Source organism: Leptidea sinapis, chromosome 18 (genome assembly GCF_905404315.1).
Source record: "Leptidea sinapis chromosome 18, ilLepSina1.1, whole genome shotgun sequence".
Taxonomy (NCBI): domain Eukaryota; kingdom Metazoa; phylum Arthropoda; class Insecta; order Lepidoptera; family Pieridae; genus Leptidea; species Leptidea sinapis.
In genome coordinates, this window is record NC_066282.1 from 8,384,569 (window position 1) to 8,503,265 (window position 118,697).

At 37.3% G+C, this 118,697-nt stretch overlaps 5 protein-coding genes and 1 long non-coding RNA gene across 11 annotated transcripts; 3 read left to right on the forward strand and 3 right to left on the reverse strand.

Annotated features, from left to right (window-relative positions):
* Positions 1–398: 398 nt before the first annotated feature.
* On the reverse strand, positions 399–24,285 carry LOC126969416 (H(+)/Cl(-) exchange transporter 7). 2 transcript variants are annotated; one of them, XM_050814821.1, is made up of 15 exons: positions 23,870–24,278; positions 23,547–23,648; positions 18,906–19,104; positions 16,923–17,032; positions 14,417–14,560; positions 13,519–13,696; positions 12,371–12,520; positions 11,596–11,737; positions 10,978–11,116; positions 9,537–9,800; positions 7,854–8,030; positions 6,786–6,995; positions 4,851–5,021; positions 3,038–3,199; positions 399–1,383 (listed from the first exon to the last, which is right to left on the reverse strand). In XM_050814821.1, exons 1-15 carry the CDS (start codon positions 23,987–23,989, stop codon positions 1,282–1,284), a joined length of 2,370 nt encoding a protein of 789 aa, XP_050670778.1. In that variant the 5' UTR covers positions 23,990–24,278; the 3' UTR covers positions 399–1,281. The 2 variants fall into 2 exon arrangements, with proteins under 2 accessions (XP_050670778.1, XP_050670779.1); XM_050814822.1 differs by lacking the exons at positions 399–1,383; positions 3,038–3,199; positions 4,851–5,021; positions 6,786–6,995; positions 7,854–8,030 and having other exon boundaries at positions 9,643–9,787; positions 23,870–24,285.
* Positions 24,286–25,171: 886 nt separating this feature from the next.
* Positions 25,172–57,888, forward strand: LOC126969398 (uncharacterized). Of its 2 annotated transcripts, XM_050814792.1 has the most exons (7): positions 25,172–25,456; positions 26,124–26,276; positions 44,506–45,270; positions 46,108–46,219; positions 47,651–47,784; positions 53,691–53,822; positions 57,597–57,888. In XM_050814792.1, the coding sequence occupies exons 1-7, from the start codon at positions 25,304–25,306 to the stop codon at positions 57,885–57,887; spliced, it is 1,740 nt and encodes a 579-aa protein (XP_050670749.1). In that variant the 5' UTR covers positions 25,172–25,303; the 3' UTR covers position 57,888. The 2 variants fall into 2 exon arrangements, with proteins under 2 accessions (XP_050670749.1, XP_050670750.1); XM_050814793.1 differs by lacking the exons at positions 25,172–25,456; positions 26,124–26,276 and having other exon boundaries at positions 44,492–45,270.
* LOC126969399 (chondroadherin-like) lies at positions 26,291–44,444 on the reverse strand. The gene is made up of 8 exons (XM_050814794.1): positions 44,301–44,444; positions 44,034–44,217; positions 42,195–42,377; positions 39,842–40,065; positions 38,233–38,431; positions 33,085–33,263; positions 28,904–29,073; positions 26,291–26,662 (listed from the first exon to the last, which is right to left on the reverse strand). Exons 1-8 carry the CDS (start codon positions 44,325–44,327, stop codon positions 26,389–26,391), a joined length of 1,440 nt encoding a protein of 479 aa, XP_050670751.1. The 5' UTR covers positions 44,328–44,444; the 3' UTR covers positions 26,291–26,388.
* Positions 57,889–67,512: 9,624 nt separating the features above from the next.
* LOC126969400 (uncharacterized) lies at positions 67,513–75,109 on the forward strand. The gene is made up of 2 exons (XR_007730379.1): positions 67,513–67,783; positions 69,237–75,109. It is a non-coding gene; the product is annotated as an uncharacterized LOC126969400 (long non-coding RNA).
* A 406-nt stretch (positions 75,110–75,515) lies between these two features.
* LOC126969532 (WD repeat-containing protein 3) lies at positions 75,516–96,047 on the reverse strand. Its single transcript, XM_050815012.1, has 16 exons — positions 95,757–96,047; positions 94,133–94,342; positions 92,917–93,114; positions 91,089–91,262; positions 89,652–89,848; positions 87,471–87,688; positions 86,679–86,799; positions 85,924–86,125; positions 85,222–85,311; positions 83,646–83,783; positions 82,862–83,131; positions 81,415–81,579; positions 80,082–80,147; positions 77,672–77,832; positions 77,205–77,427; positions 75,516–75,719 (listed from the first exon to the last, which is right to left on the reverse strand). The coding sequence occupies exons 1-16, from the start codon at positions 95,925–95,927 to the stop codon at positions 75,555–75,557; spliced, it is 2,769 nt and encodes a 922-aa protein (XP_050670969.1). The 5' UTR covers positions 95,928–96,047; the 3' UTR covers positions 75,516–75,554.
* Positions 96,048–97,789: 1,742 nt separating this feature from the next.
* On the forward strand, positions 97,790–110,138 carry LOC126969608 (uncharacterized). Of its 4 annotated transcripts, none has more exons than XR_007730423.1 (6): positions 97,790–97,924; positions 98,007–98,115; positions 98,284–98,417; positions 98,498–98,615; positions 109,749–109,845; positions 109,915–110,138. XR_007730423.1 is itself a non-coding variant. In XM_050815154.1 (4 exons), exons 1-4 carry the CDS (start codon positions 98,253–98,255, stop codon positions 110,051–110,053), a joined length of 519 nt encoding a protein of 172 aa, XP_050671111.1. In that variant the 5' UTR covers positions 98,133–98,252; the 3' UTR covers positions 110,054–110,138. The 4 variants fall into 4 exon arrangements, 1 of the variants encoding a protein (XP_050671111.1); XR_007730424.1 differs by having other exon boundaries at positions 98,291–98,417; XR_007730425.1 differs by lacking the exon at positions 109,749–109,845.
* Positions 110,139–118,697: the final 8,559 nt, after the last annotated feature.

Consider the following 118,697-nt stretch of genomic DNA (forward strand, 5'->3'; position numbering starts at 1 on the left):
GCGTAGAGAAGTCGCTTCATTGTGTGTCTTCTACCACATTTATCATGTGCGGTGTTTCCGGGACGATATGACATAGGTACCTTCAAAAAAAGCGCGTACACCTTCCTTAAAGGCTGGCAACGCTCCTGTGATTCCTCTGGTATTGCAAGATATTGTGGGTGGCGGTGATCACTTAACAACAGGTGACCCGTACACTTGTTTGTCCTCCTATTCCATAAAAAAAAATACATATGTGTTTTAACATCAATATAAATGTTCTACATGTCATGCATGAGTGTCTAAAAATCCTATAGGTTATTGCGATACCACATAACTTGATCAGACCTTTGTAGGGCTAACAGTGAGTGTTGAAAAATGTTGGTAGAGAGTAGTGTTGTATATAAAATAAAATTAAAAACTATATTATACATTTTATTTACCTTGAGCACATATTTATATAATATTACAGATAATTAATGTACATATTTTCTAAATAATATCTAACATTATTTATATAATAAACATCTTTAATATCATTCTCTTTCTCTTAATATAGTTCAAATAATTTTACTAAAGATCTTTGGCAACAGGAAATGGTACAGTTATATTTATAATTGTATAACATTATACTGAAATAATAAATGAAGCATTACTTAGTGGCCATTTCTATACAAATATTCTCAACTGTTTTCTCCTTAGATTTTAATCCTAGATAAAAATCATTTTCAAATACAATCAATATTATAACTATCCGAATCTTTCTGTTTTGTTTTTATTTATATTCTTGTTTTTGTAAGTGAAAGAGTGCTTCATAATTGTCATGTTTAGATTATTACTTTATTATTATTCTAGTGTGCATGACAAACACTTGCAGCATTTTAAATGTATATATATGTGTAATATGTAAATGTACTATAATTTATTTTTTATATCCCAACTAGACTATATTTTGGACAAACTTAGATTAACATATACAATGTAATATGTTGCGTGCAGAGAACATTTTATATCTACTCACCTGAAGTGTGTAACACAGCCAACTGGTTGCTAACCGACACAATTAACCTAATTTATTATTATATCACACAATATTAATATTCAATAATTGGTATATTATGTAACTAAACAGACATACATAATATAAGGAAATTGTATTTGCTGATGACGATTTAGTTATGATTTAAGGAAGTTCAAAGATAGATTTAAATAAAGATTCATAACATGATGATGATGATTTGAATTCTACATGATTCTTAAATTAAAATAATATCATATAATTTTTATTTCTAGAGTTTAAATATGCTAAATTTCGCTAGATAGGAGTAGTTCCTCCATGCCCATATGACAATGATGTCTCCATACTCTGTACCGTGCAATGTCTTTTCGGGTCACCATCCCAACAACCTATAATATCAAGGAAAGCACACACTTTGAAAAGCTCTGATTACACGAGTTATAAATTATTAATATACATTTTTCATTCATATCCTCTGATAATTTACACGTCTAGAATCTAGATAGTCTCTTGCTACTAGACAACCGATGAAAACAAGCCAGGTTTATTTGTAAGTCACTTTGTGTTAGTGTGCGTGCATTGCTCAAAATAAAGGTTAAATGTCAACCTCAAATTTTTTCGACGTTTTCATCTTCTATCTAAACATATAAATGATCTAAGTTCATATCAATACCTCAGTTCCAAAGTGCAACAAGTCTAACGATAATCCATCATTACCACAGAGAAACAAGTCCATAAGTGAAAGCAGTTTAGATGTTACTTCCAATATTTCTTCATATTATGTCTAGATTATTTTCGTTTCAAACAGTAACAACTCGTTTTTTTTTCTTTTGGAACCATTTTCTGAATGGTTCCTCTTTGGAACTGAGGTATTTTTTTTATGAAATAAGGGACGAGACAAGCAGGATATTCAGCTGATGGTAATTGATACGCCATTATATATTGGGTAGGCCATTACAATGCAGTGCCGCTCAGGATTCTCGAAAAACGCAAAAATTCTGAGCGGCACTAGAATTGCGCTCGTCACCTTGATACGTAAGATACTAGCTCCGGCGTCCTTCAGACAGAAACTCAGTAATGTTTACGCATTACTGCTTCACGGCAGAAATAGGGGCCGTTGCGGTACCCATAACCAAGCCGGCTTCCTGTGCAAAGGAGCCTCCCACTGATATCGATATGAATGAGTCATATTTCGTTTGAATGTTTAACGAGTTTAAACTTATGAGAGTAGAAATAATCATGAATATAAACTGTCTATAATTATTGTGCATAACTTGTGCAACCGCCGCGCTGCGAGATAGCGACTTACAACATTAGTTTTTATCAAGAAACGTACAATGGATATAAATTCAATGTGAATAAAAGAAAATGCGAGGGGAACGATGGCTGGTCCATGCGTCAACTCGTGAGCTGGTGCTGCTTATGCCTAGACCGCGTGTTGGAACAGGGAAGGGACCGTGTCATTTTTAAGTCTGTGACGTCAGCAACCAGTATACAAACCTTTTTTGAAGTATCTAAATGGACATGAGGACCAAGATGGCAGCTTTTCCAGTGACATTAAGAATGCTTATTTTATGTATTAATTTAATTTCGTTAAAAAGGAGGCACACTGAGTTTCATCTGGTGATCGTTTTTAACATTCAGTGAGTGATATTTAAATTCTATTTTGAATGAAAATATTTGCATTTAAAGCATTATAATAAACAGCATAAATCTTCAATGACATTATCCTAATAGTTTTAGAAAATATAATGAATATAATTTACGACGACCCCTATAGAACAGTGGTTAGTGACCCTGCCTACTGAGCAAGAGGTCCAGGGTTCGAATCCGGTAGGTGCAAACATTTATATGATGAATATTAATGTTTGTTTCCAAGTCATGGATGTTTATAACTATTTATGTATGTTGTCTTGTACTCATAGTACAGGCTATGCTAAGTTTGGGGCAAGATAATTTGTGTAAAAGTGTGGTCAATATATTTAAATTAGGACCCCCATTTGTATACCAAGTTAAAGTTGACGTGGTTCAGTTATATTATACCTCATTGACGTCATTCACGATGGGCAGATGCCGCAACCCCAATGCCCTGAAGAGCCGGAACAGTCGAGGCAGCGACGCTCGGTGTGGCAACGTATACGGAGATGGATTCATGAACGGTCTGAGATCTATCGTACATGTCTTTTCCCAATCTAAAATGTCTAACTGTAAGTGTAGAAAAATGTTAAATCAAATCATCTTCAAACATTTTTTTTATGGAATAGGAGGACAAACGAGCGTACGGGTCACCTGGTGTTAAGTGATCACCGCCGCCCACATTCTCTTGCAACACCAGAGGAATCACAAGAGCGTTGCCGGCCTTTAAGAAAGGTGTACGCGCTTTTTTTGAAGGTACCCATGTCATATCGTCCCGGAAACACCGCACAAGGAAGCTCATTCCACAGCTTTGTAGTACGTGGAAGAAAGCTCCTTGAAAACCGCACTGTGGAGGACCGCCACACATCCAGATGGTGGGGATGATATCCTAACATGTGGCGTGTCGTGCGAAGGTGGAATAGACTCACTCAACTCATAATTATATCTAATGAACCACAACCATTGGACGAAAATTAAATAAATTTCAATAACAATAAGTTGTAAACTAAAAAACAATCATTTTATTTGTAACTATAAAAAATAATATTTAAATAAACGTTATTTAACTCAATTACGCGGTATAATAATATTTTTAATGGTTTTATTTAAAACCTTCTATTGTTATTTTTAAAAACGTGAAATAGCACGAAGAAGTTTTTTTTAAGGATTTTTGTTTTGTTACGTCAAAGATAACAGCTTTCGTGCGTACATCAGTAAACAAACTTTTTTAAAACATTTACGTACATTTTGGTAACGACATGTTATTGCGGTGACTGAATAAAGTAATCACGAATATGTTGTAAAGATAAAAATAACGTGTATAGCTTGGAAACGAAGAATAGCCGCCTGAATTAGTGATGTGCCGCTGCTATAAAGATCGATTGTTTTGTAACAATTACATAAATACATTTGTAACAATTCGATAATTATAGTCGCCAAATAGAACCTCCTGGACAAACACAAAATACCAGAGGCGGAATTTTGTTTGCATACTTATATAAAGTAAACCATAAAATATTCTTTTACTACATCTTTCAACCCAATCTACAAGTCTCCTTTAAGAATTCGGCAAGTCAACATCTGCTGAAGATGCCTCGTGTAGAGTCGAAACACGTATCGAATTAGTGAAAGATAAAGCTTAGCGGATTTAATACTCAAGAATAACTCTTAACATTAATTCGATAATTTTGGATTTCCGCAAAATAACCCCTAATTATTTCATTCATTCATTCACCCCTATTACCTCTCCATGTAAGATTGTATAGGGTTGCATACCCATACCTGTTTCATGTTATATTTGTCTGTGTTCTACTGTCAATATTATTGAAACACTGCTGTGTTCTGTGAATTAATTAAATGCTTGCTTTATGTAGTAAAAACGCGTTTTAATAAATATTAACGTCTTAATTCTCCTGTCATCACCATCATCATCAGCCGGAAGACGTCCACTGCTGGACAAAGACCTCCCCCATAGATTTACACCTCATACTATTCGATCTCGCATGGAAACTCCGAGCATAGCCCTCTGAGCTACCATGAGCTTTCTCATAAAGCCAATAGTTAGCAACCACGTCTGCGTCGGTACGCAGTCATCACAATCACACATCAATTGTTCTGTAAAACCGTGAAATATCTATCACCTCCCTATAAAACTATTCGTCGTTGTTGTTCATGTGAGCTACAGAGTACAGGAGGTTTCCAAACCATAGCCAATACAGACCTCGTCTATGGATGGGTATCTGGGATATTCCTTGCGGAACATATTCATGTCCACATTGAGGTTGGACCAGGTGGTGTTGGCATTTTCGTTGTATATCTTGTTCTGTATCAGCACTATCAGCTGCGACCGCAGAATCATTCCTCGTAACCGCTTGTACGTCGGTACTTCAGCCTATAACAAATATTATTTATTATTTTCCTTAAATAGTTTATACGTCTTGATAGTCTCTTGCTGTTAGACAACCGATGAAAACAGGCCATGTTTAATGCTTTAGTGTGCGTGCATTGCTCAAAATAGAAGTTAATTCTACACTCAATTATTTTTCGACGTATTCACAGCTGTCATAGTTAATTTAGACGTATAAATGATTGAAGTTACTTTCATTTGTTTTATTTGTGGCAATATTTATAGTAGATTCTTGCCTTTGGCATTCTCAAACCAACTGTGCTAAGGTAGTCTCTAATGCATGTTTCTCCATCTATAGATGTACATTTTTATGACAATAAGGGACGAGACGGGCAGGACTATTAACCTTCTAGAAAATGCAAGAATAAATTTCCCTTGACATTTATGCAAATAAAGTTAACTCATTATTTTTCTCAGGTATTAGACTTAACTTCAACATTTCTTGACATGACCGATATGCGTTCATTATGATTACATGGAGTTCAACTCGAGCTAAAACATTTTAAATAATAAATTAGAATAAGATTATATTTTATAGCAGCTTTATATTAAGGTTTATCTTATTATAATTTTCAATTTCTTGATGTCCAAGTTGGTCAAAATTATCTTTTATTGTTAGATTATTTTACTTAAACTCTTTAGTCGCACATGGTGGCACTACACAAATATACACAATTCTTTAATTCTAATTGACTGGTAGTATATAATAGTCTTGGGATAAGAATTTTTGGATGTAAGTGGGAGGCTCGTTTGCACCGGATGCCGGCTAGATTATGGGTACCACAACGGCGCCTATTTCTGCCGTGAAGCATAATGTTTAAGGTTGAGACAAAAGGTGTTAAGTCTTATTTGCCCATTAGTTTCACTAGCTACGGCGCCCTTCAGACCGAAACACAATTATGCTTACACATTCTACTTCACGGCAGAATTAGGCGCCGTTGCGGTACCCATAATCTAGTCGGCATCCTGTGCAAAGAAGCCTGGTATATGCCCTTAGTCTTACGACACCCTTGGTCCTGGGACTACCCTTTTTCTTTTTATACTCCGGGGAAGCACAGGGCACACACACGTTATATTTAATAGCCTGATCAACCCCAATAATTACATATTTGGAAGTCCAATTTCAAAACTACGTTTGACCGTTGATTGTCACCACGGAGCCCGTTCGATTCTCGCTCGGCATGTACCAATGTGTTTTCGGTTTACGAATTCACATCGTACGTGTATTCCATACCAAATTTTAATTTACACACCTTTAAAAAAAATTACATACCAAATTTTATTTATAATACGAAAAAATAGCTATATTGTTTTTAGAAAACAAAACAGCGTATTTTGTCTATTTTTGCGATAATGTTTCGCTTCGAGATCTCGTGACAGACTGACAACGCCATATAGCCTATAGGCTAATAATAATAGGCTCAGTAAGTGGCTAGAGGAATAAAGGTGAAGAATAAAGGTCGGCCTTTGTTTCGCTACCAGTGATTAATTTGACCAAGGGGCAAACTCTTATATTAACCCTGATTATGGTAACTGTAGGCAGGGGCGTGCATCGGTTTTTTGACAACGTAGTGACACACAACTTAATGAGTGGGTGTTGAAAAGACCTTTGGTTACAGAATAACAGAACCACATTAAACTAAATCAATTTTAACACTAGTGCTACATTTATTAAATGTTGTTATGATGTAATTCGATGAGGTCCACAGTTATTTGCGTCATACAGTCAGCACACATAAATTTGTTTACCTCATCAATGAGAGGCGGGTCTACAACGGGAAAGCCGTTGTATGAAACCAGCTTCAGTATCTCAACAATGTGGCCAACATTCTCGACAGTCCTCAGCGTGAAGACCGGGTGGGACATCACCTCGGACGCGTAGATGTTGTGCGTGAGCGGCGGGGGCTCCCATGGGAGTATCGGGACTCCTGCGAGCTGGATGTGGATGTCATATATACCCTGGAACACGAGTGCTAATGTGATTTCCATGAAACGACAAGACGACATGTGTATTGTAAAAAAAAACAGGTCTTTAACACAAAAAATGACATGTATACATGTTAAACATATTTAACCTTAACCACTTCTTCCGACACCACATGGAACGGCTAAATTTAGTATTTGCAAGGCCATGAAGTTTAATTATTTGCATTAAAAATATTTTATACACACACAGAAACAAACGCACATACACACACTGTAAATATCACTCCTATACTCATCTCACAAAGTTCTAAAGTTGTCCCGTCCGTCTGACGGCTTTCTGAGACACGTCTGCAGATGCATTTGTTCAATATACTTGTTTAAAGTTATAGTTCTTTGCGTGTTAGAAAAAAAAATTGCGAATATTTACCCTGACGTTTGTTGATAGACCATTTGTATCATACTTCACTATAAGGCTCTTGTAACCCATATGTCACCTGTCGCTCTTGTAACCACAGCCAATGTACGAAAATTAAATAAATTTCAATATGTATAAGTTGAAAATAAAAAATAAACATTTCTCCTTTAAAAAATAATTTAATAATATTTAACTAAATTATGCGGTATAATAATAGTTTCATTGGTTGTATTTAATACCTCCTTTATTACAATATTGTTCTTTTTACAAACCTAAAATAGCACGAAAAATAATAATTTTCAAGGATTTTTTTTTCTTACGCCAAAAAACTATAACTTTTTGCGTGCGTACATAAGTACATACACTTTTTTTCACATTCTTCTTTCAAAACGGACATTAAAAGTAATGGACGACAACTGAACCTGATTGTTATGTACTTTTTGGTAAAGCAGTAAACAATTTTTAATTTTAAATACCTCGTTGAAGAAATCTCCGGTCCACTTTGCTACGACCAGTGTGATGATGACCGGCAGCGCGTTGGAGATCTGGCCCGTGGTCTCAATGATGATGACGGTGAGAGATATGGTCATTCGGACTACACCACCTAACTGGGCCGCTGCACCCACCAGAGCGTACTTCGCTGGGTTTATGTTCTGGAATGCACATACATATATATACTAGCTGACCCGACAGACGTTGTTCTGTGCATAATAAATAAAATACTGTTTTTTTATGAATTTGTCAGTAATATTTCATAATTGGTGTTATGTCAATGTCTATGTAATTGTCGAAAAAAACGAACGTCATTGCTACCTGTTGTTATAATGAAATTGTTTCACAGCGGAACTGTCAAACCGTGCGTCACTAAATTCTCCCATAGAAAATATGTCCATACAAAACAAATATTGAAAATAAAAATATTTATGGGTCCCAAATCGAAATAAAAACTATCCTATCTCTCAAGTTGGACTAAACTGCACTCCATGAAATAATCATCATTAAAATCCGTTCATTAGTTTAGGAGTCCATCGCGGACAAACAACGTGTCACGTAATTTATTTATATTAAGATATAAATAAACTAGTGGACCCGACAGACGTTGTTCTGTACACACGTCTTAAATTTGAAAAATCGATCCAGCCGTTAGGGAGAGTTCACTAACATGAGCAAGAGAATTATATTATATGGACGGAATTGAGAATCTAAACCAATCTCAATTTCACTGGAACACACAAAATTCATCACAATCGGTCCAGCCGTTTAGGAGGTAGTTCAATTGAGGTGTGTGGTGCTACAATGGCGAGCTTAAATGAATGAAAAATGAAATTTATTTCTTCCACGTCGCACCGTAGCCGTCACAACTTGTAGGTGAATAGCACCCATACGTAACGTTCACCAGTGGGAGGTTCCTTTGCACAGGTCACCGGCTAGATTATGGGTACCACAACGGCGCCCAATTTCTGCCGTGAAGCAGTAATGTGTAAGCATTACTGTGTTTCGGTCTGAAGGGTGCCGTAGCTAGTGAAATTACTGGGCAAATGAAACTTAACGTCTTATGTCTCAAGGTGACGAGCGCAATTATGCGATTCAGAATTTTTGGGGTTTTTCATAAAAAAAAACGTAAGAATGATTTTTTTTTTTTTTCTAAATGTAAAATTAATTCGTTTGAAAATTTGAAAATTTCAATTATTAGATTTTTTTTAAGATTACGGTTAAGTAGTTCTAACAGTGTGTTCATTTATATAATGGAATTATTAATAATTTGGTATTGGTAAAGGGCTCCTGTTTTCGCAATTAGACCGCTTAATTGGGTCCATTTTGCGTGCAGTGTTAGCCACTCATTATTCCAACCAGCCCAGCTCCTTCCAGAAGTTCAGAACACTCCTGGGGTGTTCGCAGACTTCCTGGAGCGACCTTATATTTACTAAGGTTTTTGCCCGTTGGTTGGCTACCCCAGCACATTCCATGATTACATGAGTGACCGATTATTAATAATTATTGTAGCACCACTCTGTATAATAAAACATCTTAAATAATGTTAAACAGTCGTTGCTTTTTAATTAATTAAATTGCTAATTAGTAGTTGTGTTTAATTTTTACAGTATTATTTTAACAGATTAACGAAACATACAAAAAAAAGTACCAAAGAGTATACTAACAGAGGAGGGTAACATATATTGTATCACTATCGCCAACAGTCGCCCCCAGGCGGCGCCGGTGAGCAGGTTCGGTATGAACAATCCGCTGGAAACCGCCACACCGAATGTCCAAGTGGATAGCAGGAAGTAGCTCAACACGAACACCAGCAAGGAGACTGGCTTGTAAGAGCCCAAAGGGTCGTGCAGGAATGACCGTACCGACGCTTCCGGGGTTTGGAACCAGATGGCAGCGAGCGCGTTGTATTCACCGTCTGCGCAGAAAAGCTACAAGCAATCATTGATTTTGTAGTAATAAAAATTCGCGATAGTAGAACAGTATTAGTGTACCCGTACACGTGTACAAGGCACGAACTTTATTAAACGCGTAACTGATAGCCATTTTAGACTTAGTGCCAAGAACTAATAGTTAACTAAAAAAATGATCCGTAAGTGAAATTGTGCGGCAACCTGTACTTTGTGGTCCTTCGAGCCGCAACCAGCCAAATATACATTTTAGCTTACAGTTCCCAGTTATGTTCAAACTGCCAGGCTATGACGTTATATTAATAATAATAAAATAATAAATTTATTACCAGAATTAAGATACATACAAAGTAATTAAAGTTAACACAATACACTTTAACATAATTGTGAATATTTGAGTACCATGTACGTTATATGTACTGAGTGTTGGCTCTGCACTAAGCACGGTGCTTGTGACACAGAAGCCGGGAAACACAGTTACTAAAGAAAGTTACTTCTATTTGACTCGCGGAACATAGCATGGAGATGGTAGAAAAAAAATAGTAAATTAGTAAAATTAATGAAAATAAAAAACAAAACTTCTTTACAAACAATATAGGGTGCGTGTGTGTGTGCTTGTGTGTGTATGTGTGTGTGTGTGTGTGTGTGTCAGTTTCAATCCTTTTTATAAAATTGTCTGAATGATATTTTCGGTTTCTTGATAATCTAGACTCTCTATTACTTGTACTAAAATAACAAATATCGATTATTAAGCTGTGCGATATTTTTACATTTATTTTCTACTAGCTGACCCGGCAAACGTTGTTTTGCCATATAAAGTATAATTCACGCGATAGTTTTATAAGTAATAAAATATTGCCTATATTATAGCCTGTACATCATTTTGTTCTATTGTCAATAGTTTTTGCAGCGCACGCAAAAATAAGTTTTCGATTTTACACCTTGTGTTACAAAATAGCAATTTTATTACGGATCCCTAATTTAGAAAAAAAAACATAGCCTTCCTCGATAAATGGACTACCCAACACTGAAAGAATCATTCAAATCGGACCAGTAGTATCAGAGATTAGCGCGTTCAAAAAAACAAACAAACACTGCAGCTTTATAATATTAAGTATAGATAAGAGGTAGGTGCCGTTTTGTGAATAAAATAATTGAAAAATACTAATCAACCCTTTTACATCCACTGTAAACCTACCTGGAGCGGCACCTTGGTGGGGTCCTCACCAAGCGGCCGGCAGTCGTTCAGCAGGAACATCATGAGAAACCCACAGGTGGCCGTCACCGCTGCCACCAGACACGCTTCGACAACACGAAGCCAAGGACTGCTAATGTACCTGTTATTGGGGATAAGAGATACAATATCTGTGCTACACTGTCAGAAGTATACCTATGGTTACAGCTATGTGATCTGCACCAAAGGGTATATATAATCTAAACTTTATCAACGAGATTTGGACAAAATGCGGCGCGGTCATAACTAAATCAAACCAAGGTGGTAAGCAAAGTAAAGCATTCCTACCAGTCGCAGGTATTTCTTAACCAGACAGTGGTCAGATGGCGTCGGAAACCTTCTAGAAACTAAATAATATGATAAGAATTCAAGTATCTAACGATCAGCGCCCGGGTAACACAAACTTCTAGAATAGAGCATTTTTCATTGCATAACCAGATAAAGATCTCCCAGCGTTTTCGGTGTTGCCAGAATAATTAAAGTGTCAAAATTATGCCCAGTTTATAAAAAAAAACAATAATATACTATATATACATAACATTAATACGATAAATATAAAGAGCCACAAATCAAAGTACATACCTTATTCTGAAAATAGCTAATTTATAATTGATATGATTCCATAAAGCTCCGAGCAGACCACCGATGACACCAAAAAGTATAAACACTGGCAACTCGTAGAATTGAAATGAAAACGGCTCCATTTTGCCCAGATTTAAAAGACCTGTAACAGTTACTAATATCATACAACTGCGTGAAAGAACACAGACTGCGAGGGCAATTTTTTTAATAGGCAGGTACTCTGTAGCATCACACAATAACTGTTTACAAGTAATATCCAAATCTTACAATATTTATACAAATAAAATTTGAAAAAAAAAAAATATGGACGATGCGGGACTCGAACACACAACCTCCGGCGTTCCGTGCCGGTGCTCTAACCAAATGAGCTTTACAAGAGCGACATCTCAAGTCAATTTCCTAATATGCAAATATTGGGGTTGAGCAGGTCATCAACTGTAAAGTAGATCCTGTAGATGAAGCCACAACCTGAGAGTTGAACAAAGAAAACAAGATTTTGTAACGAGGCGTTACTCGAACGGTTGGCTCAGTTGGTTAGAGCACCGGCACGGAACGCCGGAGGTCGTGGGATCAAGCCCCGCATCGTTGATAAAATTTTGTTTTTCAAATTTTATTTGTGTAATATTTAAACAGTTGTCTGTGATATCATGACATTTACATATTACGGCCAATTCAATCAAGTTTACTTGTAACGAAAATAAATACATACGCCACCTACCTTTACAACCCCTTTGAATATTTACGAAATTCACATACATATAATGAAGACACGAACCTGAATAATTCAGATCGCCGGGATGTCCGTGGTACGCGGACAGGGCGAAGTTTAACGTGAACGTTGCGACGACCGTGCCGAAGAACGTCCGCCATGTTAGCGCTTGGTTCCAGAAACTGGTGCCTTCTTCCAGTGAAAATAGCACGCCACCTGTACACGCGCATTTAATAAGCGTTGTTAAAGGTCGATCTGATAAGAGCCAGAAGTTAATTACAGCAGAAGCTTGGGAAATATGAAAATAAATATTTATTAACACGGCTTTACTCACGGTGTGACCCCCTCAGTTTGACTCCCACCGTTTTATCGGTGGGGGTTAGTAAAAAAAGTGTGTGTGTGCACTTAAGTATGCACGCAATAAGTTATACTTCTTTGGCCTAACGAAGCAAAATCATTAAAATGATTTATTCCTCGTGCTATTCTACGTTTTAAGAAAGAACAAATTTTGTAAAAAACTTGCAAAGATGGCTTTGACAGTTAATTTTTAAATAATGAATACGGCTGTATGGGCGAAAAAAAATGAGGAATGACGCAAAATCAGTAAATTTTAGGAACCAACTTGAACCTGTTATTTTTGTGTTACAGTGATGCGTGCGCATCTTACAATTTCACTCTCATAATTTTTTCATGACGCCCCTAAAGAATTAAAATGAAATGTTTCTTGAAACATTAAAGTTTAAATAATTTAATATGAAAAATGAGTTAATCTACAAATATATTATAATGATAGACTTTGATCTGCATAAGATGGGTCTTTTGATAAACTTAGTCATTTGATAAACTAAAAAAAAAAGAATTCACTTTATAAATTTGGGTTGCAACAAACCCTTAAATTCTCAATGCATCATGTTGACGTCAAATAAAAAATTTAACACTTTAAAACTATTACAATTATAAGACACTGAATATCTCTCAGAAAAATCAACTTTCATCCATAATTTTTGTCTTACGAATTTTCGATGACGTCACGTATTCTGACGCGAGTTTAACATTTTATACCCATCCCAAGATAAGTGCTCAACACCGCTAAAGAAATTTTCACTTCAAAAAATATTAACAAGTTCATAGGTCATTTCGTTTTTTTGTGTTTGACGTTCATAGGCAAAGCCAGATAAGAATAGAAATGGTTCTTGTCAAGCCAATAAAATCACCTATAGGAGCGCCGAAAGCTGCGGCGACACCGGCTGCGGCACCTCCAGACACAAAGTCCCGTTTCTCATGATCCTCACGAAAGTATTCGAAAACCTTGAAGTCCTTGTTGAAGGTGGTGCTCTTGCCTTGAGATATCCCGGCGGCGACAACGGCCCCGCTGTGTATCATGGGACCTTCCTGAAAGTAAGACAGTAAAGTTTTCGGCGAGAGCGGCTTAGAGGAAATCGGCGAGCATTTAGATAAGGACGGGTTCACATTTATCGATTTAGTTATTCATCTAACTCGCATACGATTTGAGCGGTCTGAGAACACTTTCAAGGAAATAGAAATTGACGCATTTTTTTATAATAATTACCTTTTATTATGAAAAATAAGGGACGAAACGAGCAGGGCATACAGCTGCTGGTAATTGATAAGCCCATTGATACAATGTAGTGCCGCTAAGAATTCTTGTAAAACCCAAAAATTCTGAGCGGCACTACAATTGCGCTCGTCACCTAGAGACATAAGATGTTAAGTCTCATTTGCCCAGTAACTTCACCTTCACCCTTCAGACCGAAACACAGTAATGTTTACAATGCTTGACGGCAGATATAGGCGCTCTTGTGGTACCCATAATCTAGCCGGCTTCCTGTGCAAAAGAGCCTCCCACTGGTAAAATAAATAAAAAATAATTACCTGTACAATATTCATAGTAGAATTGAAGTTCTCAAGTATTTACAATAATTTATTTTACTATTAGGTAAATACTTACATTTTCAAACACATTTCAGTTGGGACCCTTTCAAACGACTCGCTCGTCTTTCACATCTTATACGCTTTTTCTTTCATCCCATAGCGTCTGTTGCCGTCCGCGTCGTCCGCAACATGTGAACTCAGCCTAAAACGAATTCTTACCTTCCCACCGGCGAGTCCACCGACCACAGCTGTTATGACACCCACAGACTTGACGAACAACGTCTTTATCCTCACCACTCGGGGCACTTTCACACCATTTAAGTAACATTTCACTTGTGGTATACCACTTCCTGCTGCCACTGGCTGCAAAAATTATAATTCAAATTTAACACACCAGACATATTGGTATTCCGGTTTGAATAGTGCTGATGTAATTACTGGCATATGGACTAATACTACGTCTTCGATTATCATGGCACCATGAGCACGCTACGCCTTAGTTGGTTTTGTGATGCGCTAAGACACATAGCATAATATGGTTTATCACTGTTATCTACGGATGCTACTTACTATCATGGCGCTACAGCTCATTGTACCTTGACATAGCAGCTTGGTCAAACTTGGTTTGGGTTTGCCTTCTAACGGCCGTTCCCAATATACTATCTACAGATAGAGATAAATTGCTACCTTCGACTGTCAGTAAGTAGCTGTCAATAATCCTAAGCTGTCCCAATATACCCGATACTTAAGTCATTCTTATCACCTTATATTGGGACGGGTGAATTATAATTTCCATACAAACTACTATCGCTGGTAAGCTCTACGTCGTCCCATTTACAGACAGCGTGTACGGATAAGGTGAGTTACCGTCGATAAGTTTATTGGGACAGAAAAGTCAACGATAGTTACGAGTTTTATCTCAAGTAAGAGACAGACTGAATATTGGGAACGGCCTTAAGAAACCCCTACCTAACTTGAGTTAGAAGAAGAAAAAGAAAGAGAAGTTAGATTTTGAGTTACTTTGGATTTTTTATGAAGAGTAAAATCAAGAGTTGCCTCAAAGAGTAGATATAACTTGCCACTTTTAGATAATAAAGTACTAGTTTTTACTCGCGATTTCATCCGCGTCAATTGCGTAACGCACTCCCTCGGGAACTCTAAAAAAATATGCCACGTTGTCTGTGAAACGAACCTCAAGGAATAATCAAATTTATATTAATTAATATAAGCCTTTCTGAGATAACCAGCAAAATGCAAGATGGTTAGTCATTGTTCGTAGTTATTGTTTTATTCTTTAGTTTTTCTTGGTTATTAAGTAAGAATATAGTAATTTTTTTTAATCAGCCTTTTGCTTGTGGCTTTAATTTGTTAATTTTTTTCAAAAGTTTTAGTTTAACAAAGGATGTATATCTATTCTATTAAGCATGTCGAGTTAGCCTGTAAGTGGAGTATACAACATTATAAAAGAATTTGTAAATGTATCTATAGATTAAGATAGTTGTATGCATGTTGGCTTCCTAATAAATAAATAAATAAAATTAAGTAAAGTATAAAAATATATTAAAAGCTATATCAACAATTTGTTATGATTTTAAAGTGATAACCTTCACTTTTGGGATTAATACACAAATAAAATTCGAAAACCAAAATTTTGTGAACGATTCGGGACTCGAACCCACGACCTCTCGCGATCCGTGCGAGTGCTCTCTCAACTGAGCTAACCGTTCGAGTGACGTATAGTCATAAAATCTTGTATGCTTTGTACAACTCCCAGGTTGTGGCTTCATCTACAGGATCTACTTTACAGTTGATAACCTGCTCAACCCCAATATTTGCATATTAAGAAATGGACTTGAGACGTCGCTCTTGCTAAAGAATTTGTTATGTTTTTAAAGTGATAACCATCACTTCACACTTCTGGGATTAATACACAAATAAAATAACAAAACAAAATTCTATGAACAATGCGAGACTCGAACCCGCGACCTCTCGTGTTCCGCTATATAGAATTAAGATGTATATTGAAAGGACAGGTAGCTGGTATTTAGACACGTGATCCTATAATCTAAATTAGTACACAAGTAAGCATGTAAACATGATGCTTATTATTTTATTTAAATTATTTTTATGAAAATAAGGGACGAGAAGAACAATTAAATTAAACTAAAAAATTCACCCCTGGAAACGATATCCATTATATGCCAGTATATATAAGATATTCGGCGGCCATCTTGGATTTCAAAGATGACCCTAAATTTGTTTTCTGTACACCCCAGGACCTTATACGATATTGATACCTATCATAATTTTGCGCAGCGGCTTTGGATTTCAAGATGGCCAAAAACTCGTTCCGTGCAACCCTGCAAACCTCGGAAACGATAATATCCATAATAAAAATTAAATTTGAAATTGATCTAACTGTCCGAGTGACGCATCGAACGTAAATCCTGGTATATCTTGTTCAACTCACAGGTTGTGGGTCCATCTACAGGATCTACTTTACAGTTGATACAGGTTATCGACCTCTCGCGTTCCGTGCGAGTGCTCTATCTACTGAGCTAACCGTTCGACTGACGTATCGTCATAAAATCTTGTATGCTTTGTTCAACTCTCAGGTTGTGGCTCCATCTACAGGATCTACTTTACAGTTGATAAGATCAACCCCAATAATTATGGCATATTAGGAAATATATCGAATAATCTTATTAATATTATAATAACTTACTTCAACATAAGCAACCAGCATAGATCCTATGAACACAATACTTATGTTTGTTAACACCCACAGTAGGTAAGGTATGTACAGCTTATCCAATAGTATATACTTGTCCACAGCTGATATCTGACATTGAGAAAATTACTGTTAACTATGTTACATTTTAACTTATTCCAATATATAAAAACCATCCACTCAGTAAGCCCATGGGTCGGTTAGGGTGTTCCGTGTCATAATCGTAATGTTTGTAATCTCGTAACACATTAGACATAGACATATTTTTATTTCACATCTCACAAATTAATTAACAAGTTTTATTAAACACTTAAAATTAAAAAAACAATAATAGTAAAGTATTAAGTAAGTAAGTAACCTTCCTTAAAGGCCGGCAACGCTCTTGTGATTCCTCTGGTGTTGCAAGAGAATGTGGGCGGCGGTGATCACTTAACACCAGGTGACCCGTACGCTCGTTTGTCCTCCTATTCAATAAAAAAAAGTTATATATATGTAAAAATATATAATTAAGAATACAATCAAGAATGATGCGAAAATGGACACCGCTCAGCGTATGCTGTAAAAAAATGCTACAGCGCTGGTTTTCAGCGTAGCCCATTACGAGATGAGACGAGTTTAGAAACGTTTGCAAAATTTTTAAACAAAACTGAAAACCTAGCCCAATAACTTATACATACGTGGGGTTTGTCGCTGTATGTATTCGAGGCACGTGAGATATTCCACCTTTAACTTTCGTGGTCACAGATGCAGCGTAATATGGCACTGTTGCATTAAGTAACATTGTCATTAAAATAATTTATATATTTATTTATTAGGTTTATTTAGTTTACAATAATACACACAAATATAAAAAGTAGAACTTAAAACTAGGAACTAAATGTAGTGATTACTTACAAATAAACACAGCATGCACAGAAATAATTAATTTTAGGTATTATATAGAATAAGTTACGAATTAAATTTTTTTTTTAAATTAATAAATGAGTTATTCACAGTTACATCAGTTTTCCAATTATAACATGATTAAAGATTACCAATGATGCTGCAAATGGTCTTGTGGAATTTGGCTAAGAAATCAGCAAATATGTCAATATCAGCTACGCTATAAGAATTTAAAATTTTACATAATCGAGGGACTGGGGAATTGGTACCTAGGATCGTTCGACGAAGTGGAGGACAAAGTGGAGTAATAGGCTTACGTGGAATTCTTACTGGTAATCTTAGACTAAATTTATTTAGCAATTCGGGGCAGTCGATAAATCTGAGCATCTTCCTTTATGAAAAGGATCATGCTGTAAAAGTTTATTGAGATAGTTCTTCTTTTTGGAATAGGGGTATAGTTGTAATAATTTTAATATCTAAAGAGCAGCTTAGGGAATTTTAAAAGAACAGCAATGCGGCGATGAGTATCCTGCCACTTTTTCTCAAAAATGGTAAAATACATAACTTTTGTTATTATTAAATATCATTTCTTCGATCAAAGTGCAAAAAGGTTATATTGTTTTGGCTTTGAATACTTCAAATGTAATCAAATATATAAAATTATCATGTCGCGGTGTTTGTAGTTAAACTCCTTCGAAATGGCTTGACCGATTCTCTTGAAATTTTGAGTGCATATTGGGTAGGTCTGAGAATCGGACAACATCTATTTTTCATCCCCCTAATTGTTAAGGGTGGTCCACGCCAAATAATTTTTTTGTATTTTTTTTTTGACATTTTTTTTTGAATTTGATTGATTATGAGTCAGCATTAAAAAATACATACAACTTCAAATTTTCACCCATCTACGATCGAAAGTTACTTTTGCATCACGATTTTAATATCGGCAATACAAAGTTTGCTGGGTCAGCTAGTAAAATACTAAAATTACAAATAGTTGCGTTGTAACAAATTACTTTATCTTCTTCTTATATTATAGTTTCAGGATTAAATAAATCATTTTGAACCGTACGGTGATAAGTTTTAGTAAAAGGATACACTTCTTCAGCTGTTTATATTTAATATTCGAGAACTCTTCGATACAGATGTCAATTGTAAATGCTATTAGTGCAGTTATAACACCAATGAGCAGCACAATGAACCACCTCGCTATGTCCTTCCAAACAACAAATGTATAGCCTCTTTTCCTTTCCTCATCTAGAAGTAAGTGGTTTTCACAAGTATCATAGTCTAAACTCTGGAAAAAAAAAAGAAAATATTGTATAAATATACCTACAGGTCATTAGGTGGTTAGTTATGTGGGCTTGGTTGGCCAAATCCCATACACTTTTGATAAAAAATAAAAATGGATCTTTAATTACTCCTAGCGAGGAGTTACACCCATTGAATTTGAAGAAAAAGAGCCACTTTTATTACAACATTATTGTCGCTTCAATTAGGATAGAATTCTGGGAAGTAATGACATACGGCAAACTTAAGAAGAATTATCTGGATTCTAATAAGCTTCTACAGACAAGTCAACCGAAAGACGACGCACTAGGTACTGGGGATATAATTTAGCACAGGTTTGGCAGTGACACTGCATAACAGCCGGCCCCGCCCCTTTAAAGTACGGACAGACGTGCTCATTACTAGCACGAAAGCATGCTTTTTATTGAGCATGTGCTCATTAGTAGCACGTGTGTACTGTAATAAGCATACTTATTTAGAGCATGCTTAAAAATCAACCGACGTTTTATTTTCGAGCATAGTAACTGAGGCGCGGGTAGAAGGGGGCGTGCTCCGAGCGCGTGTAAACTGGTTTGCTTATTAGCATGCTATTATCGATTTGATCTCGATCAGCGGCGGGCGACTATGATTATTTTATTGAGTTCTGTATGGATATCACTGTACATCCATTTTGTCCAAGAGCCTGGTGCCAAATAGCAGCACGTCTGTCCGGTACGTTTGCTTTGAGCATGCTTATTTATGAGTATGCTTAAGCAAGCATGCTTATTGCTGGCAAATGTGAACAGTTGCATGAGCATGCTCACTTTAAGCATACTTAAAAGCACGCTTTTTTTGAGCACGTCTGTCCGTACCTTTACCCTCGTTTTTCAGATATTACAATAATGATAATACATTCCCTAATTTGTTGCTTATTCACTATCAATATTTTTACTAAGATACACCCGCAGTGCAGTAAACTTCAGAACTTTAGGTAAGTATGTACTAAATAGATTTTTTATTATGTTATCAATTGAAATTAGTAAAAGTGACTTTTGACGCCAATAATTAAAACTTTGTTTTGTTTAAATAAAGTTAAAATCCTAAAATAAGGAGGTAGCTTCATCAAAAGTAAGGAAATAATGGCACGTATTTGTAAGTCAGATTAAGAAATAGCTATTTTGACATTTTTTCAGCCATCCTCCGCTAGTTCAACAGGCGATACAGCTGAAAACATTTAAGGGTGTCAAGATACGCTCGTAAAGAACTAAAAAAATACAAAAACAACCAACAACGATAGATATATTTAATGCTCTGATGAAATGAACTCTCTCAATAATGGTACGTATAACCAAAAAAAAAATAAACATTGGTTACGCACTTATCCTTTACAGAAAATCAATGCCAAATGCCTTTAATTTAAGTGTCGGTGCGGTATTTTGGAGGACAGAATAATTTACTTCAAAATTTATGACGGAACGTTAACCACTTTACAATATGTCGATTTGAATTTGTTTGTAGAGTTGGAGCTCCAGCCCATAATAGCCGTTTTATTAGGAGAGAGGTAGATCCAGAAGTTTGGCATAAACATAAACTTTTATTGCAATGTATGGGGGCCTGCCCGCAAGGTCACCGGTTCTTACCCTCTAACGGCCGTTCCAAATATTCAGGCTATCTCTTACTTGAGATAAAAATCGTTACTATCGTTAACTTATCTGTCCCAATAAACTTATCGACGGTAACTCACCTTATCCGTACACGCTGTCTGTCAATGGGACGACGTATAGCTTACCAGTGATAGAAGTTTGTATGGAAATTACAATTCACGCGTCCCAATATAAGGCGATAAGAATGACTAATCGGGTATATTGGGACAGCTTCAGTTTATTGACAGCTAATGACTGACAGTACAAGGTGGTAATTTATCTCTATCTGTAGACAGTTTATTGGGAACGGCCGTAAGATAATTTTCTTTGGACTATATTCTCAAATGGTATCAATAATATTGTAGTGCTGAATGAAGAACAATCACAATACAGTAATAGAATAGTACTTTAACTTCATACTAAAGCGTTTCAATTGAAGCACGCTGCACGCACACATACACAATATTTACACGGCCGCTAGCCAATCTTGGGAAGACAAAAATATTGAGTTTTATTTTAATTTTCATTGCGCCGTACTCCACAGAGAATAGTCGCTGTACCAGTTAAATAAGCTGGGCTTCGCCGTCCGCGTGTATCAATTCAAGCGCTCCGCCCAGACGTAGTTATAAAATTTCAAGGAGACTGCTGAGTTACGCTACTGTTCTATTACTGTTTTGTGGTACAATCCTTAAGACATCGAATTCAACTTTGTATAGAAAAGGAGGACAAACGAGCGTACCGGTCACCTGGTGTTAAGTGATCACCGCCGTTCACATTCTCTTGCAACAGCAGAGGAATCACGAGGAGGTGCACGCGCTTTCTTTGAAGGTACCCATGTTGTATCGCCCCAGAAACACTTATTCCACAGTTTTGAAGTACATGGGTTAAAGCTCCTTAAAAACCGCACTGTGGAAGACCGCTATATACATCCAAATGGTGGGGATGATATCCTAGTTTGTGGCGTATCGTGCGAAGAATGAATTCGGCGGCAGGAATCAAGTGAAACAGCTCTTCGAAAAATGGATCGAGCTGATACTGGGGTGCGCCAGTCTAGAGATGGTAGAAATACTCCATATGTGGCCGGACCTGCGCTATGTAGAGCGCTAAAATGTGGGCCGCCTTGAATTATTGCCGTGCTCTATTTGCTCTGCATATGAATGTATGTTGGAGGTGTCAAACATCTCATTGATATGCACAAGAATATCAGAAGTATGCAGAAGAAACAGTGTAGGAGATAGCACACAGCCTTGGGGCACTCCAGCGTTCACGGGCTTCCGGTTCGAACGGTATGCTGCGCCCAGTATACAGTTATTGCTCGAACACGACCTGTATGCTGCGCCCAGTGAGGAAGCTCGCAGTCCACTTGCATAAACTTTCGGGAAGCCCAAATGATGGAAGTTTTGAGAGAAGCGCCATGTGCCATACACGAACAAAGGCCTTCGCTATATCCAGACTAACTGCTAGGCCTTCCACCTTGCTCTCGATAGCCGCCGCCCATCTATGTGTTAGGTATACCAGAAGATCGCCTGCCGTCGGTCCATGGCGAAAGCCTTACTGTCAGTTGTTGATCAACTGGAAACCTTCTAGGTATACCAAGAGCTGGCGGTTAATTAAACTCAATGATTTTGGAGAGCAGGGAGAAAATAGCTATAGGCCTGCAGTTTGCCGGATCGGAACTGTCTCTTTTTTTTTGTATGGGATAGACAAGGACCGAGTGCATGTTTCAGAGACTACGCCTTTTGAAAATTAGTGCTGGAATAAACGCGTTAGCACCGGCGCTAACTCAGGCGCACACGTTCTAAGAACGGTTGAAGAGATGCCATCCGGCCCGCTCGACTTCCTTACGTCCAACGAAACCAGAGCTTGCCAAACAGTTTTTTGACTGAAATACAGTTCCTGAAGTACACTTCAGGAATAGAGCTCTGACGTCAAGAGTCGGGTTAGAGGCAAAAAGAGCACACAGAAGATCGGCTTTCTCTTTTGCTGTTTGGGCCAGATTGCCATTCCTCAAGTGCAGTGGTGGCAGGATATGTGTGTGGTGTATTGGAAACTATGGTCATTATTTTTAACAATTAATCAGTTAATTTTGAATAGGTCGAGTAATGAATAAGGATATAAAAAACCAATTATAATAACAAAATTTCGCCCTCCCCATTTTGACGACTAGCATTCTACAACAGTTCCCTAAGCTGGTGCAACTTAAAGACTTTCGAACAGATAAAAAACACATCTCTTGATCCTTTGTGTTGCAGAAGACCACGAATATTGTGTCACCACTTCCCATCATGTTAGCAACTTAACCATATGTACCTTCTTAAATAAAAAAAATCCAATGATGCTGATTTATTAAAAAGTTTTGGAATTTGCCGTCGATTATGTAATTTATTCACTATTTAATCCTAGTTTCTTAAAAAAAATGGATCATAATATAGTGTTATATCATATAAAGTTTAATAATTATAATATGTGAAATTAAAGTAGCATGGTATTTTATCTGTGAAATTAAAATCTACAGCCTTCATAAGATATACTATGGATTAATTTAAATAAAATCTAATTATAATCGGAAACCAGATTAATATATTTTTGTTTGTGCAAGCAGATGAGCATTAGGCTTATTTGATAGTAAGTGGTAGCTTATAAACCCAATCCACTATATATTTAATGATGTGCTGCAGATTTAGTTATTTTTTTCAAACTAAGTGTTCCATAAAATCATTACAAGACTTTATTATTAATACACCTGGAAAATACAATGATAATATTAAAAACACTAAAGCAGCGATAGGGCCTGCCGTCTGTTGTACTATTCGGTAAATAAACTTACTTCATACTTTGCTGATAATATATTCAGAGATCCAGGTTCTATTTTTTGTACTGGCTGCCTTCTTCTCACTCCATGACTCCCTTGAATTTCGTCATCTTCATTCTGCAATAAGAAGGGTGCAGTTCCTTGAGAATACAAAATTTATATGTGCAAAACAACACAGCCGCTAAAACTTAACTTAATGTATAAATAACGAAACAGGTGTTGTAAGTAGTTAATGGTTATTAAGATGTGAAATATATATGTAATGACAAATTTTGAAATAAACAATTAATATAACTTAATAATCCAAATGTTTCAAATAATAATACTTTAAATTATACCTGATCCGTAGAAAGATTATTCAATTGCGCGCAGTTTGATGTACTCGCATCGTCAGTACTGATGAGTTGTGCAGTATCCGAAGAAGTTTCCACTATACTGCTTAATTCCGATTTGCTCATTGTTTAAAAATTTATAGTAAATAGTCAAGGGATAAATTCACTTGTGACTATATCATTTCAACAGATTGCTTACTTGTAATTGTGACCTTTTGTCACAATAACAAGAACATAACATTTATTATATTTTCTAAAAAGCTTGGAATTTCCTACTCATTTCTAAACTTCTGACTCACTGACCACTGACCAGTGACTACTGTGTTTTTGTTTAGACTTTAGTGTTTATCTGCTTGACTTCAGAGTTTAGTAATATAATAGTTTAGACTATAATGATTAGTCAAAGAGTAATATCTAATAGACAAGTTGAGTGTTTACGTTATTTATTATTTGGCATTTACAGCTGCACTTGACAACGTCACAAGTGACAAAATATGACACATTTTATGTCACAAGTGACTTAAATTGGTATTTTTTGGGAGATTTAGTGTAGTAGTGGCACGCATTACTTATTTATACCATACGGTTTCTCCGCAAGACTGTGATATAAAATTCTATATATTTGCGGTCGTTGCGGGTCCCCTTCCTAAGTTATATACGAAGGAAGCGATAACTGATCCAGGCTTCATGTTCTTGAACGGAACACATGAAACGTATAACGTGTTGAAACTTTTTTCTCTGACTTACTTTTAAAATATATAATTTTCTATATTTTCGGGCATATAACCCATAACACATTTAATGTGCATTCTATTGGTAATATAATTTACATAATCCATTCTAGGTACAGAAATTACTCCCTACAAGCTCACGAACTACCTATTCATATAATCAAGATCATGCAGAATGTATGATTGTCTCAGTTTTTTTGGTCAAAGACACGACAAGTCAGCAGTCCCATTCTGATAGGTTCGTTAGTTTTTTGCGCCTCAAATAAATATATACAACTTTATAAAATAATAAAATATATATTAAATATGTACCTTCAGATAGTTTTATTCGTAATACCGAGGGCTACATAATTAATATAAAGTAGACCATAAAATAGTATAAATATATAATGAGTATTACGCCTTAAACATTTGATGTATTGTAGCGAAACATCTACAATCTTGAATATCTACCAAATAGTACGTACCTATAGACATATCACGTTTGACGTACCTACATAAACACTAAACACGATTTTGATAGTGTGTGTATAGGTAATATTAGAATGTGTGTGTGGCTTCGCTCGTTTGGTTGACAATCGCGATGTGATACATCATCGCGTGCTGTGTTATATTTTCAAGAAATATTTTTAATTTCAACAAGTTATACGCTTCTTTTCTAAATGTATTATTTGCTCGCGATAAGTATTCTCTATTTTGATTTCTAAATATGTGTAACTTGCCACCAAAGTTCCATTCAGTGTGTCGCCTTTGTTTATCATTCTGTGGCGATAATTGCAGTGATGTTAAACTCCAAATATTCGATCGTGATAAGGATAAATCACGGCTTTCGGAGATGATAACTGCGTATTTATCAATAGTGGTGAATAATTTTATTGTTTTGTTATATTTTGAAGTGGAATGCTTTAGTTTTTCTCATGTGAAAGTTCGCATTAGCGTACGAGATTGTGGATACTGATAAGCGCCATTAACTTTCTCGCGGGTGTTGGGTATTTTCGCATTGTGATATCATGTTACGGCCCACGCGTCGAGAGCTCGGATGTATGAGTAATATAGTTCATGGAACTGATAGGCAAGGCGGTTAGCAGATCGCTGTATCAGCGACCGCGAGCGCGCACTGATAACAAAGGATTGAGCGGAGATTACCTTTCTACTCGTATCTCTTTAGAACTTCCTCGTTCCGCCAGCTTACTTTAACATCGTAATTCTAAAATTGCTTAGTAATTATGCTCTTACACATCTCTACATTATAAAGATTACCTACTCATAAAACTTTTATTTTATGAACTGCTACCATTAAATCTATTTTGAGAACATATATTAACTAAATATAGACATACATTTAGAAGGGGACTGCATTCGCCCTTTAGTGTTGCACAGATAAGTCTCTGGATGTGATGAACTTTCCTGATTAAAATACTTACCTACTTGTTTGTGATTCTTTTATGATTGTATCTCCAATCTCATTAGCCATAATCTCTATAATGTTGAAGGTATTGTGAAATGTATATTTCATATTATATTTATAGGTTTCTCCAAGTGATATACTTCCACAAGTAGTGTGTGGAAGTTGTGCAAATAAACTGGATGAGTTTCACACATTTAGAGAATTATCACACAAGTCTGAAAGGTTGTTGGAACAATTTCTACAGTATGCAAACTCTCTGTCAGGGCCAAAAGAGGTGAGTTAAACAAATTTGTTCTAACAAAACATTTATTATCTCTATAATTTATTATAATATTGCTTTGATGACCTAAACTGCTTACTATTATTACAAATAAATGATTTTATAACTATGCAAATGTCTCTGAAATATTTACATAACGGATTGGCTGGCTTCTAAAGGTTTTCTTATAAAATGCCTTGGCAGTGTTGACTAATAAGCCACATATCATTCCGATTCCAACTATAGTAGCTACACCTAAAATACTCCAAATAATATGTTTAGGTTTTAAGTCAGAAATGGAAAATCCTCGTTTTGGTGCAAAGGTGGTGTCGAATTGTGGACAGAAGGAGACACTTATATTTGTTATATAGGATCCACTTAATCTCATAGGTGCTGCACAACTGAAACAGATATACTAACATTAGTGCTATGATTTCTCTTTATTTCTTTTACCTACACAATTAATTCTTCCTATTATCTAAATACTTTAATAAACTGCAGAGAAAACATGTCAAGTAGTCAAACAGTGGATATTTTCTAATCTCTGGAATTACTGGACAAACTTACATTCAACTTTCACTAATGCCTACATTGTACATACATGTATTAGATCACCCTAATTTACATGAACAAAGTTGTATTGAACAACTAGTGTAAATTTATATTTAATACATTTTACAAAAGCGGGAGCATCATGACTAAAACTTGTGGTAAATATTGTATTGATAACAGTATGGTTATTAGTTAGAACAATAATTGTCAAGAATATTCAGTGCCGTAATAAGCAGTTGTACTTGTCTTGAATGCTGGTCACTTCAGTAGTCACTTAAAAGAGAAAACTTCTGCCAAAGCTTGTTGTACTCAATAAGGTGAGATAGTACTTCACTTCAAGCCTCCACATGCAACCGTGCAAGGCGCAATTTCGGCTTCATATGTCACACGGAATACTGTTCTCACCTCTGCGTGGCCTCTCCCCATTACCAGCTTTTTGCATTTGACTGCATAGAATGAAGAGCAGCTCGAATTATTGACGTCATCCTTGATCGTCTCAATTCTATGGTGTTGCATAGATATATGGGGCTATTGCATAGATTAAGCAAGTGTGGGGCCTGTTCAAAGCAAAGCAAATTCTTTCAAAGATATCCCTTGATCTTTATATTGGAAATAGTTTCTGACGTGATTGGTCTTAGTAGGAAAAGTTGTAACATTTCTCGTTTTTGTGACATCCAGTAAATTGAATATTTCACATCTTAATAAGATTCACTCAAAACATTATGCTGAGGGCTTGAGTATGAGGGGCCCCCTTTCATACATTGCCCATAGCATTTGCTACTCTTGATATGTGGTTGATCCACCATTGATATGGGGGTCTCTCTGCATCTTCTACCGAATAATTTGTCACAGGGGGTGTTCAGATGAGTTGTTTAGATTAACCGGCAACTGAATTTAACAACCGGATATTTACACCCATATCATATTATTATGTTACAAATTCACGATTTGCACGAAACTTTTCCTCTAATGACGCCAGGTTGTATACTAAGCTATGCTGAGACACAGACGATGCAGTTCTACGCAGCGTAGGGCAGAGCAGATTTTGTAACATATGTACGTACGAATAGCTACGTACGCTGCGGCGCAAACATGTACGACCCAGACATGTGTCTGACCTGCCCTGCGTCTCGTTGTAGCGCCGGCACAGATTTCTGAGCGATGCGTGCATGGTTTTTATCGCTAAATCAACTTTTACACCTATTTTTTCCAGGTAATTCTTAATTTTGTTGCAACATTTGACAGATCATTTAATTGTGTGAGTGCGATGTGAGTCTTGTTTGTATAATACTAATCATTCAGACTATTCAAAAAAGACATTCAAAGAGTTATAATGGGCAGTTATTGCCTAGAAATTAAACCTTGTTGAAAAACATCCTAGAAGCGACCACTTGCAACCGCGTCAGCTTGCCATGAAACTGCCCCTTGCGTATTAAAATAATTTTTAAAAGTTTCAATTTACTCGTCAACTCGAACACGTCTATTCTACACATATACTTCTTCTTCTTCAACCTTGATCTACCCAATACTGAGTAAAGGTCTCTTCCATTATTGACCATTTTGTGCGGTCCTAAGTTTTCCGTATCCAATGCTTCCCAGGCGCTCGCACCAAATCGTCCGTCCATCTTGCTGGCTGTCTCCCAACATTCCTGAACCCCTTTCGTGGTCTCCACTCCAACAACTTTTTGCCCCATCTTCCATCGGACTATAATGGCCCTACTACGACAAATATGGCCCGCCCAATTCCACTTCCTAGAGGCTATGTGAGTTGATCCCGTTCTCAGAATGAACACATATACTAAACAACGCTAAAGTGGTCTATATCTGCCTCTTCTGCCCTGCCCTGCAAAAACTTAACTTCGCTGTGCTGCGTCACATGCGTCTTAGTATACGCTTTGCCTTAACCTCTGGTATTACTGATGTCCATGGGCGTTTGACTTCAGTTTCCATCACGTGAGTGCCAAGCTTATTTGTCCCATCGTCAAAAATAGGCCTATCTGTTTTGCAAGAGTCAGAAACTTGAGAAACTAAGGTAAATAAGGTAAATAAAAAAAAATAACTGCAGGCACCAAATGATTAACAGTACTTACTAAGGTATTTCTCCAGTCCTAAACTTAGTGCCGGCATTTTGTTTAGTGATAATATTAGCTAGGTCGCAGTTGCAAAGCCAACTGTTGCCGGTCATGCCCAATGTTTCCAACTTGTTCCACGGCATCAAATCTGTTGATAGCTCACTCAAATTGTTGTCGTCTAAATATACCTGGAGAGTAATAAAATAAAAGAGTATTATTATTGTACGAATCAATTGACCATTGACCAATTACGCTCGTTAACGGTTCTGGACATAGCCTGCATATATAATAATATAACAGAAAAATAGAAGTAATTTAACATAATGTTCCAGTTGCTTGATAGGCAGAAAAAATGCCCAAAAGCAAGGGCGTACCTAGGACAAACCAAGAATATAATATCTAAGGCAAATGAGATTCTAGATTCAACGATTCATGGTACAATCTTATAAAATTCGCCTGCCAATAGAATCAACTTTGTTTTTGTTTATGAATACCTACGTAACTAACATTTTCTAGGGGGGTGAGGGCTGCCCATACCTCGCTACATCCTTTCCAAAAGGGGTTGTATAGACCACACGATGTACATAGATACTTTATGTCTGGCTTAGTCTGGCCACGGATTCAAAAACAAAGTACTAGCTGAAAAATTCTGCATAGCAAGGGACAGTTCAGCGTAGCAGTTAAATAAGACAGTTTAAATTTTGGGATATCTTTTAAAAAAAGTTGAAAACTACTCGAGTACGGAATACTTCCACTGGGATGACCCCTGGCGCTGATAAAGCCAAGCTGTAAAAAGAAACGAAACAATGTATCGCTATTTAGCGTAAGATCAATTTTGCAATCGATCGAGCGTTATCAAAACAAACTCGAAGTGATTGATCAGCTAACCTAGATTATTTGGCTGTTAAGTAATAAAATAAAAACGGGGCCAGGCGTAATGCAATTTATTCGATCAGTTTTGTTGGAATACTGTGACGTTCATGAAAATAGATTTCGGGATAAGGAAAAGGACCGTTCTCGGAGCAACTAATAATTACTTACGGCCGTTTTCAATAACCTATCTATCTTTGTTTAACTTACTAAAGGTAGACAAATCTATCCTTTTACGATCACTTACATTTCAATAACCTATTGACAGATAGCATTGGACTAAAACTATATTGCACGTAACTATGGATAGATATTCTTGTCATTAAACGATGTCAGTAATGTATCCGTAAGTTAAACTAAGGGTAGATAGGTTATTGAAAACGGCCGTTAGTCACTTTCTTATGAATCATACGTTTACTGTACACCTATTTTGCGTGATAACAACCCTTGTAAGCCTAGTGTGAGTATTTCAACACACACAACAGTAAAAATTCAATCACCTATATTTAATAGATTCGCTTTCCTTTTCTATCAGGAAATAGAGGATTATTTTCTATGTACATCATTCATTTTATCTTAGTTTCTAATTAATAATAAAAAAAAATAGTCAAAACGTCATCATCAATTACGTATGTACATTATATTAATGATACTTATTATTATTAAAAGAGCGTAAAAACTGGGGAGTTTCTTACACCGTCTCAACTACTCAACAAATCTCTATATTCCACATCTCTTCACAGATATTGGATAAGTATCGTATTTAGCGTATGCGTAGCCGATATCCAGTACAAATCCTCAAACCGGTAAAATGCAATGAGAAGAAGTAGCAAGCAAGAAACTCATCGCTAATTACAAATAAATTTTTACACGCTTTTTATTAGCTTCACCTGTATGTATGTTTGTTTGTAACTGACTCATTGAGGCGCGATTTTTACCCACTTTAAACGGCCAGATTTCGTTGAAACTTCGTAGATTTATCGAGGACCCGATGACAATACATTAATTTGATATAATTATTCCATTTTTAAATTTGTGAAATAAGATTTTTGTTAATCTATATAATTTTCATCTACCGCCAATATGGCAGGAATTGATGTTATTTTTAAATTTCAACCTTTATCTTTAACCGATTTATCTAATTGTTAGGAAATTTTCGAATACCAAAGATAATTTTAAATTCAACAATACGAATTAGGTGCAAGTTTAAAAAAACAAAAATAACCCGTTTTTTTAAATAAACCAAACTAAAAATTCGATAAAAAGCGTGTTTTTAGTTTTTGTATTTGAAATTTTGTATTTCAATACGCTCTCAGTGATATTGATATCAAATCATCTTAGTCCGTAGTAATCCGGTCCAATGTAAAGATTTTTAATAATATTATGTAAATTAGTTTAATTGGTAATACTCAAGACGCATCTAATCCGATTAATTATGCAGTATTTATGCAAATTAATTCTGAGAAATTGGTTACATTCAAATTGAGTATAAATATTAATTTGAAGTGTTTGTTGAACGGTTTGCTGTCATTTTTTTTTTTTGAGAAATTGGACGGTTTATGTATTGCATGATTCAATTCAACAGTTATGATTGCGTTTCTATAAGTTTTATAAGAAAGTCGTGAAATCGTAGAATGTAAGTTTTAAAGGTTTTTAACTTGACGTGGATTTATTATTTCAAGCCAGCTCTATTTTGAACAGATAACTTCTTATGGGAGGATGGGAGGGTAAACCGCTTCGTTATGTAACGCTAAACGTTACGTTAAACGCGTTAATGGATTTAAAATGGTTTTTTTAAATGTTTCAAAATCCTCACTAATTTTTTTTTTGAAAATCTCCCAGTTTATTAATAAAAGTTTTCAGAAATTTTCTGACGTTTGCGACACACGTTAAGATGTTTCTTCGTGCATCATTAGGACAGGCAAAGGGTTCAAGCTCATGCCATATCAAGCCATATTCATTAATATTCAATAATTAATTTCAACTCAATAATTCAACAATTTCAATATTAAATAGTTCAACGAAGATTATTTTAAGTAATCACTTATGTCGGGCGTGCCGAGACTCATAAATTAACATTATTATATTAGCAGTTTAAGTATAGTGGCTGAGTGACTTTAAAGGCCGGCAACGCTCCTGTGATTCCTCTGGTGTTGCAAGAGAGTGTGGGCGGCGGTGTTCACTTAACACCAGGTGACCCGTACGCTCGTTTGTCCTCCTATTCCAAAGTATAGTGGCTGAGTTTGTGTTTGAGGAAGATGTCAGCGCAACCCATAGAATAAGAATATATTAGCGTAGCGACGAGCTGAGTGCCTGATAATACGTGAACCGTTTTGATTTGTCAATATGTGCGTTAGCTAGTCGCTTAATATTCAAGCTACTGTCAAGCGTAGCTGTCTTCTTACGACTATTGGTATTGGTAAAGGGCTCCTGTTTCCACAATTGACCGCTTAGTTGGGCCCATTTTGCGTGCAGTGTTAGCCAGTCATTCCAACCAGCCCAGCTCCTTCCAGAAGTTCAGAACACTCCTGGGGTGTTCGCAGACTTCCTGGATCGATCTTGTATTTACTAAGGTTTTTGCCCGTTGGTTGGTCACCCCAGCACATTCCAGGATTACATGAGTGACCGTTTCATCTTCGGTTAGACAGCCCCTGCACCTAGGACTGTCCGTAACGCCGATTGTAAATAGGTGCTTGTTCAGTGATGTGTGACCCGTTATCGTGCCGACCATAATTGGGATGTCGTGTCTGTTTAGGCTAATAAGTCGACTGCTTACGACTAATTGTCAATCAAAATCGGTTGCAGTACCTTCGCTTACCTTCTCTATCTTGCCGTATTTCCGTTAGAGATGTTTTTCTGTCTCGCACGCCTTGTCTATACGATTGTATATTGCAAGTCTATGGCGCGAGCAGTGTGTACTTAACATTAGTTTCTTATATTTTCGCAATTTATATATATATATATATATATATATATATATATATATATAATAATCTGAATCTCGAAAACGGCTCCAACGATTTAAATGAAATTTAGTATAAAGGTAGTTTCGGGAGCAAGAAATCGATCTAACTAGTTTTCAATTTAAAAAATGTAGTTTTATCTGTGTTTTAATGAGAAACTGCTACAGTAACATTAGAATACAAAGGTAAATTTTGACACTATATACAAGACTATAATAGCTCAGATGGGAAATTGGGTGATCCATGAAAGCAGAAGACCCCGGTTCGAATCCAGATATCCTATTACATTTTTTTTGTTAAAGATTAGTACCTTCTTAAAAATCGTCGTCCAGGTACCTACTTGTATATAATATGTCCTTGCCTTACCTCCTTCAGTGTCCACTTATCCTTAAGCCCTCTGAAGGCGTTGTGGCTGATGTACCGCAGGTTCTTGTTGTGGCACATGTGTAGAACCCTGAGGCTTTTCAATGGGGAGAACGTGCTCCGCTTCACCTCTTCCAAGTTTTCATTTTCGCCAACTTCCAATTCAACTAAGTTTGACAATCCTGAAATGCGAGTAGGCTAAAAATGTCGATTTTTTTTCATAAAATCATTTTTGTGTTCTATCGCGGGGTGTGTTGCAAGATTAAGAGCAGATTCAGTAGGTAAATAAAATCTACCAAGCCTATTTAAATAACATTATTTGAGTTTGATAAGTTGCACCCGAGCCTGTCGCCTGATATTTTTTTGTTATGTTTTTGTATTGCATATATTGATAGGCAAATAAAATTTGAAAAACAAAATTTAATGAACGATGCGGGACTCATACCAACCACCTGAGCACCGTTAGAGCACCAGCACGGAACGCCGGAGGTCGTGGGTTCGAGTCCCGCATCGTTCATAAAATTTTGTTTTTCAAATTTTATTTGTATATTAATCCTAGAAGTGAGGGTTATCACTTTAAAGACAACAAATTGTTTATATTGATAGGAATTTGAGGGTTGAATTAAAATTATTCGATTCTGATTTTGAACGTGATAATAATGTGAAAAATTTTGCACCTAATTATAACGAATAAAAACAAAAGGAAATTAATGGTTTAAAATCAAATTGATATTTATGCTTAAAACATTTGTTTTATACATAGAGAATATTCGTTTTCTTTTCGTGTCCAACGGTAAACTATCTTTCTCTGAACAAGTTCCTCATAGGGGATAGTCTGAATTTGGGTGTGAGTGAGATGAAAAAACCCATCTCCATGTTTAGTAAAGGCAGGCTTTGGATCCATCACGATATTGGCCACTGGGACTGGTACGTCCACGCTAAAATTTGGATAGTCTGCAGACATGGGGCTCATAGGTATCTGGAGAAGTTGGCTCTTTCAGGGAAGTAATACAAAATTAGTGCAGAGACATTTTCCATAGAGAGGAACTTGACAGGTTCTAAACAACGCTGCAACTGAATGATTTATCAGCCTAGCGAAACTCACTAAGTAAAAAACGGTTCGCTCGATTGTATGAAACGTGCAGTCATTGACAGATGAGGGCTATAATCTTGTAAAAACGGAGATAGCCAAAATCCACTACGTTTTAAGCAAATGTTCGCTTTTAAACTCAGCCGGATTATACTTCGTAGCCAATCGCCATACTCTAATCACTAATATTTCAAACTTATGTCAAATGAATATGCACGTTACATGCTAAACTAAATTTAAATTTTTACTTAGACTGTCTTTTCTTACGTAGTATTTACATCCTCTTTGTGATTTATATTCGATTTGCAAAATTGAATATTGAACGGTTCTTAATTTAAAATTTGCGGCGGTATACCAATATGCAATCGGCACAGCTGAAAAGGGTCGCTTCGTATTGTTATTTAATTAATTAATTTATTTTATTCGGTTTGTTATTGAAGTAATTTTCAGTTACGTCTGGCATTCTATAACACCGCGTTGTGCGAGAAACTTCTTGCCTCGCACAGCCATTTTGTCGAATCAATTACCCGGCTACAGTTTTCCCGAACCGATACGACTTAGGGACCTTCAAGTTTAGAGCATACTCCCAACTTAAAGGACGGTAATGCATCTCTTGACCCCAAATTCTGACAATTTCCATGGGCCTTACTACTCACGTGAGCCTTATGACCGTTTGCCCCCCTCTTAATAAAAAAGTGCTCAATTCTAGACCTAAATGTAAACCAAAAAAAAATTATAAATTATATTGTTCTTTATTTATGACCAGTAGTGACGCAGATTTACAAATCGCGTGAGATAAGAGCGGCCACATCGACGTTGTTATGTGATTTTATCTAATTCTCGAAACGCGCGCGATGACTAACTCCATAGCCATTACCGGATCTTGACATCAACATTTTTTAATATTTAGGACGGATTCATCAATACGTGATGCTTGTCGGGCAGTATAAGGTTTGATATAATGAGAGAGGAGAAGCGTTGAAAGAATAGGTACATAACAATGACGCAATTAAATCAAGTAAAGAAACACTTTTACCAGTGGGTCGCTTTTTTGCACTAGGTTCTAGGTGGGTACCACAACGGCGCATTTTCTGCCGTGAAGCAGTAATATGCAAGAATAACCTTTTTTATTTCGGTTTGAGCGGCGCCGTAGCTAGTGAAATTACTGGGCAAGTGAGAGATTAACATCTTATGTCTTAAAGTGACGAACAATATCGATGCCGCTCAGAATTTCGTGTTCAATTAAGAGTCCTGAGCGGCACTGCATTGTAATCGGCAGGTCGTCACAATTAGCTGAACGTCTTGCTCGTTTTGCCACTTTTTTCTCATTAAAATTGCCTAATAAAATTCGGTATTCAGCTATTAAAAAGGTCATTTTTCTCTGATATTGATGAACATTAAAGCATAATTAATGTTTCTTTAAAAAATATAAATATTTGATGAATTATGACATATGGGTGACTGGCTTGTCTTTTTATTTGACGAACTCGTTAGTGGAATGGTTGCACTTTTTTTTTATATAAGAGGGGGGGCAAATGGGCAAGAGGTTCACGGGATGGGGAGAGGTGAGGCAAACGCCCATGGACATCCGCAACAACAGATGTCAAGAGATGCGTTGCCGGCCTTTAAGGTGGGGAGTATGCTCTTTCCTTGAAGGTAAGTCCTATGAGTTCGGGAAAAAAGCAGCCGGTAATTGATTGAAAAGTCGTGTAAATCCATTTCTACGTGTCCTATTTTTGTTTTGCCATTTGGACGGAGTTAGTACTATTGTTCTTTTGTGTTGTAAGTATGTCCTTTTGTATGAAAACTTATGTAGTACATAATGCAAGAACGAACGACCATTCGCAAAGGTCTCAGACGTTGCACCTTCTTTCTCGGATTGCGAATCTTTCAAGAGTTTAAAATATTGTATTGGCCTGAGCGGTATGCGAAAATAATGCAGGCATAGGGCACAGATCCTTTGTGATTGATTGTACCGGTCAAGGACATTTATAATTATGAAAAAATTACTGTACACTGCGCCATCTTGCCCCCCGTTGCATCCGCCAATAAGACCCAATTTTTTACTTCTGCCCTTTCAGTGACACGTACTACTTGATATATTTTTTAATTCATATAATGAGAGTGGTTTGAACCAATTACCTTATACGATGTTAAATGAGTATAAACATTACGTACAAACTTTCATCGCAAATTTCGAGTGTGCTCGACGTAATATTACGATGACAAGCTCGATGCGGCGCAAACTAGAAAGTTGTGGTACCGTCTTCTTGTGATTATGATTTCTTTAAATGTTCGTTTTATTAGAGCGGCATAATAATATATTCACGGTATTATCATCTATACATCAATCTTATCTTATATATATATATATATAAATGAATTGCTGTTCGTTAGTCTCGCTAAAACTCGAGAGCGGCTGGACCGATTTGGCTCATTTTGGTCTTGAATTATTTGTGGAAGTCCAGAGAAGGTTTAAAAGGTGAATAAATAGGAAAATGCTGCTAAATTAAATAAAAACAACAAATTTGTTTTTCCTTTGATGTGTCCATACATAATTTCTATGAGAGAATTTATTGACGCACGGTTTGACAGTTCTGCTGTGAAACAATTTCATTACGACGGCAGGGTGCATATCTTACGAAATATTATAGCATATCTTAATTTTTGATGTTATGATATATTATTGACAAAATTATATAAAAACATTATTTTATTTATTATATACAGAACAACATCTGTCGGGTCAGCTAGTATATAATGAAAATGGTCTTTATTTGAGACTCAAACCTTTCTTTTGCGCCTAAACACTGATCGTATCGACATGAAACTAACCACCATTCGAGGCGAAATTTATCCTAGATGGTTTATGGCTGCATATTTTTCGAATTCCAACGTTCCTTCTTTTTAAAATTCGAACAGCGAAGCGGGCGGGAATGTGTAGTTAAAGATATAAATACAGATTGAACAAATTGATCAGAAACGTTATGTTTTTACACGCGTTTTATTAGCTTCACCTGTATGTATGTTTGTTTGTTTGTAACCGACTTATTTGGTCGCGATTTTGACCCACTTAGGTTTCGTTCAAACTTCGTAGATTTATCGAGGACCGATGACAATACATTAATTTGATAAAATTATTCCATTTTGCAATTTGAAAAATAAGATTTTTGTTAATTTATAAATTTAGTTAATTTTAAATTTCTATTTTTTAGTTCGGTTTTCAATAAATAGCGTGTTTTTTAGTTTTTTTTTTAACTACTATTTATTATAAGTATTATTAATTGTTTTTAAAGTCAGTCAATAATTTCAAAGATAGTGTGAAGCATAGGTATGTTAAGCAAAATACATATAATATTTGAAGATATGATATGACGGAAAGTGCCTTATTGCGAAAAATTTGAGCTCTCGAGCCTAACCTATATGAAATAATTATGTAACTTGAGAACTACGTGTGTTATCAGATATGAAGGTTTACAGCTATAAGTTATTTATTTTAGACGATAGGATGAATCATCTATCACTATACTTACAAAACAGAGAGCAATGGCGTAATTTCGAGATAATATTGGCACACTTCTACATAAGTGATCTTTCTAAATTTCTGAATGATATAGATCAAAAGTAAAGTAAAAGTACATTTAGTACACTAAAATGTCTTCAGCATCATTGAAATCAACACACCATCTCATATACTAGTGGGAGGCTCCTTTGTACAGGAAGCCGGCTAGATTATGGGTACCACAACGGTGCCTATATCTGCCCAGAAGCAGTAATATGTAAACATTAGTATTTCGGTCTGTCATTTATATATTTATTGTTAACAAGATATATATATAACCAATTACACTTTTAACACAGAATATAATATTGTTTATTATCTTATGTCTCAAGGCGACGGGCGCAATTGTAGTGCCGCTCAGAGTTTTTGGGTTTTTCAAGAAACCTGAGCGGCACTGCATTGTAATGGGTAGGATCAATTACCATCAGCTGAACGTCCTGCTCGTCTCGTCCCTTATTTTCATTAAAAAATAATTTATCAAGTTATTATAATCACTCACCCACAAAACTGTCGTCATTCAGTTCCACAAGGGGGTTGTTGTTGAATGTGAGGTACTGCAGCGAATCTCCCACCAGGCTTAAGCTCTCCGGGACGTTCAGGAAGAAGTTTCCGGAGAGGTCGATCTGGCGCAGGTACGACAGACCTCTGAACGCATCCAGCGGAATGTTGTCAATGTCAGTCTTGGACAGATCCAGGACCTAAACCAGTCGTGTTTTTGGATTTTAAAACTTTACTTCAAATGCCTTAAAAGTAAAACATTCCGAGGAAAAGATAAAGCAACTTCGAAAATAATATTGTAAGTACAATTTAAAAGCTAGTATCTTCTATATTTTGAAAACTCGTCGTCGAGTCGATTAATAGTATATTACACACCTAGGGAGATTATCAATCGCGGGTGGCAATGTCCTACTTATCTCACGTGGTGCGTATACGATTTTTTTCCCACTTGGATGACAAGCTCGCCGCTTTTGTCCCTCGTACCAGGGACTTTTAGTCAAAAGTCGTCTTGCCGGGAGAGAATCGGCCAGTTTTCTCCCTCGTACCAGGGACTAAGTGAGCTTTTCATAGAGGTGGGAAGAAAAATTTTAGACATTTTGACGTGATGACGTCTTATAAATCGATGAACGCCGGCTGCACGCACGAAAAAGAGTCACGTTTCGCCTGAGCCGAGCGTGGAAGCGAGAGCGCAGAACAAGTGATTGATGAAGCTATCGGCTTGTGACGCATCTTGTTCTTTGATTATTAAAAAAAAAGTAGCATCGCTCGGCGAGTGCAGTAATAATCTTAATATATATAAGTTACGTGTCACGTTGTTTGTCTGCCATGGACTCCTAATCTAATGAACGGATTTTAATGAGGATTACTACATGGAGTGCAGTTTAGTCCAACTTGAAGGATAGGATAGTTTTTATTTCGAATTGGGGCCCATAATTATTTTTATTTTCAATCTTTGTTTTGTATGGACATACTTACTGACAACAGAAGCCAAAAAAAACACCAGAAGATTCTTCTTAAACATCGAACCAAACTATATCTATGTCAAAATGTTGGCGGGAAAAAATATAAACCTAGACAACAGCCAACAACCATCTAGGTGAAAACGTGGGTATGTGAATTGATATATTTTATCAATCAAGCAAAACCCAAATCGGTAGAGTCTTTCAATAGATAAAGGTTCTAGCAAATTATACTTGAATTATCATTTTTCTAAGCTTAATACACCTAACACCTAATAATATCCTTTACGGCAGCGACATTTGCTTCATCATGTTTAAATCTCTGTCCTTTCAAATAATCAACCTTGGACACGGGGGCTGGTTCGGGTCGATATGAAGGATGCTCAAGTATTTTGATACCAGCTTCTTGTATTGGACCCATAGGAACGGCGGGCTTGTGAGCCGGGGTGTTATCTTGATGGAAGAAAATAATTTTTGGTAACTTGCCTCGGCGTTTTTCACAAATTTTGTTACCCAGTTTTTTTTATTTATTCTGCATATAAAGCTCGATGGTTCAGATATCTAATTATGACCACCCCTTTACTATCCCGTAAAAGAAAAACCGTTATTTTTCGCGCCAAACGACTCGCCATTGATATCTTATATACATACCTCTAGCTTCTTAGCACTAGATAGAGCCAATATAGTGACGTGATCCAGTATCTCTATCGGGTTATTGTTGATGTAGAGTCTGGTCAGGTTCGGCGTGTGCTGGAACAAGTATTTGTCCAGCGAGTGGATCTCGTTGTACCCCAAGTTCAGCGTCTCCAAATCTATATCACTGTAGACACCGTCTTTGTACGATCCCTGGAAAATTTCGCTTCTCAACACTTCACCTGAAATTTAGTCAGTGCATATGTTTATACATGTTTTTTTATTTGTAATATAAAGTTTTAAGTTATCATGTTTCTACCTACATTCACTAATAGTTTTTTTCGGTCGCGAAATAGGTAGATGAAGTTTCGTAAAATCCGTTCTTTACTGACCTCAACTCGGCGAAAGGAATATTCCTACCAAATTTCAAGTCTCTGCGTCTTATAGTACCAGAGATAACGTGATGAGAGTCAGTACGTAGATGGAAAGATGAATAGAAGATTATTATAAAATATATAAACTACTAGCTGGATCCAAGTTTGTGTTGAGTTGAAAACAAGTTCAAACTTTCAATCAATAAAGTCTATAACAAAAATATATTCAAATTCAGTGAATCAGTCTATCCTAATGCCAAAATATACATTAATGGCTTATCAAAGGAAGCGACCAACGGCACAAATAATATTTACAATATCTCGTTCGCTGCAGTGTTATTTTCTTCATTTGGCATTATAAATATCTTTTGCTCGCGAGATCGATCGTGGGGACTTCGTTTATGTCGCACTTTCCAGTCAACGGTATACCTAGTATATAGCCACAGAATTTTATATTATAATAAACAATAGAAACTTTATAGAATACACTAGCTGACCCAGCAAACGTCGTATTGCCATATAACATATTAAAAAAAATCTATAATTAAAATTTTGATGCAACCGATTCTCAGACCTACCAAATATATCGTACTACAATTATTATTGTATTCGGTTGCCATCTTGCAACCCTATATCGGTTTGGTGGATGAAACAGATGAATACAAAAATAGTTGTAGATCGTAGAAGGGCGAAAATTTAAATTTGTATGTATTTTTCAATGCTGAATCATAATAAAATAAAAATTAAAAAAATTAAAAATTAATTTTGGGGTGAGCTACTCTTAACATTTAGGGGGATAATTCGATCCGATTCTCAGACCTACTGAATATGCATATAAAATTTAATAAAAATCAGTAATGCCGTTTCGGAGGAGTAAGGTAGCTAACATTGTGACACGAGAATTTTATATATAAGACTAGCTGACCCAGCAAACGTTGTATTGCCGATATTAAAATCGCGATACAAAAGTAACTGTTGATCGTAGATGGGTGAATATTTGAAGTTGTATGTATTTTTAATGCTGACTCATAATCAAATAAATTTAAAAGAAATGTCAGAAAAAATTAAAAAAAAAAATTTCGTGTGGACCACCCTTAACATTTAGGGGTGTGAAAAATAGATGTTGGCCGATTCTCAGACAAAATTTCATGAGAATCGGTCAAGCCGTTTCGGAGGAGTACGGGAACGAACATTGTGACACGAGAATTTTATATATAAGATTAGTGCATAGAACACCTGATAGCCTGGTAATACTATTCGTGGCTGACTGTTTACTGAATAAAAATTGATTACAGTAACAAAAGATTCACTTCCCTTTTCTATCTTGCTGCATCTAGGCTTGCAACTATAGGTATGTTTTTTTAGAATTCTTAAATCTAAAACAGGCATCAGTAATTCACCGGTCTACTTAAAATTTATAACTACGTCTGGGCGGAGCGCTAGGGTTGATACATACAAGAAGATTGACTCAAAAAAGAATGTCTCGGCGGCGTACGGCGTGGCACTGTGGTGTTATTCAATAGTTATGTCTTCCCAAGATTGCTTAGCGGCCGTGTCAAACGTTGTATGTATGTGTGCGTCGATTCGGGTGCTCTAGTATGAAGTTAAAGTAATGGTCTATTACTGTTGTGGCTGAGGTAAACGCGTCCAAACAATCAAAAAATGTTTTTACCAGTGGGAGGCTCTTTCGCACAGGATGCCGGCTAGTTTATGGGTACCACAACGGCGCCAATTTCTGCTGTGAAGCAGTAATGTGTAAGCATTACTGTGTTTCGATCTGAAGGATGCCGCAGCTAGTGAAATTTCTTGGCAAATGAGAGAGCGCAGTTGTAGTACCGGTCAGAATTTTATGGGTTTTTCAAGAATCCTGATCAATCAATCAAGAATCCGTTTCAATTACCATCAGCTGAACGTCCTGCTCGTCTCGTACCTTATTTTCATACAAAAAACTCTTCAGCTTCATAATTTGTACCTACATAATATTCAATAATACACACCTGAAATGTAATTGTTACTCAGATCTAGATAAACCATGTGATCCAGGTTCCTGAAGGCATCGTCCTCAATCTCAACGATCTTGTTCGATTTGAAGCTTATTGCTATCCGATTTCCGGGCACCGGAGCCAGTTGGGTCACGTTGGATATGCTGTTATTGAAGAAGGTTATTCGAACGTGCCCATCTGGAATCAGTTTAATTGATAAGTACTATTTGGGACAAGTTTAAATATTAAATCCCATAAGATTAAGGCACTAAGATTAACTTTTGCGTGTCGCAATCCTGCGAGATAATTTCAATAAAGGGTTTTTACACAAAGGGTACTTATACAATTTTAGTAGCATAGCTGTGCAAAATTAATGAGTAGATACTAAAATATAGCAGTAGTAACAGTAAATATATTATCGTTTACAAACTACAAAATAAAATCCATGGAAAAAAGAATAATAAAAAAAACACAAAACAAACTCTGTGCTCGGACGTCGTTGGTGCCGGCGAAAACTACGAAATCATTCGCAATGGTCAAAATTTTAATCCACGACACGATATGGCACATTATTAATTCTCGTAAACATCTCAAGACATTTTTTGGAAATAAGTTCGCTTCTGCTAAATGTCTTCTAGTTTCGTTCACAAGATAACCAACGATTGGAAAAGCGCATTCAGCTTCCACACTAGTTGATACAATGGTCATTAGTGGGTTAAGGGTGAAATGAATGAATGTGTCCACTATTGTGTATACTCCACTAGACTCGAAATAACTCATTTCTTTCTTTGTCAAAACATCAAGGTTGCTCATATTGCTAGAGTTAGGTCGTTGGGCTGATTCATAATTTTACATACCGCCAGAGTAACAAGTATAAACCACGCTTCTCTGCAATCCTGCCAGTTCAGCGAGATCCCGTAAAAATTTTGACAGAACTCTCGCATAAATGTTCCACAATGCCCATATTTCGGGACCCGGTATTGCAATCCCTACTCTCAGCAGACCAAATATAAATTGTGACGTTACAATAAAATTTGCACAAAGAGGTTATCTATATTTATAGACAGTGCTTTAATGATGTACTACCAAATAGCGGTGCTAGATGATAGATGCATAGATTTTAGATGATAGAGAGACTTAGATGACGAGCTGTTTTATAAGAATTATGAAGCGAAATCTGTTCTGGTGTCATTCATAATCATAATTTTAATCAATGCCTTTAAATTGGCTAAAATGACACTTTATCATGTGCAAACTGTTTGTTTAGTACTATATATAGTTTATTTAAGTTTTGGGATATAAATTAAAATTGTTTATCTATAAAGAGCGACATCTCAACTCAGTTTCCTAATAGAGTTGAGCAGGCTAAAAAAGATTATTTTTAGATGTAGAAACAACTCGAGAACAGGCAAAGATTTATTAACGCTGCTGCATCGAACGGTTGCAACCGCTGACCGTTGCGTTAAGAGCGCTAAAGGTACCAATCCTGCATAGTCCATAAATATTGATACAAATATAAATATGTATATCATTCAAACAGAAATCATAACAATTATAAATTTCAGCACACAGCCACAAAGAGAGGTTGCATCAGTTGCTTATTGTTTGTTTACAATTTCTTAAAAGCTTAATGTACAGTCATTTATTTGTGTAGTTACAAAGAACACAAGTCCTAAACTCTTAGGAGAATAGAAACATAAGAAGCAAAGCAAATATATTTTGTGAATTCTTTGTAGTAGATGTAATTCTGTTTGTTTTATCGCAATCGCAGATTTGTACTCAAACAAAGTGAATGGAAGGTTAGAGCTACAGATTTGCTAAAAGAGGTCCCACATAACTCGAATTCTAAAATACCTTCTTTTCCTTGTGTTTCTAAAGTAGCCGGCCACGTTGGTATTTTATCAATGTGTCGCCGAGAGCAGTTCAGCGTGAGATTGTTGACATCCTGCACAAATATCTCACACGGACCCCCTTTGTCATCGTCTCCTTCGCTCGCTGCGTGAGCCGAGAAAAATAACGCGCATAATATCACTAAGACCTACAACAAGGAGTAATTGTTAATTTGAATCACACACAAATCTTTGCACACACAAACTTGGCAGGTGTAATTATTGTACTCACTCCTGGTACATCACGTAGAAAGTACATTTTCCTCAATATTACAAAGGACACTGTTCGTACACCATCCGATAAAGATGATATCTTATCACAAAGCCAAGTGATAGCATAAAAGATACGATGGAGCAGGCTCCTGATTGGTTGATGTTTAATTTACGATATCATACTAATACAAAGCGAATAAACAAACATGCTTTGTTATTTTTAGGATGTGCTGAGTATAGCGGCATACAAACTGGAAGAAATAATTAAACCGTTGAACGATAACGACTATGATCATGCGGACAAAAACAAATACTCAGAAATCGGTTCGCCGGATTCAACTGAAGAGATGAAGAACTTGGAAAGCAGACAGGCCGCGGTCACGCTTCTTCAAATAAAAAATTACGATCCGAACAAATATTTATTGAAGCAAGAGGAACCTCATATTATGTTTAAAACTGTACCGAGCTTACCGCCGGCGGATAGAGCGCGGGAAGTTATGCATTGTAACACTGTGATTGATATTATTAGTAAAGCAGTAGCTGTTGCGCAAAGGGAAAACGAAGAATCTCATCATATACCGCCTAATTATTCTAGCATTGATAAATCACATTTACCAAACTCAAACGAGCATCACCCACACGAATATACAGAGGAACAATACAACGCGTACGTAACTCAGTGCGTTACTAGTCCGTGCAGCAACGACGAACATGACAAAGAAATGGATCTCTCACTGTACAGTATTGGAAAGCATGAACCTATTGATCAGAGCGATCAGCCTGAACACGAAGCCAGTACGTATATACACAAATACCCCAGTAATAAAATGCCACGTTATGTGGATGAATATAAGCAGCAAGGTTATACGAGGACGAATGTGAAGACGAAACCGTCAAAGGATAATTCTTCAGTTTATGAAGATTGCAGCCAAAGCAGTAGCGGGTCTGATCCAGATAGACTGCAAATGGACATCTCTGAAGTTTCGCAGGTAAATTTACAAAACATATTGATCTCAATGACTCACTTATTTTTCCCTACACTTAGCGGCTGGAATTACTTTAGTATTGTAAGAGAGCGGTTGTGGTTATCACTTAATCTCAGGTGACCAGTCCTTTATGCACTTTTAACATGGTGGTATTACACAACTGAATTTCACAAAAATATAGTTTTTAAACGAATGTGTGTTGTTTTGCCTCTGTATGATCTATTACTGAATAGTATCTTGGACAGAATTAACATAAAAATTACTTCACGAGGTCGAAAACTAGTGTTACACTAAACTAGTGTAATATTATGCTAAACGTGATTTACGCCTGCATGATAATTTATCAGGTAAATACATCTTCGCATATTTGCATAAAATAAACAAATACGAAATAGCAATGATCTCTGAGATTTTTTTTATTTATAACGTTTTTGTCCTTTTAATTTTTTTTGCGACATACCGTCATTTAGGCTTTCAGTCACATATCATTCTAGATTACCTACCTCAGACTGTTGATCAGCCTCAAGTGTCTGAGGACTTGTTAATCTTTGTTTGCTTAGCGCGTATCCCTGAAGTGAAACAGCATTTGTGCTACTAGGCATAATTTTTAGGAAGCGTAATTTTTTAAAATTTCTTTTACGTTTAAATTTTAATGAACCATCTTAAAGGACCTCCTTAATCATCCTTATATCATTTCTTCGAGGTGATATATCAGTTAATCGTATAGCGTTATCAAGCAAGGAAGAAATTATGCAAAACAAAATAGCGCAGCAAGATTCATATAAAATTGACGGCGATAACTCGTTATACTGTGTCTTACTATGAGTATTGATATTTCAGGACGACCCAGAGGAAACACAGTCCGTGCCATCGGCGCAGTCATCCCCGAAGCCTCCGCACGACAGTGATACCGACAAGGAGTCATTATGGAATGCTTTACACAAACAAAATGGTTCGTCTCTTTTTGTCAGTCTATTTGATTCAACGAATACCTTATAAAAAAACATACTTTTGGTGCCCTAGATTAGCCTCTGATTAAAATCATAGTATTTGATGCGTGTTTGGCTTGATTGACCTAGGTTGTAAAATGTATGAGCGTTGACCTAAATAAATTAATAAGATAAATTTTCCTCGAAAAACGGGTATTGAATATGAAGATATAATAAAAAATATGGAAGTGAAGAAAGGTGACCTGGTCACGCGATACACTCGGTCAATTACTTCAATAAGTGCTATAAAATAATGGACATGCGTTTAATTTTACTAATGAAGGGCGTGTTTTTTGTGTAAGTACTGCCTATACGGCAAGTCACGGGCGCTAAGCACCTCTTCCTTCGATCCCCTTAAAGAAATTTATCTACCCACTGCTCTATGACTATTTTATTAGCGATGACAACCCGGAAAGAAATGCCAGTAAAGAAACAGAACATGGATTCTTTTACCGAACGAACCATCAGCGTTTTAGATGACGATTGTCGATTTTTTATGCATTTCATACCACGCCCGATAGTCGGTGCAAAAATAATGCGCATAATGTCGCTAACTATGGGCCTTATGAGGTAGCTCATTTTTGCTCAGTGGGCAATGGAGAGGGAGTCGGAGTTTCCCTACGAGATCGAATCAGAAATGAGGAGATCCGTAGGAGAACCGAAGTCACTGACATAGCCCAAATGATAACGAAACTGAAGTGGCAGTGGGCAGGGCACATAGCTCGACGGACAGATGGCCGTTGGGACAGTAAGGTCCTCGAATGGCGACCATGTACCGGAAGGCGTAGTGTTGGTAGGCCCCCTACAAGATGGACCGACGATCTGGTCAAGATCAACGGAGTTGAAAGGATGAGGGCAGCGCAGGACTGATTGTGGTCTTTGGGGGAGGCCTTTGACCAACAGTGGACATCTTCCGTCTGAAATCATGATGATGATGGTAATGTTTCATACAGGACCCTGTGTTTCCCCGGGGCATAAAAAGAATAGGGAAGTTCCAGGCCCAAGAGTGTCGCAAGAGGCGACTAAGGGCATTTACCAGGGCTTCTTTGCACAGGATACCGGCTAGATAAGGGATACCACAATGGCTTTTTCTGCCGTGCCTGCCGCAATGTGCAAGCATTGTTGTGTTTCGGTCTGAATGGTGCCTTAGCCAGTGAAATTACTGGGCAAATGAGACTTAACATCTTATGTCTCAAGGTAACGAGTGCATTTACAGCGCCGCTCAGAATTTTAAGGCTTCAGAATCCTGAACGCTGCATTGTAATGGGCAAGGCGTATAAATGAACGTCCTGCTCGTCTTGTCCCGTATTGTCATATAAAAGAGATTATTTTTTTATTCGATGCATTGATAGCCCGGCTAAAGGTGTAGAGTTATGATTAATTGTTATGTACAGGTCGGGGGGATACAACGCAACTATTGCGGCGGCTTATCAACAGCAAACACACCGGCATGACCGTGTCGCCGCTGCGGACCAACACGTCGCCCGTGCACGCAACGCTGCCTCCGCCCAACGGAGCCGTGTCACCGGTCAGTTCAATGTTTCCATCATTAACATTAGGGTGCTCATTAGACCGACTCTTATTTAATAGCATTATTTTTCTCTAAAAATTTAAATAAGTCAAAGTCAAATGAACTTTATTCAATTAGGCTTAAACTAAGCGATTTTAGATCGTCACTACAAAATTTCTTTAAGGCTGTAGTATCTCCGTGGTAAGTGCGATTCCGCTACTTGAGCGTATGAAGGCTGTGGATACGACGGGCGACCCGAGTGGGCAAATTCGGGGATTCTGCTACTTTACCGATAGTTACCTGTAATGCAGATAAGTTTGCTTCAGGGTTCAATTCTAGGACCTTTCTTATTCCGAAAGAGAGATTGCAATGCGCATTGTGGTGTTGTATGGCCACAGTTAACCGCGTTGGTAGGTAATGCAATTTGATACAACTATTTCACCCGCACATTTATAGATTTCTACGTCATTTATGAACTAAAATATTATTATTATCAGCACTTGTAAATAGTGGGGCGCGGAAGTAGGAAGCGGAAAGACAGACTCACAGACCTGTCGGTGCTTGCGCGTAACTAACGAAAGAGAGATTGCAATGCGCATCGTTGTGTTATATGGCTACAGTTCATTTGTTTTCTCACAAAATTTGTTAAAAAAAATATACTTAATTTTATTACATAATTATAATGATTATCAAGTACTCTCCTTAAATATCATTAGTGTCTCACCATCCATATTCTCTAGAAATATATAACTTGTGTTTTGACGTGTGTAAACATGATAACAATGACATTAAATACTGTTTAGTCGTAATTTCCAATGATAACATAGCGTAGAACGTATTTACAGGTGCTTAGTATTTTATTGTCTTTAAGAAATAAACCTGAACAGATTGTTAATACCTATAGATATGTATTGACATAAATTGAATTCATTCTTGTTGCTGTATATTATATTAAAATGTATATTCGCTAAGTGAACACAAAGTATATGCCAATAGCAACCTTATTACGATGATGTAGGTAGCTATATACTATGTAGGTATATACTTAGTAATATTATATTTACTCACATCAGTCCAATCTTTTCTTATTTGATAGGTACTATTAAATTTTCCTTTCTTACATAAAAATCACATTACCATTTGCACAGGAAGCCGGCTAGATTATGGGTACCACAACGGCGCCTATTTCTGCCGTGAAGCAGTAATGTGCAAACATTACTGTGTTTCGGTCTGAAGAGCGCCGTAGCTAGTGAAATTACTGGGCAAATGAGACTTAAAATCTTATGTCTCAAGGTGACGAGCTCAATTGTAGTGCCGCTCAGAATTTTTGGGTTTTTCAAGAATCCTGAGCGGCACTTGTAATGGTAGTATCAATTACCATCAGCTGAACGTCCTGCTCGTCTCGTCCCTTATTTTCATAAAAAAAAATCATTCTTTAACTGTAATGTCTGCCATTTAGGGTTGGCAACTTTTATTAGAAGAAATAGAGTATATATGATTTCAAAGAAGGTTAATAAAGAGTACGGACTTACAAAAAAAAAGTAGGTATAATTTTATTCCACCTTCGCACGACACGCCACGCCACAAGTTAGGATATCATCCCCACCATCTGGATGTGTGGCGGTCCTCCACAGTGCGGTTTTCGAGGAGCTTTCTTCCTTGTACTATGAAGCTGTGGAATAAGCTTCCTTGTGCGGTGTTACCGGGACGATACGACATGGGTACCGCGTAAGCGCGTACACCTTCCTTAAAGGCCGGTAACGCTCTTGTGATTCCTCTGTTGTTGCAAGAGAATGTGGGCGGCGGTGATCACTTAACACCAGGTGACCCGTACGCTCGTTTGCCCTCCTATTCCATAAAAAAAAATCTTTGTACTTTTTGTTAACATATTAACAGTAAATTGTTGACTTTTTTGGTTATGATAATGGGTTTGCAAATTACATGACTGGCACTAGTATAGTAAACATTGTGTAAATAAAAGCGGCCAAGTGCGAGTGGGACTCGCCCATGAAGGGTTCCGTAGCAGTAAGTAACATAATATAAAAGTTACATAGAAAGGAAAATGATATAAAATTATTTAAATGGAAAAGGCAAAAAATCTTTGCTCAAAATAATACAGTGCAAATGAGCTCTCGTCATTTATGCGTATTAAAAAAAACTACTGACTAAATCGCGTTCAAACCATTTTTTGGTGGATGCTTGCATGGTAATGTTCGTCAATTTTTTTTTTAGTTTTATCATTCTCTTATTTTAGAAGTTATAGGGTGGGGACACACGTCTTACCACATTGGATGTGTCTTTCGCGCAAACTATTCAGTTTTAAAAAAATTTATTAGAAACCTCAATATCATTTATATACACCAATCCATAGATACACCATACGTATAGGTTTGATGGAAAAAAAATGAGTTGCACTTCTAAGTATACCCCCAAAATTTATTGTTTTTTTTTTTTCTATTTTTGTGTGAAAATGTTAATGCGGTTCACAGAATACATCTACTTACCAAGTTTCAACAGTATAGTTCTTATAGTTTTCGAAAAAAGGGGCTGTGACATAGACGGACAGACGTGAGAAATAAGTGTGTCTAAATTTTAATATTATATATATCAAAATCATGCGTGTTGGGTATTTATGGATACGTCTTCAAAAATGATATTGTGGTTTCCAATATAATTTTTTTCTAAACTGAATACTTTGCGCGAGGGACACTTCCAAAGTGGTAAAAATGTGTCCCCTCCCCCGCTGTAACTTCTGAAATAAGAGAATGATAAAACTAAAAAAAATATATAATGTACCATGCAAACTTCCACCGAAAATTGGTTTGAACGAAATCTAGTTTTTTTTTTAAAAAACGTCATAAATCGTATTATCAATAACTTAATTGAAAATAAAATACACTATTCATAAAACATCGATCAAAGTTACAACGAACTACAAGAACTTTTATTTTATGTTTCTTGCAGCTACGGAACCCTTCACGGGTGACTCCGATTCGCACGTGGCCACTTTTACAATTACTGTTATGTCCATTTTATTTGTACTTATTTTATAAAATGTTTACATAAACATCACTAGGTGTTTGTATTTATATAAATATTTATTGTAACAATCCCAACGCACTAAGAGATATTAATCGATACATTTTCATTAAGAGATTGTTATGTACATAACTTTCACACGAATGTTTATACTTCTCCATATTCAGAACAAATAAATAAAATTGGGAGTAATTCAAGAAAACGTTCCAAACCACAATCATGTCGAAATTGAGTTAAGAACCAAAAACTGATTCACGTGATTCATATTAACGCACTGACAAAAAATGGCAGCCCTACTGTCACTCTTTAAATGACATCATGACTTAGTAGCCCAACCCAAATGTATGGAAGAGACTAATATTTTGTAGTAACAATGTTTGTAGCTTGGAACTTTTTTCAGGAACTACATCCAATTGCAAAAACGAGTACAATCTCTTAATCGCAATCACCAACAAAAATGCAATCTTCAAAGAAATACTTACATTAGTTGAATTCATTATTTATATCTTTAAAAAATTTCGCACAAGAATAGCACTGAACTGGATTTAAAATGCCTTGTTCGTGACACAGCCAATATTTACATAAAACTTAGCCTGGTCGGTCAGGAAACGCTAAATTTAATAGCAAACGTGTAGGTAAATGGCAACATGCAAGCAACAACGAGTACACACCGAATTACAGTAAAAATGTAGATGTGTTTAGCGGAGAATAAGGATGTACTGTATCTGTTCCTTGTTGGCGCGTGACATTCGGTCGAGGTGAAAACCGTTTTCCTCGATGCTAATGTAAAATAATAAATGTGCATTGGTTAGATTTATTATGCCATTAACGATTGTGATTGTGAGATGCTCGCACAAGGACACCACGCGCTTTGTACTTTTATTAGAGAGTTTTGTTTTATATGAACACAATCGCAAGGAACAGAATAAAGTTGTAATAGTTATTTATGCAACTGTTGTGTAATAAGGGGTATTAAAACACGAATGTGGGTTTGTAATAGTATCACATGAGTGTTTTAATACCTAATTATCAACAGTTGCACACAAGACTTCTATACTATAATCTACACCCATAATATGAATCCTCTATAAAAGATTTGAAACAGTTAGCTTACTGCTAACATTAAAAAAATTTGTCCTAGTAGCCATAACATCATCGAAAGGAGTGTTATTATGAAAACGGATGATGTAATGTTGTACTGAATTTCATTACAACACTCGTTTGGTTGATGTAATGGTTATTAGGACATTGGGTGCTTTAATGTTGGCAATCAGCTAACTGTTTCAGAATCTTTAATAGAGGATTTAAAGCATAGGTGTAATTACAGATACATACTTAACAATAATGCGGTAAACAAATCAATTTTATAATTCAAGTAAACATTTGACCAACTAATTTATACATATTATAGAATTAGCGTGCATTGTCTGTCTACATCAAATATATACGAAATAATTTAAAAAAACATTTTATTTTTACTTATTGAGGCCGGTTTGTCTGTGTGTTTGTGCACGTTAATAATTTCAGAAACCGTTCAATCGATTTGAATGTGGCTTTCATTGAGGTATTGTGGCAAGCTCTCCGTGTTAATATTTAGTGTTTTTTTCCAGCCGATCGTAATAATAATGATCAATAAACCAATTGTTTAAAAATGATTTTAAATAGTTTGGCCCAGTCGTTCATTTTATGAAAATTTTTGTCTACGTGGATGATATAGCTGACACTAAAAGCTATCAATATATAGCACAAAAAAATAATAGTATTTTATTAATATTAAAATTAAAGGTTTGCATAAGAGGTGTAATTAATAAAATTTTAGTAATTTTATACTTTTCAGTTTTTGAAGACGGTTTTTTTAAACGTCCTTTGTCAGATGTTCTCTTCTGTCAGTGTACTACACTCTGTTTGTATATACGCTAGTATTTTGTAAGTCTATTGTTGACTCACTGGTTGTATTTATTACACAAGTAACAAACACTCGTTCGTCTAATAATTTCTTAAAAAATAATAATCTTTACTTGAGAACTGATGACTCATAGTTCAAACACATTTCTTTGCTGGAAAATACAGAAATTCGTAACAATGCATACTCGCATAGTTAAGCCATCATCATTGTTTAAATATGTGTTATCATCACAAATGCGGTTGTCAATTGCAATAGAGCAATTTTTTGTAAACAATTTTTTTCCCGGTTTATTTTGGGGTAAAAACGATGTAGCACCTACCCACAAGAAAGCGTCTCCCTTTGAAGGTAGGCTATGCGTTTTTATCATACTTATTTATTTTATTTATTTATTTATTTATTCATTCATTTATTAGGAAGCCAACGTGCATACAACTATCTTAATCTATAGATACATTTAAAAATTATTTTATAATGTTGGATACTCCACTTACAGGCTAACTCGTAATAATATAATACTAAATAATAAATACTTAAGTATTTTTAAGTAAGTATTTTAAGTAAGTAGACAAGCGTTATTATGCTTAGATTTTATTATTTTTTTTATAAATTTGACAAACTTCTGCTGTTCAGATATCGTCTTCCGAAATTTTTGAACTCGTATGAGCATGGAGGACTTCTTAAATATCCGAAGTGGAACAATTTCGATTAAATTAAAGCTACATTAATTCTTCGGGAAGATCAACCTTTTGTGGCTATTTTTTTTTTTCAATAATTTATTCAGCACCAGGCAGGCGTTTTTTGAAACCAGTTTTGTTGATATGTTTGTTACAAAAAGTACGCATAATTATAAACCTCTTAGTCGCCCCCTGGACCGCGAGAGTCCACCCGAGGTTATGTTTTTAAAAAAGATTTTTTAAATTTCCCCTTTGAATTTTATTTGAATAGTAAGTTCCTTAATTTTTCTTGTTATTGTTTGTAGAACGGTGAGTGGTCAAGTCCGAGTCGGGGTGGCGTGGGTGGTATTGCGGGGGGCACAGCGCGGAGAAAACAGAGCTGTCCGGCGCGTGCGCAGCCGCAGGAGACACACAACACGTGGCCACAGACCAATGATGTATGACGAGTATTAATTACTTACAAAAGTTTATTCGTGGTGCGATAAGTGGATGGCTTGTCTTCTGATATCCACCAATGCCCGTTTGAACTAGCTGTGATACGCGGCATACAAGTTACTTACCACGCGCAGATAATAATAATAATACCTTATTTCATTTTCTTCACACTCACTTCAAATAACTTAAATTACTCAATGTACTATATTTATTACATAATACTAATTATTTAGATCTTTTTATCGCTAATTTTAATAATACTAACATTGAAAAACGGCTTTGCAGTGATATTAAAAAAGGTTGACCTTTGACCCCGAAACTAGTTAAAACTGTATCTTCAGGGTTAGTGATTCCTCGACAAATGACAATGACAAACGAAACAAAATTAAATAAATAAAAATTAAATGTGATTGTATGTGTGTGTGTGTGTGTGTGTAATTCTTAGTGAGTAGGTTGCAGTAGACTTTCCGTTTCTGAATATCATAATTGTTTAAGATACGCGGTGGCTTTCTTTTTTTACCTCAAAATTGCTTAGTGTGTAGATAAAAGTCTTAGAGGAGAGAGCATCATATTAACGTTTCGCCGAAGGCCGTTTTACATTTTATTATGGGACATATTTGGGTGCGGCGTCGTTCAAGAACAGTCACGTTGAAGGGTAGGGTCGAATGTTTTCTTAATACACTCCGAAGAATATGTAGTTGCCGGACCGTTAAAACTGGGCATTCTGATCAGCCCAGCTTATAGAAAACCTATTATCTAAATTATAGTTCCAACGGTGATAAAGTATGGGAACACTATTTGCGATGATATCACTTTTATTTGCATGTTCAAAACAATTCAATTTCACTGTTGTCCAAAATGCGTTTTGACATGTACAAATTTAAGTCGACCGGGCCGGTAATTTTTTCGGACAATTTGGTAACACAAAGGCGATATATTCTCAAGTCTATTTTATGCAACAGGTGTTTATATCACAATATTATTATTATTACAATACAATCCATAAAACAGAAAACATTTCAAAGTATCAGCTGTCAAAATGCCATAGTTGCTTCATTGTGTGTCTTCTACCGCATTTATCACGAGGAGTGTTCCGAAAAGCTGTTTAACCTCATTCCTGCCGCCGAATTCCAGCTTCGCACGACACGCCACAAGTTAGGATATCAACCCCACCAACTGGATGTGAGGTGCTTTCTTCCACGTGCTAGAAAGCTGTGGAATGAGCTTCCTTGTGCGGTGTTTCCGGGACGATACGACATGGGTACCTTCATAAAAAGCGCGTACACCTTTCTTAAAGGCCGGCAACGCTCTTATGATTCCTCTGGTGTTTTAAGAGAATGTGGGCGGCGGTGATCACTTAACACCAGGTGACCCGTACGCTCGTTTGTCCTCCTATTCTATAAAAAAAATAGTTCAGTTATCAATTAGGGACATAGGCAGACATCCATTATGCTGCTAGATATCAGGTATATTAGATATATTTCGTTCAATACACGTATAGTAAAATCGCTATTTTATTGAAATAAAATACTTACACGTATTTAGTGTCATACAAAAGATAAATATAAAATAAAATTATGTCAAACCACCCTCACTTACTTACCCTGAAGTGCCATGCCGTACCTAGTAGCTCTTAATGCATGTGTTGATCATAATGCTTACGCGGTTATTTCATTTCTACCCACTTTGTTTCGTATAAAATCGCGGTACTATGGATAAGATAGGTATCTTAGTACAGAAGGTACTGTCTATATTGTTTTGTCATGTAAGTGAATTATATGTTGTTAATGAGAAAAGAAATAAAAAGTGTGTGTGTCAGCTCCGACGCACGACTGGATTTTACTCCTCAAGAACGATTGTGTTTGAACAGGTACTTAACCAAATCAAGTCCAATGGTGTCGGTTACAAACAGACCTACAGCAGAAGCTAATAAAAGCATATTAATTAAAAAATCAAATAAATCCTTAACGCTCAAAATATGTCAGAAAATGCCCAAACACAACTCCTGGTAAAAGCGGAACTCGAAATTCCAATTTTAAAAGGTCCATCAAGGAAGTTAGTTACATTTTGGCACATATTATACTACATGCGTATCACGCAGTATACTGTGTATGCTGGCTACACATAAATATATATATATAAACACACACAAAAAACACGAAAAACAAAAAAGAGATGATGCGCACCAAAAACGTTACTATCCCATTTCAAAAATCAAAATCAAAGCGTTTATTGCACTGATTTATAATGGCTTAAGTTCAGTCATACACTTAATTTCATAACAATAAATAAATAATATCAAACAGATAAAATTAAAATCAAACAAATCAAATTAGTAATATAAATAACATCAAACAATTAAAATCACATAAAAAAAATCACACTTAAGTAGAGCAATTCAATTCCGGGCTGCTTTATCATTTAAATAATCTTGGATGTTGTAATAGCCTTTGCTGCTTAATTTACACAAAAAGTGAAGGCTTTGAATTTGTTTATAGACATATTTGCTATCTGTTCGGGGAGTTTATTATAGAAGCGAACACACTGACACCCAAAATAAATACTGACTTTATAGAGTCTTGTGGTAGGCATGGCAAGTCTACCCTTATTTCTAGTATTAATTCTATGTAATTTGCTTAGTTTTGTGTATTTATTTTTATTCTTTTGTACAAACATCAAATTCTCGTTAATGTATTGTGAGGCCACTGTCATAATACCTATTTCTTCAAACTTATTCTTTAACGAAATTCTAGATCCCATGTTATAAATGGCTCTAACGGCTCTCTTCTGCAGCACAAATATCGTATTGATCTCAGCAGTATTACCCCATAAAAGGATACCATAGCTCATAATGCTATGGAAGTAACTAAAATATATTATTCTGGCCGTATCTATGTCAGTCAGTTCTGTTATCTTCTTGACGGCATATGCTGCAGAGTTTAATCTGTTTGCTAAGGCAGATATATGGTCACCTTACTGAAGTTTTTCATCTAGAGTTATACCCAAGAACACTCTTATATACAAGATCCAACATTTCTCTATTTAATTTAATATGTGTGTTAATCTTTTTTACATTTGGTAATATGAATTTTAAGCATTTAGATTTCTTACCATTCAAAAGAAGATTGTTTACTTTGAACCATTGTTCTAACTTAGAAATAAAAAATAAATATCACGTGTGTTCTTTATAAGATAGGGTAGGTCATTGATATAAACTAAAAACAGAAATGGTCTGAGAATTGAACCCTGCGGGACACCCATTGCTAACACGGAGCCTGAAGGCCTTACACTATTAACTTCAACATACTGTATCCTGTTATTCAAATATGAGATTAATAAATTAAAAGCGCTTCCTCTATGCCATTGTGTTGCAATTTCCTGATTAGAATTTCATGGTAGACGCAATGAAACGCTTTGGAAAGGTCGCAAAAGATTCGTAAAGAATCGTGTGAATCCTCCCAAGCAGTAAAAATATGTTCCATTAATGCAACATCAGCGTCAACAGTTGAACGTCCCCGAGTGAATCCGAAATGTTTATCATGTATAATTTTATTTATGTAAAAATGAGCTCGTAGTTGACACAGTATTAGTTTTTCAAATATTTTACTCAGGGTAGACAAAATTGAAATAGGCCTATCCTATAGAGGGATCTGAAGTGCAACCCGACTTGAATATAGGTATTATTTGATGAGTAGGTTTTAATCTCCATATTTTTCTCATACCGGGCGCCTTGTATGAAAATCGAGTCTTAAGGAGTAAACTCCACTAATTGACAGGAATCATCGGACATGTCCGGCGTGGCGAGCGCCCGCGGCGGGCCGGGCGCGCCCCGCGTGGAGCTGGCCTGCACCAACTGCGGCACACACACCACCACCATCTGGCGGCGGGACGCGCGCGGAGAGATGGTGTGCAACGCGTGCGGCCTGTACTACAAGCTGCACGGCGTGCCGCGCCCCACGGCCATGCGGCGCGACACCATCCACACGCGGCGCCGGCGCCCGCGCCACGAGCTCAAGACCTCGCGCTCCCGTGAGTACACTCTTATAGAGAGCCCGCTCTACACTTAGTCCGCGAGATGGTGTCAACGCGTGCGGCCTGTACTACAAGCTGCACGGCGTGCCGCGCCCCACGGCCATGCGGCGCGACACCATCCACACGCGGCGCCGGCGCCCGCGCCACGAGCTCAAGACCTCGCGCTCCCGTGAGTACACTCTTATAGAGAGCCCGCTCTACACTTAGTCCGCGAGATGGTGTCAACGCGTGCGGCCTGTACTACAAGCTGCACGGCGTGCCGCGCCCCACGGCCATGCGGCGCGACACCATCCACACGCGGCGCCGGCGCCCGCGCCACGAGCTCAAGACCTCGCGCTCCCGTGAGTACACTCTTATAGAGAGCCCGCTCTACACTTAGTCCGCGAGATGGTGTCAACGCGTGCGGCCTGTACTACAAGCTGCACGGCGTGCCGCGCCCCACGGCCATGCGGCGCGACACCATCCACACGCGGCGCCGGCGCCCGCGCCACGAGCTCAAGACCTCGCGCTCCCGTGAGTACACTCTTATAGAGAGCCCGCTCTACACTTAGTCCGCGAGATGGTGTCAACGCGTGCGGCCTGTACTACAAGCTGCACGGCGTGCCGCGCCCCACGGCCATGCGGCGCGACACCATCCACACGCGGCGCCGGCGCCCGCGCCACGAGCTCAAGACCTCGCGCTCCCGTGAGTACACTCTTATAGAGAGCCCGCTCTACACTTAGTCCGCGAGATGGTGTCAACGCGTGCGGCCTGTACTACAAGCTGCACGGCGTGCCGCGCCCCACGGCCATGCGGCGCGACACCATCCACACGCGGCGCCGGCGCCCGCGCCACGAGCTCAAGACCTCGCGCTCCCGTGAGTACACTCTTATAGAGAGCCCGCTCTACACTTAGTCCGCGAGATGGTGTCAACGCGTGCGGCCTGTACTACAAGCTGCACGGCGTGCCGCGCCCCACGGCCATGCGGCGCGACACCATCCACACGCGGCGCCGGCGCCCGCGCCACGAGCTCAAGACCTCGCGCTCCCGTGAGTACACTCTTATAGAGAGCCCGCTCTACACTTAGTCCGCGAGATGGTGTCAACGCGTGCGGCCTGTACTACAAGCTGCACGGCGTGCCGCGCCCCACGGCCATGCGGCGCGACACCATCCACACGCGGCGCCGGCGCCCGCGCCACGAGCTCAAGACCTCGCGCTCCCGTGAGTACACTCTTATAGAGAGCCCGCTCTACACTTAGTCCGCGAGATGGTGTCAACGCGTGCGGCCTGTACTACAAGCTGCACGGCGTGCCGCGCCCCACGGCCATGCGGCGCGACACCATCCACACGCGGCGCCGGCGCCCGCGCCACGAGCTCAAGACCTCGCGCTCCCGTGAGTACACTCTTATAGAGAGCCCGCTCTACACTTAGTCCGCGAGATGGTGTCAACGCGTGCGGCCTGTACTACAAGCTGCACGGCGTGCCGCGCCCCACGGCCATGCGGCGCGACACCATCCACACGCGGCGCCGGCGCCCGCGCCACGAGCTCAAGACCTCGCGCTCCCGTGAGTACACTCTTATAGAGAGCCCGCTCTACACTTAGTCCGCGAGATGGTGTCAACGCGTGCGGCCTGTACTACAAGCTGCACGGCGTGCCGCGCCCCACGGCCATGCGGCGCGACACCATCCACACGCGGCGCCGGCGCCCGCGCCACGAGCTCAAGACCTCGCGCTCCCGTGAGTACACTCTTATAGAGAGCCCGCTCTACACTTAGTCCGCGAGATGGTGTCAACGCGTGCGGCCTGTACTACAAGCTGCACGGCGTGCCGCGCCCCACGGCCATGCGGCGCGACACCATCCACACGCGGCGCCGGCGCCCGCGCCACGAGCTCAAGACCTCGCGCTCCCGTGAGTACACTCTTATAGAGAGCCCGCTCTACACTTAGTCCGCGAGATGGTGTCAACGCGTGCGGCCTGTACTACAAGCTGCACGGCGTGCCGCGCCCCACGGCCATGCGGCGCGACACCATCCACACGCGGCGCCGGCGCCCGCGCCACGAGCTCAAGACCTCGCGCTCCCGTGAGTACACTCTTATAGAGAGCCCGCTCTACACTTAGTCCGCGAGATGGTGTCAACGCGTGCGGCCTGTACTACAAGCTGCACGGCGTGCCGCGCCCCACGGCCATGCGGCGCGACACCATCCACACGCGGCGCCGGCGCCCGCGCCACGAGCTCAAGACCTCGCGCTCCCGTGAGTACACTCTTATAGAGAGCCCGCTCTACACTTAGTCCGCGAGATGGTGTCAACGCGTGCGGCCTGTACTACAAGCTGCACGGCGTGCCGCGCCCCACGGCCATGCGGCGCGACACCATCCACACGCGGCGCCGGCGCCCGCGCCACGAGCTCAAGACCTCGCGCTCCCGTGAGTACACTCTTATAGAGAGCCCGCTCTACACTTAGTCCGCGAGATGGTGTCAACGCGTGCGGCCTGTACTACAAGCTGCACGGCGTGCCGCGCCCCACGGCCATGCGGCGCGACACCATCCACACGCGGCGCCGGCGCCCGCGCCACGAGCTCAAGACCTCGCGCTCCCGTGAGTACACTCTTATAGAGAGCCCGCTCTACACTTAGTCCGCGAGATGGTGTCAACGCGTGCGGCCTGTACTACAAGCTGCACGGCGTGCCGCGCCCCACGGCCATGCGGCGCGACACCATCCACACGCGGCGCCGGCGCCCGCGCCACGAGCTCAAGACCTCGCGCTCCCGTGAGTACACTCTTATAGAGAGCCCGCTCTACACTTAGTCCGCGAGATGGTGTCAACGCGTGCGGCCTGTACTACAAGCTGCACGGCGTGCCGCGCCCCACGGCCATGCGGCGCGACACCATCCACACGCGGCGCCGGCGCCCGCGCCACGAGCTCAAGACCTCGCGCTCCCGTGAGTACACTCTTATAGAGAGCCCGCTCTACACTTAGTCCGCGAGATGGTGTCAACGCGTGCGGCCTGTACTACAAGCTGCACGGCGTGCCGCGCCCCACGGCCATGCGGCGCGACACCATCCACACGCGGCGCCGGCGCCCGCGCCACGAGCTCAAGACCTCGCGCTCCCGTGAGTACACTCTTATAGAGAGCCCGCTCTACACTTAGTCCGCGAGATGGTGTCAACGCGTGCGGCCTGTACTACAAGCTGCACGGCGTGCCGCGCCCCACGGCCATGCGGCGCGACACCATCCACACGCGGCGCCGGCGCCCGCGCCACGAGCTCAAGACCTCGCGCTCCCGTGAGTACACTCTTATAGAGAGCCCGCTCTACACTTAGTCCGCGAGATGGTGTCAACGCGTGCGGCCTGTACCACAAGCTGCACGGCGTGCCGCGCCCCACGGCCATGCGGCGCGACACCATCCACACGCGGCGCCGGCGCCCGCGCCACGAGCTCAAGACCTCGCGCTCCCGTGAGTACACTCTTATAGAGAGCCCGCTCTACACTTAGTCCGCGAGATGGTGTCAACGCGTGCGGCCTGTACTACAAGCTGCACGGCGTGCCGCGCCCCACGGCCATGCGGCGCGACACCATCCACACGCGGCGCCGGCGCCCGCGCCACGAGCTCAAGACCTCGCGCTCCCGTGAGTACACTCTTATAGAGAGCCCGCTCTACACTTAGTCCGCGAGATGGTGTCAACGCGTGCGGCCTGTACTACAAGCTGCACGGCGTGCCGCGCCCCACGGCCATGCGGCGCGACACCATCCACACGCGGCGCCGGCGCCCGCGCCACGAGCTCAAGACCTCGCGCTCCCGTGAGTACACTCTTATAGAGAGCCCGCTCTACACTTAGTCCGCGAGATGGTGTCAACGCGTGCGGCCTGTACTACAAGCTGCACGGCGTGCCGCGCCCCACGGCCATGCGGCGCGACACCATCCACACGCGGCGCCGGCGCCCGCGCCACGAGCTCAAGACCTCGCGCTCCCGTGAGTACACTCTTATAGAGAGCCCGCTCTACACTTAGTCCGCGAGATGGTGTCAACGCGTGCGGCCTGTACCACAAGCTGCACGGCGTGCCGCGCCCCACGGCCATGCGGCGCGACACCATCCACACGCGGCGCCGGCGCCCGCGCCACGAGCTCAAGACCTCGCGCTCCCGTGAGTACACTCTTATAGAGAGCCCGCTCTACACTTAGTCCGCGAGATGGTGTCAACGCGTGCGGCCTGTACTACAAGCTGCACGGCGTGCCGCGCCCCACGGCCATGCGGCGCGACACCATCCACACGCGGCGCCGGCGCCCGCGCCACGAGCTCAAGACCTCGCGCTCCCGTGAGTACACTCTTATAGAGAGCCCGCTCTACACTTAGTCCGCGAGATGGTGTCAACGCGTGCGGCCTGTACCACAAGCTGCACGGCGTGCCGCGCCCCACGGCCATGCGGCGCGACACCATCCACACGCGGCGCCGGCGCCCGCGCCACGAGCTCAAGACCTCGCGCTCCCGTGAGTACACTCTTATAGAGAGCCCGCTCTACACTTAGTCCGCGAGATGGTGTCAACGCGTGCGGCCTGTACTACAAGCTGCACGGCGTGCCGCGCCCCACGGCCATGCGGCGCGACACCATCCACACGCGGCGCCGGCGCCCGCGCCACGAGCTCAAGACCTCGCGCTCCCGTGAGTACACTCTTATAGAGAGCCCGCTCTACACTTAGTCCGCGAGATGGTGTCAACGCGTGCGGCCTGTACCACAAGCTGCACGGCGTGCCGCGCCCCACGGCCATGCGGCGCGACACCATCCACACGCGGCGCCGGCGCCCGCGCCACGAGCTCAAGACCTCGCGCTCCCGTGAGTACACTCTTATAGAGAGCCCGCTCTACACTTAGTCCGCGAGATGGTGTCAACGCGTGCGGCCTGTACTACAAGCTGCACGGCGTGCCGCGCCCCACGGCCATGCGGCGCGACACCATCCACACGCGGCGCCGGCGCCCGCGCCACGAGCTCAAGACCTCGCGCTCCCGTGAGTACACTCTTATAGAGAGCCCGCTCTACACTTAGTCCGCGAGATGGTGTCAACGCGTGCGGCCTGTACTACAAGCTGCACGGCGTGCCGCGCCCCACGGCCATGCGGCGCGACACCATCCACACGCGGCGCCGGCGCCCGCGCCACGAGCTCAAGACCTCGCGCTCCCGTGAGTACACTCTTATAGAGAGCCCGCTCTACACTTAGTCCGCGAGATGGTGTCAACGCGTGCGGCCTGTACTACAAGCTGCACGGCGTGCCGCGCCCCACGGCCATGCGGCGCGACACCATCCACACGCGGCGCCGGCGCCCGCGCCACGAGCTCAAGACCTCGCGCTCCCGTGAGTACACTCTTATAGAGAGCCCGCTCTACACTTAGTCCGCGAGATGGTGTCAACGCGTGCGGCCTGTACTACAAGCTGCACGGCGTGCCGCGCCCCACGGCCATGCGGCGCGACACCATCCACACGCGGCGCCGGCGCCCGCGCCACGAGCTCAAGACCTCGCGCTCCCGTGAGTACACTCTTATAGAGAGCCCGCTCTACACTTAGTCCGCGAGATGGTGTCAACGCGTGCGGCCTGTACTACAAGCTGCACGGCGTGCCGCGCCCCACGGCCATGCGGCGCGACACCATCCACACGCGGCGCCGGCGCCCGCGCCACGAGCTCAAGACCTCGCGCTCCCGTGAGTACACTCTTATAGAGAGCCCGCTCTACACTTAGTCCGCGAGATGGTGTCAACGCGTGCGGCCTGTACTACAAGCTGCACGGCGTGCCGCGCCCCACGGCCATGCGGCGCGACACCATCCACACGCGGCGCCGGCGCCCGCGCCACGAGCTCAAGACCTCGCGCTCCCGTGAGTACACTCTTATAGAGAGCCCGCTCTACACTTAGTCCGCGAGATGGTGTCAACGCGTGCGGCCTGTACTACAAGCTGCACGGCGTGCCGCGCCCCACGGCCATGCGGCGCGACACCATCCACACGCGGCGCCGGCGCCCGCGCCACGAGCTCAAGACCTCGCGCTCCCGTGAGTACACTCTTATAGAGAGCCCGCTCTACACTTAGTCCGCGAGATGGTGTCAACGCGTGCGGCCTGTACTACAAGCTGCACGGCGTGCCGCGCCCCACGGCCATGCGGCGCGACACCATCCACACGCGGCGCCGGCGCCCGCGCCACGAGCTCAAGACCTCGCGCTCCCGTGAGTACACTCTTATAGAGAGCCCGCTCTACACTTAGTCCGCGAGATGGTGTCAACGCGTGCGGCCTGTACTACAAGCTGCACGGCGTGCCGCGCCCCACGGCCATGCGGCGCGACACCATCCACACGCGGCGCCGGCGCCCGCGCCACGAGCTCAAGACCTCGCGCTCCCGTGAGTACACTCTTATAGAGAGCCCGCTCTACACTTAGTCCGCGAGATGGTGTCAACGCGTGCGGCCTGTACTACAAGCTGCACGGCGTGCCGCGCCCCACGGCCATGCGGCGCGACACCATCCACACGCGGCGCCGGCGCCCGCGCCACGAGCTCAAGACCTCGCGCTCCCGTGAGTACACTCTTATAGAGAGCCCGCTCTACACTTAGTCCGCGAGATGGTGTCAACGCGTGCGGCCTGTACTACAAGCTGCACGGCGTGCCGCGCCCCACGGCCATGCGGCGCGACACCATCCACACGCGGCGCCGGCGCCCGCGCCACGAGCTCAAGACCTCGCGCTCCCGTGAGTACACTCTTATAGAGAGCCCGCTCTACACTTAGTCCGCGAGATGGTGTCAACGCGTGCGGCCTGTACTACAAGCTGCACGGCGTGCCGCGCCCCACGGCCATGCGGCGCGACACCATCCACACGCGGCGCCGGCGCCCGCGCCACGAGCTCAAGACCTCGCGCTCCCGTGAGTACACTCTTATAGAGAGCCCGCTCTACACTTAGTCCGCGAGATGGTGTCAACGCGTGCGGCCTGTACTACAAGCTGCACGGCGTGCCGCGCCCCACGGCCATGCGGCGCGACACCATCCACACGCGGCGCCGGCGCCCGCGCCACGAGCTCAAGACCTCGCGCTCCCGTGAGTACACTCTTATAGAGAGCCCGCTCTACACTTAGTCCGCGAGATGGTGTCAACGCGTGCGGCCTGTACTACAAGCTGCACGGCGTGCCGCGCCCCACGGCCATGCGGCGCGACACCATCCACACGCGGCGCCGGCGCCCGCGCCACGAGCTCAAGACCTCGCGCTCCCGTGAGTACACTCTTATAGAGAGCCCGCTCTACACTTAGTCCGCGAGATGGTGTCAACGCGTGCGGCCTGTACTACAAGCTGCACGGCGTGCCGCGCCCCACGGCCATGCGGCGCGACACCATCCACACGCGGCGCCGGCGCCCGCGCCACGAGCTCAAGACCTCGCGCTCCCGTGAGTACACTCTTATAGAGAGCCCGCTCTACACTTAGTCCGCGAGATGGTGTCAACGCGTGCGGCCTGTACTACAAGCTGCACGGCGTGCCGCGCCCCACGGCCATGCGGCGCGACACCATCCACACGCGGCGCCGGCGCCCGCGCCACGAGCTCAAGACCTCGCGCTCCCATGAGTACACTCTTATAGAGAGCCCGCTCTACACTTAGTCCGCGAGATGGTGTCAACGCGTGCGGCCTGTACTACAAGCTGCACGGCGTGCCGCGCCCCACGGCCATGCGGCGCGACACCATCCACACGCGGCGCCGGCGCCCGCGCCACGAGCTCAAGACCTCGCGCTCCCATGAGTACACTCTTATAGAGAGCCCGCTCTACACTTAGTCCGCGAGATGGTGTCAACGCGTGCGGCCTGTACTACAAGCTGCACGGCGTGCCGCGCCCCACGGCCATGCGGCGCGACACCATCCACACGCGGCGCCGGCGCCCGCGCCACGAGCTCAAGACCTCGCGCTCCCATGAGTACACTCTTATAGAGAGCCCGCTCTACACTTAGTCCGCGAGATGGTGTCAACGCGTGCGGCCTGTACTACAAGCTGCACGGCGTGCCGCGCCCCACGGCCATGCGGCCTAAATTGTAGGTATATACTAACAATGGGTGCTTTATTTTAGTTTAATGCAACAATCCCGTAAGTCGAAGTAATGACATATTAATATCAAAAAATAGGTTATATAGTCTATTTCAATAATAATCAAGTTTAATTAATGTGCGCGCTAATATTTTACATAAAAACTTAATATAAGGAAAATTTTATCAGATTTCTACCTATAATCTCGAGCTTTAACCTTTTATTTAAATAACATGGGTTCAAAAACATAATTTATTATTTTACACGTTGATTTTCTATACTTTTAACTACGTGAATGTATTTTTTATATAGCCATAGGTGCAGTCGTTATGTAATTATATCGCTTTTAATAATGATGAATCTCGCGCTCGCCGTCGGATAATCTTAATCGCGTCATCGGGACGTTTCACTACCTGGCAGCTGTCATTGGTCGGACGTTGCAATAGGTATACTCGCCAAGGATGGTGTTACGCTTATGCATTAGTGGGCCGCAATTGCAGAGGAGGCCTTTCATCGGCCTGAAGGCAAAATCTGCAAGTTCTATCTTTTATGATGATGGTGTACACTTTAATATATTTTATTTATATTTTATACAGACTACGCGGAAGTACTATGTTTTTTTTTGTACAAAAAAAAGACATTTTATTCAGGTAGGTTTTAATCTAAATGTACTTGTTCGTGCCCAAAGCCACTAAGCCAAAACTTGGGCGTTTCTGAACGCCGCAACAAACAGTCACTCGAAAATACAATGTCAATGTCACAAGTTGTTTGAGAAAAGAAAATACATTTTTAATAATGTAATAAATGATAATTATTCTATACTTTTTATTTACACTCTCTGAAATCAGACATACTCTGCATCTTCCAGAAAAAGTTGGCAACCTGGACATTGTGAAAAATCTTTGGTGTATGATGAAAAACAAGACAATCAATAATACTACTTGTGTCAAATATATTGTTTGTAGGTATTATGATATGTAAACACCATAGACAAAATAATAAAAAGGTTCTAATAGGTAATAGGTACATAAATAAGTAGGTCAAGAATATTATGCATATGAAAAATTGTTAATAAAGGCTATTTCTTATTTTATTTAAAATTTATCAATTTAATTAAATCCGGCATCAATCGTATTTGTTGCCAATATAATACATTTACTTAATATAATCTCCAATGCAATTTATTTAATTTACGTCAATCTGTTTTCGTCGTAATGTTATCGGTGTAAGGGAGTTGATTTGTAGAAATTACTATAATTTTTGTTACACTGCCTAAAATAATCTGTTTGTCTCTAAATCTTTTGTACATCCCAGTTATTGTTATTTTTGCCGTGTCTTTTAGTTCTAGGTCTCCTTGTTGATATTTTTATATTTGTGCATGAATATTATTGGTTTCTCAAATAAAGTAAATCATATAGGAAGACCAACTCGGTACAATAATTTTAATTAATGTTTAATATTAACAAAAAGCCAATTAAAGGGCCTCACCGATAGCAAATTACTAGTTTAAACTAGTCATCATAATCATTAATCAATTGCCAGTTTAACATCATATATCTCGAGGTGACGAGCGCTATTAACTATAACTAGCCGCTCAGAATTTTTGGGTATTCAAGAAACCTGAGCGGCACTGCATTGTAATGGGCAAGGCGTATCAATTATCATCAGCTGAACGTCCTGCTCGTCGCTTATTTCATAAAAAAAATTGCAGGACGGCGTGGGGGCAGCGTAGTATCAGAAGTATCAGAGAGTGTGGACAGTAGCGTAAGCGCAGGGACCGGAGCGGGGGCGGAGTCGAGCGGGGCGGGGGCGGAGGAGGCGGTGCTCGCGGCGCTGCGCAGACAACTACAGCCGCACTTACTGGCCGCGCTACACGCACACACACAGGCGCGCCCCGCCACACACAATCAGGTATAATAATAATTCTTTTAAGCTATTGTATAGCTTCTATCGCGGGCCTTGAGCGTGGAGACCGAATCCAGAACATAACCTAACACTTACTTACTAGATGTATATAGATATTTCGGTACGGTCATTACAGTTGCCGCGGAACAGCGGTTATCACGTATGCTTTTTGCGCAGAAGGGGGGTACATCTTGATTTTTTTTAATTTCTTAATTTTTTATCACGTTTTTTTAATTTTTATTATTATGACAAGCATTTTTATTTAGTTTCACCTGTCCCGTTGTCTGTCTGTAATCAAATCTTGCAAGTTAAATTTAACTCACTTCCCGTTTGCTTTTTTTAAAATTAATTTTATCAAAAAAAAATACTGCATAAATAAATAATTATAATTGCATAAGTTGATTAAAAATGCTATGCAATAGCTTTACCGCGGTAGTCCTCGAGTGCCACACGTCTTTTTATTTGCATAATGTGTGAATTGGAAAAATCAATTTTGAGTTGAGTCATTTTTGACCCAAACGAATAAATAAGTTTTTGATTGATTGAAATACATCACGCGATTGTGGCATTTTTTACAATTAATTATAAGACAGGTATATTTTAAAGTCAGATAAATATTGTTAGTTCTAGTTCCTTTACATTCATTATTAACATTAAATAAAATTTCATAGGAGATGGTAATCATTGGTTGGCTCTGTACAGGGTTTACTATTAAAGGTACCTCTTTGTTTCTGCTTTTGAGACTGACCCCGTAAATTCATATTTGGCATCAAGAACAATGTATGTAATTATAATTAACTTAGGCGTTCACGCCTACTTCGCTGGGCGAATTTTAAAAGGAATTAAATTAATGAAGGAACGTTGTAATTCGAATAGTAGCCATAAACCATCTAGGATAAATTTCGCATCAAATGGTGGGTAGTTTCATGTCGATAAGATCAGTGGTTTAGGCGTGATTGACCCTCAAATAAAGACCATTGTTAAATGATAGCTCAGTTTGAACTTTTACTAGAATGACCTATACTATTCTTAAATGAAACTTCACGTATTCACTTGAACTATTATTATAATATATATTTAACAACAGTAACAATAGAACTATATTAGATTCTAAATTCCAGCCCGTTATTACTGGTTGCTAGCCTCATTAACAAAAACAATATTAAATATAGTCACTATATGTAAACAAATACTTAAGGCGCATGTTAAGTACATACATTCTGGTACTAGCGCCATCTGTCGGCAAACAATGTAGACATTCATAGTGCCGGTATTGATTCTTCGCAATCTATCTCGAACAACCATTTTCATTATATATATATAAGATACATAATAAATAAATTAAATAGAAAAAATTAAGTGTTAAAAAAAATAAAAAACTTTCATGCAAATTTACTTTACTATTGTATCGAGTCAGACATATCTAATAGAATGATAACAAGAAACGCAATCATTGCAGATCGGTCGCAGTATGCCGGAGTACGACGAGGCACCGTTGAACCTGGTCGCAAGCCACGGAGCCGCCGGCGAGACGCATTGATCTGTACACGTTGTTGTCTACTCCATGTCTACTCTAAGACACAATATGGCGTCACCCCACACAATCCTCTACCATAGACAAATATTATTTTTTCAAACAGTACTCGAAAATATCGTTCATGGCTTTGGCGATAGCCAGCTAATTGGTTGTTTCAAAACAATTCGTTGTATGTATGCCTTTTGTATGATAATCCAAATGCAATTTTATACAATATAACTTGAGAATTTTTAAAGATGATATACATGTAGTTACATATTATAATATTTTTATGAAACTCAAATGTTCCCATTCATTTTATACCAGTAGTGAGTTAAGGCCAGTGTTTAATGACAATATTATAAGATATTTAAAATGAGATATATCACGAAGTACTTCAATTTGAATTTAACACACAATTTGTTATAAATAAATTATTTTTATACACATAAAACTTCCTATTGTCAAGAAATATTTTTAATTCCCACAGAAATATATGGTATTGTTCAGACAGGTATAATTTCAAATTGTAAGTACTTGTTGATACTGTTCGCGGTATCTATGAACCTTTTAGATGTTTTCTGAAATATGTATATCAATTAAGTATTATGTAAGCAGGGCATTATTTTTTTAAAGACTTAAAAATGTAGGCGTTATACAGATTAGTGCCTAGTACTTTTAGGGCTAATTATCTGTGCAAATATATTCTCTAATATCTTTAGATTGTGATAAAGCGTGGTATGTTTGGATGCACCTTTTAAATTTTTTAAACATTAAAAATTAATAGTACGTGATACGGTTTTAGAAATGTGTCATTGATTCAGCTATGATATCTGTTTAATATTTATTAAGGGATAGGTTACCTACATTACCTACTGTACAACTATTATATTGCCAGGTATGAACAGGTAAACAGGCGTATTATAAACAATTTGTTATGTTTTCAAAGTGATAACACTCACTTCTGGGATTAATACACAAATAAAACTGAAAACAAAATTTTCATGAACGATGCAGGACTCGAATCCGCTACCTCTAGCGTTCCTTGCGAGCGCTCTTACCAACTGAGCCAACCGTTGGAGTGGCGTATCGTTGATAAAATCTTGTATGCTTTGTTGCTAAACATGTCTGGATTTGCAAGAGCGACATCCCAAGTCAATTTCCTTATATGCAAATATTGGGGTTGAGCAGGTTATTAACTGTTAAGTGTCCCGTAAATGAAGCCCCAACCTGAGAGTTGAACAAAGCATACAAGATTTCATCGACGATACGTCACTCGAACGGTTGGCACAGTTGGAAAGAGCGTACTACTACTACTAAGGTGTTATTTATCTATTGAATATTTAGTGGTACATTAATTACGCCTGTTTAACTGGCCTGGCAACTTTACAGTTGTGCTGTAAGTAGAGGTAGGTATTTCACAAATTCCCGTGCGATGTATTAAATTTTCTCAAATATCAAATGAAGGAAGCAGATCGCTGGCGACCACCACGATTGTAACCACCAAATAACTGGTGAGGATATATATTTCTAAAACCGTATTATCGCCTATAATAATTTGTTTTCTTTTTTAAAATATGAATAACTGCGATTAAATGAGAGTATTGCATCATTTGATCATATCAATTGATTTGTGTATATTTTTTGGGGATCAATCGAATCGTATTTGTAAAGAATTTTCGATTTGCCGCCTTGCCTATGCTCTCTCGATACGAAATTATTATAAACGGTTACCCATTGCAGTAAGAAAGTATTCATTTAGTTAAGTTATTGTAAATTTTATTTTACTTAGGCCTATCTTTATACAATGGCAGTATACTAATTTATTTCTCATCCCGATTTCGGTCAGTATTCGATATTAAGTATTGAAAACTTCGCGATTGCGTCGAAGCAATAATTGTGAATCTCCAACACGTGTTAACACGTGTTTTTTGTTTATATATTACTCAAGTGAGCAATAATTTATACATGACACTAGTGATTTTATTTTTTTAAATTAATATTAATAATGGTTTATTTGTTGTAATTTTATGTTTGCTTGAATTATGTGTACATTGTCCAAATTATTTATGTAGATGTTTTAACTCGTGCTAAATGGCTAGTGGCTCTGTTCCCAATTCATTTCTTACATGCAATTACTTTTGTAAATTTTGGGCATAATATATGTGTATATATTTATATACAGTATTACTTTAATAAGATTTTTTTTAAATAAGTTAGTACCTACGTACGTACGCAAAAAGCGCACCCATTCAAACGCCATTGTGACTTGGTATCATTACAAAAATAGTCTGTAGTTATTTCTTGTCATTTTAATACATTTCTGTCATGTCTCTTCATTACTCTCGGTGGTTTAATTGGGAACATCCATTTCTATTGTCTCTAGCCATCGAGCACGCGTTTTATATAAGTCGCCTACGTCCTATTGTAAGAACAACCTCAACGGTGGTCAGTGTTATATTTTAAAGCATTTAATCCGAACCGGGGCTGTTTATTTTGTTTTCATTTGATTAGTTTATCGCCGTCCTTTACTTAACGCCTTTACTTAATTTAGTTATAATTTATTCGTTGTTCGAACAACCGCGGGCCAGTAAGCTGTCTTTGAGACACTGTGATATAACATATACACCATACTTTACTGCAATTAGTGTGGCAAATTTACATCGGGGTTGCTTCGTTAGAAAAATTTATCATTTAACAAAATTATTGGGGTTTTTTTTAAATACAACAAGAGCTTACCAACCACAGTACTATATTGTCTTTCTACGAAGCGACCTTTAAGCGAACTATCCAGTTGCAGCTATCTTTCATGTGAAAAAACGTATTAGAAAGCTTTAAATTTTGAGATTATAATATTATTCTTCGTTATTGGTATTATAATATTATATAGTTCACGTAGTTATAGTATTGCTTTATATCCTTCGACAATAAAATATGTCCACGCTCTCTAAACTTAAACGCTAGCTCTCTAGGTTTTGAAAACTACAGCAATAAAACATTGAATCTATTAATAATAATTATCTGTTAACTTTACTTAGACGATAGTGTAATAATTATTTTTAATAAAATATTAAGGGCCTGCTTACCCGGCGTATAAAACGCATTCGGTATTCTGGGCGGGAAACAAGAACCAGGTAATGCGGTTTGACACAAAAAAAAAACTTTTGATTAATACAAATTTATCTTTCCGATTTTAATATGATAAATAATGTGAATATCGCGTCAATTATGAATATTTAGTAGTAGTAGTAGTTACGACTCATACATATTAATTGTTACTCGGTATCAAAATAAATATGGCTTACACTTGTTATAAATTTCCCGCCATAACCTGTATCATCTGACGGATTGACAGAAACGTCATGATTTTGTGCATGTGGCTGTCTTCGCGGTCACAGATAACGAATGATTAGCCAGAGGGTCGACCTCCACCAAAACTTCTGCTCTCATATGCAGGAGTGTCACAGTATTATAGTAGGTATATTATTTGTCTATTCGTTTGTTTTGTACATTTATTAGGTTATAGTTTTATTGTATTGTAATATTCGGTCGGGTATCGCGAGGTCACCACAGTTGGCAGTAGTGATATTAATTTTGTGTGATTATCAAGCCGCTGTCTTTGTTTACGTATATGTCTAAGAGTCTGGTTCACAATTGTTCGTTTTATACCGCCAAAAACGACGACAAAGCGATAGTGTCAAAATTTGCGCCCATTTATATGTCATTTTGTTGATAGACAGCATTATATTTTAATAGTTCGCATTTCAATTATTATTAACTCGTAATAATAATGAATACAATGAAAATACTCCCTCTATGTATATACTTACTCAAAGTCAGCGTTACCTATCGATCTTCCAATTGGTTATTTATTATATTTTAGGTTAATTTATAATCGAGTGTTGATGAACAATGTAATATTAAGTTACTAACATACAGGTTGTGTCGTGTGCTGCGAGCTAACAAGCATGTGTTTTACTTTTGTTTGATATTATTGTGGTACAGGGTACCAATTCATTTGTTTTTAATAATTTATGCTGAAATATTGGCTCACTGCGGGCCTTTTAATGTCTGGCTTCAACATACATCATATAATAATCTACATTAAGACAATGCCCCTTGAACATCGTGTCTGTTTGTTTTAAATATAAAAAACGAATGCAAACGTAATAGGAATTACGAAGAAGACGTATTATTGCTAAAAATATATGGGAAACGATTAAAAAAATCGTATTAATAACCCTTCCCTGCATGTCTTTATTCATATAAATTTAATATTATATGTTATATCATGGCTGAAATAAATATTTCCTATTTTTAGATGACAGTTTCAAAATATCTTTATACTATATCCTTTTGTGAGTGACAGACATGATGTTCAGGGGTTGTCTGTACAAAACGTAAGTTGCCAGGTGGGCAGTTTTATTCATCGTTACCATTAGAATGCTATAAACTAGAAAATTATGACTCCGATGCGTACGTTGAGCCAGTATAATTTACGATGAAAACGTTTTGAGTATCTCATTATAAATTCCACTCATTTTTCGTAAAAAAAAAAAAGACTGAAAGCTGGACACTGATTTAGTCTTCATTTAAATTATTTTCCATTTGATAATATAAAACGTAAAATTGTAACTGATATGTGATAGTTGTAGAATATGTGTGTTTCCGAAAAGCAATAAATTTGTGATAAGTAGATATGATGGGCATTGTACGACTCTTTGGGAGTATCCACATTGTGAAGACAAACTATCGTTGCGAACATGCAGTGGTAGTTTACCTTCATAATGTAGCTCTGCATAATATTAGATGGTTGTCAATTAATTGTAATTGTGAAGTAAGCAACATAAACAGTAGCATTATTAGATATATTGAACCCTTTCAAACGGGTTCACGTTTTACAATTGTCAATTATACTAAAGGTCTCAATACCCACAACTAAGATATTATGCCGGATTGACATATATCACCGAATTTACCTGAAAATTGTTTTGCATTGAAACAACAATTATTATTATTGTTTGGCTTGATGGCGTATCCTTTTAGATTTCGCCAATGACGAGTGTATATTAATCAACTCTGCTATATATGGCTTCGTGAATAAACAAGGTCATTAGAAACTAAGAAATTTGTTACTGCTGAGATTATTCGCCGCAAAGAAGACTGTTGATGTATCTAAAACAAAAAAGACACACACAATTCTAATTTGAATTGACAGTGACAGTATTAGAAAACCTTAGGTACCTGTTTTTTGTTTGAAAATGACACTAGCCGTAGTCATTGAAAATAATATGAAATTCACTCATGTCATAGATAAATCCTCACTTATTGTCACATTTGTGTCAAATTGATTGGACCAGATTACATGACTTTTGATTCTAGATTTTGTGATATATATATTATGATTGAAAAATGTTTATGTATCTTTACCGTTTGTTTACTTTGAATGCTACATTTATGTTGCGAGAGACTTCGAAGTCAGTATAAATTTGTAATAAGTTCTTCCGGTTAGATTTCTTATATCATATTCTCTGTCTCAAATTACTTATAAGAGTTATAACTGTAGAAAAAATACTCGTACTTTCAGATAAGCTTATCGACCATTTTGATGATATATCGTGTAATAATAAGTTTCAGCATAAATTATCGGTCAAGTAGAAGAGACGTCGCCGGAATACTCATTGTGAAACATTAATTATTGTTGTATAGATGATAAATAATGTGACTTACGCAGGGATGGATACTTAAATTATTTAACTGATATATTGGCTATGTAGTGAGTAGAATATTTTTTTACAAATAAATTATAGCAGCTAGGTTTGAGTTTTATTTTAATTTCCTCTATTTGGTTCCGGAGTTCCTGAAAGACGTTCCAAGCCACACATCATATTTTAAGGAATTTGTGTTTAAAGTTTAATAAATATTAGATTTTTCCACTAGTAGTCCAACCCACACGGGGTTGGACTACTAGTCATTGTGATTTAAAGAGTGACAGTAGAGCTGCCATTTTTGGTCAGTATATGAATCATGTGACCAGTTTTGTGATTTTAACTCAATTTTGACATGATTGTGGTTTGGAATGGTTTTCTGGAATAACGTCCATTTGAAGTTGACAAATGACGTAGAGGTGAATATGTGGTTGACCATTTGAAGTAAGGGTATTATTATGCTCTAAACTTTGTTGCCACAGAGTCGAAGAAAGGAAAATAAAAGAAAAAAAGAATCTTACATCAACTTTATAACTATATTTTATGTACATATTCAGTTAACGGTAAGTATGGGTCGCTTGACCGCCTGTCTCCGACGGTTGCGTCTGTCTCGCTCCTTCCTATCCGTCGTGGCTGTTCGGAACAGTTGCAGACTCTCTCGCTCTTCCACGTCGCGATGCATCCATTTCAGCGCGTGTACATTGAATCCTACCATGTCCTGTAAAAAAATTATAATGTAATTCAAGAGCTTCATTTACAAAGGACAAATGAGTTGACGACTCTCGCATCGAAGGGTTTGTTCTGATGAATTAAAATTAAGTGACGACCAATTATAATTATGGCCGACATATTTGATCCATGGACACATACATTCATAATAATCGATTTTGTTGCTAATGCCTACATAGGTAGGTACATTTTTAAATGAAATTGATTGTATGAAAAATTACAATTATTCAATTCGATATTATACAGTTTATTTTTATATATTTTAGTTTATTTATATTACGATAAAAAATATTAATTTTAGTCTCGCCGTCAATCTTATTAGTCTGTGCTGTCACTGTCACACGCTCTCGACCTTCGGTTGTGTTGCATGTTCTCAGTGTTTCAGTAATTCTGTTTTTATTTAATCCTACTTAAAACTCGGCTATTCTAACGGACACGGATTTGATTTTTGGGGTTAGTACTAGGTATTAAGTAGTTGATTGCCTTGTTTGTTGGTTAATATAAAAGTACGTTTACTTACACTTTCATATTGTAAACATAATCAATATATCTAAAAATAATTTTAAATCATTGTAATCGTAATAGTTTTATATCCTATATTTGTATCATAAATGTTTTATTGACTGCCCAATTATAACCTTAAAATGTGACCATTTTTAAAATTAATGCGATATCCTGAAGTGTCCATTTTATAAATAATATTTGAACAGAATCTGTAGATAATTTAAAATATTTCAAGGATTTTTTCATTGCCAAATGTGCTGGAGCGAATAATGTAATCGTGAGGAAACCAACAAACAACAAAGCGAAGTACAAAGATATTACACAGACCTGTGTTCTTTTTAAATTTGAAGTTTACGGCTTGGCATCTTGCACAAAATACAATTAAATTAAGCCATTGTCTGTTGAATGTCAAAAGACACATACACATTTTTGACATGAACCTATTTAAGAAGTTGTCATTGGAGTACAGTTTACTCGTTTGGTTATAATCATTACAATCAAGTTTGCGGGTTTATCAAAAAAAAAATAACTATTTTTCGTATCACAGTTCTTCGATAACACTTCCCATAAAGCCTCACCTAGTATCGCGGTCATCTGGAGGGCAAATCCAAATTGGTGTTAACAAATTCTAGCAATGTCACACACAGCTACAGTGTTATCGATGTGCGAGTGAGGGTAACGTATGACAAGTTTGTGTATTCGTTCTTTTTCTATTGACAAAACGACGAAATATATTTTTATAATTATTCATATGAATAAGATTGTTGAACAAAAACTGACATGTCAGTTACTGCACGAAAGAAAAGTCCCTCCATTGAAACCTTACTGTTACTGCGGTTACCATATTTAATGGGGCGCTAGCATCTGCACGTTCGTTATGGTTCGCTCGTAATAAACATATATTATACATATTTAATTGAAGATTTTAATAAGAGACAGCAGATCCTATCAACTTGGCGTTAATCCTCACCCTCAGCTCAGTGAGTTTGATCGCTGCCTTCGCCTGGATCTGGATGATGTGCTTCAGAAGCTGGTGGTTGGCAATGAGCGGCGCGTGGTGGATCCGCAGCAGGAATAGCGCCAGCCGGCAGACCAGCTCGGTGCAGTCGGAGCGCTCCAGAATGTTGGGCAACATCTTGAGAATTTCGCACGCAGAGTTGAACGGCACCAACAAAAGCGCTTCCTCCAAGTCGCTACAATAAAACAGAGAAAACTAGAAGCCAGCCACTTCACCTACGAGCGTCGGGTTATAAGCGCAGTACAACATGTTCCGAGTCGTATCGCAGAACGTTAAATCAAATCAAAATCACTTTATTCATCTAGGGCACGGCCATCTAAGTCTTTTTACAACTACCCACCATTACGCTTTCGCATGAAGGGATCAGCAATAAAACAATTATTCAAGAATTCATCATCCTTGTCGAGTGGGTAAGTCACCTCGATCGTATTCTCTTCACAGTCTCCAGCAGGAAGTCCTCGGGCGTCCAACAGTTGTAGGCCGCCATCAACAGCGGAGGTTGCACGGCGGCGCCCCGGGCCTCGCTCGCGAGCTGCCGGTACTCCGCCCCCACACACAGGCACTCGAATATTGAGTCCGCCTGTACAGACATAATACAGAATACATGAAAGAAAGAAAACTTTTATTTGATCACTACACTACAATGAACACAACACAATAAAACATTATTACCAGTGGGAGGCTCCTTTGCACAGGATACCGGCTAGATTATGGGTATTATACCTACCACAACGGCGCCTATTTCTGCCGAGAAGTACATAGTAATGTGTAAACATTACTGTATTTCGGTCTAAAGGGTGCCGTAGCTAGTGAAATTACTGGGCAAATGAGACTTCTGACGCATCAAGGTGGCGAGCTCAATAATTGTAGTGAAGCTCGGAATTTTTGAGTTTTTCAAGAATCCTGAGCGACACTGCATTGTAATGGGCAGGGCGCATCAATTATCATCAGCTGAACGTGCTGCTCGTTTCGTCCCTTATTTTCGTAAAACTAATTAAATCAATCTACATAATACTGATAAATAAAATAAAAATTGTAGATATAGGGTCACTTGTGACCAAATCTAGGTCACTTAGCATCTGAAGCTGCAGCGCTAGTTTTCAGTGGGAGCCTTAACAAGTGAAGTCACGGACAACGAGGTATTTGCCTACTACAGTATATTATAAAATAAAATACGCAGATAAGAATCAAACAAATAATAAAAAAGATTAATAATATACAAAAACTTAGAAGGTCTGGTGTAATTAAATTAATAATTATCAACAATAAAATTAACTAAAAGTGTTCAAAAAAAATTAGAAAAAATTCCTAAGCCACAATTAGGTGAGAAAAGCGGATAAAAGGGGAAACAAATTATTATCTCCTAAACTACGCAAAATTGTAGAACATACATAGGGGTGATTCGGATACTCATCACCATGAGGCTTTCAAATTTTAGCTTTGGACGTCATCTTCTCGGCCACCATGTATTCTGTTATTTTTAATCCACGTATATATCAATCGAACCTGAATCCGCAATTTAATATGTGAATCTTAAATTCGAAATCCATATAGTATTGAAAACACTATCTGAAACATTCATACAAATAACAAACCAATTCCTCACAACAGATTGAAATATCAATCTTGGATAGCTAGACACTTGCCATTGCAAAGATGTGGGATCTCTGTTTTCTCTTTTAATATGTGTGCCGATCCACTACCGCGCAATTAGCAATCAGCTTTCCAATTCAAATAAATATAATTAAACATAGGGCAAACGAGGGCAATGCCCGCACAAATTCAAATATTTTTATTCAAAATAGGATGAGACATCACTTATTCAAAGTAAAAAACTATCACCCATTCCAAAACGAATGCCTCAGACCTGGGCCAGAAGAATAGTCGCAACAAACTCAGCGGGCTTTTTTTTTCATCAAAAAAATATATTTACAAAGTTATATTCTACAATTGAATTTATTATTTAAGCCTGAGGGCGGTCGCTCCATTCCCAATCATTGGTATCATTAAGAAAGTCATTTATGTTATATTAACCACACAAACGTTTTTTAACAATTATTCTTTTCAATAACTTTTGATTGAACATTTTCTGGGATCTCGTTGTAAAAGCATATACGTCGCCCCACAAAAGACTTAATAACTCGACTTAGCCGAGTAGTAGGCATTATAAGTTATAATATTTATTAAGAAGGAAACCCGAACTACAAACAAATTAATGAAACAAAAATACCAGTTAAATGCAGGTATCAAAAAAGAAACAATGTTTTAATACTTTTTATTAAACTTCGATATTAAAGTGGACTGTATATAGTTTGGTAGGCGTAATAAAACCATCGTAAACAGTTACAATGTTCAGTGCTCACACGGTCATACGCTTACATAACGTATAGCCGACCTCTCAGCCCAATAATGCGTGATAATTATCGCAAATTTTTAGGGTGTGCGTTAGCTAGTTTTCAATGTATAGCCAAGTGGTTAGCGATCCTACCTTATAAGCTAGAGGTCCCGGGTTCGAATCCCGGTAGGTGCAAGCATTTATATGATGAATATGAATGTTTGTTTCCGAGTCATGGATGTTTAAACGTATTTATGTATGTTTATATGAATTTATGTATGTTTAGGTAAGTATATTGTCTTAAATATATCGTTGTCTTGTAACCCATAACACAGGCTATATATGCTTAATTTGGGGCAAGATAATTTGTGTAAAAGTGTGTCAATGCTATCTCTCCAAGCGTGGCTGACTGTTTACGGCGTGTCAATCAAAAAAGGTTACAATAACAATAGATTCGCTTGCAATAAGGAAATTTAAAATGAAATGTTACTCACCGCTTTCTCCGCTCCAATTGTCTTCTTCGTTGGCATATTCAACCCCGGCAGACCAGGTACAGTCGTCTGCAAAAAATTTTGTTAGTTCATTTTTTGTTATTTTCGTTGTTATGAAATTTAGTAGACAAAATCTTAAAAAGTTTCAAAATCTTGTAGACATTTTTATAGCGATAATTACCATGGTTTCTTAGCATGAGCGGATGTAGGTGGCTTTATTATGAGGGTAAGGCGAAAATTAAACTTAAAATTTCCGTAAAATCCGTTAACCGAATATGTCTACCAAATTTCAAGTCTCTACTTCCCTTATGGTTCCAGAGATATCGTGATGAGTCAATACACAGGTGGAAATCTCTTATATATATAAAGATTATTATATTTAGGCACTAATTCGATTGCTTTTATGCTATTACTGGTAGGCGCCTGACTTTGACAACATTAATTTAACCGTATATTTTGTGAACGATTGGAATGAATGTTATCAGTGACTACTATATTCAACCCGGCCTAACCGTTTCTGAGATTAACGTGCACAGACAAAAAGGTAAACTTCTAAAAATTGCATTTTGAGCTCGGTTACATAACAAAAAGTATGAGAAGTGTTTAACACACAGACAGATATTTCTACGATTTTACCATATTATGTTAAAATGAATATTAATTTACTTTTCACATTATTGTGTATAATATTCATATCACAAAACCCGCTTGGATTTTGTGATATGAATAAATATATGGACTTTTGCAATAAGTTTTTGGGTAGGTAATGAGAATATTGTTGGTAACAGAAATAAAATTTGAAACAAAATTTATAAACTATGCGGGACTCGAACCTGAGAGTTGAACAAGGCATACAAAATTTATCAACGATACATCACTCGAACGGTTGGCTCAGTTGGAAGAGCGCTTGCACGGAACGTTGGAGGTCGCGGATTCGAGTCCCGTATCGTTCATAAATTTTGTTTTCAAATTTTATTTCTGCAATTAATCCCAGAAGTGAGGATTATCACTTTAAAAACATAACAAATTGTTTGGATTAGCAAGAGCCAATCAAGTCAATTTCCTAATATGCAAATATTGGGGTTGAGCAGGTTATCAACTGTAAAGTAGATCCTGTAGATGAAGCCACAACCTGAGAGTTTAACAAAGAAGCATACACAATTTATCAACGATACATCACTAGAACGGTAGGCTCAGTCGATAGAGCGCTCGCACGGAACACGAGAGATCGCGGGTACGAGTCCCGCATCGTTCATAAATTTTATTTGTGTAATTATTCCCAGAAGTGAGGGTTATCACTTTAAAAACATAACAAATTATATTGCTGGTAACTGACGTGTTGTTCTCCAGTGGCCAGACCCTCGTCGGCCTCATCCGTGTCTCCCAGCACCAGCGGTTCGTCCGTGCGAGAGTACAGTCGGAGCGAACAATCGGAGCCGCACGAAACCACGTGAAGGCCGCCGGAACCCACACTCAAGTCTCTGCACTCGCCTGAATGACCCTGGATACATAAAAAAACTACGTTTTTAAAAACAGACTTCAAAAACTCAAAAGTATAAAATAACTTAACAGATATTTAATTTAATACACCTCTTATACCTTTAATACTAATAAAATACTATTATTTGTATGTGTTTCCTATTGATAGGGTTTAAGTCGGTGCTTGCCCACTTGGGTTGTTTGGTTCTAGACGAAGCTATCCCGGTCAAAGTCACACGTGGAGAGTGTAGGTACCTACTATTACATTTGGCTTGGCATTTTTACATGGCATGATTTTATGAACTTAAGTAATGTACATTAAATGAAAACTACTGGACCAAATGACAAACATTCTGCATCAATCTAAAGAAGAATCACGAAAATAGGATCATAATCATAAATCTCAGTGTAATCGGTGTACATACATATAACAAAATCCGATGGAATTGAGAACCTCCTCCTTTTTGAAGTCGGTTAAAAAACGAACTAATTTCACAACGCACATGTGTTTTACACATCTAAAGAATATTTCATAGATAAAGTCGAGTTACTAAGTCTCTTGTTGGGCGATGTATTTTCCGGGAGCATGTTGCTTTTACATCATGGTCCCGGAAAATATACAAAACCATATGATACGAAATTGAAAAGCATTTGTTACTAAACGTTTGTCTGTTTATTATTATAACAAAAATTAATTTATTAATGATACCACAGATTAGGAGTGGAGTGACGGCCCGCAGGCTATATAAAAATATATTTTTTTGTATTTTACTAGTGGGAGGCTCCTTTGCACAGGATGCGGGCAAGATTATGGGTACCACAACGGTGCCTACTTCTACCACGAAGCAGTAATGTGTAAACATTATTGTGTTTCGTTCTGAAGATTTTGTATGTGCATAAAAATCTATAATCACATCCCAAAGATAAAAAGAGAGGTATCGTCAAATAGGAATTTATCATCTAAATTGAAAATATACTTTATTAAAAACTGCTTATATTCATCAGACGAATATTTTCAATTAAAAACTTGACTATATACTATATAATACTACTACTAATCTTTTGTTAAATTGATATTATTGTAACTAATGATTTAGAAATGTATTTTGTAAAATTTGCACGTCATAAATGTGGCAAACATGTACTTTATAATATTTATGAAACATTAATCTAGTTTAGTCTAGTCTACACTCTAACTAACACTATACTAGTTTATGCAAAAAAAAACTTTGACTTTAAGAGCGCCGTAGCTGCGTTTTGCACTCCATTACCAGTCTGTGGTAACATATTAAAAAAAAACTCACATGCAGCGTGATGATATTGTCATATGAATCCGCGTCCCACTGTTTCACTTTCCCATCCTTCGAGGCCGTGAAGAAGTAATGCGTGCTGGGAACGAACGCAAGTGCGGTCACCGAGTCGTTGTGCGCGAAGATCGACTTGTGACAGTCCCCGAAGTCCATGCCCCAGATCTTGACATTCCTGTCCGAAGACCCGGTGGCGATCAGAGCGGAGTCATAGCTGATGTCCAGAGATAGTACGGGCAACTTGTGACCGTAGAGGGACAGGTAGAACTGTAATTATTATTTAAAAAAAAACAAGGATTTTTACGCTTATTTATACAGTACAGAACTTGAACAAAAAAAAACTAATAGGACATATAGATTCACACCGTCTTCTGCTTTCCGGATCACCCAATGTCCCATCTGAGCTATTATAGTCTTGGATATAGTGGCGAAATTTACCTTTGTATTCTAATATTATTGTAGCTGTTTCTCATTAAAACACGAATAAAACTACATTTATTTTAATTGAAACCTCGATCTAAAAAATCGATTTCTCGCCCCCGAAATCACCTGTATACTAAATTTCATTAAAATCGTTGGAGTCGTTTCCGAGATTCAGATTATATAAATATATATTTAAAACCGAATCCGCGTCCGGACACTAGCTCGTTTACAGATATAATATATATAAGCGAAGGATAAAATATATATTATAAGGAATCGGTCTTTCGTTGGCGATCTTTGGGGGAGGCCTTTGTCCAGCAGTGGACGTCTTCCGGCTGAAATGGTGTGATCTAATTACCTTAAATGTGTCAAGGAAGAATATTTTGACAGTTGAATCCAGAAGAGCTACAGCGATGAACTTGTTGTTGGGTGATATCCTGACCGCCGTTACACTCTCCTCCAGCTCCAGGGTCCGCGTGTGAAGCAACGATAGAACCTGCAACGGCAAGCGAGAATTAAGTTGTTGAGCCAAGGTTTATTTAAAAAAAATACATAGAAAGTCTATTAATATACTTAACAATAATTATCTACTAACTAATTACGATCAATATATACTCATTTTAATGCTTACAAATAAATGTTTCCCAATCTTATGTTCTAGTCACACTAGACTAGAGCGGCCGAGTCGACGCACGCACACATACACACGATTTACACGGCCGCTAAGCAATCTTGGGGAGACAAAACTATTGAGTGTCACGCCGTACACCGATGAGACTGGTCACCGTCCGAGTTAAATTAGCTGCACCGCGCGGTCCGCGTCGTCAATCTTTTTATATGTACCAACTCAAGCGCTCTAGACCAGTGCCTTTGAAAATAATATAATATATAATATTGATACATTTTTACACAAATTATCTCGCCCCAAACTAGGCATAGCCTGTACTATGGGTACAAGATAACGATATATTTAATACAATATACTTACTTAAACATACATAAATACATATAAACATCCATGATTCGGAAACAAACATCTATATTCATCATATAAATGATTGCACCTACCGGGATTCGAACCCGGGACCTTTAGCTTAGTAGTCAGGGTCACTAACCATTCAGCTATATGGGTCGTCAAATGATAAAATTGAAAAAAATTAATAGTTGGAAAAGGAAGAGAATATAACAAAAATGAAAGGAAAAATAATTTACGGGCGGCCTGAGGTCGCGAAGTGGAAAAGGAGGGGTGTTTTAAGGTAAATAACGGTTTTTCTCGATTATATTTTATTAATATTTTTTTACACTATCGGAAAGTAGAGATTTTGACGAACAGAAAACATTTTTGGAAAATATTAAAAATGTTAATTTAAATTTATTTTGACGGGTCAATTTTCGATGGAAAATAAGGGTTCTTTTTCGATATTTGAGTCAAAATAAAGTGAAAAAATAATTATTTAAATTCTAATAAATTAGAGTGTATTTGGGACATAAAACGGTAAATTTTCACCAAAATTCGTGAAAAAAAAAAATGATTTTGGAAAAGATAAAAATAAAAAAATGATTTTTCGAATTGCGAAACGTCACGTGTTCGAGTACCGCACCGTTCATAAATTTTGGTTACAAATTTAATTTCAATAATTAATCGCAGAAGATTGGATAATCACTTAAAAAAATTGTTTATCATTAAATTATTTTTATCCAATGAGAAAATTTTTTTTTCGACTCATTCATTTTATTTAATTCTCGTCCATTGATTGTGGTTTAGTAGAGATGTTATGAGTAACAAGAGCCTTATAGTAGCTGAAGTATGATACAAATGGTCTATCAACTAACGTCAGGGTAAATATTCACCCTGGTTACTTCCTAACACATCAAAAGTATAACTTTAATAAGAGAACTAAGTTTCAACAAATTTACAAGCAGTTTATAATAACCTTTGCCTTAGACTCTCCTGTAGGATCATCAATCAACTCGAACTGCCATAGTTTCACTGTTTTATCACCGCCCCCGGAGTAGCAGCCTCTCTGAAAATATTGAAAAATTAAAGATTAACCATGAAATTAATGAAAAAGAATCTTATTAGCAGGCATCTACAGCATCCATTTCTGTGTGATTCTATTGCTGTTAAACGCAAAAGCACCTAACACACTCAAATATTGTAATATATCTCTCTTGCAATATGCAGGTTCGTAGGTGCAAGAGTTGCAAGGATTCCAAGCAGGAGACAATATAAATGAAAATTGCTTTTGAGGGTCGACGAGGTCTAAAAATCGACCTCAATAATTAACACAAGTTCTTATTTGAAACTTTAAAGATACTATATAAGTTGTGATACATACAAAAGTATTATAAAAATGACTCATATTAAAGTATAATACGTTAAAAACTCAAGTCGATAAGAGTGCAAAATATTATAGATAAAAAACTCTGCAAGTAAATAAAATAGAAATAAACTAGAGATAGTCTTTTTTTATAAATTTCTTGATGTTACCCATGGATTAGGATTAAATAGTTATAAATTCTGAATATTTATTATAGTTATTTTAAAGATTTTTTATTTAGAATATATTATATACTCGTAAATAAGGCTTTCTTTTTTCTACGTAACTTTAAGTGGTGCTCGATTACAAATTTACCATATCAGGTGTGAGACCAATTGCGGCGCAATTGGTGGAGTGCGCGGGAACCTGCTCGAGTATTGTCGCAGCGGCCACGTCCACCAATAGCAAGCTGCCGTCTGCGCATCCGACCAATGCGTGCCGGTCACCCGGCGCGAAACACGCGCTGATTGGTCGACCACATGGCACCGCCACCGTGCGGAGACATGATTGGCTGCTTCTGTTACCGCGTTACAATAATTAATATTAATAATTTTAATGGGATATAGAATAGCTAAAACTACATAACAACTTTTTGTTCTACTGAAATAGGAGATATAAAAAAACCGAAACACCCCCTATATTGAAACTCTGATTCGATTCCCCATTAATAGTACAACTATATATTACTTTACAACTAAAGAAAATGTGTTTCATGATGATTGAAATGAATGGAAATTCATTATACAGAGAATAGCCATTAACAGTTATGTTCATCGTTAGTAATCATAAAATGAAAAGAAAATTAAAGCCTGCATCGTCTTCGTAAGCCTCTAGATGAAATGTTATGGAATTGCATTCCACTCCTCTTCAATTGTGATTTGGCCGGGTTTATTTACCGTACGGTGTATTGAGGATCCTTCTTTCATATCAATATAATTACCCTTTTAACCGACAAAACATAGGTATATTTGAATTTTAAACTATTTCATAAATATCATGATTATTTTTAATACAATATAAAAAAAAATGTTTCCTTACTAATGTGTTGAAGGAAATAGTTTTATAAGTACCTATTCCACAATTTGATGGAGTCAACTGAAGCTGACAGAACAGCCAGGTTATCTGAACTCATCGCTACACATCTTGGTTCCCTCTGATGTCCCGGATGAGTTATTTGCTTGAGACATTTCACTGAAAAATAATACATAACACTTTGAAATTAAAATAGATAAAGTCCTTCTTAATGTGATTAACTCAATCCTAGATTATATAGAGAAATAATAGAACCAATTATTTATGAACTACAAAACTTAATAAAATCTTTATAATTATTTGAAATGATGAAGCCATTACTTTATTGATGTGATTTTTGACAAACAGGATATCATTATTACACTTATATTTATAATATCCGGACGACCGAGCTGTGCTCGGATTTTTACAAGGTACAAAACTTGAACAAAAAAAAAACTTTCCAGATCACCCAATGTACCTGAGAAATTATAGTCTTGTTTAAAGTGACGAAATTTACCTTTGTATTCTAATGTTATTGTAGGTGTTTCTCATTAAAACACGGATAAAACTACGATAAACCGAGAATCAGATATGTATTTATAATATATATATACAAGAATTGCTCTTTTAAAGATATATCTTTAAAAGAGTCATATCTTATAAGATATGACTTGTCAAAATGTAATATGAGGCACTAAAATCTGTTAATATTAATTTTTGCTTCAAAATAAAAAATACTGTTAATTTCAAGTGAATTCAGGAAAAACACACCAAGACAAAAGATTTGAGATGTTATTGATAATAAAATGACTTTTAACAGTAGTAAATAAATAAAAAGAGAAATAAACCTTCGTTTCCTTCAGTTATATCCAAGCTATGCAGTTCAACCGTGTTAGTAGATAGAGTAACTCCTAATCTCAGCTCCCCGGTCACACCGAGGAGCAATGTAGCAGATTTTATTTTGGCTGATAACTTAACAGAGCTCAGCCGTCTTACTTCATCAGACAAAGTAAGGACTTCAGGTATTTCTGAAACAGTTGGCTCTTCTGAGTTCTCTGTTTGTTTCCTAAAGAAGAATAAATATATGTATATTCAATATGGATCAATACAAATAATATGGCAGAATAGATTCAACAAAACTGTAACGAGTCAAGAGCAGCGGGTTTCAGAGAGGTGGCGCTAGTGTAGCGGTGTGAAGTGTGAGGCGAGTCGTGGAGGGGAAAGGAAAGGGGGTGAGGTGGGGTGCGGTGAGGAGAGGAGAGGGGTGGCGAAGGGTAAATAATGCCTTGCTCGGGATTAAATTGATTATTCTGCCGTGTTAAAGTGCTGTTAAATGATTCCGAGACCGTATATTTGACAGTTAAAAGTTATAATTGTAAAATCTGTACATAATACAGTGGTTTGTGTTGGAATTCTGTTTTATTTTCCCTGACTGCTTTACAATTACTAAAATATAAGATACAATTAAAAAATCTATAATAATTATAACGTATATATAACTAAAAAAAACGCACATTATGTAAGAAAGGCAGGTCCTATTTGAAATTTTGGCTTAGTAAATTTACTGAAAAACAATTGAAACTCCTTTCTTCTTCTGCGATTTTGTTGTGAACTTATTATTTTCAATATTTTTACAACCAGACAACATCAAATGAACGATCTTGTAGTTGATAGATCAACATCCTATAAATATATTGCATAGTAATAATAAAAATTCATATTTATTATAGAGAGGAAAAATGCGCAATTTTTAGATTGCATTTTTTTTATATATTTTTAAGAAAGCCAACAGCTAGTTGTGCTGCCTAATTAATAAAAAACAAACATATTAGACTTGATCTAATAAAAGGATTCCAATTATATTTGATGATAGACTTTTTAAATATAAATAAATAAAAACTACTAAAATAAATAAAATAAAATAATATACAACATATAGAAATATATAAATTACGTAGGATTTTATAACGTCTTTTTTAGCTTCCAACATTTCGAGTCACGTGGGGTTATGGTAAGGACAAACCTCTTAACCGTATCTTTGAAAAAATGAATATACAGAATAGCGCAACAATTAAATAAACACGCAGGTAGAAAACTACTTAAGGCGGTGGACCGAACCAATGGCCTTGAGGAATCGAGCGGAGCTAGGTTACCTCTCCTGTACAAGATCGCCATAGTTTTAATTCAGAATATGAAGCATTTTTAATTTATTACAAACACAACACTATTTTCTTTACAAAAATAACAAAACTATGTCATGTTAAATAGTATTGGTAAACAGTTAATAATATTTCAAACAATTTTTATCTAGATTGAATGATTAACATGGCTCCAATTGTAACGGCCTTACAAATAAACTTGGTATAAAGTTATAACTAATGATAAACATGCAAAATGTTTGCAATATCGTTGACAACACTGTCAATACAATGATAATTCTCAAGCTTTCCGAATGACAAGTTGCCTTGTAAATAAACGCGGGAAACGTTATACGTCCGAACAAACCATTCGTAAGCAAAATGTCTATTTGTAAACATTTTACATATTCATGGTTTATGCTTAGTTATAATTTTATGCCAATTTTTACTTGTAAGGCCGTAAAAGTTAGGGTACTTCGATGATTTTTTTTGCAATGTCTATTAAAAATTGAAATGTAAATAAAAAATGAATTTTCTTCTCATATTCTGTAGACATATAAGTATTTTTGTATAAATAAAAGCTTTATATAAACCGTTAAGAAATGGGTTCCATTATGCGCTATTTTGTCGATTTCTTGGAATAGCGGCCAGAACTACGCGCGGCTCCTTGATTACTTACAGAATGTTCCGAAACCATATTATGGAATGTTGATCAGGTAATAAGGTGAATTATGTATTTTTCATTAAGGTTACACTATATTTTATCCCTGTGTTCATTTAATGTCGCCTTTTTAACCGACTTCAAAAAAGGAGGTTCACAATTCGTCTGTATGTTTTTTTAGCGCCAAGCCGTATACCTATTTCAAACGAACATTACAATAATATACTTACGCTAACTTTTTTCTTTGTTTTTTTATTCGTTTTGTCATACGAGTCTTTGCTTCATCGTCAGAACAAAACGAGAACAGTTCCAACAATGAATCGGTACCGAAGCATGCCAGACATGACTGTCCTAGGTCAGTCACTAGGCTCACAACACGGCCCTTGCCTCCTCTGACCAGTGTGCCAACTTGATGACATTGCAAAAGCTGTAAGAAATATAAGAATAAGAATAATAAAAATTTATAGAAGTCGAGGCCCATACATAACATCACCGTAATTTAATTTACTAAGCACTAGTGTTTCACAGTCTCAGAGCAGTTTCTGTAAAAACAGTTTATCTCTACACCCATGCTTTAAATCCTCTATTAAAGATTCTAAAACAGTTAGCTTATTGCCAACATTAAAACACCCAATGTCTTAATAACCATTACATCATCCAAACGAGTGTTGTAATGTTGTACTGAATTTCATAACAACACTCCTTTGTTTTTTTTCGATCCCTTCATGTGCAAAGAGTTTCAACAGACAGCCACATTCGTATTGCTCGATGCGTGGTATCCGTATGAATTTCAAAAAAAGAATATTTTTGTTTACACCTGTTCCACACTACCAGAAAATCGCATGCCGTCAAAAAAGTGGGTTATTCGGATCCCTGCCATTTTTCTTCGATATTTTTATTGTTTTGTTTACAAAAAATGAGCGATTCAAGTTTTGACAACACACCGCCAGATATTTTAAACGCTGTAAAAGAGCATAATATTCAATATTCAAGTGAATTTTAATATTTGCACTATATAAAATGTAATTTAGTAGTAAAATAAATAATTCATTCATTTATACTTAGTTTATTTGTATATAATCAGTAATGGATGATATTAGGTTACTACTAGGACTGGCTGTTTTAATGTTGGCAATAAGCTGACTGTTTCAGAATCTTTTAGAGGATTCAAATTCTGGGTGTAGACAAAGTCTTGTATGCAACTGTTGATAATTAGGTATTAAAACACTCATGTGATACTATTACCACACTCGGCTTCGCCTCGATAAACCCACATTCGTGTTTTAATGCCCCTTATTACTCAACAGTTGCATAAATAACTATTTATGTTACAAACTTGAATAACCAGTGGGAGGCTAGATTATGGGTACCACAACGGCGCCTACTTCTGCCGTGAAGCAGTAATGTGTAAGCATTACTGTGTTTCTGTGTGAAGGGCGCTGTAGCTAGTGAAATTACTGGGGAACTGAGACTTAACATCCTATGTCTCAAGATGGCGAGAGCAATTATTGTAGAGCTGCTCAGAAAATATTGGGTGTCAAGAATCCTCAGCGGCACAGCATTGTAATGGGCAGGGCTTATCAATTACCATCAGTTGAACGTCCTGCTAGTCTTGTCTTTTATGTTCATTAAAAAAAACCTTCTTGAATATCATAGTAGTATATTACCGAACTATCTTCTGTACCCTCTGAATCTTCCAGTTTAACAATTTCCAATTGTTGTGCTATTTTGTCTTCCTCCTTCACTTTGTCCGTCCAAACCAGTTTCCAAACTCTCAGCTCCTGATCCATAGTGCCTGTTACCAAGTATCTTTCCTCTTTTAGAAGAACAGCTGACCACACCTATTTTATAACAAAAATCTCTTTTTAATTTAATTTGTTGAAAGACAGTTTTATTTCGGTAACAATCAATATTCAAATATTTAATCAATGTTACACAAATTGCCACAACCTGAGAGTTGAACAAGACGTAGAAGATTTATCAACGATACGTCACTCGAACGGTTGGCTCAGTGGAAGAGCGCTAGCACAGAACGCGAGAGGTAGCGATGGCGGTCTCGAGTCCCGCATCGTTCATAAATTTAGTTTTAAAATTTAATTTGTGTAATTAATCCGAGAATTGAGGGTTATCACTTTAGAAAATAACAAATTGTTTATCAATGTTGTTGTTTTAATCAATATTTCTATCACATATTGAAAGTCAGAACAAATGTTATATCAAAATCACTTTATTCATGTAGGTTATGGAAATTACACTTATGAATGTTATACTTGTCTTTTCTTTTTACATTTACCATAACTTAGTAAAGGGTTGAGTTTTAATTAGAAGAAATGGCAAGGAATTCATATAACGTATTCTCCAGACCTTGCTGCGACGGACTACAATTTTTTTCGTGATTTGTACGATTTTCTTCGTGATAAAAAGTTTTCTTCTCAAGAGGCAGTACAAAATGCTTTCACACATTTTGTCGAATCTAAATCACCACAGTTCTATCGCAAAGGCATAAATGATTTCTATTAGATGGTAGCAATGTATAGATAATAATGGTAATTATTTTGATCAAATAAATACTATAGATAATTTCAATTTTTCAGTACAAATCGGAAATTTCATACTTTAACCCCTAATATATACGTATACAAAATTTATACAGATATAACATTCATTCAAATTAACACCTTATTTCCTGGCAGTAATGTTCAAAGTCTTATCTAAATGCTCATTAGGCCCACACGAGGCCGGAACATTTCGTTACAGCAATTGAATGTAATTATATAGCAAAATGATTAAAAACGTCAATTTAGTTATACAATTTTGTTAATTTGAAGGCGCATTTACTTGAAATACGACACTCGATATTTTTAAGTTTGCATATGCTGTTATTTGAACAATTTTTCACTGAACACTGTCATTGCGATGCGTTCTATTCAAACCGCGGTCGATACACAACTGAAAGAAAACTCTGCCTAATAGACGTGTAGGCAGAGTTTTGCTTCAGACAATCTTGAGCGTGATTGAGAATGTAGTTGTTTATTGTACGTCAATGGTAATTCTTTAATTAATTTCGCGGTGAAAAATGGACATCATAATATAATTTATTTAAAAAACAGCAGTTTAGTGAAAAAAGATTTACCTACCGATAAATTTTACAATTTTGATTGGTATGGTTGTGTTACTTTCGTCGTTCCAATTAATACTAAATCACTACTTATTCGCTGCTGGTTTATAAGTCCTGTACACATCTCAGCAGTAGTTAGTGGAGGATTCTGACATAAAAATATATGCAGTATGCACAAAAGATATGCATCACCTGAGAAGATTTTATGCAAGAAACTCAGCAGTCTTTTTTTAAATAATACCACATTACATAGAATTTTATACCAAGAAATAAAGTACTTTGTTTTGTTAGATTCTCATACCTAGAAGTTATATCTATTTGTTTAGGAATGGATGCAAGGTACATCCGATACATTAGCACTTAATCTAAAACCTCACCTCCATTTGATGTCCACCAAGAGTCTTAAAACAATGTTTGGTTTCCACATCCCAGAACTTAACAAAGGTGTCTTTCGAAGAGCTTACAACACAGTTCCTTCCATTAATGAAGAGAACACTTGTTATAGCCCCTTTATGTCCACTAAACCTTGCTACACCTGTTTCTGATACAACATCCCATAATATCACTTCCGTGTCCTAAAATGAAAAATGCTAATGAATTATACCAAGAATTGCTCAAACAACAAAAAGGTTAATGCCTCTGCTATGCTCACACGTCCAGCGCACCTATACAGCTGTTTTGGCGACAAACCCGGCGCGGCCACACGAGACGCTATACCCACTTGTGTTTACATTAGCTGAGGTAGGTAACATTATGTGGTTCATGTTAGGGGTTGCTAGATAAACAATCTTGGTTATTGTAAACAAAAAACGTGATTAGTGATAGATTTGTGCTGTTATATCGCCACCCTTTCAGAGTTGGACGAGAAATTGTGACTATTTTTCTAAACAGGTCATAATAAAAATACTGCAATTGAATTCTTTGTATTATTTTTACTATAGTGGAAACGCTATAATATGATATTATGATTTCTTTCAAAAAAAATATGTTAATGTTACTTTGTTAAACCGAGATCCAAGTAATTTTTCAACAAGATACATTAATGTTTAACACATCACTTTAAGGCCCTACAATTCATACATAAGGCCTTACAGAATATAAACTTTGTTGCTATGTAACATTTTAAAGTACTAGGGCTTGTCTCTTATCTATGGTCTGTATTATGATATAATTCAAAAATTGAATTTCTGCCACACAAAATTAAATTACAGCTGGAAATATAAACTTATCAATTTTGACGAAATACAAATTTAACAAAATATATTTTACCACCATTATGCCAGCTATATGGTAAACCCCAGTGGTAGTGTGTAAGCATTCTTTGTGTTTCTGGGCATGTAACGTCACAAAATGACGAGCACTACTGTGATGTCAACAAATTTGTACATGTCAATGTAGTGGTCTGGGCACATCACTTACCATCTGATGAACATCTTGCTTGGCTCGTCACAGCTATTTCTTGTTGAAATGAAATGTGCAGCCTATGTTTTTGTTAATCTTCTACTGTGCACTTTTATGCACAACTCTATCATCTTTTATTCAGCAATAATAAGCAAGCAATAAGTAATATTTAGGTGAACATTGTGGGATTACCTTTGACCCAGATACTATTCTGTGTCCTTGCTCATCATACTGCAGGCAAGTAACTGCTGATTTGTGGCCAGCAAACACACATACTATTTCATTGTTACTCAGCTCAAACACATTTATGTTACCATCGACATACCCTACAGCCATATGATTTCCTGTTGGACTGGCTGCTATTTGGGATACTATTGTTTTTTCGCCTGGAATAACTTGTGCCTGAAATTCAAAATAAGTTAATGAATTTGAGTCCTGATGGAGATCTTACAACCCCAGAGGAAGTTTGAGGAAAGTGTACTTGATTTCTTTGAGTATTCATAAACTATATCATCACAGAAATTCACTAAAACAAAGTTTATTTGATAGTTTGGTTGTATGTCAAAAGAAAGTTTTTTTTATAATAGAAGATAATCTATACTAATATTATAAAGCTGCAGTGTTTGTTTGTTTGTTTGAACGCGCTAATCTCTGGTACTACTGGTCCGATTTGAATGATTCTTTCAGTGTTGGGTAGTCCATTTATCGAGGAAGGCTATAGGCTATGTTTTTTTTCAAAATTAGGGATCTGTGATAAAATTGCTATTTTGGAACACAAGATGTAAAATCGAAAACCTATTTTTGTGTGCGCTGCAAAAACTATTGACAATAGAACAAAATGATGTACAATATATATATAGGCAATATTTTATTACTTATAAAACTATTGTGTGAATTATACTTTATATGGCAAAACAATGTTTGCCGGGTCAACTAGTTATTTTATAATAGTTGTAGGTGGTCGCTTGGAGTAAAATATTGTCTCGCCCTACTGATTACACCAAGTTTTTAAGAGGCCAATTTGGCCTTCTTTTTCAAGTGACCATGAAACTGAATATCACTTGATATATCGACACTGAGTATTCTGATACTGATATATATAATAGTATTTACAAGCTATTTTCAGCACTTAAAATCTACTGTGAGGTTTTGCTAAGTCTACTTCAAGTTGGTGAATTTATGCAAGCCTTAAATTTATTCACAGATGTAAGGTTTTCTCACTATTAATTCCTTCACTTTAGAGTCTAATAAAAGACATACAAATTTGGTAAACCGACAACACTTTGGTATGTAGTTGGTGATATAACAGCTGGTGTCTCCAGTATGAAAGGCCAGCGTTTCCACTACTGACACTCTTCCCTTATGGGTAAAAAAATTAACTAAACAGGGGCAGATCTATACTTTACTAGGCCCTGGGCTATAAGTATTTAGGGGTCTGCATAACTTATGAACTAATTGCCATTATTACAAATACTGTTTTTGATAATGTATTCTGAGTATAAGAAAGATCTTCTCTTTTATACTAATTTACTTATAAAATTATTGTAATTATCTACTATGGCTTACAGTTAATGTATCTCACATTAATTGCTACAGAGATGAATAGGTTTTGTATAGTATTGTTTATTTTTAATATTGTCCAACTTCAATGAATGCTGGGAACCCTTTGTATCTACGAGCACAGCCGAATGAGGATTCATATAGATCCGGCCCTGTATTTAAAACTGGTATAATTCTTTAGACTTTATGTACTAATGATTCTGCAGGATAATTTACGGTGTTTAGGTAAATCCTATTTTGTGTATATAATAATTACCTTCTCTCCTAATCGCATGTCCCATATCACAACATGTTCACATGCACCTACAGCAACATATCTTCCACTAATTCCATTTAAGGCTACATGAGTGCTGTTGCAATCAGGACTAGCAATTATATTAAACGTCCCACTTGGCGCATACCGTAAGTATTGTTTGGTCAAACCCATTGTACTTCATTAAATATTTTACTTTGGTAAAATTGTGAATCTACGCTAAACCATTTATTTATATTAAAATATATAACCACGTTGTTTTGTTTTGATTTCCAAACCGCAATTTTTTTTACTTTCTTCGTCCAATATAAGGGCAGGCAAAGGGTTCGAGCCCATACAGCCATGTCTTCGGCGTTTTTATCGCTTTTTTTCGTTTATAATTACTTCGCAGTATTATGTCAAGTCCGATTATATATTTTTTTTTGAAAGGCCGAAGCCAAGTCTTCCAAGTAATTCGAGATCAAAAATGTCATTGACAACAAGACAATTCAGAGATTATCAACATTTTCCTAGGTAGTTTAATAATAAACTTATTTTGATTAATAAAACATAATATAATAAATATATTACATACAAATATTTACATATATAATATGTTTATATTAAATATTTACAAATGTATTTGAAACTTGTAAATATTTTATATAATATATATATATATATATATATATATATATATATATATATATATATATATATATATATATATATTATATTTAATGGTTACAAAATAAACAGTTTCTGAAAAGCTTGATTTCAACGAACCGGAATTTCGATTTTTCATTAATTATATTTTTATTTTATATTTCATGATCTACTCAAATGGTTTTTAGCTTTGGCAGTATGCCCTTTAACCACTTTGCACAACGAGCGTATTATATTTAGGAGTTTTGAGTATCAAACCACATTTTCGATGTTGCGTGAACTGTAAAAGTATTTACTATTATTAACTGTAATAGTATCATATCATATTCATATTGTATAAAAGCAAAATATTCACTTTCCACTTTTATGCAAATATAAGATACACAATATACCGCTACGTAAACATGTAGGTATATTGTATAGGTATATCCTATTAATACGCACCTTCATTAACCCATATTTATAATTTAAACATATAAAATAATAATTTAATAAATAAACAAAAAGCAAGAAGTGCACATTCAATCACGATGATTGTCAGAAGCCGAATGCGGAATGAACAAAATAATATGGCAACCAGGCATACCTGTCTCAACGACCAAGATAATTTGTAACATTATTTACGTATTTCTTCTGTAGACGAGCCAAATGTTTAGAGCTTCTATCTTATTGCCAGTGTCATAGCAAATTTTGCACAATAAATTTACATTTTAAATATTGAATATATTTTATGCTATGTTACACAGAGAAAACGTTGTGCAATATTTAATTATATGAATATAGACTACACTTATAATTTTACAATGATAATTTAGTACATTTAAATACGCACAATTAAAAAGTTATTATTTGTTGTTGGCAAGACCATTGCTTACATTTTTGACCTCGAATTATAATTCCGCCTATAGTTATATTTTCCCGCCCAGGGTCTCAAACAATTATTATGTCATTTCAGTGCTAATAGTAAAATATCTCATTCCAGTTTCTATACTATAATACACTACTAATAACTATTTAGCTATACTACTTAGTACCTAAAACTAAACTACTACCGCCTTATTACAAAAAACTATATAAGTACGGGTTTAAACCAGAACTAAATAAACCAGCTTTGTTGCAGTTCACTTATTCGGGCAAGTTCCGTTTCATTTAACGATAATATTTGATTTTAAAACCAAAATAACGAAAATTTACCTTCTACATATGATTACATAACATATGTAACAGTTTTATTGTAATGAAAATTAGCTAAAATATATTATTTTCTTCAAAATAGTATACTTCGAGATTAATTTAAAGAATTTTGCTGGCTTGCTTTTGACGTGACGACCTAATCTCGTATACCTACGTGTAAAGGAATAAGAACGTCGAGCGCGCGAATTTTAAGACTTCAATTACAGTACATTAAAAATCAATGTTTGGAGAAGTAGCTACGTACTTAATATTTATGTTATATATTATTTATTAATAACATAATGGAATATCAAAAGAAAAAACGAGGTGAAAATTGGAGTTCTGAAGAGATAGTCAGTACATACTATATTGTAACATTTATAATATTTCAGTACTTACGCGACTGTTACTTGATTTTATATTTTATTATTTAAGGAAATTTTACGTCAACTTTTAACCGAGTCGGCACAAATATCGAAGATAAGTCGACTAAAACTAGCAATAATATGTTAAAGATAAAAGAGTGGAGCAATATAATGCATAAGTAAGGAACACATTATTTTATTTTCTTTAAAAATATGTCATAGTAAACTGATCACGGAATTCGATTTTTGATCTCGATTAAACGAGATAACTGGCAAAAATAGGTCCATTATAGAAATAAAATTTGCCTGGAAACGAATGAAGTTGGCGGCCAAGCATAATTATTCAGTTTTTAGAAGACAGCAATTGAAGACCGGAGGCGGTGAAAAACCCCCCTCACCTTCTCCAGAGGATATAGCCATTATGGAAATAGCTCCTCATGAATTTTTAATGCAGTATAATGAATTTGACGGTGATGCAATGGTAGGTACTTTTCTCAATAAGAATCGTTTTGAGTTATAATAAACAGATTATTTCTAATATATTTACTGTCTGACTTTAAGATTCATACCACTAAAGAACCTATTGCTGGCACTAGCACTACCAGCTCAGTAGCAGATGATATGGTGACAGTCATTAATAAGGCAAATGAAGAATCTAGTATAAGTATAGCTAAGCAAGGTAAGATAATTTGGAAAAAAATATTATAATAAAACACAAACAAAAAAGTTTTATATGGAAAAAAACATTTTTTTAAATAAATCTTAATTTATTCAATAAAAACATATAATTTATTTATTCATCATATTTATTCCTTATAGATAGATACATTTACAGATTAATTTAAAAATAATTCAATGTTGGCGATATGAATATTTATTTTATTATGGTATTATAATATTTATTAAAAAGTTACACAAGTCTTCAAGAATATTAACTACTAGCATATAGAGTATAGACCTAGTTTATTTAAGGAACACAAATATCAAAATAAGAGATTCACATATTTTACTAATTAAGTACTAAACTTCTTTTTTTTTTCTTTTTGTGAATAAAACATCAAACCCTACAACATAATAAAATATTTTTTTATAAATAACAAACACCACATACAATGCAGGCACTAGTTTTATCAACCAAATTACATCAAAAAGAGTAGCCTCCCTTACTAAGCTACTTTAAAAATATTTAGTTGACCAATCTTACTATACTAATTTCACAAAAGTTTAACTTAATTAAAATTATAAGACATTACAAAAAATATACAAACAAAAAATCACTTATTCAAATAGGACAAAAAATTACACTTATAAATGTCAAATGTTAAATATTTTACAAATTCGGAAAAGTTTGAGCTTTAATGTATTGGCGAGAAACTCATTGCCACTCTTAAATAAATATTAACAACATTTTTCATTATTTATACAGTTTAATAGTTTTGACTTGTAAAAGTTAAAAAAGAAACCACATAAATGAGTACTGGTTGCGCCAATCAGCTTCATTGCGTAGAATGAAAGGGATAACTTGGATCGCGACATTATTCGCCAAGCGACCGTGAAGAGTATACGTCGACCCCCGCATCTAAAAACGTGCGTTCGATACGCGCCCGCGCCGCTACCTCATATTATAAACTTTTTATTTAATATTTTGAGCTCTTCATAATTTACATTAATTTGAAAATAAGCTGTGTCTGTGGTGTAATACAGTGAAGGACGTCCTGGCGAGGCCTGCAGAAGATATCAAGGTTAGTCCCTGGAATTTTACTGCATTGAGCTAATTGGTATTACTAGGAGACGAACCCCGCTACCTTTTTTTTCCATACAGTCCACTCAAAATAATCTTGTAGATTACCCGCACGACCATTTTTGGCCCTTCAGACCCGTATCCTAAATCCTTTTAATATCCTTAACGCCACGTGCCATTCGCATAAAATATTGCATCACTAGATACCATTTTCATTTAATTTATGTTTTATATTGACCAAGCATTCGTAACTAATTAGTTATTATTAATATACGCATTTCTTAATTGTACATAGTACATACCGCATCGCATTTTAACTATTTATTTTAATAAATCGCATCATTTTATGTACTCGTAACATTTTTATTGGTGGTATTGCATAGAACATAATCAAATGTTATGTTTTTACCACGTCGCATTTATTTAAATTAAGGACGCGTTTACGAATCCGACAAAAATAAGATATATTTCGGTAGTTTGTGATGAAATTAAACTAAGTTTAACAAAACTAAAAATTGCCACAAATAGATTACTTCTTTATCTCCAATTAGCGGGAAATGTTTGCTTTGAAATTTTGATATTTTATGTCGTAAAAACGATTATCCGTTACCTCTTCACACAAAATTGACGAAATGGGGCTTCATTCAGGATCAGTTTTCTGCTACCACTTACACAATTTTGGCTCTTAAAAATTATGTAAGGAAAGCAGATATAATATTTTCAAACACACGGGAAATAAATTAATGAATATCTAATAAATAATCTCAGAAAACAATAGAAATGAATCGTCTAAAATTCATATATATTTCTGATAAGAATGAACTTTAAAGTGTGGTATTTAGGGTTATTTTATTTTGTCACTCCGTATGCATTGCACAGAAAGATCTATCGAAATAACCTCAGTCCGCGCTCGGCCGCTGTCGTGGGTAGACCCTGTGTCGGTTGTAAGCAGCAGCTCGTACTCGGAAAGATCGCTGTACGAACATGAATATTATTTATAAGCTATACAATACTGTCTTTGATACTTTACATATTTTGTACGCAGTCAGATTTTCAATGAATTATGTTTCTGTATTTTTTTGAAGAATTAGTGATTTATAAGTTCATCTCTAAATATAAGGTCTAATCGAAATCCAAGATGGCGCTTACAAAATTGGCAACTTTTCTTCATGGGTGTCATTTTCATGGTTTTCGGGGTCAACAATAACGAATATCGGGTCTAAATCGAAATCCACGATGGCGCCTACGAAATTTACCATCTTCTCTTCATGGGTGTCATTTTCATGGTTTTCGGGGTCAATAATAACGAATATCGGGTCAAAATCGAAATCCAAGATGGCGCCTATGCAAATTACCAACTTCTCTTCATGGGTGTCATTTTCATGGTTTTCGGGGTCAACAATAACGAATATCGGGTCAAAATCGAAATCCAAGATGGCGCCGATGAAATTTACCAACGTCTCTTCATGGGTGTTATTTTCATGGTTTTCGGGGTCAACAATAACGAATATCGGGTCAAAATCGAAATCCAATATGGCGCCGATGAAATTTACCAACTTCTCTTCATGGGTGTCATTTTCATGGTTTTCGGGGTCAACAATAACGAATATCGGGTCAAAATCGAAATCCAAGATGGCGCCGATGAAATTTACTAACATCTCATCATGGGTGTCATTTTCATGGTTTTTGGGGTCAACAACAACGAATATCGGGTCAAAATCGAAATCCAAGATGGCGCCGATGAAATTTACCAACGTCTCTTCATGGGTGTCATTTTCATGGTTTTCGGGGTCAACAATAACGAATATTGGGTCAAAATCGAAATCCAAGATGGTGCCGATGAAATTTACCAACATCTCTTCATGGGTGTCATTCTCATGGTTTTCGGGGTCAACAATAACGAAAATCGGGTCAAAATCGAAATCCAAGATGGCGCCTGTGAAATTTACCAACTACTCTTCATGGGTGTCATTTTCATGTTTTTCTAATAATATTAATTATTAATTAAAAACTTTATTTGGTTCAAAAATACAGAAATCTTATTACTAATAACAATATTATGGACATTACAGAACCAAAATGGTGTCTAGTCAGCATTATGTTGGGAATTTTACTTCTCAACGCTGGTATTCTCTAGACACCGAGACACAGACTTTGAGAATTAAATATTTATATATTTATAATCCCCCAAGTCTACTGCTACCATAAACATTGGCAATAAATTTATATATATATATATAATAATAAAAAATTAAATTAAATCTGTTAGTAACTAATACACTTCTCAATTTAAGGAAAATATTAATAACATAACATTAAATCATAATATCATAACATTGGTAAGTAATCGGAAATTTTTTTTCTTATAAGTAAAATAACAATAGGTTTGAATAAATACTAGATAAGTCATAACTTTGACCTTTTAAGCAAAATAAAATATATCCATAAGACATCAATAACTCAGCTATAAAACCCAATGATGTTCTATACACATATACATAAATAAATTTAAATGTTTTATAAAAAATGGCTCTGTCGTAAATCCTATTACTCCACTGCTGAATATCTAAATGATCGGACAGCCTAGGACTAGATTGTGATTATTTTATAGCGATAGAAATGACTGTACAATATTCTATATTTTTATTGAAAAGAGCGCAAAAAAAGAATGCTGGGAGAGTTTCTTGCACCGCTTCTTCTCTCTCAGAGCGCCATTTGTTTCCGAAGCGGTAGTAGTATCTAGTAGTTATTAGAAATGACATCAAAAAGAATTCTAAAGGAATCAATTTTGAGAAAATAATTAATGCCTTTTACATAAAAACCTAAGAAACTTACTAACTTCTTTACAAGGGTGTCATTTTCATGGTTTTTGGGGTCAACAATATCGAATATCGGGTCAAAATCGAAATTCAAGATGGCGACTATGAAATTAACCAACTTCTTATAATGGGTGTTATTTTCATGGATTTTGGGGTCAACAATAACGAATAGCGGGCCTAAATCGAAATCCATGATGGCGCCTATGAAATCAACAAAATTTTCTTCATGGGTGTCATTTACATCGCCAAAATTAGAATTCATTCATAAACTTAACTTATCTTATAAAAGGCCTGTCTAACAATATCCCACATGCTAAATTAATCCTTCATTCCCTAAATATAGAAATATTTACGTTTCGACTTTTCACTCACAATATGTACAAAACACATTCCGTTACCAATCTAATTAAAAAATCTCAAAATTTGATTTTGAAAGACCTATCTAATTGTTCTCTGCACCCTCGATAACCTCGGATACGATACCCATATTGTTGAAATCATAATTTTTCGCAGCGGCTATCTTGGATTTAAAAAAAACTGCGTTTACTGCACACGACGTTATGCGACAGAATTGCCATCTAAAATTCTAATTTTTAACTACTAAACGAATACATCAACCAATTATCAAAAATACATAGGTATTAAAAAAATAAAATTCAAACTTGCTAAAGTATCAAATTCATTTGATTCCCGCAATTAACTTTAAGTACGTGTATGTGTTTGAGCGGTGTCAGTGTAGTAGTGCGATTCGATACCTCTCTGTTTTGAGAACGCGTCCTTAACTAAATAACGTTTGCTCTTTATTTGGTCACCGCATTTTTATTTAATATTCATTCCGCAACCGTTTTTATTTAGAATAGACATACCTAATATACCTACCTTTACTATTCATCAGTCTTATTATCATACGAACCGCGCCCTATTACGATAATTTGAATCTACCTTCATAGTCTTATTAACCGTACGTTCATATTCGTTCCACAAATTTATAGTGGGTACTTGTAATTTTTTTTTGTTTACATTTATTTTAATACATTGCATAAGAATGTCGAAGTCACAATTGATGCAAGTAGCTATATTGGAAGCCAAACTTGCGGCTTATTTTATCCAAGGCATTTATGATTTATCACGAAATTTAACCGATGACACACTTATCGAAAAATTTTTGACCCAAGCGTCGGGGGTTAATTCGATTCGATTAAACTTCGAAAAGGTTTTAGACGATTTAAATCGCATCCAAATGGAAATTGACCCTGCATGCGTGCCCGGGTATAAAAAACTTATCGCATTTGAAGAGATTCTTTGTAATATACAACGTCAAGTTTCATTAAATAAACCGAAAACGGCAATGAACTTTCAAGGCGCTGATAATTCATTATTACCTCGGAAAGCTAAACTCCCCCCTATCGAATTAAAGGGATTTGACGGAGACGTACGCAACTGGCCAATCTTTTTTTCTAGTTTCAAGGATACAATACACAATAACCCCTCACTTTCCAAGTCGGATAAATTATACTATTTAATTGGTAAGTTAACTGGCAAAGCGTTGTCAGTGTATTCAGACATAACTCCGTCACCTGATAATTATGACATTATTTTTCAGGCTCTAGTCGATAGGTATGAGGATAAGAGGCTTTTGGCGACCGCGTATTTAGACACTATTTTTGATTACAAACCACACGCCACTGCTAACGCAAACCAGCTGGAACATTTCGTCGATAAATTTGCATCGTCTGTGTCGGCCTTAAGAAATTTAAAATTAGATGATATAAGCGACTTTATTTTATTGTATATTGCTCTTAAAAAGGTCGACAGCGAAACTACTCGCGCATTTGAAATGAATAAGCGTAATTGCGATATTCCAAAACTCGAAGATTTTATTGTTTTTATTCGCGATCAAATAAAAATATTGCAGCGTCACAGCTCATTAAATACGAAGTCCAAATCACAATCAAACCCTTCAACTTCATCTAAAACTATTTTGAAATCATTTGTAACTAATAATAATAATAATAACAGTAATTCCTGTATTGTTTGTTTTTCGAAAACCCACAATCATTATTACGATTGTGCGAGGTTTCAGAATATGACGCCTCGCGAACGGTTTAATATTATTAAAAATAATAAATCGTGCATTAATTGTTTAAGTTTAAGACACACTGTTTCGGTGTGTAAATCGACAAACGTATGTAAGCATTGTCGATATAGGCATCATACTATGTTGCACTGGATCGATAATAAAAACCCAGTAAATCGAGCAACAGTCACTGCTACACATGAGCAGGCGGCTCCGGGCGGTGAGGCTGTATCTTCCCCACCCGCGACTACTTCAGCTCGGGCGAACCTGTTTACGCTCGGCGCGAAGAACGTTGTGCATCGACGCTCTGAAGTTGGCCCGTCCGCTTCAGCTGATATTATTGATAACACTACGAGTGATGTTGTGTGCGCGCTATGTCAAGCGCTGTGCGGGAACGTTTTGTTAGGTACGGCCTGCGTGAAAGTACTTTGTAAAGATGGTTCGCAAAAACAAATTTGCATTTTAATTGATATGGGTTCACAAAATCATTTTATTACGAAACAGTGTTGCAAACGATTAGGACTTCGTACGAAACATATAGATTACTCACTTTCTGTTAAAGGTATTGGCGACAAAGCATACCCAATAGGGAGCTATACTAATTTAACTTTAATATCAAGTTATGAGTCGGGCTACTCCCTACATATTAATCCATTTGTATTGAATAAAATATCAAACAATTTGCCTTTGGCAAAAATAAATACATCATGCCTTAGTTATTTACAAAATGTTACGCTTGCAGACCCGGAGTACGATGTACCCGGTCATATCGATTTATTACTTGGATCCGAAGTTTTTACGGAAATCTTGCGATCGGGTAAGGTAGTTGGCCCGCCCGGATATCCGGACGCATTAGAGACGGCGTTTGGTTTTATTATAATTGGTTCCGTAGAAAATATTCAAATTAATAATTCTGTACAAAAACAAAATTCTATTTGCAGTTTTTTCACATCGACTGAGGATTCTCTCGAACATTTAGTTAATCGTTTTTGGTCTTTACAAGAGGTGTAGCAGAACTAAGTACTTGTCACCTACTGAACTTCAATGTGAAAACTTTTTTAAAATAATACGACACGTGACAGCACCGGCCGATTTATTACGGCATTGCCTTTCAACCGCGACCCCTCGTGTGTAGTCTTTAATTTCTGCACAACGTCGTTACGAAAATTTAAATCGAAAGTTAAATTTGAGTCCTCTTTTACGTAAAGCGTACGACAGTGTTCTTCGCGAATATTTAGCTAGTGGTATTATTGAACCCGCGCCTCCAGTGAAAGAGGGGGATTTATTTTATGTCATTCCGCATCATGGTGTTTGTCGCTCAGGCAAACTTACCACCAAGCTCCGTGTAGTGTTGGACGCGAGTCACAAGACTACGACAGGCATTTCATTAAATGACTGCTTGCATTCAGGTCCTAATTTGCAACCCGATCTTACAACAATTATTTTAAATTTTCGTCTTTATAAAATAGCATTCACGGCAGATATTAAACAAATGTTTTTAAATCTTATTTTAAGAAATTCGGATAGGCGTTTTTTAAATATCTTACATCGTTTTGAAAACGAACTTGATACAAAAATGTATAATTTTACTCGCGTTTGCTTCGGCCTGCGTTGCAGCCCTTATCTAGCCATGCGCGCCGTGAGGCAGCTCGCAACTGACGACCAGAGTCAGTACCCCCGCGCCGCGGACGTTGCATCTAATAACATATATATGGACGATTTGTGCGTATCTACACGTACACCCTCTAGTGGTGCCAGCTTAGCGCAGGACTTAATTAAAATGTTTAAATTGGGCGGATTTAATTTAGTTAAATTTGTCAGTAATTCAGCAGAGGTTCTAAATGCCATACCGCAAGAGAATCGATTGTCAAGCAGCGTGAATTTTGACAATGATGATTCATTAAAAATTTTGGGGCTAAGTTGGTGTCCACGCGAAGATGTTTTTCGCATTGCTATTAATTTTACTCCGCGGCCTGAATGTACTAAGCGTCTTATGTTATCGACAGTAGCTAAGCTGTGGGATATTAATGGCTTTTGTGCACCTGTTATTTTATATGCAAAGTTATTAATTCAGGCATTGTGGATTTCGAACGTCGGGTGGGATGATCCACCACCAGAAAATATTCGTACAGCTTGGGCAACCTTTAGGAAGGAGTTGCCACTTTTACATAATTTTGAAATTCCGCGTTTTTTTGGTATCGATAGCGCCACACATCGCGTTATACTTTTAGGTTTTTCGGACGCTAGCGAACGAGGCTACGGTGCCGTTGTATATTTTTGTGTTGGTATACCAGATGAACCTAACCGCATTACGTTGGCGATGGCTAAGAGCCGCGTTGCACCTACACGTATAGTCTCGTTAGCTAGACTAGAGCTGTGCTCTGTGCTACTTATGGCACAACTTCTTAATTTTATCCGTGATTCTGTAAAGTCGCGTTGTAAAATACATGACGTGTTCGCTTTTACAGATTCGTCGGTCGCATTATATTGGACGCATTCGTCCCCGCATCGGTTTGATACTTTTATCGCTAACCGCATTTCAAAGATGCAAGAGTATCTCGCGCCTAAACATTTTTATCACGTCGAGGGTAAGCAAAACCCTAGCGATTGTATTTCTAGGGGTTTAACTTCTGCTCAATTATTAGTTCATCCACTTTGGATGCATGGCCCACCGTGGGCACGAAATGATCTATCGTCATGGCCGTTGGATAATTTTACAATGAAGAAGATGATTCTAAACTTTTAGAGTATAGACCAATTAAAGCTCTGGTAGTTAAAACAGCTTCATCAAACGAAAACTTTCTTCTTCAACTTTCATCGTGCATCTCGTCGTGGGGAAAATTATTACGCATTATCGTGTATGTTTTTCGTTTTGTTCATAAACTTCCACGCGCTGAATTTATTATGGTTGATCATTTGAAGCATGCGGAGATCGCTGTGCTACGCGCCTTGCAATTTTTGTTTTTTGAAAATGTCATTTCAGCGATCCAAAAGCAGTGCAAGGTCCCAAAATATTTATTACCTTATTCGCTGTTCATTGATAAGGATGGTTTACTCCGCGTTGGAGGGCGACTAAATAAATCTTCCTTATCGTTTGACGCTAAGCATCCCATTTTGTTGCCTAAAAATCATCATATTACGGCAATGATCATAGATTTTTATCACCGCAAATATATGCATGCCGGACCTCACCTACTTTTATCATTATTACGACAAAAGTTTTGGATTATTGGCTGGGCGTGATATTGTACGAAAACGCTTTCGAGCTTGTATCAAGTGCTTCAGAGCTAATCGAAGAATAATTGCGGTCCCTTCTTTATTTTGATAAGTAGGTATAGAGGTGCTCGTAAAGAAAAGGCATACATTTGTCTTTTTACATGTTTTGTTACTAGAGCAGTTCATTTAGAGCTAGCAGTTGATCTTAGTACGGAGTCGTTTTTACGTGCGTTCAAGCGTTTTATTTCACGACGCGGTGAGTGTCTTAATTTATTTTCCGATAACGGAACGAATTTTGTAGGTGCAAAAACTCATTTTGATGAGTTACATAAATTCTTAAAGTCGAAGTCATTTTGTGCATCCTTTAACGATGAAGTTGTAAACCAAGGCATTAATTGGAAAATGAACCCACCCAGCAGCGCACACTTCGGTGGCGTCTGGGAAACACACGTACGTAGTGTCAAACTCCACCTTAAACGCGTCATAGGTGAAACTTTACTTACCTATGAAGAAATGTATACTTTACTCACGCAAATCGAGTGCGTGCTTAATTCACGTCCTCTTACTGTTTTAAGTTTCGATCCCGCTGAACCGGTCGCTCTAACCCCTGCTCATTTTTTAGCGTTAGGGCCATTGGGTACGTTTCATTCTGCACCAGACATAAAAACTAATATTAATTTGTCACAGCGTAAACAGTTATTAGACAACCTGCTCCAAAGTTATTGGAATCGGTGGCGGAATGAGTATCTCCATGAGCTACAAATGCGATCAAAATGGAACACTGTTACGAACCTGGTGAATAAGGGTAGAATTGTTATAATTAAAGTGGATAATTGTCCACCACTTAGTTGGCCGCTCGCCATAGTTGAAGACGTCCACCCAGGTTCGGATGAAGTCATTAGAGTTGCGAGTGTGCGTACAAAAAATGGTTCTTACCAACGACCAGTAGCAAAGCTTTGTCCTTTGCCCACTCAATAAACTTACTGTTCTTTTTACATTCGTCACTTGGACGAATCCGCATTGTAGGTTAAGTTTTATCTTGTTTTATTTTTAATTTTATTCATTTCTTCAATATAAGCGCGCGTGATGCATCTTTTTATTTTATGTTTTTTGTTTTGTTCAATTTTTGTATCGTTAATTGTTTTTTTTTTTTTTTTCTTTTTCGCGTTTCACATTTCCTTTTCTTTTACATCCTTTCCTTTAGGGTACACCCTAAGGCTGGGGGGATGGTTGCGCCAATTAGCTTCATTGCGTAGAATGAAAGGGATAACTTGGAACGCGACATTATTCGCGAAGCGACCGTGAAGAGTATACGTCGACCCCCGCATCTAAAAACGTGCGTTCGATACGCGCCCGCGCCGCTACCTCATATTATAAACTTTTTATTTAATATTTTGAGCTCTTCATAATTTACATTAATTTGAAAATAAGCTGTGTCTGTGGTGTAATAAAGTGAAGGACGTCCTGGCGAGGCCTGCAGAAGATATCAAGGTTAGTCCCTGGAATTTTACTGCATTGAGCTAATTGGTATTACTAGGAGACGAACCCCGCTACCTTTTTTTTCCATACAGTCCACTCAAAATAATCTTTTAGATTACCCGCGCGACCAAGTACAGTAGATATATCAATCTACATACCCTGTAAATAAACAAATAAAGCTAAATTGTGAATTTAATTGCTTATGAAATAAATCCAATTCAAAGAAATACATAAGTTTACTACAGAAACTGAGAAATTTATAAGCATATTTCTTTTTTAAGAACCGATTGACCATCATTTTATACATAAGCTCTATAGTATTACTATGCCCTTACAAGGCATCACATATTGATTATTATCTACCCTTATATTGGTACTACCTTTTTGTTTTAATGTCACTTGCAATAATAGTTATTAAATTTAAACGATGATAATAATACTAAAGTGATTTTGCTATATAAGCTTTGAAATATTTTTCAGAGATATTTAACAATGAGGCAACAGAAAAAAATGTTATCAATAACAATACTGGCAAATCTGATCCTGCTATAAAGAGAAAAAAGAGCCAACAAAACAGGTATTTTAAGATATTTACATTAATGTATTTACTTTATATGCATTAGTTACAATAACTTTAATATTACAGATGTGATGATTGTAGCCTAATTATAAAAAGCAACATAGACTTTAAAGAAAGACAATTAGAAATGATGGAAGAGGAACATAAAATTAACATAAAAAATTTAGAATTAACAACAATAAAATTGGAACTTGAAATTGCCTAATTAAAGAAGAAATTGGATGTAAAAGAATGAAATAAATTTTTTGTTATGTACTAGAAATGAGTTAAAATAAATTGCCTTCTCCTAATATTGCCTCTTATTGTACTTCTAGGAACTTGTACTTGAACTCTGAGTGGAGCATGCTCCTCATGAAAATCTGCTCCCACAACAGGAAACAGATTTTCTCTCATATCAATTGCAATATTGTGTAGTACAGCACATGCCACAATTGTCATTTTGACTGTTTCTATATTTCCATACATGCCTCTTAATAAACAGTGGAACCGTTCCTTCCAGAGACCAAACCAACGTTCCACTGTATTTTGGGTACGGATATGGCATCTGTTGTACCTAACTTCTTGTGGTGTTGTGGGATTTAATTATGGTGTAAATAAATATGGAGTACAGGGATAACCACTGTCTCCCAGCAGAATTCCAGAGAATGCACCTGCCTCAAATCTTCTTTTAGCCTGCATACTCTAAATATTCTTGAATCATGAGCACTGCCACACCACCTTGTCACAATGTTCATGATTTTTAGATCTGAATCACAACCTGAAAAGTTTTTCGGAATTAATTACATTAATTCCTTAAAAATGTAAAATATACAGGGACACATTTCTAGTCTGTTTTGGTTATTGTTATATAAGTTTTTTACAAACTAAGAAATTATTCATTGATATTATAGAAATTGTGACATGAATGGATCTTATATTTTCATAATATAAACTAGACTTTGTAACTCAGAAAATATTTTAGAATAAATAATACCTGTACATTGATTGATTTTTTTACCCTTACATGAGTACAGTCAATAGCGCCAATAACTGTAGGAAAATTAGCAATAGCGCGAAAATTTCTCATCGTTTCCGTCTATTCGACCAAGGAAACAGGCATTTTTATAAAACGATGAGATATTCGCGCTAAACTTTCAGCAACCCTTCTGCAGGTCTTACTTATATTATGGTTGAGAAACACTATGTAAGTCTGCCGTATCATCTTGAAACTGAAAGAAAAAAATACATAAGTGTTAAGTTTTAAATGAATAGTTTGTCAACTATTATGCAGAGAATTTTGCTTTAAAAACAAGAAGCACTTTCCTCATGCTGAGCTGAGGTTGACTCGACTGCGACGTCTATTAGGTCGCCGAGATAACTCCAGCATGTCCAAATCTTCTAAATCTATTAAATCTCGTCGATTAATGTCCATTTTTGTAGAACTTTTACACAATACTATCAACAAGACAACAACGATAATTTTTTTTTTTTATATTAATTCGTTCTTTCGAACAGGCTATAGCCAGGGGCCTTACTGCCTTGTCGTTAGTATTTTCATTTCTTTGGTATTTATTATTTTCACTATTTTGTTTTACAAAAAGTCCAATCCAGTTTTCTCATTTCATCTTACATTATTTCCATTTTCCTTTTCCAATTATGTATATTCGATAGCGAATATTTATAGTAGTTTCTTTCATCAAATCCAATCCAGTCTTAAAGTCATCAGTTATTTTACCATTTCCGTTAATGTATAATTCTCTAAAGAATATTTTCCATATTTTCCTTTTAGTAAGTCCAAATCCAGTAATATAGTCTCTAATAATTTCCCCTTTTCTTAAAGTCAAATCCAGTGTAATTTGCATAACTTTTTAGAATAATACCTACCTATTTACATTATCTGTTCAGTTCGCGAATTGCGCTATGCTATTACTAGTTGTATATGTACAAGTTATAACGTATTTACATAATTATAAACAAATTTACAACGTATGTATCTACAAATTACAATGTATTTACAGTACTACATACAAATTTATACAAGGACATATAAGTTGATGTGTCCTTTAATAGATCTATTACTGAGAGCGGGATTATATTGGGTGCACCATATATTTCCAGTAGCTCATCCATCAGCACAAGGCGCTGTATGCCAAAGGACGAACAATCAAAAAAGATGTGATCCAGAGACTGATCTTGTTGCTTATTACAATGGTCACAAAAAGGAGAGGAGACAATTTTTTTGCGATGAAGATGAAAATTCAATCGATAGTGACCAATACGCATTCGTGTTATTGTAGTATAGAACTTTCTGTGAGCGTTATTTTTAAACTTACAAAACCAGGGTGTGCTATTAACGGGATTATCTAACAAAGTATACGAATGAGCCTTATTTTCAACTTCTGTACAATTGTACCAATATCTTCCCCAAAGAAGAGTCATACGCTGTTTTAGATTACTTATTATATCTGTATATGGTATGTTAATGTCTAGATCTTTGCAATCAGGATATAGGGATAGATCGGATATATTAATGATAGTTCTAGCTAGAAAATCAGCGCTTTCGTTTCCTGCTACTCCTATATGGGACGGGACCCAAACGAAATCCACTTTAATATCGATTAAACATAGTTCGAACCACAATTCCTTTATAGCAAAAATGATGTAATTGATGTTAGCACTCATTTTGTTATTTGACAAACTTTTTAACACACTCATACTATCACTAACTATTACCCACTTCTTATTAAGTTGATTTTGTTTCTTAATATGCTTTAAAGCAAAAAGAATAGCGACGGCTTCAGCAGTAAAAATACTGGCATATTTATTAATCTTAAAGCCAATACCCTTCCTAATTTCAGGAAGGTAGATTGCAAAAGAAACGTTATTATTGTTTTTTGCGCCATCCGTATAAACAAATTTACAATTAGACCATTCTGACAATAATACATGAACCTCCTCTTTTGAAGTTAAATTTGGATCTATTACAACATTAATTGCAGAATATTTACATCGAAAAGAACCTGCATGGCAGGGAAGTATATCATTATTCCGATGAATATTTAAATCTTGTAGAAATTTAAAAAATGAAGAAAAATCTTGCAAGATAAACAACTGTCTCTGAAATGAAGACGATTGATAAGCAATAAGATTCTTAAGAAGATTGTTCGTCGGCAAGCTATAGAGCTTTAAAATAAATCTTTCTTTAAGATAACTAAATCTAATACACAAAGGAGGAAGGTTGGCCTCGATTTGCATAGCAGCTATTGGGCTAGTTTTAAGTGCACCCAATATTGTACGCATACATTTATTTTGTATTTTATCCAGACTATTAACAATTTTGCTGTCTGCGGCGAAACAATGAAAGCCATATTCAAAATGACTACGAATAAGCGATTTATACAAAATTAACAATATTTTAGGGTCCGCTCCCCACGACGTTGCACACAAAGATTTTAATACATTATAAGCTTTATTCGCTTTAATTATAACACTATCTGTATATTTTTTCCAAGAAAGTTTTGGAGTAAATGTTACACCTAGAAATTTTATGTCACATGAAATAGGCAGTGGAATGCCATTGTATAAAATGGGAGGCAATATGATGCGTTTACGACCAATCACAAAGACTTTTGATTTGGTTGGATTTACATTTAAATTAAGATAAGAAAAGTATTGATATAAATTTACAAGTGCTTTATTAATAGTAGCGGCTAAATTAATCAGATCAACTCCCGATACATAGACGACTAAGTCATCTGCATACTGTAGGTTTACTATATTTGGCCCCAAAATATGGTTTAATCGTCTTATGTACATAATAAAAATTAGAGAAGACAATATTCCCCCCTGACAAACACCTAGAGAAGAAAATCGTGGTCCATACAAATGTTTATTAATTTTTACATATACTTTTCTGTCAGTCAAAAAGGATTGCATCCAATTTATTATTTTACCTGGTATCCCTAACATTGATAACTCGTCACAAAGCACGGCAATATTTACACCAAAGAGTATAATAATATATAGGGAAAAGAGAGCCCTCTCTACGCATTATGAGCTGTCTATTTGAAAACTAGCGCCATCTGAATATTGGCCCCGAAAATAACTATTTATTAGCTCGAAATTATGAAATTCATTTTTAATGTTGTGACGTAATTAAATAACTAACTCTACTTTTTAATGTAGGTATTGCAATTTTTTACCATGTTGAAATTACGCGTAGAGTTAGTTATTTAATTTTGCCACAACATAGAACATAAAGGATAGGATTTAGTAGTGTTGGTATGAGTAAATGCATTGATTGGGCGGGAGAAATAAAAAGCAATGTTTGCATATTATTTTTATAATGTTTATGTTTATCATAATATTGTTGGGCAGCCGTTTTTGTTTCGCCTTCACCCACATATGTTAATTTTCCTGACAAATTTCGATTGATCGATCTGCACCACCTTTTAACCTTGCTTTGAAAGATTGTCCTTTTTTCGCAAGCGCGATATTTCTGCTTGAAGATGCTTGATCTTTGTGCGCTGTGGAGCCATTAGATCTGTGAAAGAATGTTTAATTTACAAATTGTATAGTATAATATATGTATTATATGGTATTAAATAAATGGACAATATGAAAAGGGATTCAGTCTTAAAGTCTATATATATAAAAATGAATTGCTGTTCGTTAGTCTTGCTAAAACTTGAGAATGGCTGGATCGATTTGGCTAATTTCAGTCTTGAATTTTTTGTGGAAGTCCAGTAAAGGTTTTGATAAGAAGAAGAATTTAATATGTACAGCACGACGTCTGTCGGGTCAGCTAGTAATAAATAAAAATATATTCAAAATTTCATTCCCACACGGACATTAGCTGTTCTCAATCCTATCAGGTACCAATGCAGCCTTCATCAAAAAAGACATTTGGCTCAATAGTCTTATGTCATGTCATGCATTAATCTGCTGTTATAAAATTACTGTCACATTTATGGTTAATGTTTGTTAAATAAAGACCTTTCGAATTTCTTGTAAAAATAAGCCTATTACTAATAATACTTTGAGCGTTCCACTGCACTATATTCAATGTATCCATAATAACAATTAACTAGATTTCTTTTTTCTAAAAGTGTAATTCAGAATTTCCTTAATACTATTTGAATTTATAGTTAACTTATCTTTATTCGTACAAATCTGTAAAACTGCTTCAACCAAGAGGTTCATAAATTTGTCAGATTTTTTCAGAGGACAGGTAGTTGAGATAGCTATGTGATCTCCACCACAGTTGGCACATTTTGTTAAAGTTTTTGGACACGTTTTAAAATTGTGATTGTCAGAACATATGGAACAAACTTCATTGTTTCTACAAAATTTAGCAATATGGCCAAATTTCATACAGCGTAGACACTGTTTAATAGGGGGTACATATACATTAACCTCATGCCTCCAGTGATCAAGTGTTACATACTCAGGTAACAACGTTAATGCAAATGTGACTGCAACAGTTTGCGTTGGAACAAAGGAGACAACACCCTGTGGGTCCTTTACTCGCATGAACCTTCTCACAGCAATAACTTTTTTACTCGATGCAATTAACTGATGAATTTTTTTGTTGGAGTAACCAGTGGGAACAGAAGTAAGAACTCCAGTGACCTCCGTTTCAGAAGCCGGAATTGAGGCAACCATCTCCAACTCGCTAAGTAACTTTTCATTTTTTAAAAATACATTCGCATTGTTAGGCAGGTCAAAGGTAACACCAACTTTAAAAGCATTAACGGACCTCAGGTGCAACACACCCGATACGCAATGCCTCCTGATTCCATTTGACAGACCCAACCTGTCCTTGTCTGATATTTTGACTTCACCCTGCTTGCGATTGAGAAATACAATAAATTCCTTCTTATTTGAATTTTCGTCGTACAACCTATAATAATTTGTCGCTCTATAAGGGGTATACTTCTCTTTATCCTTTCTTCTTGCAATGAGACGTTCAGTCACCTCCGCGTCAGATACCGAGGATTCGGATAGGGGAAGTTCGTCTGCTGGTTCTGCGTCGCTCTGGCCGTTTTTCGGCCTTTTACCTGTACGCTTCCTGCCTGTACCATGGCGATTGGGAAGCGCACTTAACAATTTATATATACAAAAATCGAATATTTATAAACCAGGATAAACAATTTACAAGTATGAAAAATATATGCACAATGAACAATAATTTAAACATTTTTTTTTGTATAAGCGCGCCTTCCTTGTTTCACTCGTTCGCGCCAAAAAAAGAACAAAAAGATAAAATTGAATGAAGATTGACGTATGTCAAAAAGTTAGACCTTCGTTTAAACTAGGGGTCAGTGGTTTAACAACTATAGTACCAAAGGTGATGTATGGCTTAGTCTTAAAACTCGTTTTGTAATAACAATCAACTTAGTCCATGGTCTAAAGCAGTTTTAAACCCAGTACTATCTTTAGTCCGCGTTTTGTAATAAGACGGCTAATGTTCAATACAGAACTTGCCAGTGCCCGATGTGCTTTGTTTCTCCTAAAAAAATCTACCAATGTGTTCCAATGGTCCATATACAAAATTTCATATCCATTCGATCTATCGTTCAACAGATAAAAATCACTGCCACCAACGCTTAAAAACCGGCACTGACGTAACAATGCTCGTTGGAGTGGTCATGTCACTCTTTATTTCTGCAAAGTTTCATTTCAATTGGGCTGACGGTTCTCGAGTTATAGCTGGACTTACATACATATATACATTCTATTGTTTAAATATAGATAGGATTTGCAATCACTTATTGAACTTCAAAAACTATCAATTCGAAAAATAATTGCTCAGACATGAGAAGAATGGGTGCAAGTAACTCTGCAGGCTTTTTCTCATTTTTGTGTAAAATTTCGTTATAATTAAATTTATTATTTATATAGCCTGAGTGCGTTGGCTCCATTCCCAATCTGTGGTATCATTAAGAAAGTCGTTTATCTTATAGTAACCACATTAAATTGAACATGATGTAAACCCATATATATTATTACCCAACGAAACACTAACTCGGCTTAACCAAGTGGTAGACATACTATTATAATAGACTGTCAAAAGTGACCAAATTTTAGTAAGGCTGATGTTTCCTACGTTTATTATTCATCTACTATGCATTGGTGTGATCACAGACTTTCAATATACTAGCATATAGACACACAAAGCGTGCGAAATAGAAGACACATTTTACGAACATATAGCAAGATACGAAAGGAAAACAGACCTATTGCTTCTATAACCGATTTTGATTGCCAAGTCATAAAAAGTCAGCCACGGGCATTAGCACCTTAGTATTTTGTATAGTATTAAACAAGATTGGCCGATTGGCAAACAGATCCACATAAAATAAAATAAAATAAAATACAAATACTAGAATTAGTTATTTTGTTTTTAATGTTTTATGTTTGTTTAAGAGTATTAATAGTTATCTATGTTAGTAAAGATTTGAATAAAGGCTATATTATGATATAAACGATTGCAAGGATTCTGTCATATATATAGCGTAGGATTTGGGAAATTGTCGGTCGTATAGGACTCCGCAATTAAAGTTATAATATTGAAGATGGCTGGTTCATGCGACACCGGAACCTGGTTGACATCTGATATAAATAATTGTATTTGTTTTATGCGATTACTAATTATGACTGTAATCACATAATGTTCACGAAGCATCCATATTGAAGCACTAAATTTAAGTTCAAAAGATTGATGCATCCAATATAGGATAATTTAAATTTATACAGTTTATAATTATATTTCTTTTCATGAAATATTTGTAGCTTAAATCGTTTATTTACAAACAAATTTACGTAAGTATATTACAGCTATTTTAAAATACTTTTAGAGACTGAGCGTTTGGCGATTAAATAAACAACTGCTTGACTGTGAAGAATATGTGGAAGATATATAGAAGATATGATTTATTAAAAAGTTACACGATATATATACAAAATCCTTAAAACTAGTTACCCAATTACAATCGTTACTTAAAAAATATTTACAAGTTCAGAAACTTACTTAAACTTATTACAGTTATTATGCACGATTACTATTTCTACGATCTATAATGCTACGTTACAAGTTAGATATTAGACATTTGTGTTAATTGATATTATTGGTTGTAGGTACAGCTACATACTCAATGACTTAAAAAGTAGTGGCTGTTGAGTTTCTTGTATGTTCTTCTCACGAGCTCTACTTTTTCCGAACATATGGTAGATTCAATAATTTAAATTAAATAATTATAATAACTATTCAAAAGCGCTTAGTTTAAGCGTATTTTAATAAAGTTTATTTGACTTTGAGGTTCATTCTAGCATAGCGGAATATATTATGTACTTTATTGATGTATAAATTGTGGATTACTTTTAAGGTGGTATTTACACGTGCTTTCTAATCATAAATATATCCAATCTATTAAAAGACTAAAGTATTTTTATAATTTCGTGTTAAAAATAAAAATGTTTTTTGCATTTTTCCTAGTAACACAAGCAAACAAAGACTTTCTTCTTGTAATTGAAACAATCAACCTAGAATATTACAAAATATGATAGTATGCTTGTTTGTCCTTTCACGTCAAAATGTATTATTTCTTATACAATAGACAGTTTTATCGATATTTTGTCGAACCGCATGTCGTCTCATTTTATCGCACTTCTACACCACTTAGAAAATGTTCAATTAAATGAGCACTCTCCAGATTTTATATTATTGGTCCGAGGCTTAGCCTACTATTGTTATTGATAAACAATAATTATAGTAGGCTATGCCGTTAGAGTTAAATGTTATGTGTATCCGAAGTTTGATTATATCTTGATTAAATATATATATTAAATTATGTCTTTATGTACATTGG

Coding starts and splice junctions, on each gene's coding strand:
- LOC126969532 (XM_050815012.1), bottom strand. CDS start 95,927: ATGGGTTTGACCAAACAATACTTACGGTATGCGCCAAGTGGGACGTTT. Junction 93,115..94,132: donor GAATAGTATCTGGGTCAAAG/GTAATCCCACAA, acceptor TTTTCATTTTAG/GACACGGAAGTGATATTATG. Junction 85,312..85,923: donor TTGGTCTCACACCTGATATG/GTAAATTTGTAA, acceptor CAATATTTTCAG/AGAGGCTGCTACTCCGGGGG.
- LOC126969399 (XM_050814794.1), bottom strand. CDS start 44,327: ATGTACTTTCTACGTGATGTACCAGGA. Junction 44,218..44,300: donor TTCTACGTGATGTACCAGGA/GTGAGTACAATA, acceptor TCCTTGTTGTAG/GTCTTAGTGATATTATGCGC. Junction 29,074..33,084: donor ATAAGTGGACACTGAAGGAG/GTAAGGCAAGGA, acceptor ATTACTCTCCAG/GTATATTTAGACGACAACAA.
- LOC126969398 (XM_050814792.1), top strand. CDS start 25,304: ATGTGTAACTTGCCACCAAAGTTCCATTCAGTGTGTCGCCTTTGTTTA. Junction 25,457..26,123: donor CTGCGTATTTATCAATAGTG/GTGAATAATTTT, acceptor TTATATTTATAG/GTTTCTCCAAGTGATATACT. Junction 46,220..47,650: donor TGCTTTACACAAACAAAATG/GTTCGTCTCTTT, acceptor TGTTATGTACAG/GTCGGGGGGATACAACGCAA.
- LOC126969416 (XM_050814821.1), bottom strand. CDS start 23,989: ATGAGCAAATCGGAATTAAGCAGTATAGTGGAAACTTCTTCGGATACT. Junction 19,105..23,546: donor TATTATCAGCAAAGTATGAA/GTAAGTTTATTT, acceptor TTTTTTTTCCAG/AGTTTAGACTATGATACTTG. Junction 11,738..12,370: donor CGGCGATCTGAATTATTCAG/GTTCGTGTCTTC, acceptor TAACTGTTACAG/GTCTTTTAAATCTGGGCAAA.
- LOC126969608 (XM_050815154.1), top strand. CDS start 98,253: ATGAAGTTGGCGGCCAAGCATAATTATTCAGTTTTTAGAAGACAGCAA. Junction 98,616..109,748: donor TATAAGTATAGCTAAGCAAG/GTAAGATAATTT, acceptor AATATTTTTCAG/AGATATTTAACAATGAGGCA. Junction 109,846..109,914: donor AAAAAGAGCCAACAAAACAG/GTATTTTAAGAT, acceptor TTAATATTACAG/ATGTGATGATTGTAGCCTAA.